The 121,896-nt window shown below is 43.5% G+C and overlaps 1 protein-coding gene across 1 annotated transcript; it reads left to right on the forward strand.

Moving 5' to 3' along the window:
* The first annotated feature begins 23,598 nt into the window (after positions 1 to 23,598).
* Positions 23,599 to 116,639, forward strand: LOC137283606 (short transient receptor potential channel 7-like). The gene is made up of 15 exons (XM_067815198.1): positions 23,599 to 23,745; positions 55,948 to 56,601; positions 78,869 to 79,036; positions 81,875 to 82,042; positions 90,284 to 90,545; positions 95,825 to 95,981; positions 98,488 to 98,609; positions 99,090 to 99,274; positions 99,657 to 99,775; positions 105,777 to 105,868; positions 112,473 to 112,633; positions 113,173 to 113,379; positions 114,062 to 114,185; positions 115,170 to 115,331; positions 115,575 to 116,639. Exons 1-15 carry the CDS (start codon positions 23,599 to 23,601, stop codon positions 116,003 to 116,005), a joined length of 3,159 nt encoding a protein of 1,052 aa, XP_067671299.1. The 3' UTR covers positions 116,006 to 116,639.
* Positions 116,640 to 121,896: the final 5,257 nt, after the last annotated feature.

The raw sequence follows: 121,896 nt of genomic DNA on the forward strand, positions 1-121,896 counted from the left end.
AAGACACCCATCAGAAAAAGCTGACAAAATACATAACATCGAAAAAATATGAGATATAATGAATGAATAAACAAACAAAGCCTAAGCATTAATACCTCGTAATACGAACACTCTATAGAGATTACAAGTCTCTGTGTACAGTTACCTGTGATATGACAGGTTTGGGCAGGTATATTGATACTATGTCTGGTATATGCAGTCTACTGAGGGTTATAGGATGTCTTCATGTCGTCTTTTCGTCTAGTCTATTGAACATTGTCCCTCTTCCCGAGCATCCTTTGATTGGACTTCTTGTTGTGTCAGCTGTCTTCAGATTGAATAATACTGTTGGATTATGTCGTTACTGTCAAACTGAGTCGGTTATCACCAATCAGCTTGTTTCTTATACTCTTCCCCGTCCTGAAGCAGTTATCTTCATTCCTGATTGCGACATTATGAACACGTGATGTAACGCTGTCCCTCCCTGCTAAACTAGACTTAATGATCTACTGTGCCAATATCATCCGAGGTCAATGTTTGGGTTCGGTAGATTTCTCAGGGGACACTTTATTCAGTATCAGTTATATTAAATATGCTATGTTCGTAAAACAAACGTTCTCCACAGAGGACTGGTAGCTTTATCAAAGACAAATATTCATCTGAAAAAACTGCAGTTTTGGTTTACACTTGATTAGTTCTTGCTGCTTAAAAATATACGCTGGCATTTCCTAACAGGATCTTTGACACTGTAGCTCTGACGAGGCCCACTCAACGAGTGATAGAATAATATATCTTTGACTAACACCATGGCTTGTATGCACGAATATCATGCCCCGTGATATAGGTGACACATTGTAGAGAGATATCAAACATGTTTCCCTCAGTCATCCTGAAAGACAAAAGTCGTTCGCCTTACGTTAACATGACCCTGTATGTACTTGATCTCGTCACTATATGGCTGAAATCATGCCAGTGTGACGTCTCCATAGATCGTGTTCCAGGCTTCATCACGTCCACACATCCTTCCACAGCCCCAGTTGTTTCCCGATTTCTGTGTTATGCCTTTTCTATAGAAGTGTTGACACCTCACGTCACTCAGAACTTGAATATACCAAGGTGTTGTTCTCACAGCCCTCTCATGACCTGCATCTACCACTGTCCTTTAACAAGACGCCCTATTATAACCTGCATCTATCACTTTCTCTCAACAAGACGTCCTTTCATGACCTGCATCTGCCACTTTCTCTCAACAAGACGTCCTTTCATGACCTGCATCTACCACTTTCTCTCAACAAGACGTCCTTTCATGACCTGCATCTACCACTTTCTCTCAACAAGACGCCCTATCATAACCTGCATCTACCACTTTCTCTCAACAAGACGCCCTATCATGACCTGCATCTACCACTTTCTCTCAACAAGACGTCCTTTCATGACCTGCATCTACCACTTTCTCTCAACAAGACGCCCTATCATAACCTGCATCTACCACTTTCTCTCAACAAGACGCCCTATCATGACCTGCATCTACCACTTTCTCTCAACAAGACGCCCTATCATGACCTGCATCTATCACTTTCTCTCAACAAGACGTCCTTTCATGACCTGCATCTACCACTTTCTCTCAACAAGACGTCCTTTCATGACCTGCATCTACCACTTTCTCTCGACAAGACGCCCTTTCATGACCTGCATCTACCACTGTCCGCCAGCAAGACGACGGTTTTCATTATGTACATCAACAACAACATATTTAATGTTGAAATTGTGTCTGTAGCTAGGACAGCACCTCCTTGCCCCATACACATACCTCTCCCCCCATACAGTAACATGGAGTCCTCCCAACAACACAACCCCTGCCCTTGACGGCATAATGTGACACGTGTGCGTGACATTTGTACTCGTTCCATAATGGCCAATCTTCTGCTATATTCATCAAAACGGATTTTGTATGAAGTGCTCACTTTTATGGTGTGCAATAATTCGCCAAGTTATCTCCCCTTTGTTGGGCCTAAGGTCCGTGTGGTAAATACCTTCGAACTGAAACAACGTGTGTGATTCAGGCCGGAACTCTATAACAAACTCCATCCGAGTCTCTATGAACATTGCCTATACCATCTCTTAATTAACTCAGATAATATTTTCCTAATCCTTGTGCAGACGTGTAAATAATTTCCCTCCACGTGACTTATGTGAAACGCTTAGCCTGTTCAGTAGAGATGTTCATTCCCCGCCATGTCTGCCCCAGAGTGTGTATTCATAGGCTTACGGTCCTGCCACTTATTGGCCTTCTCCGGGGCGTGATGGACACTGACAACCCCTATCCTGACGATAACGACGACCACGCTCGGGCAAACCCATAACCCACGATAGCAACTAAATGTGAGTTTTTATTTTCCATTGAAACCTTCCCACTTATCTGAAAAGAAGAATCGTTTAAGTTTTCGATTGTTCAATTTATCTTGCTTAAAGAAGAATATGTGATTACGTGTTTAGGTGAATGTGTTATATGTAGCAGGATGGCATTGATTAAATGTTTTGGCATTACTATATTACCAGTTTGATAAATGTTTCTAAAAAGATATTTTCTTACTTAACAAAATTAAATCAGATAAAAAACTGATTCTATTTTTATATGAAATGAATAAAAAATATTCATCTTATTCCATTTAACGCATTCGATGTAGATTTATTATCTATTAACATTGAACCTGTCAACCGTATATCGCATCTAACACACAAATGCACATGCAATATTTTTCGGAAATTATTCAAAGAATGTTTCATTGCTAAAAGCTTTTATTCAATAGCTGAGTAATGCTGCCAAGAGAATAATGGATCATTTTAAGTTGTCCCTTTCGGACCGAGGTTATCGAACTATGTTTCGCGTGTTGTTCAGGGAGGGTTGAGGAGAGGCTGTGAGCTATAACCGATGGCCTACTTCATAGACTGCACACCTTGTGCTGGTTAGGCAGACTTAGTTTAACCTGGCGAAGGTGTTTCGGAATCAAGAAGTAATGCGTAATTAAAACATAATCCTTAGAAAGCCGTCCTTCATTACCAGCACATGTTTGCGTTTAAAACTCGTAATCAAATACATGCTCGCTGATGAACGGAAACTTCTGTTCCTGAAATGTGGACAGAGAAATACTATAGAACTGTGTATTGTGGAGGAGTTGGTGTTAGTGGCTTTGTAGATGCTACGTATACGTGTTCAGCTTCCAGGGCAGTATAACGTTTCGGAACTAACGGTATTGTTGCACTAACACCAACCACAGAATTTTACCACCCAGATTATGTCGCCCTAAATATAGCATTAATGATGCAAATGGTTGCACTGATCACACCGAGACGGTTTACCTGAACACTTCGAGAAGGTTGCACTGATCACACCGAGACGGTTTACCTAAACACTTCGAGAAGGTTGCACTGATCACACCGAGACGGTTAACCTGAACACTTCGAGAAGGTTGCACTGATCACACCGAGACGGTTAACCTGAACACTTCGAGAAGGTAGCACTGATCACACGGAGACGGTTAACCTGAGCACCTCGAGAAGGTAGCACTGATCACACCGAGACGGTTAACCTGAACACTTCGAGAAGGTAGCACTGATCACACCGAGACGGTTAACCTGAACATTTCGAGAAGCTAGCACTGATCACACCGAGACGGTTAACCTGAAGACACCGTGAAGGTAGCACTGATCACACCGAGACGGTTAACCTGAACACTTCGAGAAGGTTGCACTGACCACACTGAGAAGGTCTACCTGAACAAATCTAGAAGGTTGCCCCGATCACACCCATTAGGCTGCACTGACACGGTTGCCCTGATCACACCCACTGGGTGTCACTGATCACACCGAGAAGGCTGCACTGATCACACCCATTAGATCACATCTGCATTGACAACACCTACAAGGTTGCACTGACCACACCGAGAAGGTAGCACTGACCACACCGAGAACGTAGCACTGACCACACCGAGAACGTAACACTGACCACACCGAGAACGTAGCACTGACCACACCGAGAACGTAGCACTGACCACACCGAGAACGTAGCAGTGACCACATCGAGAATTTTCCACTGACCACACCGAGAAGGTAGCACTGACCACACCGAGAACATAACACTGACCACATCGAGAAGGTAGCACTGACCACACCGAGAACGTAACACTGACCACACAGAGAACGTAACACTGACCACATCGAGAAGGTTGCATTGACCACACAGAGAACGTAACACTGACCACACCGAGAAGGTTGCACTGACCACACCGAGAACGTAACACTGACCACACCGAGAACGTAACACTGACCACATCGAGAAGGTTGCACTGACCACATCGAGAAGGTTCCACTGACCACACCGAGAAGGTAGCACTGACCACACCGAGAACATAACACTGACCACATCGAGAAGGTAGCACTGACCACACCGAGAACGTAACACTGACCACACCGAGAACGTAACACTGACCACATCGAGAAGGTTGCATTGACCACACCGAGAACGTAACACTGACCACACCGAGAACGTAACACTGACCACACTCAAAAGGCTTGAATACTTTCGCCATGATTACGTCTAAATACCAAAGATGAGAAAGCCGAGCCTCTCTACACTTCTGTTGTCGGCCACTTGGCTAGCTAATCTGCCGTTTACAAGCTAGAGTTAGAGTATATGATATTAGATATATACTTTTGTAAAATTACCATCATCTTCATTAATTTGTAACAAATGGTGAAATTACTGATATTAGCAAAACCCTGATTATAACTGTCATAGCAGACCAAGCAAACTAAAAGTTGAGTTCTCTGGGCGAGCATAAGTGAGTGAATGTGATTTACCCCACTTTCAACATTACTTTAGCAGTGTTCTGCAGGGACCCACCCAAACGTGGGTTAACGTGTTGTACCCATGTGCCTTCCATCTACTATGTTTCCTCTATATCTAAAAGATTCAGAACGTGCTCGCTAAACTAATGCTACATTCAATCATAGATAATGTACATTATACATATAATAGTGCATGAATGGTCTCACCCTCGTGTTCGTAGTATGTCAGTGTTAGCAGTAAATGTTCATAAGTTGACACAAGGGTATAATTCTGTCATCCAAAATTATTCTTCCTGCTTCCTTGTTTTCTGTAAATCGGCAGTCAGAAATATCCAGTGTCTCGTGTGAAGGAACTGCTCTTATGGAGAGTCAGCTGTGGGAATTAGCGATGCTATTTGAGCGTGAAGTCACCGATTTTGAAACAAACTAACATCACTGAAAATCGTATAACCGATTGTCAAATATTTCATAATATAGTTTGAGAAATCTACTCCTCCAAGAGACTATATCAAATTCTGTAAATATATTGTTAACATTATGTTATTTACGCCAATATCTACATTGTTCAGCACGAATTAACGGATTACGGGTAATATCGTCAAGAACTTATACCATTAATGCTAATATGACTGATGCAGTTTCTTGGGCCTTACCACACAGGAACTGACCTTTCCCATTCTCTGTCACAAAGGGGCAAAACTGACCATCCACCCTCACCAAGCAGGGACATTCCTGAGACACCCATCCTCTCCAGAGAGGGACAAACACACACATCCACACCACACAAGGATTACCCTGACACCCCCCCGTCCTCTCCACACAGGGATAAACCTCACACCCCCATGCCCATCACACAGGGATTACCCTCACACCACCAAACCTGTCGCACAGGGTTTACCCCGACACCCCCATCGTCTCCACACAGGGATTACTCTGACACACCCATCGTCTCCACACAGGAATTACTCTGACACCCCCATCGTCTCCACACAGGGATTACTCTGACACCCCCATCGTCTCCACACAGGGATTACTCTGACACACCCATCGTCTCCACACAGGGATTACCCTGACACACCCATCGTCTCCACACAGGGATTACCCTGACACACCCATCGTCTCCACACAGGGATTACTCTGACACCCCCATCGTCTCCACACAGGGATTACCCTGACACACCCATCGTCTCCACACAGGGATTACTCTGACACCCCCATCGTCTCCACACAGGGATTACCCTGACACACCCATCGTCTCCACACAGGGATTACCCCGACACCCCCATCGTCTCCACACAGGGATTACTCTGACACACCCATCGTTTCCACACAGGGATTACCCCGACACCCCCATCGTCTCCACACTGGGATTACCCTGACACACCCATCGTCTCCACACAGGGATTACCCCGACACCCCCATCGTCTCCACACAGGGATTACTCTGACGCACCCATCGTCTCCACACAGGGATTACCCTGACACACCCATCGTCTCCACACAGGGATTACCCTGACGCACCCATCGTCTCCACACAGGGATTACCCTGACGCACCCATCGTCTCCACACAGGGATTACCCTGACACACCCATCGTCTCCACACAGGGATTACCCTGACACACCCATCGTCTCCACACAGGGATTACCCCGACACCCCCATCGTCTCCACACAGGGATTACCCTGACGCACCCATCGTCTCCACACAGGGATTACCCTGACGCACCCATCGTCTCCACACAGGGATTACCCCGACACCCCCATTGTCTTCACACAGGGATTACCCTGACACACCCATCGTCTCCACACAGGGATTACCCTGACACACCCATCGTCTCCACACAGGGATTACCCTGACGCACCCATCGTCTCCACACAGGGATTACCCTGACGCACCCATCGTCTTCACACAGGGATTACCCTGACGCACCCATCGTCTCCACACAGGGATTACCCTGACACACCCATCGTCTCCACACAGGGATTACCCTGACGCACCCATCGTCTCCACACAGGGATTACCCTGACACACCCATCGTCTCCACACAGGGATTACCCTGACGCACCCATCGTCTCCACACAGGGATTACCCTGACGCACCCATCGTCTCCACACAGGGATTACCCTGACACACCCATCGTCTCCACACAGGGATTACCCTGACACACCCATCGTCTCCACACAGGGATTACCCCGACACCCCCATCGTCTCCACACAGGGATTACCCTGACGCACCCATCGTCTCCACACAGGGATTACCCTGACGCACCCATCGTCTCCACACAGGGATTACCCCGACACACCCATCGTCTCCACACAGGGATTACCCTGACACACCCATCGTCTCCACACAGGGATTACCCTGACGCACCCATCGTCTCCACACAGGGATTACCCTAACACACCCATCGTCTCCACACAGGGATTACCCTGACGCACCCATCGTCTCCACACAGGGATTACCCTGACACACCCATCGTCTCCACACAGGGATTACCCCGACACCCCCATCGTCTCCACACAGGGATTACTCTGACACACCCATCGTCTCCACACAGGGATTACCCCGACACCCCCATCGTCTCCACACTGGGATTACCCTGACACACCCATCGTCTCCACACAGGGATTACCCCGACACCCCCATCGTCTCCACACAGGGATTACTCTGACACACCCATCGTCTCCACACAGGGATTACCCCGACACCCCCATCGTCTCCACACAGGGATTACTCTGACACACCCATCGTCTCCACACAGGGATTACCCCGACACCCCCATCGTCTCCACACTGGGATTACCCTGACACACCCATCGTCTCCACACAGGGATTACCCCGACACCCCCATCGTCTCCACACAGGGATTACCCTGACGCACCCATCGTCTCCACACAGGGATTACCCTGACGCACCCATCGTCTCCACACAGGGATTACCCTGACGCACCCATCGTCTCCACACAGGGATTACCCTGACGCACCCATCGTCTCCACACAGGGATTACCCTGACACACCCATCCTCTCCACACAGGGATTACCCTGACACACCCATCGTCTCCACACAGGGATTACCCTGACACACCCATCGTCTCTACACAGGGATTACCCTGACACACCCATCGTCTCCACACAGGGATTACCCCGACACCCCCATCGTCTCCACACAGGGATTACCCTGACGCACCCATCGTCTCCACACAGGGATTACCCTGACGCACCCATCGTCTCCACACAGGGATTACCCTGACACACCCATCGTCTCCACACAGGGATTACCCTGACACACCCATCGTCTCCACACAGGGATTACCCTGACACACCCATCGTCTCCACACAGGGATTACCCTGACGCACCCATCGTCTCCACACAGGGATTACCCTGACGCACCCATCGTCTCCACACAGGGATTACCCTGACACACCCATCGTCTCCACACAGGGATTACCCTGACACACCCATCGTCTCCACACAGGGATTACCCTGACACACCCATCGTCTCTACACAGGGATTACCCTGACACACCCATCGTCTCCACACAGGGATTACCCCGACACCCCCATCGTCTCCACACAGGGATTACCCTGACGCACCCATCGTCTCCACACAGGGATTACCCTGACGCACCCATCGTCTCCACACAGGGATTACCCTGACGCACCAATACTCAGCATATAGGCAACCAACACCAGGACTATCCTACATCACTAGGTATAGCAAAGCTTTCTCTGATGAGAACAGTAATGTATGGTGGTATTGATAATTGCTTAGTAGAATTCTGTAATTACTTCTCTGCGATTCCTTGTTAACCTTTAAGTCTATATGAACTACTGCACTAAACACATTCACCTGTGTTAGGAGATTATTCTGCTTCCGTTTTAATGGGTACATAGATAGTTTGAACCTCATTCAATGTGTGTTGTAACAGGCATGTAGACAGCAGGGCTTCATTAACAGACAGAACATAATCACAGACAGTACGAACATCTCACTGTATTTCGGAAACACGTAAAACGTGACCATCCTTCATTTATCTCGTTCCCTTAGATGATCAACACTTTGAACACACACTCACACACACACACACACACACACACACACACACACACACACACACACACACACACACACACACACACACACACACACACACACACACACAGAGACACAGACAGACAGACAGACAGAGAGAGACACACACACAGACACAGACAGACAGACAGACAGAGAGAGACACACACACAGACACAGACAGACAGACAGACAGAGAGACACACACAGACACACACACACATACCTCACAGATACGCGATAATTCCCCACCCTACTCTCATTCTTAGAGATACAATTTAACGTTTTTCAGTTGTCTGAGAGGTATGAGTATTTTAGGCAAAGTATTTGCATGTATACTAAATGACAGACTTACTAAATGGTCAAGCATGACAGATAAACTTCCGAAATCACAAGCAAATTTTAGAAAGAAATATTCAAGTACCGAACATATCTTTACACTGTTTGCATTAGCCCGGAAATGTCTATACCGCCTTGAGCGTAAACTATATGTAGCTTTTATTTATTTCCGTAAATCATTTGATTCGTTCTAAATTGTGGCACTCTTTACTTAATGCTGGCCCGGAAGGTAGAATGTATTCGATTTCGAGAGCAATGTATGATAATATCAAAGCTTGCGTACTTTGTGGTGATGATAAGACGGATTGTTTCGACTGCCCAGTGAGAGGGTGTGACACGAGAGGATGTGACACGAGAGGATGTGACACGAGAGGGTGTGACAAGAGAAGATGTGACACGAGAGGATGTGACACGAGAGAATGTGACACGAGAGGGTGTGACACGTGAGGATGTGACACGAGAGGGTGTGACACGAGAGGATGTGACACGTGAGGATGTGACACGTGAGGATGTGACACGAGAGGATGTGACACGAGAGGGTGTGACACGAAGGGATGTGACACGAGAGGGCGTGACAGGCTTCTCATATTCATGACCGCTGCTTGTGCGGACGTCGCAGAGGGGTTGTTTTAACCAATTATGTGTGTCCTCTGATGTTCAAAAAACCTTTCTCAACATTTCTTGCCTCTTTCATGTTAGTGTGAACCTATGACGCCTCAATATATTTCACGTCTTCATACAATTGATTTTTGGCAAGCACAACTGCAGAGTATATGTCATTTAATAACAATTTTGAATGAAAACACGCTCTATGCTCATCTCTTCTGATCCGTACCGCGTCTAAGGTAACAAGTGTTCAATCCTACCCCCAGGTCGAACATGTAATTGCAACGTTGTAAAACAAACACAACTCCGAGAGCAATTATCTCAACTAGCAGTCGTCTTTTATAGAATTGTTAAGCCTTGTTTTGTTTTTTTCACCTCTGACTTTCTTTCATGTTGCGATTGTCATTTCTTTCGTGAATTTGTCAGAAAGTTTCAAAGGATTCCCTTCATGGGTGAAAAAATATTTCTTCATGTTTCATAAGCTGTTGTTCTAAAAGCGACACTCATTATTCCAAGGCGTTACAGAGAGTTATTGTTGTGCTGGCTCAATGTGCATCCCATGTCAGGATCGATATTTTCAACAGCAGTGTCCTATGAGTATAAACTGGCATGTAATTTTGAGGTATCGAAAGGAATTAGAACTAGTTTCATATACTGACGTCATATACAGGAGTTACTTCACGTTGGATGTTACTTCGATGGTGATTGGATCTGCGTTAGGTATTTTCTGCTGGTGCAATCATCCTCTTTGGTGTTACCATTGTAAAAATATGGCCATGCATTGCCTCCTGGTATGTCAGTGGGAGGAATGCTCTCTCCAAGGTAGCGTGTTGTGTAAGAGAACGTTACATCACCACCATTCTGTTGCCACATGCTGCCAAACTCCAATTACTATAGTTGTGATGAGGTAGTGTTATTTCTTTATCTGGTAGTTGGTGTAAGCAATCAGCAACACCACTCAGGCAAATGTCAACATCTTGGCAAACCGCAGAGAACACGTCTTGGCACACTGCTGGAAACCATGGATTTCTCCTTGTTCTTTAGTGTGAGGAATGCTTCAGTCTGTGTGCTGTTGTAGTCAGGTGGTCGATATGGACGCTATTCGATGACTCGCTTCCTCATGCACACACCCTGACCCAGTCTCTCCCAGTTACACACATCTTGACCCAGTATTTCTCTGTTACACACACCCTGACCCAGTTACACACACCCTGACCCAGTCTCCCCCTGTTACACACACCCTGACCCAGTCTCTCCCTGTTACACACCTCAAAACCTGTCTCTTCTTGTTACACACACCCTGACCCAGTCTCTCCCTGTTACATACACCCTGACCCAGTCTCTCCCTGTTACACACCCCAACACCTGTCTCTCCCTGTTAACCAGACTTCTTGTCAAGCGACTAATCTACAGCACACAAAGTCTGACTTTGAAAGTGTTCTTTCGAATCCCGGATAAGACTCTCTACTTTGTAATCATAGTGTAATACGATATAACGTGTTACATTTGATCACTATCTACACGGAAGGCATATTTATTCACACATTTATCCTGTCAGTACGTGTCCTGTATGTGTCAGTGTGTGTTGTGCATGTGCTAGCATGTGGCAGCATGTGTCCTGTATGTGTCCAGTATGTGTCAGTATGCGCAACCAGCTCAACCGCTACCATGATGCTGAAGTCGTGTAGCAACTGGGGGCAGAGGCGTAAGGTACATATACCTGAGAGTGAGTAGGTCAAGATAGTTAACCGTTATCTGCGTTCTGTCAGATGTGTATATCATCACTTTGACGCGTCCATCACGCCTTCGTTGCTATTGTGATGTCATGAGATAACACCAGATCGCTACAAACTCCCTAGCTTACGTATCATTGATTACTTTTCCTTGTGAGAGGTGGGATTGTGTTCCGGAATCCCTATATAATATCCAATAAAGCGTTCAGGTGACACTGACGAATGATGAAGCACGGAGGTGGACTGCTGTTAAGTGTTGTTCGATGCCCACCTCCTTCCCTCCGCCAGCCGCGTCCACCACCGCCACACTGACACGGAAAGTCCCTGCCGGCTAAACACCAACTAAATACTTTCTCAATTTTACTCCATTGATTTTTGCAAGTTTGTTTTCTTCGTTACAAGATTGCATGTTACCCCGTCATCTCGGATGAGGTTTGGGTGTCGACAGAATGTTGTGGGCGATGTATCGGGATGGTACTGGTTGATGTTGTGGACGGCATCCGTTGCATCTCAGTGTATGCAATTACATGGTTATAATCGACATTGTTTTCTACTTACTGGGTCTGCATGCAACAAGATACCTGTTGTGGACCTACAAAGACTGAAATAGTGTTGAGGCTGTGTTCATTGAACACTGATATTGTTGATTGTCACGGATAGTATTTATCAATGAGATCGACGTGACAATCGGGCGTACAAACAACACAGCGTGACAAGCAGGTTATGTTCTTCAATTAGTTTAGTTCAGGGACTACTTTCTGGACATGCGTAGTAACAGTAATGGTTGGTTTAGGCTTGCGCAGCCCCGCCTCCAGCATACACCATTCCTTTCAACAACCTGCCCCTTCTTGAGGAGTAGTGCGACACCACTGTAACACGACAGCTATAGTAAGCTCGGAAACTAAAACAACAAACGTACCGCCTAAACCCCATAAAATACCGCCTTAATCCCATGAACTTACCGCACCAATACCGCTTATGTGCTGCGGGTATCTTCCCAATTTGACTACTTCCATTGTGACTACTCCCAGTTTGACTACTTCCATTGTGACTACTCCCAGTTTGACTACTCATGAACACAAGCATCTAACTGAGTAGCCCTACACTTAGAAATGTGCTGTTCCTGTATAGCTGATTACTCGCAGTTTGTCTTCTCTTTGAAATTAACACGCAAAGGAGATTCCCAGGGCCTACCTATGATGATAAGTAAACCGGTAAGGGAGTCTCCCAGGGCCTACCTATAATGATAAATAAACCGGTAAGGGAGTCTCCCAGGACCTACCTATAATGATAGATAAACAAGTAAGGGAGTCTCCCAGGGCCTACCTATAATGATAGATAAACAAGTAAGGGAGTCTCCCAGGGCCTACCTATAATGATAAATAAACCGGTAAGGGAGTCTCCCAGGACCTACCTATAAAGACTCTCGTCGTGTAGCAACTGGGGGCAGAGGCGTAAGGTACATATACCTGAGAGTGAGTAGGTCAAGATAGTTAACCGTTATCTGCGTTCTGTCAGATGTGTATATCATCACTTTGACGCGTCCATCACGCCTTCGTTGCTATTGTGATGTCATGAGATAACACCAGATCGCTACAAACTCCCTAGCTTACGTATCATTGATTACTTTTCCTTGTGAGAGGTGGGATTGTGTTCCGGAATCCCTATATAATATCCAATAAAGCGTTCAGGTGACACTGACGAATGATGAAGCACGGAGGTGGACTGCTGTTAAGTGTTGTTCGATGCCCACCTCCTTCCCTCCGCCAGCCGCGTCCACCACCGCCACACTGACACGGAAAGTCCCTGCCGGCTAAACACCAACTAAATACTTTCTCAATTTTACTCCATTGATTTTTGCAAGTTTGTTTTCTTCGTTACAAGATTGCATGTTACCCCGTCATCTCGGATGAGGTTTGGGTGTCGACAGAATGTTGTGGGCGATGTATCGGGATGGTACTGGTTGATGTTGTGGACGGCATCCGTTGCATCTCAGTGTATGCAATTACATGGTTATAATCGACATTGTTTTCTACTTACTGGGTCTGCATGCAACAAGATACCTGTTGTGGACCTACAAAGACTGAAATAGTGTTGAGGCTGTGTTCATTGAACACTGATATTGTTGATTGTCACGGATAGTATTTATCAATGAGATCGACGTGACAATCGGGCGTACAAACAACACAGCGTGACAAGCAGGTTATGTTCTTCAATTAGTTTAGTTCAGGGACTACTTTCTGGACATGCGTAGTAACAGTAATGGTTGGTTTAGGCTTGCGCAGCCCCGCCTCCAGCATACACCATTCCTTTCAACAACCTGCCCCTTCTTGAGGAGTAGTGCGACACCACTGTAACACGACAGCTATAGTAAGCTCGGAAACTAAAACAACAAACGTACCGCCTAAACCCCATAAAATACCGCCTTAATCCCATGAACTTACCGCACCAATACGGCTTATGTGCTGCGGGTATCTTCCCAATTTGACTACTTCCATTGTGACTACTCCCAGTTTGACTACTTCCATTGTGACTACTCCCAGTTTGACTACTCATGAACACAAGCATCTAACTGAGTAGCCCTACACTTAGAAATGTGCTGTTCCTGTATAGCTGATTACTCGCAGTTTGTCTTCTCTTTGAAATTAACACGCAAAGGAGATTCCCAGGGCCTACCTATGATGATAAGTAAACCGGTAAGGGAGTCTCCCAGGGCCTACCTATAATGATAAATAAACCGGTAAGGGAGTCTCCCAGGACCTACCTATAATGATAGATAAACAAGTAAGGGAGTCTCCCAGGGCCTACCTATAATGATAGATAAACAAGTAAGGGAGTCTCCCAGGGCCTACCTATAATGATAAATAAACCGGTAAGGGAGTCTCCCAGGACCTACCTATAAAGACTCTCGTCGTGTAGCAACTGGGGGCAGAGGCGTAAGGTACATATACCTGAGAGTGAGTAGGTCAAGATAGTTAACCGTTATCTGCGTTCTGTCAGATGTGTATATCATCACTTTGACGCGTCCATCACGCCTTCGTTGCTATTGTGATGTCATGAGATAACACCAGATCGCTACAAACTCCCTAGCTTACGTATCATTGATTACTTTTCCTTGTGAGAGGTGGGATTGTGTTCCGGAATCCCTATATAATATCCAATAAAGCGTTCAGGTGACACTGACGAATGATGAAGCACGGAGGTGGACTGCTGTTAAGTGTTGTTCGATGCCCACCTCCTTCCCTCCGCCAGCCGCGTCCACCACCGCCACACTGACACGGAAAGTCCCTGCCGGCTAAACACCAACTAAATACTTTCTCAATTTTACTCCATTGATTTTTGCAAGTTTGTTTTCTTCGTTACAAGATTGCATGTTACCCCGTCATCTCGGATGAGGTTTGGGTGTCGACAGAATGTTGTGGGCGATGTATCGGGATGGTACTGGTTGATGTTGTGGACGGCATCCGTTGCATCTCAGTGTATGCAATTACATGGTTATAATCGACATTGTTTTCTACTTACTGGGTCTGCATGCAACAAGATACCTGTTGTGGACCTACAAAGACTGAAATAGTGTTGAGGCTGTGTTCATTGAACACTGATATTGTTGATTGTCACGGATAGTATTTATCAATGAGATCGACGTGACAATCGGGCGTACAAACAACACAGCGTGACAAGCAGGGTATGTTCTTCAATTAGTTTAGTTCAGGGACTACTTTCTGGACATGCGTAGTAACAGTAATGGTTGGTTTAGGCTTGCGCAGCCCCGCCTCCAGCATACACCATTCCTTTCAACAACCTGCCCCTTCTTGAGGAGTAGTGCGACACCACTGTAACACGACAGCTATAGTAAGCTCGGAAACTAAAACAACAAACGTACCGCCTAAACCCCATAAAATACCGCCTTAATCCCATGAACTTACCGCACCAATACCGCTTATGTGCTGCGGGTATCTTCCCAATTTGACTACTTCCATTGTGACTACTCCCAGTTTGACTACTTCCATTGTGACTACTCCCAGTTTGACTACTCATGAACACAAGCATCTAACTGAGTAGCCCTACACTTAGAAATGTGCTGTTCCTGTATAGCTGATTACTCGCAGTTTGTCTTCTCTTTGAAATTAACACGCAAAGGAGATTCCCAGGGCCTACCTATGATGATAAGTAAACCGGTAAGGGAGTCTCCCAGGGCCTACCTATAATGATAAATAAACCGGTAAGGGAGTCTCCCAGGACCTACCTATAAAGATAGATAAACCCGTAAGGGAGTCTCCCAGGGCCTACCTATAAAGATAGATAAACCGGTAAGGGAGTCTCCCAGGACCTACCTATAAAGATAGATAATCCCGTAAGGGAGTCTCCCAGGGCCTACCTATAAAGATAGATAAACAAGTAAGGGAGTCTCCCAGGGCCTACCTATAATGATAGATAAACAAGTAAGGGAGTCTCCCAGGGCCTACCTATAATGATAGATAAACCCGTAAGGGAGTCTCCCAGGGCCTACCTATAAAGATAGATAAACCGGTAAGGGAGTCTCCCAGGGCCTACCTATAATGATAGATAAACAAGTAAGGGAGTCTCCCAGGGCCTACCTATAAAGATAGATAAACAAGTAAGGGAGTCTCCCAGGGCCTACCTATAAAGATAGATAAACCGGTAAGGGAGTCTCCCAGGGCCTACCTATAATGATAAATAAACCGGTAAGGGAGTCTCCCAGGGCCTACCTATAATGATAAATAAACCCGTAAGGGAGTCTCCCAGGGCCTACCTATAATGATAAGAAGCATAAAAGAGTGAATCGGGGATCTTGTGATCATTCATCGTTTGTTTTGATTTTTGGAGACAACTCTTCTACTTGGATTAAAACTTTGTAAAGTTATAGTACAGGTTGTGCGAAAATGGACTTACAATCAAACTATTAATTGTAGACCGCAAGTATGTTCTCAGTCATTTTCACCTCTGCGATATTGCCCGATGGAGCTGTTAGTGCTTTTCCCCTGCATCACTTTACAACCATGATAAACACGTCAGAAACTCACAATTAATTTGCTTTAAATTTTGGGACTTCATCTATTGTCGCCTATAGCTAGACTGTAGTGATCTGTCCGCAGACAGATTTTAATCGACATATATAGGAAGCATGTAAGTGTTCGTGTGGTCACTATAACGAAGACGTTATACTGTATTTTCTGCTTGACGAAATGCACATATGCTTAAACCATGTCAAAGTACCATAGTTCCACTGAGCTGTCAATGGCTGACTCATCATGGCGTTTACAAAGTGTGTGTCGCCTGTGCTGCTCATAGTAAAAAGTATAATACATCACACTACTGCTTAATTTACGTACCATGTAGTGTATATGTATATGATATGTCGTGTAACTCAACATATGTGTTGACTTGAAATCTTCTACAACATCTCATTAGCTGAATATATAGTGTATTGACTTGGCACAGCTATACCTGTTAGTGGAACAGTCTACCTGATGGAGGGGAGAAAGCTGGTAATTAAACACTACTCGACTGGAACAGGTTGTGTGTTGGACGGGTAGGTAAACTGGGTGCAGTCACAGGAGGAATGAACCTTGGTGCGTCACGATGACCACTGTCACGTGTACTACAAGCCTCTGGTCCACATCCATACTGAAAGAAGAGTCTGCTAGTATGAAAACACTAATCTGAAGCCTCTTGGTTTGTATACCTGTGATACAGTGACTGAAATAGTCTTGTGTGTCAGTATTCGGGGTGTATTTGCAGACTTCGTGTTTATATTGAACCTTTGTTACATTGATGTCTTCTGACGGTCTTCACTGTGACCGGATAAGGCCCAGGGTTAATTGTTTAGAAGGATTATGAGAATCTGATTTGCACATACAATTTCAGTACTCATTGATACATTTTATCAGTGTTTGACATAATGTCACGGATATACAACTTAGTCATATTTATTGAAATGCAAACATGTTTAGATTCTTGGAAACATTTGTACTGATAATAGTCGCGTTGTCGTAAATGTGTAAATTCTAAGGATGTTTCAATACTAAGCCTGTAATTCTCTCCCGTGTATATATTCTAAACATGTTTAAATATTTTTAGATTCTAAACATTCCAGATTATGAATGTGTTGTGTTGTTAGACAATGGTGCCTTTCATACGTTCAGACCATTAGCGTGTTAATATGTTATGTTTGATATTTACACACATTCCTAAACATGCTTAGCTCTAACCTTATCCTGTGTTTACATTATAAGCACATTGTTTACAGTGTAATTCTCCAAATCTATTGGCAATGTAGGAATGTACTTCAGGACAAGATGATTTACATCGTGACCACTTCACGGTCCTGTACACCTCCACCATCAAGGACATCGCATATTAACGATGGATGGTCCATATCAAGCTAATGTCTTTGCGCGAAGTAGGATGGTCTGCACTTTTAATTAACCTTTAGAGCTTGCGCGACGGTCTGCCTATCTCTGAGTATATAGAACATGTGAACCTAGCATCATGGTTCAGTGTGTCTTGTTAGTCCAGCCTCTCCAGTTCCTGCATCATGACCTAGATGATGTACATCCCAAGTAAGATGGCCTTGGTTACCCCGAATTGTCAGCGACATGTTCTGGAGATGGTCCCGCAGCTAATGTTGATCATTCTGTCTATCCATCATGACGCGCCGGACACTTTTAGGTCTAAAAGATCTTTGTTCACTGAGATTACATCTAACCCTTAGGTAGTTCGTGTCAATTACCTCCTCCCACCCAAGCTAATTCCGTCACCGGTGTGCAGTCAGTCACTGAAGGGGGTACTTAGCTGGTCTGGTCGGCTCAGTACCTGGTGACGTCAGGACTAGCTGACGTCACTGTACGAGACGAACGGGGATTATTGGCTCGTCATGGATCTCTGAATGGTGCAATTTAATTTAAGTTATTTCTTTTGAGGAGGAGGATACCGAGAGAGTAAAATTGAATTAGGTTCGTCTATAAAGAGACAGTAGCTTCACTTGAAACTTGCACTCGCGGGAGCCGATTCAAATCGTATTACTTCAACCTTGTCATCAGTGTGCGAGCGGTAAGCTCGCTCGCCGTAAAACACTGTCTTACGTAATGATCAATGCAGCTACCAGACTGGTTTTGTAAACTAAGAGAACACAATCTAAAGAGGGATTTTATCGGCTAAATTACCAGCTTAGAAATTGAATCAATGTTGAATGATGACATAGAGAGAAAACTATCATTTGATAGCGCTCAGTTCCCATCCTGACAAGACCGGCCTGTTTGATCGTTCATTTCCCAAAGAGAGATTTAATAAAACATCCCTTATAAGACACACAATAAGAAAAATACTTTGATTTGGAGACATGTTTTACTTTAGATTGTGATAGATAGGGCTCCTATGTTTTCCCCTGTAAGCGGCAGGCAAAGGGATATATAATAGACTGGTGGAGCTTGGGACGGGAGGCCAAAGGAACAGCCACATAACTTTAGTTTAGTTTCATTAATCCTCTCTTAGACCGGCAGTGTATACAAACCTATAACATGCCCTTGTATAAATATTGTATTTGTGTGATGGAACCCTGGTGCAAATCATTTAATAAATGTTCGTATATTTTGTGCATCAAGTTCGCTGCATAGCACACTGTACTGAAAATTTGTATAGCATCCTGTAGTGACTATTTGTTTAATATTCTGAAGGCACTATTTTTGTAACACCCTGTATTAACCTTGGATATGGTTTCGGGTATAAATTGTGTAGTAAGACATGCATAATGGCATCTGTAGGATTTCTATGGTAGCTACTCATCTGACCTGCGGAAATGACCGAGTTGAATATTACTTATGTTATAAACTTTGTACATACAATCGTAACAACAGTGATATATTTGATCTGATTTACAGTATAAACGGCTGTGCATTGTCCTGCCGTTTCAATTTGGTGTTATGTCTGTAATAACCAAATATTCAACATTCTTTAATAACCCATTTACACAAGGCTAATCTGATAAACAATTGCATTATGCTTAGAAGTAATAACGTGTAATAACCATGAATAACTATTATATAAATCATACGCATCCGCTATGGGTGTATGTCTGGAGAAGGAGACCTTCTGGTCAACAGGCATCTTTAGCTCAATTCTGCCTTGGGGTGGGGGTGGGGATGGGGATGGGGATGGGGATGGGGATGTGTTGAACTGGGGTATAGGGATTAGTATGTTGGGGATAGTGAATGATGTTGTATAGCCGCCTCAGACATCTCTGACGATTTGCTATTTGTCACGTGACTCCCGCCCTCGCCGTAAGATCGGAAACCAACTAGAAATGGTATTTGCAGTCCGTCTGAACATAGCATGGACAGCGTAATGTACTCAATATCTAGCTGCCTCTGTGGCTAATATTGAGGTTTCTAAGCTCTCCTGCAAATATCACTTATCACGTCTTTGCGTTTAGTGCATGAAGTTATTACGTACATTTGCTCCCTTCTACCTAAAGGGCAAGCGCCGTTAATAGAAGTCTTGTTTCGGCGGGAATATTAAGGAACATACTTGTTCACAATGTACAATAAAATTGCTAAATTCTGAACCATGTTAGTCGATATTAAATGAAGTTTATGGAATAAAACGCCCGACTTGATATAGTTTGATTTGCTGATTATAAGTTGCCATGGCAACGACAAACTAACCACGTCAAATCAGCGAAACATGGGAAAGATGTTCTGTTCGCTGCTTTCATGTTCTACGTTCCGCGCCCTTAAAGAATCACCGAGTTAGTTGGGTCATCTTTTCAAAGATATCCGCTCCTAAACACTTAACCCGGGGCCTTATCCGGACCGTGGTCACAGTGAGGACCGTCAGAAGACATCAAGGAGGAGAATACACATCTTGTGGAGATACTCCACCTCTGCTAGTTACCGTTTTAATGTTACTATTCGCCCAGGGCTTGCTTAACCTTTGTCCCTGTAGAAGCAGATAGCCCTTTATTAGATAGTCTGCGGTTCATCTGGAACGAATTCTTACGATCCAGTCGTTCAAGTAATCGTTTCAAGTGTCGACTACTGAGACTGGCAGTTGGTACAGTATATATATGTGGAGATTGTACCGTGAGGCTCAGTTGACGGATCAGTGGTATATGAAACTGTAGCAGCTCGCCGGGATATTGATCAGGCAGTAGTGCAACAGGTTGACTGCGGGAGTCTACATAACTTAACAAGCATAGATGGGGACCAAATACTCAAGTCACTCCTCGGGTCTAGCTTCCAACTCACAGTCTCACACCAAGTTTAGCGCCACCACAGTGTCTAGCTTCATCCTCTGACATCAATCTCGGTCTGCAGGCTCACCACCCCGTGTTTACCTCAAATCGAGCATCTATTCTCCCTGCCCTATCCTCAGCCCCGGTTCAGACCTCCTCCCGTGTTTACTTCCAAGATGATCCCAGACACGGGATTCCACCTTCATCCTTGGTATCAAACCTGACCTCTGTCTGATGCTGCATCCTAGTTCTATCCCCATATTACCAGTTCATTGCTCATCCCGGTCCATCGTCCTCAGTCCTACCCACACCCGTAATCTCCCGCATCACCAAGCCTGAACCCACCCCATCCCTGTGTGAAGCTCCTACAGAGAACTCAAGAACATTGTGTCTGCCCCCCTGACATGCGAATTGTCTGTGTGTCAACATTGTTATAGACGCTCTCTTAGTTTGGAAATTAATTGGAATGTCGTCCTGTTGATCGAGTGGAGGAATTGATGTGTGCTGTGTTTACAAGAGTGTATGGCAATCTGTTATATTCATCAGCAAAAGATGCAGTTGACTCCTGGCTGGGGTAATCTGGCCAACAAAGGCTGGAGAAGGAAGCAGTAATCTTTATGGTGCGCCCCGTAATAGTTGTACAAATACTTGTTAAAGTCCCTTTACAGATTCCATCGATTGGAGTAGGGACGCCTCTCGGTAGTACCTGCCTTGTCGTAGAACCTTGCCTGTGCCCTAGAGCGAGCAATGTAGAGATGAGCAGACTGGGTTGGGGCTAGTTGTATTGAGCTCATCACGGAACAAGCCCTGCATTGCTACTCGTGTTGTGACGACGTTGTGTAGTCTGTTAATGAACTCTCACTGCAGAAGGGTAGACACAAATCGTTTTAAACCAGACAACCTCATTGATTGTACAAGATCCATGAGGGCTTACGATGTTTGCATAAGAAACATTAAATACAATTACTCTGGTTTGATATCTGCTTTAAATCCGCTATTGAAACCTAATGGTGAATCGCTGCATGTTGTAGTCATTTCTTCACCTTTGAGTGATGACACGGGTAGGGTTTGATGGAATGTCGTTATCTGTACCGGATAACTAGCGCAGTTATTGGCAAACCCTACGCACGTTCCCTCTGTCGCCTATCGTGCGGTTGGGCGTACATTCATTAACCATTAAACTTGTTCTCCGCTGCTCTTTCCCATCTGCGATACCATTTGACGGACCCAATTTCAAGCGACTTCGTATAGGGTCTCTTGAATGATCATTGCCTGGACCAACCTAGCCATGCGCATGTTTCACAGATCAGGGAACGAGCGAGTGGCGAGCTGGCCGCCCCAGCGATTCCATTAGAATACCGCATTGACGACCACCGCTTGTACAACAATCTGAAGTTTACTGTTCCCACTGATGTCCGTGCCCAGTAAAGTGTCCAGCTAAAGCCCTACAACTCACTTTATTACCGAGGCGTATTGACCATACAGAAACTCAGTTATACAATGTAGAGCAAAACAAAACGCTATCTCCATGTCTCAGTCGCGACTACACTGTACTAGGACGATTTGTTTCAGTTTCAGTTAATGATTTGAATTTGACGCTGTATGTGTAATGGTATATGTGTACAATGGGACGCCGTTCATCAGTCCCGACAGAGGGGAAAGTGTCCCCGTCACTGCGTCAACGTGGACGGCTAAACGCTGCCCTACTTCCCCCTGAGAACATATAAATGGGGGAGTATTTCCCCCCGACAACGATCAGCGATTGATCTGTTTGGGGGTGTTTGTCCTAACGAGTCCGTGTCAGTTACTGTTTCATTGTAAATCTGTCTTAAAGGAACCGAATAAAGACCAGCGTCGCTTTGGGTATGAGCGGTATTCTGAGGTTCAGCCCTACCCCTAGCTCCTCTACCCCTAACACTGTTGCACCTGACACAATAAACTTTCTCGCATCTCTCAGGAAGGGTTACCAAATCAAAGGTCTTTGATTTCCGTTATCACTGGACGGAAACCATTCCCTGCTACAGCAGCAACTATAGGGATGTACGTATGTCGGATACTGGCACTGCGAGGTTCCCCAACCTGCGCGGCACTGTTCCCTACCCTAGTCAATCTGGGCACAGGACTGGGCTCTGTGTGCAGTTGACCACCGCAGTTACCATCTCTCCAGTTGGGTCTTCATGTGCCTCTGTAAAAATCGACTCAATTATTTCAGCGCTGTGTGAATTGAAATGTGCCACTGTGTGGTATCGTGGACCTTTCACGTGCAGGCAGAACGACGGATTTAGTCTCACTGTTACACATGTCAACGATGGGAACTAACAGTCATTTGAAAATATCTGATCTTTACGTAACAAGGTTGTTGTGAGCATTGCATGTGAAATATGATAGAATCGGTTCATCTGGGAGCTTAAGGACAGTTTTCAATGTGAATGACAGCCGTGGAAGTATCTTTCACAAACTATCATAGTGTCCCATCCAGTGTGTCATCGGGAATATTCAAATATGGAAAACTTTGTTTCGGAAATATTGATCTTGACAAATGTTGAAGACGACTTATACAGGAGTTGCAACTGTACCACTATCTTTCCTCAACAAGTTTGTTATTTTCTTTGACTGCTCAGGAACTGTAGCGCTCCGCCATGTTGGGATACAATTCGGACCTTTGACTGTCTCTGTACCTGTAGCCGTGTACTAGCCGTGTACTAGCCGACTACTAGTCACCTAGCCGTGTATCTATTTATATAGAGTGGTATGCAACAAATACAGCCATGTCCAAGACGATGTTACCTTCGTGTATCGTGTATAATTCACCGTATTCATCTCCCTCCAGGGGCCTGGACTACGGTGCTGCCGACAAGAGGGCGTCTACCATGCCGTCCCAGGGCTCTCTCTTCACCAACTTTGAGGACGTGCAGGTAGGTGCTGCTAATGTTTAACGTGTATATGTGCATTGAAACTCCACAACATACGCACATGTATGTCTATACGTTGTGTCGAAGATCGTCTTCAGTACATGGTTCTCAAAGCCTTATGGTCAGTCTACAGGGTCTATTATTTAAGTAATTTTCTTCATAGTCTTTCCACAAGAACCAGGTGGTGATGGGGTAGCCTTGTGGTTCGAACGTCACGCTGAAGGCGCGGGTTCGATTCCACGCATATGTACAGCGTGTGAAGCCCATTTCTGGTGTCCTCCGCCGTGATATTACTGGAATATTGCCAAAGGCTGTGTGAAACCATGCTCACTCACTCTCACTCACTCACTCACTCACTCACTCACTCACCAGAACCTGTTAGTTTAAGATGCACCCAGTTGATTACCCAGATATACAGTTTTCATGTTGTACTACAAATACACCCATGTGTCGTGTATACACACAGGTGTCCTCATGGTATTGTATTCCAGAGTGTAAGGTGAAGGAAAGTTTCCATTCACTTTTTACATGGTCGCTTTTAGGCAAAAGATAATGGATGACCTTGAAGCGGTTGTATTGACAATTTAACATCAACTATGTTCTAATAGTATGCGCTGAAATATTGCTGACTGCGGCGTTAAACAAAAACCATACGGACGATTAATAAAGGGCGACATAAATGGATTAATTTAGTCTGTTCGTTAAAATGTAGCTAAATGTCGCTCGAGTGAACCTGTGTATAAAACGCACAGAACAAGAATTCTATGTATCTATGTTCGATAACATACCGCTCATGAAAGATGAAGTGCACCCAGACCTTAAATACACAATACGTGGAATCACACGTATCCGAGTAAAGTAGTGTCAGTTTACGCAAAGATGTGTGATAACAAATCTATATCTAATCTATTTCACTCATTATAGCAACTCACTCTTGTATGTCATATCTCACACAGTATTACAAGACGTGGCGATCGTCGCAGCCTTTAATCCAATGATCATATATTCTATGAGTGATATACGTTGTATCTTACACAGCGTTATGGGGTACCAGTGTGTCTTATATCACATATACATGTAGCATATATCACACATTACAGCATACCCTTGGTTTGTAGGTCAAATCTCACCCCTTATTGCAGTCTGTCTATGTATTTGTCAAGTCTCCCATAGATAAGCAGGATAGTACTGGATGGAGGACATAGTTATAACTATTCTGCATATAGCATACGTCCTGTTTAAGGTAACCACAGTATGAAGTACGTCATATCTCACATAGTGTTACCGATAGCCATTGTATGACATACGTCATTCACGCAGTGTCACAAATAACCACTGCATGACATACGTCATATCTCACACATTATTACAGATAGCCATTGTATCACATCCGTCATATCTCACATAGTGGCACAAATAACTATTGCATGTCATAGTCATTCCTCACACACTATTACAGATAACCATTATAGGACATGCGTCACATCTCACATAGTGTTACAGATAACCATTATATGACATGCGTCATATTTCACATAGTGTTACAGATAACCATTATAGGACATGCGTCACACATCACATAGTGTTACAGATAACCATTGTATTGCACGTCATATCTCACATTTTCTTACAGACAACCATTGTATACCCGTCATGTCTCACACAGTATATTACAGTATCATTTGACTTACCATTGCATTGTTTGTGACGTTAATCACAATTCGTCACCCTACGTCATATTTTTCTCCACTTTTCTATGTATTAGTCTTTTGATCTCCTTTTCTGTGTCATGTTTACCACCAGCTTAATGTTATTTCGACTCGTGTTAACATGCATACGTCATACATATTCTGTAACTCTTGTGTAACATATCGGGGTCTATAGAGTAAAACACGAGGCCCTGATCGAGTTTGACATAACCTCTGTGTATGTGACGATGGGTTGAAATGTGCCTCTGTCGGTGATTGCAGCTTAGACAGGATGGGGCCGCTATAGCGTTTGTCATGCTGGACCGCGGGGAAAATGATGAAATTGACCGAATGAATACATTTTTACATGACCCTCCATCTGTAATGGAATTTAACAGAGAAATAAGAATCATGCCCCTCCATATAGTGGTGCATGTTCTCTACAATAGTCTTCGGTCACTTCCGACCAAGGTATTACAACAATTTATTTTTGTAGCTGAATGTCGTTTCATTAAATTCACTTTCTGATCACCCGTTCAAACTTGTAAGTTACATGTGTCGGTTAACGATAGACACTGCTTTTAATTCTTGCACCGAGAGATGTTTCCACTCATCACACATGCACACGCACATACACACATGTACGATGATGAACACGGATGGTAACTGATGCACATACACACAGGTACGATGATGAACACGGATGGTAACTGATGCACATACACACATGTACGATGATGGACACGGATGGTAACTGATGCACATACACACAGGCACGATGATGGACACGGATGGTAACTGATGCACACGCACTTACGTACAGGTACGATGATGAACACGGATGGTAACTGATGCACATACACACAGGTACGATGATGAACACGGATGGTAACTGATGCACATACACACATGTACGATGATGAACACGGATGGTAGCTGATGCACATACACACAGGTACGATGATGAACACGAATGGTAACTGATGCACATACACACAGGTACAATGATGAACACGGATGATAACTGATGCACACACACTTACATACAGGTACGATGATGAACACGGATGGTAACTGATGCACATACACACAGGTACGATGATGAACACGGATGGTAGCTGATGCACATACACACAGGTACGATGATGAACACGAATGGTAACTGATGCACATACATACAGGTACGATGATGAACACGGATGGTAGCTGATGCACATACACACAGGTTCGATGATGAACACGGATGGTAACTGATGCACATACACACAGGTTCGATGATGAACACGGATGGTAACTGATGCACACGCACATACACACATGTACGATGATGAACACGGATGGTAACTGATGCACATGCACACAGGTACGATGATGAACACGGATGGTAACTGATGCACACGCACATACACACAGGTACGATGATGAACACGGATGGTAACTGATGCACATACACACAGGTACGATGATGAACACGGATGGTAACTGATGCACATACACACAGGTACGATGATGAACACGAATGGTAACTGATGCACATACACACAGGTACGATGATGAACACGGATGGTAACTGATGCACATACACACAGGTTCGATGATGAACACGGATGGTAACTGATGCACATACACACAGGTTCGATGATGAACACGGATGGTAACTGATGCACACGCACATACACACATGTACGATGATGAACACGGATGGTAACTGATGCACATGCACCCACCAATTAGATTACGCATAAACCTACGATCATGTTCTATGTAAACGTGCAGATTAACGCCGTCTCCCACAGCTGTTTATAATTGCCTACTTGCTATGCTAGCAGATAGCAACCCAGCCGCACCGGACAATCAAATATGATCTGCAGGAATTATTTGAACAATTGTATCGGAGAACTCTAGTATCTGTGCTGATTTAATGCCTGTTTACACGCTGCTCTCGATTTCACGTCGTCTTTGAGGAACCAGTTGGATACTGGCAACAATATCTTTTCAAATCAAATCAGTTAAGATGTTCAACCAGCTTACGTAAAGTAAGGCAACTAGAGGCAGACTGCAATCAATGATATTGAAGGCAGAACAAAGAACCCTTGGTCATAGCACGCAATAGCCAGGACATCGGAATTGTCCTCAATTCAATTTTCTCTTGCCATGGGAGAGCCGGGCAGGTAGCGGTCACCGCGCCGTCCACGATACCTCATCTGAAAGATATGGACAGATAACACACTTTTCCGTTTCAAGCAAATTGTCTGTTTGGGTAATTGTGCCCCATTGAAGCCACTTTGTTGCAACTGAAGACAGTCCATGCCTTGCATCATGCGTGTGTTTGTAGTCATGATTGTAGTCCCTCTTGTTGACAGCGATAGGAAGAAAATAAATAGAAGATTACAACACGCCAAGGGAAAAGATGTTTGGAGATGAAAAGTGAATATTGTGGGGATTTCGCATCGATTACTGTCTTGTTACAGTTGTTTCTTGAAGATGAGGATGAAATGGAGATCACAGTAGCCTCCCTGAGATGGCATGGAGTTATAAAGTCTTTCACTGCTGCATGTTTCTACTCGACCTTTACTTCCTGCGTTATGGAGCAACGGGCATGTGCCGGTTGGAAGTGAGCGGTGCAGGCTTGGAGCGCTTAATGAAGGAGATCTGTATCGAATTACTTTCCCCCTCCCACTTCGCGTTACTCCATGGATACAGATTTTTGGTGAGGTGTAATTCCAACCTTTAATGAATGAATGTTAGAAAACCTGAAAACCTTGTATTTGTAATCCTCGGGGTTTTTTTTAAAACACGTCATGATGTAGATCAGTAGTAAACTGATGGCATGGTTTCCAGCAAACTGGATCTGCCTGGATCCCCGCATTGTGTCAGTCGGGATCCAGCTGGCGGATGACGCTCATGGATCTGCCTGGATCCCAGCATTATGTCAGTCGGGATCCAGCTGGCGGATGACGCTCATGGATCTGCCTGGATCCCAGCATTTTGTCAGTCGGGATCCAGCTGGCGGATGACGCTCATGGATCTGCCTGGATCCCAGCATTTTGTCAGTCGGGATCCAACTGGCGGATGACGCCCATGGATCTGCCTGGATCCCAGCATTGTGTCAGTCGAGATCCAGCTGGCGGATGACGCTCGTGAATCTGAATCTAAGTTCCCTGCGTGGGTCCATGTAATAAGTCACAGAACAGATCCTAGCATTCAACCGTCCTGTATTGTAGTATGTTTCAAATAAACGTTGTCAAGCTAAATCCGTATACAAACTCGGGAAAACTTTCCCATTTTACAATTTAACAGTGTGTTGATAGTCTACAGTGCAGAGTTGCCAATGAACAGTACAGAATGCATGGTTGTATTTGATTCAGGGCCATTTTGCAGGATGTCATACATAGACACGTCTATCCCACTCTGCAAGCCCGCAGGACGGAAGTGCAAATCGATTTTCGGGATCAACTGACATAATATGATAAATGAACATTGCTATTTTTTAGAAATGTAATTATTATTAGTCGTTGACATGATCGGTATGCAGTTTTGTTAAGCGGAACTGAGCATAAAAAGCAGTTATAGAAACGGACATGTTAAACGTATTTAGGGACAAACGCACTAAACATGTTCTCATCTTCAATCGTTACAGTCAAACTGCTTACACCTTTCTAGTTCTCTGTGTTTTTCTGTCATTCCATTCCGATGTATGTGCAAGTCAACCATGCGAGGACTATTGTATATCCTTGTAATGTATCACAAATAGATACTATTTGAGGGAAATGTGTTTCTTAAATAGCTTGTGAGAATTTCTTTACACTGAAAATATGGACTCCAAAGTCCGTGTTACCCTATCAGTGTAGTGACTTGATATTTACATCGTTCCAGGTAGTATTGGTACCAGGTTGACTTTAAGATCGCATCGACATTGTATCAGCCATCTAGCGACCATTTGTACCTCAGGGCGTCCGAACCAAAGATGGGCACAACAGAATGTACCTATGTGGGGAAACCAACCCGTACCTAAGGTGTAACACATATACCATCCTACTGCCCGCTGTCTCAATGAAATCTGATGTATAACACATAATAGCATAGGAATGTGTGGAAACACGTATGTTAAAAATACATACCAGTGTTGGTAAACAAACGAATTTTAAAAGTATTTTGTATAATACTAAGTCGACTTTTCATCGATTTAATTCCATCAAAGCATAGACAATTGCAAATAATGTATCGTACTAACAACTCCATTTATACATGCAAACATGTTAAAATTCGTAAACGACAGGATCCGAAGAACACTTAGTCATTATAGTCGTGACTATATATCAAACACTGATATGTATATATGTACTGTATGTAGACGAGACGAAAGGCAAACGGTATCTATATGTTTATTTAGATCGTTGTGTATAAAGCCTGCCATTTGGGGTGAGAGGGAAGTGACGTAGGGCATGAGTATTAATCAAAGACCGCTTACTTTGTTATACAACAAGAACGAACATATTAATGGAAAACTCAGTTCCGCTTATTGAAATGGTAACGCATTTTACTCTGATTAAAGAAACACACGCGAATGACGTGGAAACTGGATAACAGTTTACTACAATCTGAGAGGAATACAGTAAATAATGCGAAACGTATTCGGAAACGCATTATTGCCATGAATACGCTGCAAACCTGAATGTTTTAAATTTTTAATGATGGTGGTAAATATAAGAACCACGCCTGGCCGCCCCCTCAGACGACATGTGCCAGCCGCCCCCTCCCCCCCCCCCCCCCTCCCCCAGATAACATGTGCCGGCCACCCCCTCAGGTAACATGTGGCTGTCGCATCCTCTAACTAGTAATCAAGTGTTGAATTCCCATCATCGAAATCCTCTCCGAGTTTATATGGAGTGGTAGCCGCCACATAGTGGTAGTCCAGCGATGGTGTTGGGATTCTTATCAGGGCTCCTTGAGGGTCATACTGAAGCAAGTGGACGATGACAGTCCGGGAACGTCAAGGTCTAACGTTGTCATTCATAAACTTCGGGCGAATGGCAACGGATGTTATCAAAATGTGGCACGACGGCGGGATCCGGTCTACCCTGACGACAATGTTGACAGCTGAGTATACCGTGTACTGTACTGGGACTTCACAACCATACGACACGCAAAACACACGTTATCAGTGATCCACAACCAAAGAGTTCAGCTGCATAGAACTCTGGTGATATCTCATTACGACGTCTAAATATAAGACAACGCTCTTCATCATACTTTCCACAGACCCATGTACCTTAGCCCACGTCGGTTCCATCCTGTACCTATTTTTGAGGAAGGGCCTTGTGATCGGACGACATCCACTCAGATCAGCAGTCCGCAGGTTTCCTCTCAATGCAATGACTGAGAGCCGGATTCACACACTCCATCGAAAGTTCAGTTCTACAGCACGGGTCATGGGATTTAGTTTTCTCAGACGAATGGGGAAATAGTCTTCCTCGGTCTTCTAGATAACGGACTACCTTTACTTCACCGGTAACCCCGTCATAACTTGTCATTTGTATATTCTGAAAGGAAACATCTTGTCATGTCAAGACAAAAATAAATATGTAGTACAATCGTTTGGTTTCGAACATATTAATGCACATGCTGCAATTATCACAACTATTCCCCTGTGTGGTTGCCCTCTTCACAGCACGTGAACATGTGAACTTTTGCTTTTGAGGTCTGTCTTATACTCCACTACCGAGTCTACCAAAACCTAGCATGAGGTCGCGTCAGGTGGCTCCTTTTGAGATGTTCTGGAAATCGCATTCTTTGCATATGCATTCGGGTATATAAGATTATGCTGTTCTTCTCAAGACAAAGTTTTCAAAACTGCTCTTGGATTACAGGTGTGCTTAACGGTCATAGGTATCTGTATCTCAGCTTTCAGGCACTTCAGAATGTGTGACTCAATACACCGTCATCGCACCTGTACCGATAGCAAGGCTGTAGGATTGTCAACGTTATTGCCCCATACAACGTCATCGCACCTGTAAAGACAGCAAGACTGTTGGTTGGCCAACGTTAACCCTCAATACATGTATATCGCATTCGCATCGCTATCCACGTTCTCCAGTTTACACAATACATCTGACTAACCTCTGGACCTGTAGATGTACTATGTACTAACTGTGGCAATACTGCCAGCATACTAATCATCCGACCCGGGAATAATCACACAATAAGTGTCCACACACTAAATGCAAGTGTTTGCAGGAACACGAGCAGCAGACCTCCGGATGTGTGTCCCACAAGAGAGGTACATTATCTTTACAGACTCCATTGTGGAACTACAGAAGGCAGATATCAAAGGATCGCGTCCATTGGTTCCCTGAAGCTGACAGTTTTTCTATAGATTTACTTTTCAATTACCCATGAGTCCCTCTATCTTCTCCCAGAAAACAAATATAAAGATAACATTAGTCGGAGGCCACTAGAGCAAGGGTTCGATAAGAAAACAACACATCAAAGTCCGCTTAACTTTGTCCGTGCTTCATATAACACCTCGCCCTGGACCGGGGGTAGGGGCATGTAATGTGGAGGAGATAGCATTACCCATATCCATCCCTCCTCAGGGTTACATCTGTTCCCCTTATTATGGTATTAGTGGACATCAGTTACAGTATCAGTGTGACAGCTGTATCATGACAGACGCGCTATAAACCTGCTGGGACATGGGGCATGGACAAAGAAATAACATAGTCAGTATATCTAGTATGTATTGATCCAGTACTCCTAACGCTGTCCAGGTCGTTGTTCCTCTGTGGAGCATAACAAGCATGGTGACAGAATTATACACTGCTCATGCATCGTGGTTATCGTCGTTATCGACGTTATCCGTATGAGGTGTGATATTACGTTACGGAGTATCACAGTCGGTCTTCGCAGGCACTCGTCGTTGTGGATATCATAGACACTGTCTTGTCATACTTACATCGTATACACAGTGTCGTCATAGTTACATCGTAGACACTGTGTCGGCATACTTTCATCATAGACACAGTGTTGTCTTATTTTCGTCACAAACACAGTGACGTCATACATTCATCACAGACACTGCGTCGTCATAGTAGGTACACCTTCATCACAGACACTGCTCCTTTTTCGTAGGTTTACTTTCACCATAGACACTGTGTCGTCATAGTAGGTACACCTTCATCACAGACACTGTGTCGTCATAGTAGGTACACCTTCGTCACAGACACTGTACTTTCTTCGTAGGTATACTGTCGTCATAGTAGGTACACCTTCATCACAGACACTGTGTCTTTATAGTAGGTACACCTTCGTCACAGACAGTGTGTCGTCATAGTAGGCACACCTTCACCACAGACTTCACCACAGTGTCGGCACAGCCTGTATACCATTTATCTATGTCATTTATCGGACGGAACATGTGACGGTATTTCTGGAAGACATTATATTCTATATCTGTCAGACAGAGCATGTGACTGTGTTTCTGTGAAACAATGCATGCTTTATCTACTAGACAGAACATGTGACTGTTTCTGTGAAACAATGCATGCTTTATCTACCAGACAGAGCATGTGACTGTGTTTCTGTGAAACAATGCATGCTTTATCTGTCAGACAGAGCATGTGACTGTGTTTCTGTGAAACAATGCATGCTTTATCTACTAGACAGAACATGTGACTGTGATTCTGTGAGACACTACATGCTTTATCTATTAGACAGAACATGTAAGTGTGTTTCTGGACTCTGCAACTTCAGCTTAAACGCATTGCGTAATCTCATTTTGTTGAAATAGTTTTGAAAAACAAAACCTTGAGATAATTGCTTTCGTATCCTTCCCTCTGCACATACATTGGACTTCAGGCATATTGGCTGCAACATGGCATTTGTATGAAACCTAGCACGCAGCTGACGGAAATCCTTTCTTATCTTGTAAAACCTGTCTAATGGCCTCTGTTTTGCAAGTTGCCCAAGTTGTCTACATACGTGCCATGTATACAGAACTTCTTCACTTAGCTTGCAAACCAGTGTATGTGTCGCCACCCTCTGATAGAACTCATCACGTGGCGTGGCGTGGCGTGGCGTGGCGTGGCGTGGCGTGGCGTGGCGTGGCGTGGCGTGGTTTCAGGTAATTTGTGCCCTCACATCAAATAACATCAGACAAGAATAAAGTCAGCAATGTAAATTAACCAGTTAGCCTTACAATTTAGGTTATTGTGTAAAACTGTAAATAGGCACAATTTCGTTTCTGAAAACAGATTCAGGAAAAACAGACCAGGCTGAAAGGATAATTAAAATGGTTTAAACGTCAATGCACAATCCATGGATATATTAGTCTTCTATTATACAACTAATTTCCCATATGTCGACACGGAGTCTAATGCAGCCAACCAAATGTCCCTCCTGAAATATGATGGCGCCAACAACTGTTATGAGGGAGAGTGTGCCGTCTTCCTCAAGTATTGCATTTCTTAAATGTGTGATATGGTTCTTGCCTGAGCCTTCAAGCCACACATTTTGAGAACGAACATGACAGACCAACATAAAGAAGACAAACAGGGAGACCCAAATGTACGGGACAAAGGTAGCTCATGTAGAGGACAGAGAGACCTACATGGAGAGGACAGACATGGCAGGTCCACTTGTACAGGACAAACAGAGAGACCTACATGGAGAGGACAAACGTGGCAGGTCCACCTTTAGAGGACAAACAGAGAGACCTACATGGAGAGGACAAACGTGGCAGGTCCACTTTTAGAGGACAAACAGAGAGACCTACATGGAGAGGACAAACGTGGCAGGTCCACCTTTACAGGACAAACAGAGAGACCTACATGGAGAGGACAAACGTGGCAGTTCCACCTTTACAGGACAAACAGAGAGACCTACATGGAGAGGACAAACGTGGCAGGTCCACTTTTAGAGGACAAACAGAGAGACCTACATGGAGAGGACAAACGTGGCAGGTCCACCTTTAGAGGACAAACAGAGAGACCTACATGGAGAGGACAAACGTGGCAGGTCCACCTTTAGAGGACAAACAGAGAGACCTACATGGAGAGGACCAACGTGGCAGGTCCACCTTTAGAGGACAAACAGAGAGACCTACATGGAGAGGACAAACGTGGCAGTTCCACCTTTACAGGACAAACAGAGAGACCTACATGGAGAGGACAAACGTGGCAGGTCCACCTTTACAGGACAAACAGAGAGACCTACATGGAGAGGACAAACGTGGCAGGTCCACTTTTAGAGGACAAACCGAGAGACCTACATGGAGAGGACAAACGTGGCAGGTCCACCTTTACAGGACAAACAGAGAGACCTACATGGAGAGGACAAACGTAGCAGGTCCACTTTTAGAGGACAAACCGAGAGACCTACATGGAGAGGACAAACGTGGCAGGTCCACTTTTAGAGGACAAACAGAGAGACCTACATGCAGAGGACAAACGTGGCAGGTCCACCTCTACAGGACAAACAGAGAGACCTACATGGAGAGGACAAACGTGGCAGGTCCACCGTTAGAGGACAAACAGAGAGACCTACATGGAGAGGACAAACGTGGCAGTTCCACCTTTACAGGACAAACAGAGAGACCTACATGGAGAGGACAAACGTGGCAGGTCCACCTTTACAGGACAAACAGAGAGACCTACATGGAGAGGACAAACGTGGCAGGTCCACTTTTAGAGGACAAACAGAGAGACCTACATGGAGAGGACAAACGTGGCAGTTCCACCTTTGCAGGAAAACAGAGAGACCTACATGGAGAGGACAAACGTAGCAGGTCCACCTTTACAGGACAAACAGAGAGACCTACATGGAGAGGACAAACGTGGCAGGTCCACCTTTAGAGGACAAACAGAGAGACCTATATGGAGAGGACAAACGTGGCAGGTCCACTTTTAGAGGACAAACAGAGAGACCTACATGGAGAGGACAAACGTAGCAGGTCCACTTTTAGAGGACAAACCGAGAGACCTACATGGAGAGGACAAACGTGGCAGGTCCACTTTTAGAGGACAAACCGAGAGACCTACATGCAGAGGACAAACGTGGCAGGTCCACCTTTACAGGACAAACAGAGAGACCTACATGGAGAGGACAAACGTGGCAGGTCCACCGTTAGAGGAGAAACAGAGAGACCTACATGGAGAGGACAAACGTGGCAGGTCCACCTTTACAGGACAAACAGAGAGACCTACATGGAGAGGACAAACGTGGCAGGTCCACCTTTAGAGGACAAACAGAGAGACCTACATGGAGAGGACAAACGTGGCAGGTCCACCTTTAGAGGACAAACAGAGAGACCTACATGGAGAGGACAAACGTGGCAGGTCCAATTTTAGAGGACAAACAGAGAGACCTACATGGAGAGGACAAACGTAGCAGGTCCACTTTTAGAGGACAAACCGAGAGACCTACATGGAGAGGACAAACGTGGCAGGTCCACTTTTAGAGGACAAACAGAGAGACCTACATGCAGAGGACAAACGTGGCAGGTCCACCTTTACAGGACAAACAGAGAGACCTACATGGAGAGGACAAACGTGGCAGGTCCACCTTTAGAGGACAAACAGAGAGACCTACATGGAGAGGACAAACGTGGCAGGTCCACCGTTAGAGGACAAACAGAGAGACCTACATGGAGAGGACAAACGTGGCAGGTCCACCTTTAGAGGACAAACAGAGAGACCTACATGGAGAGGACAAACGTGGCAGGTCCACTTTTAGAGGACAAACAGAGAGACCTACATGGAGAGGACAAACGTGGCAGTTCCACCTTTACAGGACAAACAGAGAGACCTACATGGAGAGGACAAACGTGGCAGGTCCACCTTTACAGGACAAACAGAGAGACCTACATGGAGAGGACAAACGTGGCAGGTCCACCTTTAGAGGACAAACAGAGAGACCTACATGGAGAGGACAAACGTGGCAGGTCCACTTTTAGAGGACAAACAGAGAGACCTACATGGAGAGGACAAACGTGGCAGGTCCACCTTTAGAGGACAAACAGAGAGACCTACATGGAGAGGACAAACGTGGCAGGTCCACTTGTAGAGGACAAACAGAGAGACCTACATGGAGAGGACAAACGTGGCAGGTCCACCTTTAGAGGACAAACAGAGAGACCTACATGGAGAGGACAAACGTGGCAGGTCCACCGTTAGAGGACAAACAGAGAGACCTACATGGAGAGGACAAACGTGGCAGGTCCACCGTTAGAGGACAAACAGAGAGACCTATATGGAGAGGACAAACGTAGCAGGTCCACTTTTAGAGGACAAACAGAGAGACCTACATGGAGAGGACAAACGTGGCAGGTCCACTTTTAGAGGACAAACAGAGAGACCTACATGGAGAGGACAAACGTGGCAGGTCCACTTTTAGAGGAGAAACAGAGAGACCTACACGGAGAGGAAAACCATGGCGGATGCACATGTAGAGGACCAACAGAGAGACCCACATGTAGATGGGAAACAGAGAGAGCATGAAAATGTATGAAAATATGATTCCATTGTATATTCGTCCCTTCTAAACTATAATGTTCCATATTAACCTTGAAGTATAAATCTATCGGTGCACACCAGTCAGTCGTCGAATATCTGCACAAGGTGTCATCGGTGGTTTAAAAACACCATTATGTCGGAAGATCAAGCATGTATCCGTCGACAGTATTTGTTTCTAGATCAAATAAGGTCTTTGAAAAGAATTCTACCTCCAGCACAACCCATCTCGACCCATCCCCCAACATTCCAAAACCCTTGTAACACATCATCTGACCACGGGGACATTACAAAAGCGCCCTTGTCAAACACAAAGATATAGCTTTTCGGTGCCAGTGCTAAAATGAATGGTATCGGGAATCTACCATCTACTGAAGATACATTACATATACTGGCGTTTAATATTCCCCTCCGATACGCAGACAAATGTTTGCCGTTTGATTACTGTCTCTAGACAAGCAGCAGCTTCGCCGCGAGGGCCAAGGTGTTTTAACTGCAGATCGCTACTGTGTGTTCACATGCCGCTGTTGCGTAAAGACCAAAGCAAGTCGGCCCAAGATGTATGAAGCGGGATTCGTGGTATTGTATTTACACAGACTAACAAGTTGCTCGGGTTGTAGAAGCCGCGATGATTTGTCTCCGGCAGTACAGGATCACTTGCTGATTAATAACCATGGGTGGCTGCATCAATACTACAGGATGATGTAGCAAGTCACCCTGTGCCTTGTACCCGGCGTAGTCACATCGACACAACTGAGTGATGTAGCGATTCACTGTGTATCGTGTACCCGACGTGGTCACATCGACACAACAGGGTGATGTAGCAAGTGACTGTGTACAGTGCACCTGGTGTGGTCACATCGACACAACAGGGTGATGTACCAAGTGACTGTGTACCGTGTACCTGGTGTGGTCACATCGACACAACAGGGTGATGTAGCCAGTCACTGTGTACAGTGCACCTGGTGTGGTCACATCGACACAACAGGGTGATGTACCAAGTGACTGTGTACCGTGTACCTGGTGTGGTCACATCGACACAACAGGGCGATTTAGCAAGTAACTGTGTACCGTGTACCTAGTGTGGTCACATCGACACAACAGGGCGATGAAGCCAGTGACTGTGTATAGTGCACCTGGTGTGGTCACATCGACACAACAGCATGTCACTGTGTACTCGATGTCGTAAATTGCATACAACCGGGTAGTGAACTGCTTGTTTCCAAGTAAGCGGTCAACGGTCAACGGTCAAGAAAAGTTGCCGGCCTACCCTCTGGCAGCATGTAAGTGTAACATCCCTATAGTCAACATTTTAGACAAGTAAACCGTATAGATTCCACTTGCTCCAAAGGGGTTTGAAAGTATTTTTAAACAGGATTACAAGCCGATTACCGATGACGTACCCTAAAGAAGTACACATACTGGATTCCATAAATGGTTGCCAGCACTCTACAGAGCTAATACAGATTGATTCCGCATACTTATACAGACTCACTATGTCAATAGATGACTACATTTCACAAACTAACAATTCTGATATCTCAACAGCTTCCAAAGTCGATGTTCCAAAACCGTATAGATTCTACTTTCATTGTTATTGGAGTTTGGGCTTAACGCATAATATCCTGGAACATGAATGGATGTGAGTTAGTTTACAGATTGTCTATTTTTGAGCGTGATCAAGTGGACGGAATGAGCTCTGTGAGGTCTAGACACGCTGTCAGCAATGTCCGGGGTACTTTACATAGATTATGGTACACTGACGATTGGATGTAGTATAACGCGGCCTACAATGACAGAACACTGTAGGCAGCAGACCACTTCTTACATATGCCGCGGAACATGGTCCCCTACAATGTAGGAAGTACAGCTCAAAATGTAGGATACAGCTGAAGCTGAACATGATTTAAAATGTAGGAAGTCAAACACTAGCTACAAAAGGCATCAGAAGCGGGCCTATATTGGCCTGAAATAGGCCTATTACAATTTACAGTTGCGTTTAAGCAACAGAATACGGTCTTCACTGACAGAAGTATAAAGCAGAACACAGCCTACAATGACAGAAGTAGAAAGAAGAACCCACATGCTACAATGACAGAAGTGCAATGGAGAACACAACCTACAATAACAGAAGTATAACGCAGAACACAATCTACCATAACAGACGTAGACAGGAGAACACACAGCCTACACTAGCAAAGGTAGAAAAGAGAACACACAGCCTACACTAACACAAGTACAAGGTGAAAACAGCCTATTCTGACAGAGGTACAAAGGAGAACACTCAGCCTACACTGACAGAAGTATAAAGCGGAACACAACCGGCACTGACAGAAGTGCAAAGTAAAACACAGCCTACAGTGACAGAAGTATAAAGCAGAACACAGCCTGCAATAACAGAAGTATATAGCGGAACAGAGCCTACACTGACAAAAGTATAAAGCAGAACACAATCTACACTGACAGTTGTACAAAGGAGAACACAGCCTACACTAACAGAAATCTGACACAGAACAAACTGACTACAATGACAGAAGTGCAAAGGAAAACAGTCTACACAACACAGCCTACACTGACAGAAGTATGAAGCAGACCTCATAGCCTACACTAACAGAAATTTGAAACAGAACACACTGCCTACAATGACAGGATTTGAAAGGAGAACATACAACCTACTTTAACAGAGGTATAAAACAGAGCACACTACCTACAATGACATAAGTACAAAGGAGAACACTGCCTACAATGGGGATAATATAAAGGTGAACACAGCCTACAATCGCTTACGTAAGTAGCAGAACACAGACTACAATGGCGGAAGTAGGTAAGAGAACACAGCCAACAACGACCAACACAATAAGCAAAACACAACCTACAATGGCATCAAATAACGAACACTGACAAATGTATGTATCCCAACAAAGCAACATGGCTGCTACTGGCCTATCGGGCTCTGCCACACCTATCACAATAATCAGGAAAGGTTTGTATTTCAAACCGTCTAAACTAATATCTTCTGACATCCTGATGTATTGATGCCGTCTATAACCTTAAGGTGTAGCCTTATACAACAATATTATGCAGATAGCACAACTGGAGGAGAAGGATAAATCATAGCAAACTGCGGATAACGCCACGAGATCCGCGTCCGACACGCCCGTCTGTCTGCACTCACTCCGTACAGCGTGTCAGGCTCGGCGACAGCGCACTTTCGCTGCATGAGTCAATCAAATCGCCTTCTGTCCTGTAATAACTTGCAAATGAGCAAAACCGAATCTGTGTCTAACCGTAATGGTTTAAGCACCAAGGCAAGGTTGCTTTGGCTCCCAGTATTAATGTCTGATTTCTTGCTGCTATTGACGACCTTCCTCATTAAACAAAGCTGGCGTGATGTATGAGCTGTGACACAGGCAGTTAATAGTTAAAAGACTGTGTTAAGGAAACCCACAGCCATATGGGAGTATCCTTTAACGATATGTCGATGGGATCTGTGTGTATTCATATGAATGGAAATAGATATCTTTCAGCCTTCAAAGGCGGTTTATTTAGACATATGAGCGATGGCTTATTTTATCGGGACTATTAGACAACTGAATGGTCGTAGATAATGTCAGTTAAAAAGAGCCAAACATTTGCATCGTAATTTGGTTTTAAGGAATTTTTAAATTGTACATATGGTGTGCAGTTTTGGCCAGTTGTTTGAACATGTTTGAGTCATAACGACAATAGAAACACCAAGAAAAAACAACTCACGATTCAGCTTGCTTAAAAGGTAACGTCTCTGGTAAGAGGCTATGGAAGGAAGTATGTGTTCTGTCAGACATAATTGTATTCTAGGCCATGACGCCGAATTACTGAATAAACATCTATCTGTCAATGGAGGCAAGTAAGATGTAAGTCAGTAGAACATTTTCGGGTCCGTGTCTCCTTTGTGGCAGTGTCTCAATTAATATTATTTTTCATTTGTACGAGACGATATGTATTTATTAAACCAGACATTTGTATAGCGCCAATATCCAGTTCGCCACTTCAACTCCTCAAGACTTTTCCCCCGATCATTGGATGTCCATCACAACTGCACATCGTATTTTCAATCTCAGCTCCCTTTGGAACATGCAGCTCTTGCAGCCTACTACTCTCACCGAGTTAATGTGGCCGTCTCATCCTAACGAGGCTCCCATTCACAGCTGGGTGGACTGGGACACACAGTCACAGTACTTTCTTTGACCATGTTTACTGCACGTTGCTGTACCCGCAACTAGGTGTTTGCACGTATTCGTGTGGCCACTATCTGGTCATCTACCAACGGATTCGTGGGTTCTTTTAAGTGCACAGGGTTGTGCACTGCACACTATGGCTTGTGACAACACTGAAAGAGTCTGTACACAAAGTTGACTCCAAGGTTTCTTACACCCGATCACAGGTGGACTGAATCCCGTCACCTCCAAGCTCGCTGGATTACTAGTTTGGCACCTTAGACAGCTCTCCAAACTGGTCCCCAGCTCTCCCAACGCGCCCCCGTCAGACATGACACTAAATATCTCAACCCAAACTGGAAATGACCAAAATACCATGGAGCAATGGAGAATAATACCCACCACCTGTCTGTGGAAAATACGGATATATAACTCAGATCAGAACTGCCATCGACTGGTCTTTTCTCAAATGTCAAAATGAAGGTTGTTTGTATTTTCACTCATTTCATTTTAACCTCCTAATGCCCAAACTGCAGCTCCCCCTGTTCGGTCCGATCCCCCGGGTAATACATATTCAAAGTTATGCAAATAACGGCAAGTGAGCGGCAAACCCAGCAGTTTGTGGCGTCCCTCTTGCACAGGGTTATACTCATTTAATCGTCTACAATTTCCCACGCAAAATTACTGGGTAACGATATTATATTAAAACTGAAAGAAAATGCATTTTTCAAAAGCTACAAGTCGGAGTACAACTATGCTCCCTCCATATGCTAAACGGGACAAAACCAAAGCTCATTTCGCTGCCGTCTACGGACAACACATTGACACTGCTAAATGACGTCTCTGCCTACCGTACAGACCATTGTCCGACATTATGGCCTAGATGCCTGTACGTGGTTGTTGCTGATCGTCCTGTGATGCCGACTGGATGGATTTGGTCGGAGGCAGTTGAGCGCTGGCCTTGTCTATAATGCACAGCGATTACCTGCTTAACGCTGATTTATTCCGTCAAATTTAGCGTAATGCGATTAGCATTCACGTTGTAACGTGATAGAAGGGGAATTATTCTGTAAAAACGTCTCTCTATTTTGTGTTGATGAAATGTACTTCCTACAAGATGAGATCGGAACACAATGGTGCGGAGGTTCCAGGTGCTGTTCTTGCCTCGGCCCGGATACATAATCAGCATCCAAAGACACAATCAGGACGCCAAATGTCACTGATTTGGGCTATTTTCAGCCCGGCGTCTGTACGGAGGTCGATAATCAAACCTCTGTTCCTAACTAGGTTTGAGAGAGAATGCTTCATAATGGAGATTAGCTTCATGCTGTAATCCTCAAATAATGTTATCTCAAACTGTCAATAATTCAATAATATATAAGTACAGAATGGTCTGAGAGAGAATGTAAAACTAAAATAATTTTCCTGGGTCAAGACTCTCAGCCTTTGCTCTATAACGGTACCACAGGCCAGATCAGAATCTTAAACCTAAGCTGTTTTGTGTGATATACAGATTTTCTGCAGAATGGTGTCTTCGGTCGTTAGAGAATCGGACAGTGTTCTGTACAAAGCAAATATTTTGTCCGTAACTCTCTGATAACGTTTAACCATATCGCAGAGCCTTATTTCCATACTGATGTGCGCTACACACGTTACAATGAGTGCTTGGACCAATCATCTTTTCAGATCTCTCATTCATTCCCAGCATTCCCAGTTACTTCCTTTACTGTGACGTCATCAGTCAAGGGGCACTACTTTATAGTGATGCGCTTATATTTTGCTCAGAGATCTGAAAAGACCAATATTTGCTGCTGACACAATAGTTTCGCTATAACAGTGTTACTGAGAATTATTTAGCACTCCACCGAACCACCTTGTCCCATGTAATAGGTGAACGTAGTTAATAATTAGCGGCAGTAAGCAGCGCTGGTCCACCAATCCTGCAGACATCAGTTTGCACCGGTTGATTGTCCTCGGCTACATTTCCTCGATTTCCGATGTAGCTAGAGAATAGAACTGTACTGGATTCTGTTGCAAGACGAGTGCATTGCCCGTACCTGACCGTGTGACCCTGTCGTCCGGTACGGATACTGATGGTACATAAAGGCGAACTGCATGGCAGGGTCCGCCCCACAAAGTGAGCATAGCGAGAAGGTGATCTTAGCTACAACGCACATCAGTCTTACGGTTCTCGTTATGCTACGGTCTCTTTGTGGAACTGCAAACGAAATGATGAAAGGCTGCACGACTACCTTAAATCTAATGGACAGCATGTGCAACAACATAGCGTCAAGGTGGTCTGCAACTACATAGCGTCAAGGTGGTCTGCAACTACATAGCGTCAAGGTGATCTGCAACTACATAGCGTCAAGGTGGTCTGCAACTACATAGCGTCAAGGTGGTCTGCAACTACATAGCGTCAAGGTGATCTGCAACTACATAGCGTCAGGGTGATCTGCAACTACATAGCGTCAGGGTGGTCTGCAACTACATAGCGTCAAGGTGGTCTGCAACTACATAGCGTCAAGGTGGTCTGCAACTACATAGCGTCAAGGTGGTCTGCAACTACATAGCGTCAGGGTGGTCTGCAACTACATAGCGTCAAGGTGGTCTGCAACTACATTGCGTCAAGGTGGTCTGGGGCTACATATGCGACTATATGACTTTACGGTGGTCACCTTACAACTACATAACGGGGCGCATGTGCAAATACAAAACGTCAAGTTATTCTAATGGGGTGCATGTGCAACCACATAACGCGGTGGTGGTCTGATGGGGAGCAGGTGCGACTACATAACGTAGTTGTCTAAGGGGGCACATGCTACATAACATCATGGTGATCTAATGGGGTGCATGTACAACTAGATAACATCATGATGGTCTAAAGAGGAACATGTGCAACTATATAACGTCATGGTGGTCTAACCTTAGGCAAGTGAATTTGTCCAAAATTGCTTCTGTTCACCCAGCCCAAAATGAGTACCCGATGGAATAAGTCGTGTAACCACTAAACTTCTAGCGCCCTAACAGGCTGCTTGGGCTAATCGGAGTAATAATAATCAGATTTGTTTGGACGCTTCCAGCATGCACTGTGCATGGAATAATGCGCATGGTAAATGGATTAGCATTATTGTGTACAGCTACGTAACATAATGTAGTCTAATGGGGTGCAAGTGCAGCTCAATAATGTCGTGATGGTCTAATGGGGAACATGTGCAACTACATAACGTCATGTGGTCTAATGGGAACATGTGCAACTATATAACGGTATGGTGGTCTAACGGGGTGCATGTGCAACTACACAACGTCATGATGATCGAATGGGGTGCATATGCAGCTACATGCCGTCATGGTGGTCTAATGGGAAGCATGTGCAACTATATAACGTCATGATGATCGAATGGGGTGTGTGTGCAACTACGATTCCCAATCCCGTCCCCTCAGACAAACACCTAAACCCCGCGTACCCTCAACGTCAGCTCCATTGAGTGATCACTGATGGTCTGCGCAAGATGATCCCATGAGTGGTAAAGGTTTCTGCAGAATATTCACATGTACTAATACTCAGAGTAGATAAGTATGTTTTTTAATATGTCTTACGTATAACACATTTAATTTCTGATGATTTAAACCCAATTATCTGACACGGACTGTCCAACCAGGGTTTACTGAAACGGGAACAGCACGGCAAACACTGTGATCACTGATTCAAATGTCGGCTCTCCCTCATCACTCTTGGGCGAAACCAACATACCTCATCACTGCATGTTATGAAATAAAGGCACAAATTGGTATAACAAGTTATTCTCCTTCGCTGATGTACTTCAGGCAATCAACCGGATACCCTTGAGCAGTTTCGTAACTTATTCTCTCTACATTTCGTCCGACTATTTCGTATAATTATCGATGTTTGAGTCTGATACAGTGCCCGCTTGTACGAATAACAGCGTCCCGTTGTCCGCCCCTCCAAGGCAGTAGGCCTTCTCCATGGGTAGCCTGTAGATACAGCAGGAAACAGAAGTATGCAATAAAAGTTTGGGTGTTTGTGTGAGAGGGGACCATATCTCCCTAATTTTAATGACCCCAGTCCTATTAAGAGGGGGATATGGTTTTGTTTCCCCTACGGATATCTTGGTGGCCAGAGTTACGATACCACCAGCTACATCTCGATAACTTCCCAACTCAGGATTAGATCCACATTACGCTAATATCCTGCCTACTGATCTGATAACGCAAACCGACAGTTAAACCGGCAGGCTTAGCATCTTTAAATCAGTACCGACCATCATACAATTTCCCGGTCCAATGCTCACAGCGACCCACTACTACCTGCGTTGCACGAAGCTTCTCGGCCAGTCTGAACTCAGTCACACTGGCGGGCGGAGTGATTGATCCGAATGACGGAGATTGATTCAAGCAATTACATTTATTACATGAATACTTTGCTGTATCTCGACAGATAGAAACAAACGCAATTTGTAGTCATTTCATGATTGTTATTTGTGTTGTCATTCATGTGAATAATGAATAGTATATGACAAAGGTGGCTGTCTGTCGTTAACAGCCATATCTGGCATGTGTACAGAAACCTCCACCGAAATCTGAAGAAAGAATTCAAAGAATTGTTCAGATGTTTGCGCCTTCTGTATATAAATTGTCCTACCTACGACAGAAGAACAGTGCATGTGATCCCAATATCGCACGTAGCAAGTACTATAGTGTCAATGTTTCACTTAACAGGTACACAGGAGTGTAGTGTCAATATCTGTCAATATCTGACTTAGCAGGGACTGTAGAGTCAATGACTCACTTAGCAGAGACTATAGTGTCAATACCCTACTTAGTGAGTACTCTAGTGGCAATATATCACTTAGCAAGGACAGTAGTGTCACGTAGCTTGAACTATACTGTCAATATCTCACTTAACACGTACTATAGTGTCAATATCTCACTCAAGAGGTACTATAGTGTTAATATCTGACATAGCACGGACTATAGTGTCAATATCTCATTTAGCTGAAACTATAGTGTCACTATCTCATTTAGCTGGAACTATAGTGTTAATATCTCACTTCGCAGGTACTCTAGTGGTAATACCTCACCTAGTAGGTACTACACAGTAAATATCTCACTTAGCATGTACTGTAGTGTCAATATCTTACTTACCAGGTACTCTGGAGCACATATTTGATTTAACACCTATCCAAGGGTTTGTATATCACTTAGCAGGTATTCTAGTGCCAATATCTTACTTACCAGGTACTCTGGAGTACATATTTGATTTAACACCTACCCAAGGGTTTATATATCACTTAGCAGGTATTCCAGTGCCAATATCTTACTTACCAGGTACTCTGGAGTACATATTTGATTTAACACCTACCCAAGGGTTTATATCTCACTTAGCAGGTATTCCAGTGCCAATATCTTACTTACCAGGTACTCTGGAGTACATATTTGATTTAACACCTACCCAAGGGTTTATATCTCACTTAGCAGGTATTCCAGTGCCAATATCTTACTTACCAGGTACTCTGGAGTACATATTTGATTTAACACCTACCCAAGGGTTTATATATCACTTAGCAGGTATTCTAGTGCCAATATCTTACTTACCAGGTACTCTGGAGTACATATTTGATTTAACACCTACCCAAGGGTTTATATATCACTTAGCAGGTATTCTAGTGCCAATATCTTACTTACCAGGTACTCTGGAGTACATATTTGATTTAACACCTACCCAAGGGTTTATATCTCACTTAGCAGGTATTCTAGTGCCAATATCTCATTTGGAAGTTACTATAGAGTCAATATCTCACTGTAATTTTAATATCTTATTTAGCACGTGCAATAGCGTCATAATGTCACCTAACATGCACTAAAGTGTCAATATCTCACTGTAATTTTAATATCTTATTTAGCACGTGCAATAGCGTCATAATGTCACCTAACATGCACTAAAGTGTCAATATCTCACTGTAATTTTAACATCTTATTTAGCACGTGCAATAGCGTCATAATCTCACCTAACATGCACTAAATTGTCAATATCTCACTGTAATTTTAACATCTTATTTAGCACGTGCAATAGCGTCATAATCTCACCTAACATGCACTAAAGTGTCAATATCTCACTTAGTAAGCATTGTAGTACTAATCGCGCTTGACAAGCAGACACACAGACTGACGGACACGTGACAGAAAGACAAACTTTTGTTCATATCTTTAGCCAACAGTATAAACATAAGTTTTATGTGAGGAGTTCATAACACCTCGTAATTTTCAATTAACTTAATAACATGTATTTTCTTTCCAATGACCACCCGTAACAAATTCTTGCATTAGATTCTTTCTGAAGCAACAAATGACTGCCATTCCCAGCAATATCGACATTGTAATGATCTTCGTTGCTACGAAAACGTTAATACCTGTACATAAAGCTCTCTATTATTGTTTGTGATTTACAGTCAAAATATCATGATGGCTTTGGAAATAACGTTGTTTACAGTTGAAAACAATTCCCTATTGCATGCTACCGTAGCAATGCTCGCATAATCTAAACCCTAACTTAATAACAGTTCTCGTGTCGACGAAGTTCATTTAACATTCTAACCTATTTAAGTTCAGCTATTATAGCTGCGTTTTAGATACCCTGCATCCGGTTGTTGACGTAGCCGAATGTAAACTGATGTATCTCTGGATTTGAAGTGAGTGAGTGAGTGCATTTACTTTTGCGCCACCTCCTCAGCAATGTCACAACGGGGGACATCATCGAAAGACTTCACACATTGTATCCATGTGCGGACTCGAACCTCACAAAGGACTCGTAAACTAGGAAGGCATTTTAGAATGGGAGAGGGACGGCAGACGAACAAAATAATTTGAAAATTATATGATAATGTTTTCAATGGTATAACGTTTATGGTAGTTTGGTTCTCGTACTAGCGGCATAATGACTAAACAGGTACGATAGCACGTCTCATGTAGCATAACATCCTGCCCAGTCATCTCACTCTCATGTCATTTAGTCCTGTTGTCAAGTTAAAGATGTTGTACTGTTCTAATGGGGAAAAAGCATGCGATATAACCCTACATTCTCACCAGTGTGTAAGTTACTTCAGTTTACGCCGCAAAATTCCAGCTGTATGGCGATGGTCTGTAAATACTCGAGTGTGGACCAGACAATCCAGTGATCAGCAGTATGACTATCGATCTGCGCAAGTGGGAACGATGACATTTGTCAACCAAGTCAGCGAGTCTGACCAGCCGATCCACTTAGTCGCCTCTGACGATAAGCATAGTCACAGTTTTGGGCATGCATGGGTTGCTGAAGACCTATTCTACCCCTGATCTTCCCACTAGCAGGGATTATAACTCTAATATCACTACTAACAAGTACTATAGTTCCAATAACTCTGTAAAGTATTACCAGTAACGATCCGAGGTGATGTTAGTGGGTGATGATACGCGATGACACGGTAAGCCATGCACACTGACAACCGCGGTTGTCTCTCAAACCACGTGATGGATGACGTCACTCTCGTCTCCCTCGCTCCGTTGCACCAATTGCATCGGATTTTCAGAATTTGCAACATGAAAGGTTTTGCCGGAAATTGGTTTAAGAAGCGCCGTATATCTATGAGGGCGTTCAATAGCTGTGTGTGGTATCAAGTCTATTAATTCCGGAGTTGACTGAAACCCCCAGTGATGCTTGTCAGATTTATCTACAAGCCGCTACGTAGATTCTCAAACACTGGCCAGTTAAAACGCTAGGGTGTGTCAGATGACGTAATAGCTGACGCTTGGTGCGTGATCTTAACTATATGTATTTAAAAGAGGCGAGAGAACCAACACTTGGTTCAGAATGACTTTACAGTTAAAGAAAGACAGTTGATGGTTTAGTCTGTGCTGTGATGTGTGGACGTTGTTGTCGCTAACGCGTTGATTGTGTAAACATACACACATCCACAATCTATGCTGGTTTAGTATAGGGCCAGTTGTACAAACTGAAGACAGCAGTCAAACAGAACTGACGTACTGCCTAAATAATATTTGTGTCTGTATATCCATCGAACCCTTCCCATAGGATGGTACGAGTTGTCGATGACCTCTGGTAACAAGCTGATCTGACTCTACCCGACACCCGTATGTATCTAGCACGACATCAGTATAACACTGGTTTAACTGTGCTCGACAACGTCTAATGTCAGGCCAGACACTGTATGACTGCTGAATGAACTTTGTGTGGAACCAGTATCATACTGGCGAGGGCACGATACGTGCATCATGATTTGTCGATTGTTAGCTATAATTTTACAATGGTATGACAGCCAAGTATGACATCGAAAATTGCTTCTTTGTGTGATGACTGCGCATTACACCGAAATGGCCATGTGTGACTGGGACATATTTAGCATCGGCATTGACACTTTATCTGTCGCTAATCTTAAACTGATTTGCCACGGAGTTGTCTGTCACTTGTGAAAAACGTTCAACCATTAAACACTGTTCTGTCAGTGACGGGACACGGTCTTGCGTTTCTTGCTATTCACACAGAGAGTGACTGTGACTCCCGACCACGGTCGCCCTTCAGTCTGAGATCTGGATCAAGCAGTCTCAATTCATGCGTCTCCTAATGTATTGCTACACATACCACAAGTCAGGGAATTCAATTCACGTGTTAGAGCAACACGTCGATAAAAGCAAACCGAGCAATCAAGTCTTAATTACCATTCTGGAAATTAGCCAACACAGTCGTTGATAATCCAATTTGTTCACACATTTGTAGATAGGCAGACTTCTTAAGCCTCCGCCACGGTATATATTGACCTGGCACCACATGTCGCTGATTCCTGGCAATAATCTGTGGTATTTCTGCCAAACGTTTGGAAGGTAAATGGTTAGAATTGCAGCTGAAAAATAAGGGAACGGCAGAAATAGAGAGATTTGGTAATGGAAACGAGCGTGGTGTTAAGGTCTCCAGTTGTCATGGTAGCAGTAAGTAGAGATTATAGGAAGATAGTTGAAGTTAGGGGGATGACATTAGTGGTTATGGTTAACTATAAGGAATGACGTTAGTGGTTGTGTTTGACTACATGAAGATGGCGTTACTTGTTGTGTCTAACTATAAGGGTATGACGTTACTGGTTGTGTTTGACTACATGAAGATGGCGTTACTTGTTGTGTCTAACTATAAGGGATGACGTTACTGGTTGTGTTTGACGATAAGGGGGTTGCGGTGCTGGTTGACGATAAGGGGGGTTGTACACGTTGAGGTGTTGTTTGACTATAAGGGGGTTGCGGTGCTGGTTGACGATAAGGGGGGTTGTACACGTTGTGGTGTTGTTTGACTATAAGGGGGTTGCGGTGCTGGTTGACGATAAGGAGGGTTGTACACGTTGTGGTGTTGTTTGACTATAAGGGGGTTGCGGTGTTGGTTGACGATAAGAGGGGTTGTACACGTTGTGGTGTTTTTTAACTATAAGGGGGTTGCGGTGTTGGTTGTTTGGCGACAAGGGGTTTGCGGTGCTAGTTGTTTTACTCTAAGGGGTTTACGGTGTCGGTTTCTCACTTCTTTTCACGTACGGCAGGTCATTTCTACTTGGTATTGATTCATAAGCGCATGATCATGGTCGATACCTTATATTTAGCAGACATATCTCATGATTAAAGTTAAAGGTCGATCGCTTTTATTTATTAACAACAAAGGATGTAGGGACTGATCGTTGCTGAGTGCGCACTTGTTTTACAGCTTTGCTCGTTGGAAGTGGAGTGATGGTTATGTTGGACAACAGGAGTTTTATTTTGCTGATTTCGGTTGGAGTCGATTGATAATGTGTGACAGTCTATAGCAATCAGATAGCCGCGAGAATTAAGAATATTGTTGTGGTGATGGATCTGTGGAAACTGTGATCAGTGTTAATTGCCAGTGCATTTCTGAAGAAATCCTCCCACACCAAGCCAAGATAGCATCTTCGTCATATGCAAACATTCTCAGAGCAGTATAAAGAAAATATTCCAAGTAATTACACATCTCTTGAAATTTCACTTCATATCTTTAAAGACTAGCTAATATTTCACTGCAATTCTTGAAAGATCAGCTTAAAGTCGTTAGAAATTGGATCAGTAATGGGATTTGGTCAGATCAAAGGTAAGGGATGCAGCTAAAGTTCCGCTCTCGTCTTGTTGAGGTTAGAGTGAACAAACCCTGGACTTGATGTACCCTCACTCCATCATCAGGCACCTCTTCTGTCAAATGTTCACCAGTAATGAAACTAAGACCTGCGTCAGCACAACCACGACAGAGATTATACAAGAACATGAGTACACACATCAAGACGATTTAATGGATGAAAAAACGGTATAAAAATAATTCGTATTTGACGTTGGAACACAAGGGTGTGCAGACATGCTATTGTCCTGCCGAACGTGGTTCATGAATTTAAACCAGTCATTGCTAGCTCACTTACATAGAGGTACAGAGATAAAAGAAAGAGGAGGAGGGGTTGGGTGTGGGGCGAGGGGAGGGGGAAAGAGGTGCTGTAGATTGTGTGAGATGGGAGGGATGGCGTCCGGGGAGGGGAGATCTGCCAGTACAGCCCAGTACAAGGACATATTTATTTTTAACTGTATACGGAAAGGCCAATATTGGATGTGACAAAACGTACAGTGTTGCATTCGTATTAGCACGGCCTTCAATGTTCCTCCCCTCACCACTGCCGGCATTTTCATGCTCAGCATTTGCTCCAAACGCTTTCATCCAAGATCAAGTTGCATCGGAATCAAATTAGGGCAAGAAAATTGGGCTTGAAACACGAAGCATTTATTCAAACCAATATGATTTCCACAATAGATCTTACCGCTGTGTCACCGCTACCTAAAAGGGATTGTCAAATGAAAGGGTTGATTCAGTTTCTGTTAATGTGTTTACGGGGTGATTTTTGAATGTCCATTAGTCGCTTCACTTGCTCTCTTCTCGACGGTCAGCCAATCAGAGACGTTGTCAGAAGGCGACCGACAACCAGGCAATCGACCCTATCACCGCAAAACAAAACATCTAACAAATGGAAATTCTTTATTATTTGCTGGTAATCCTGTTTGACATTCCAACCACTGGGCAGTTTGATTCTGTGAAAATAGGAGCAAATATTCATCTTTTCTCAACAAATGTATCAGGCTTCAAATGCGCCAGTTTGGGTTTTTTCCACAAACACGACTGCATATCGAGATGATTGAATAGAGTATTGCGCGTGTTTACGTGCTGATGGCAAATTTGAACAACTTCCATGTTTTCATTTGAAGTCATATTCCGATAAGAGGTTTCAATTTACATGATGTTTCATCTCCTGTGAGTGGAGTGGATGTGTTTGTGTTAACCTTGTATCATCGGAAAGCTGTCGTTGATGTAGTAGTGTTAAAGGTGTATCATAGGAAGGATGTCGTTGCTGTAGTAGTGTTAAAGGTGTATCATAGGAAGGATGTCGTTGATGTAGTCGTGTTAGAGGTGTATCACAGGAAAGCTGTCGTTGATGTAGTAGTGTAAAAGGCGTATCATAGGAAGGCTGTCGTTGATGTAGTCGTGTTAGAGGTTTATCATAGGAAGGCTGTCGTTGATGTAGTCGTGTTAGAGGTGTATCATCGGAAGGCTGTCGTTGATGTAGTAGTGTTAAAGGTGTATCATAGGAAGGCTGTCGTTGATGTAGTCGTGTTAGAGGTGTATCATCGGAAGGCTGTCGTTGATGTAGTAGTGTTAAAGGTGTATCATAGGAAGGCTGTCGTTGATGTAGTCGTGTTAGAGGTGTATCATAGGAAGGCTGTCGTTGATGTAGTCGTGTTAGAGGTGTATCATCGGAAGGCTGTCGTTGATGTAGTAGTGTTAAAGGTGTATCATAGGAAGGCTGTCGTTGATGTAGTCGTGTTAGAGGTGTATCATAGGAAGGCTGTCGTTGATGTAGTCGTGTTAGAGGTGTATCATCGGAAGGCTGTCGTTGATGTAGTAGTGTTAAAGGTGTATCATCGGAAGGCTGTCGTTGATGTAGTAGTGTTAAAGGTGTATCATAGGAAGGCTGTCGTTGATGTAGTCGTGTTAGAGGTGTATCAGAGGAAAGCTGTCGTTGATGTAGTAGTGCTAAAGGCGTATCAAAGGAAGGCTGTCGTTGATGTAGTCGTGTTAGAGGTGTATCATAGGAAGGCTGTCGTTGACGTAGTCGTGTTAGAGGTGTATCATCGGAAGGCTGTCGTTGATGTAGTCGTGTTAGAGGTGTATCACAGGAAAGCTGTCGTTGATGTAGTAGTGTTAAAGGTGTATCATAGGAAGGCTGTCGTTGACGTAGTCGTGTTAGAGGTGTATCAGAGGAAAGCTGTCGTTGATGTAGTAGTGTTAAAGCTGTATCATAGGAAGGCTGTCGTTGATGTAGTCGTGTTAGAGGTGTATCACAGGAAAGCTGTCGTTGATGTAGTAGTGTTAAAGGCGTATCATAGGAAGGCTGTCGTTGATGTAGTCGTGTTAGAGGTGTATCATAGGAAGGCTGTCGTTGACGTAGTCGTGTTAGAGGTGTATCATCGGAAGGCTGTCGTTGATGTAGTAGTGTTAAAGGTGTATCATCGGAAGGCTGTCGTTGATGTAGTAGCGTTAAAGGTGTATCATAAGAAGGCTGTCGTTGATGTAGTAGTGTTAAAGGTATAGCAGAGGAATATTGTCACTGATCAGGTCATTCTTTCTTCCGGGATCCTCGTGTTCTCCTACCTCTTCTTTCGTTTTACCTTTCTTTCTGTTTCTCGCATTCCTTGCTAACAACTGAGCTGTTACCCACTCACGACCTCCTCCTTGAAACGTCACTCATTCTCGCCAAATATGGACATACGATCATAACCACCAGTTCTGCCCCCAATAGCGTTTCATGCCCTTTTCTTTTCCATCCTCTTTCACTTTTATCTTCCCTTCTTTTTCCATCCTTACATATCACCCTCCCTCCAACCTCTGCCTTAACCCTTGATTTCTACCCATTGTCCTCTCTATCACACTGTCCTCTATCATACGACCAATTCCTTCCTTCAGTCGACTCAAGCCACTGTGCTGGATTGACTCATGCCATTGTTTCTCCAATTGCAAGTCTCTCCTCTCCATGAACGCATCCCACAAGCCACTCACCCCAAAGGCATATCTCCAAATATCTCGCTCGCAATAGTTCACTTCTCTTGGGTTCTGTCCCGATTTCCTTACACTTTCAACCATTACTTCGAGCTCATTACTTCGTCACTAGCTTCTCCCACAGTCGCGTCTTGCAACCATGTTCATACTCTACTACAGCGGTCGATGCAGTGCAGCATGAACGGACTCCCTCCGTGACGTTACTCTAATAAGCTTGTAGTGGGATGAAGTGTTCTTTCTCATCATGTCAGAAAAAAAAACACAAAGATCCGAGCGGAGCGTTGGTAAATGAGTTTGAGTTACGTAAGACTTAATGATTTCATATCAAGCTTGGGATGTAAACACATCAAGCGATGTAAGTGTCGTTTACAGGGAGCACGTGGAGACAATTACCCCTGAGTCGAGGGGGAGGGGGGATGTGGCAGGTCGTTAGCAGCATACAGTAATGGACCAGGTTTACTCGCCCATAAAATACCAAACCTTAAAGACAAGAGGCAGATTGCTGGTAAAGCTGATCAACATCTTGCCCCCATCACACCAGGAGAGCGAGGCAAGCAGCCGATTCATCTTCTGTAGTTTAGCGGGAAATTAAATCAAAACCGGGGGAGAGAATATATGACTTTATAGTGTTGTAGCCTTTATATTAAAGCATTTGTCAATATCCGTCAATGAAGTAATATACGAGGGAGAGGGCCAGTAACGGCAATCTCTTCCAAGGTCCTCTGACGTGCGATCGTCTCTCCATCTCGTTATTGAACGTTATTTTATGACTGAAACGGATCACCAAGGTAGCAAATGGCCAGTGATTTGCAATGTAACCGTGTTATCGCGATGCGATGATTGGGTGGCTTCCACGATGTAATGAAACCTATTTAACACACATACTACCTCAACGATGAAGGAGGGGGAAAATCCCAACAATTATAACCCAGAAGAGGTGTTGTGAACTTCATGTTAGTGTTCATGATGTTCTCAGTCTCCAGTCAGTCGACGCGGGGAACATCTCTCGTCGTGGTCTAACTTCCAAGACTTTAATCGCCCGACAACCATAACATTACATGCACGCCCGGTAAAACCAGGTGGCCTAGAGTGACCGGAAGTGCAGCCATATGCTGACCGGAAGTGCGGTTACTGTGAAAGTGACCTGATGCTTGTCGGTCATGTCCAGTTATCTGGCGTCCATCCTGGATTTCAGCAAGTTGTGGCTTCTCTTCAAACCGCTGCTGGAGGCTGGAAGCAACGACGTAAGGCGAAATCGTATTGCCAGAGGAATTATGTGTTATTTATTTAACTGTCCATCGATACTCACCACCGGCATGTTATACACGCATGCTATTACACATCAGATGATGTCAACGTAGCCACTGTTCGTATCAGCTGTTGCATACATTGTTACTAACCACATCAACCACGACCTTGACCTGACCTGTTGACATCCCATTATGTGTCAGGGTCACCTCCGATTAGGACAACGCCTCATCTGACATCATCGCAGACTGTTGGCGCTTACTCAGTGCACGATATCTCACCTTGTGAATCCATGACAATGAGACATATAATTTATAGATTTGCTTGAACTTGTATTTGATCGGTTTCTGTCTTTTGAACATTATCCATCATATATGTGACGTATATTTAGGTGATGTATTCTATTGTTTCAGCTGACGGACGAGGAGCGTGTGTTCCTGAACGCTGCTTACCTTGGTGATGTGGGCATCGTCCGTCAGTCTCTTGAAGAGAGCGGAGAGTCGAATCTCAACGTCAACTGTGTCGACTACATGGGCCGCAATGCCCTCCACCTGGCCATCGACAGCGAAAAGCTGGACGTCATCGAGATCCTCCTTGACAATCTGTCCTTCAACTGCATCGAGGAGGCGCTTCTACACGCCATCAGCAAGGGAGGAACTAAAATTGTCAAGCTTGTCATCGAACATCCGAATTTCATGGCCGGAGAGGATAGGTTGCGGCGACTTGGGGGAGGGGAGGCTTTCTTCAGGACAGAGGAGAAATCTCAGTTCCCCCCTGATATCACCCCCGTTATTTTGGCCGCACATTATAACAACCACGAGATAATTCAGATGTTTCTCTCTCGGAATCATACCATAGAGAAGCCTCATCCTATCTCGTGCAAGTGCAGTGATTGTGTCTCTAAACAGAATTATGATTCGTTAAAAAGGTCAAGGTCACGTTTGAACGCTTACCGTGCGCTAGCAAGTCCAGCATACATGGCGCTGTCCAGCCCTGACCCCATCATGACGACCTTTGAACTACGACAGGAAATGATGAAATTAGCAGAAGTGGAAAAAGAATTCAAGGTAGGTTGGCATGACATGTAGAAAATCATACCATTCCTCTGATGACGTTAATCTCAAAGTTTACTTGTGTGTTTGCATCAAACTGTTATTTCTGTCCTACTCTGCTCATTGACGTATGCTTTACATCAGTCGTCTTGCAAGAGGTGTTCGCAACTGTAAAATAAACAGAAAACACTTTTGTAAAAACACACACATTCATAATACTGAGAGCGTCAACGCTTAATTTCCGAAGTGAACAACAGTTCAAAGCAACAGTTCAAATTAGATACGCACGATCAGACCAGAAATTATAGCAGTAACTCTTTCACGTTATGAGGGTGCCGGATTGTGTGTGTGTTGAAGAAGAGGAAGGGGAGGCTGTTGTCTGTGTTTGACTGATGTATGAAGTGTATGAAGATATTGAAAAATAGGACAGCCTTCCATCAAGACCAACAGTTTTAGGACCTGCATCAGACAGCACGTGACCACCACAGCCCTGAGTGGAGGTTTTATGATTGAATATAATTTCCCTTTATCTCCATCTTTGACGGCAAGTATATTCTGACGTGTGTTATTTTGTGTAGGTGTTACAAGCGTCATGGATGTCATTTTCCTGCCACTCTTTTCGGGAATCTGTTCTTGACTCTGTGAATAACCGATCTCGACAACGGTTGCCCTTCCCTTGAACTCGTGGGCGTGACCAAACACTTCTAACATTTTGCAGACAAACTAAAAATTATTTCAGTTTGTACAGCCGAGCGTCCCCTATAATGCTGGCAGCACACACCGTTGATCGATCTCATAGACATGGAGAAAGAACAGAAGTAAAACCCTTTCCCTAATCCAGAGAAATATTTGCTGATTGTGAGATTCTGACTTGTGTGTTTACGCATCACTCTTAAATGACGACACCTGATGGTCGTGGACAGCGAATCCTATCCCACAAAAAAGCACCATTGTATGTCAGTGGTTAAAGATTCAATTAAATAAAGGCATGGAGCGGTACTAGCAGTATTTGGACCTTACCGTATACTTAGCAAACCAATACCTAAACAGGAATATGTTAAAACTATCGGAACCAATTGACATAAGATACAGTTAACTCATCGACAATGTATAGAAACAACTTGAATGTTTGTCTATCCAATAAAGTGGGGATATCTAGTGGTTGCACGAGCCACATTCCGTTGTGTAAAGCTGCTTCCCTTGCACGTACAAGGATCCACTGATCTGACACTGTTTCGTGGTTTGTCAGAACCAGGGCAGTACACCACCTGCACCACGTCAAGCTTCATTCTACATCAAACTGTCACTGTCACTTTCATTCCCTCAACCTCTGTATTTGGGTGACACATCCCTTTTGTTTGGGGATGTGTATTCGTGAAATGAAGTAATCGTTATAAATATCGGCTGAGCAACAAGTGAAACAAGTGTATCCTCAGTAGATTAAGTGTTGACGCTCCTATGATTTATACTGCAATAAACTGACACAAGGTGCGAATCAGCTGCTATATTCTTCTAGAGTCGCTATGTCTAACGTCGATAATGATCGCTTACCTTTATGAGATTTATGTTTACGAAACTTGCGTTACTTTTGCTGTTAAGTATATTTTATAACGCCACCATTTGACGAGAAAGGTTGTTTACGTACAAGCGCAGTGATCTTGGCGATATGCGAGACAGGAGAGATTTTGGGAAACTGTTGAAGAACAAGTGTTGGTCCTCGCTGATCTGTTGGCCCATCACGGAGAGATGATGATGAAGATGTGTCCAGTTGATCATTCTTGATACATATTGCATACTAATGTTGACACAGATCGAGTTGATACTGCGATAATGAGGATATGCAACCGTTTCGTTTTGTTCACTGGTTGTTCGCGGCATCGATATTCGTGACCGGTGATTCAGTCTAATGTGGTGTAGCCTAGGGTTAAAGTGTTTGCTCGTCACGCCGAAAACTGGGTTCGATTCCCCCCATGGATACACTGTTCAAGGCCCGTTTCTGGTGTCTCTGTCCGTGATATTGCTGGAATAGTGCTACAAACGACACAAACCGTATTCTGAGACGCCGAATTTGACACAACAGGTGTTAATGACATGAAACAACAGTTCTTTATGTGTTCATGCTGGGGAATCCCCTGGGGTTTTCCCTGGCCATGTTTTAGTAATCGGTCTGTGTTTACAACATTTTCAGAGGATGGTTTCGCTTAAAACGTGTGAACATCAAATTGTGTCGTTCAAAGCTTATGAATATTGTCCTGAGGTCATGTGAAGTGCTGCATATCGTGTAAACTTTAAATCAAATAATTTTCTGTCTCTATTCAAAATATGTCCCAGTTCACTAGACAGAGAATGGGAACCGGTAGAGTGAGATTAGCTGTTAACCGACTCTCTCCTCGTAGACAGCTTGGCTCACTTAATCATTAAGTAACCGACGGTGAAAATTATCTCGTTAAAGGCAATAACACCTACTGTGGAGGAAACCAGGAAAAAGCTGCCGTTCACCTTGTACCGGCGTAACCGAGTGGGCCCGATAACACATGGGGTAACATATATATGTCTGTCCCTTATTGACCGGATCATTATTATATCAAATATCACTTCAAGTAACGGTACGTTGTACAGAGACGAACGACTCTAAAACCAGCATGCTTTACACATTCTCCCTGACGGATACCTGCGCCACGAACGCTGAATGTTTGAGATGCTTTAATTCCAGACTATGCTAATGTACAACAAGCTCACCTGTGCTGAAAAAACACTTCAAAAGGGCGTCGAATGAGTTCCGAGTCATGAAAGACGTTCAGCTTGTTATAGGTTTATGGCCAAGTATCAGATGCAGTTACCTGTAATTAAGTAAGAGGTATAAATAAGGTGGAATTATTCGTTTAAAACTGTCTGTGCTGCATGTATTCATTGTGGAATCGCATGTGTGAGCGATTCTGCAGCTATGGTAGGCCTTGATCGCGGTGTGAATGTCCCGCCCCTCTGCATCGTTAACAAGGGTTTATTCCCCCCTCCCCCTCCCCCGCACGCGCGTTCCATGCAAACCAGCATAACATGATTAATTTCACACGTTATTACAGCTAAGGGAAGATCTCCACACACCATATGACTGCTATCATAACTCATTGCAAAATAAGCGAATCGCATACGTAAAAGCTGTAAAAGTGAGAAATTCATTAAGTGTTAAATGATTTATAATGTTTTAGTGTTTTTCCCCCTGCTGGACCAAATGAACTGGATGTTATGTAACGAAATGAGAATTATCGTCACCTGGTTTCGTGGAAAGTTATTTAAATATCACTTTATTTCTCGCGCTGTTGGCAAATGCTCAGGCTCCCGAGTGTAACGAGCTCAAATTGCCAGAAATGAAATCATGTTCTGAAGGCGGAAATATTATTAATATTTTCATTTTAAACATTATTTAGTGGCTTAAATAAAATGTAGATAATTGTTACAACATTAGGAATCTCTTTGCTGGGCTTGTTATTCTCTCGTCTGTTATGGTTCGAAGTAGACAAGGCAAACAACAGTCGCCATTTCGGTGGTTAGCTCTCCATGAAATGCATTTATTTTCGGTTGAAACGTCAGTGATGGGATAAATAAATATAAATTTGCCGTTCAACATCTTACTGCATCAATAATCTGGGTCATACATCTCTCTGTTAGTAGAAGGGTATCTTGTCCTAGTTATCTCCTAACGGTGACGATGGACTCAATGCACTGTAGTTAAAGACTTGTCCCCGTCAACCTGGAATGACAAACAAAAATGGGTACCTTCAAGTCATTATGATTGAATCAGATGGGTACCTTCAAGACATTTTGATTGAATCAGATGAGTACCTTCAAGACATTGTGATTGAATCAGATGGGCACCTTCAAGTCATTATGATTGAATCAGATGGGTACCTTCAAGCCATTATGATTGAATCAGATGGGTACCTTCAAGACATTTTGATTGAATCAGATGGGCACCTTCAAGTCATTATGATTGAATCAGATGGGTACCTTCAAGACATTTTGATTGAATCAGATGGGCACCTTCAAGTCATTATGATTGAATAAGATGGGTACCTTCAAGCCATTATGATTTAATCAGGTGAGTACCTTCAAGACATTTTGATTGAATCAGATGGGCACCTTCAAGTCATTATGACTGAATCAGATGGGTACCATCAAGCCATTATGATAGAATAACATGGGCACCTTCCAGTGATAACAATTAAATGAAATCTGTATCATCTAGCAATTTTGTCACGTCATATTTATCACATCGTGATAGGCTTTAACGATTGGGCCAGATCATATCTCGCCAAAACGATTAACGTCAGTTTGATACCATTACACGAGCGTGAGTGACGTCAGAATGACCCCTTGAATGGCCTACGCCTTGCTGGTACCTTCCCGCCCAAATAGTTGACCTCAGATTTGTACCATGCTGGAAACAATTACGTCAGACCAGTATCATGTCTCCAAAACATACCATGCGACCAAAGTTATTGAGGTTAGAATGACCCCATTAGACCGAAAAGATTGACGTCAGGTTGTCACTATGTCCTCACATGATTGACTTGAGTTTGACACCTGTAGATCAGAGCTACCCACTGTGCTCTGATGAGATCTGAATGAATGCCTGACAGTAACGTGGTGTGAAAAGGGTAATTATTCCGGTGTTGAGCAAGCACACCTCATGATACAGACCAGATGACTCGGCCCACTGAGCAGTTCTACCCTTGAGTACCGTCTGCTTGACTCGCCATTGATCTGCAGCAGAAGACCCGGAGCAGTCAGAACCTGTCGTTATTCACTTGGACAGATAGTGATACGTAGTCAATACAGAAGACCAAGATTGCCCACACAGCGTGAGAAAATAACTCATGCACCTTGTAATGTACCTATATTACTGATTTAGTGCTTGGCTAATTTACGCTGCACTGTCAAATAAGGTTAATAGCGCGTATTCCGGCACAACATCAAGGACAATATTAGATAAACGGATAATGCGAACATCTTAACATATTTCATATATATATTCTTGACATTACCACATGTAGACCCTCTCTCATCCCTTTACTCACTAACCGTCCCCACCATCCCCCGAACCCCAAGGTCAGCTCAGAGGCTATTCACGCTGCTCCTTGTTAAGCAACGTCACGACAAAAAATAAAAATATAGACACGATATTTTTTGCCTTTGGTGTGTAGATGGATCTGTAAGTGAACATGATTAACTCTCTGAGAGCCAGTGTTGCAGCTCGTACATTAATGAGAAAACGGCTAAGTTGTCCTGCTTGAAATCAAAGAGTTTGTTTCGTGTTGAAAATGAAAGCGTTTGAAATGTTCTGCTATGTTTGTCAGGTACCATGGCGTCTCGTTAAATATTGCACAACTAACCTTATAGGTTAGATCCTAAGTAGAACTGTTACAATAACAGGAACAGATTGGCCTTCACACGTCCGTTCGAGAATATAGTGATTGATGAACAGATGATAAACAGTCGGGGTGAGCAAGGGCCAAGCCGGTTGAAGTGTCTGAACAGCATCGCATTTAGAGGGCAAGAACCCGAGAGCTGAGGAACTCAGTGATGGAAGATTCGACGCAGAAGGACTCCATTTTGGAAGGCAGTGTAAAACTTGTCAGGAGAGTCAGGACGGGTAAAGGGAAACTGGAGTCTCAGGATGGGGATTGGAGACTCGGAATAGGGGATTTGGTGACCGGAGAGGCAGGATAGGGACTGGGTGATTGAAAATACAAGGTGTTGGGAAACTGGCGACTTTGGAGATTGGAGAAAGGGGTTGGGAGATTGGAGACAGAATGGGGATTGGGATTGGGAGATTGGAGACAGAGGATAGAGATTAGGTATTGGATACTCGTAATGGAGGTGTTGAGGGATTTGAGATGAGGGACGAGGACTCGCGTTTTGGGGAGGGGGGATGTGGGTAATTGAGAGGGTTGGTTGGAGTCTCTAGGAGGGAGGATTTGGTGATTGGAGTTAGGGATGGGATATTGGGGATTGGAAACTCGAGGATTGAAGACTCGGGACGGGGACTCTGTGATTAGAGACTCGTGACGGTGATTGGAGACTCCGGTTGAGGGACCGCTCGATTCTAAACTTTGGACGGGGATTTGCTAAAGGATACTCGTTGATTAAAATCTTGGCATTTAAGACTCAGTGATTGCAGATTCTTGGATAGAAAACTCGTTGAAGAGAAACTTAGAAAGGGCTGCCCTCATTGAGACACTTGGTACTGAGAGACGCAGCGATGCTGAAGTGAGAAGGTGTTTTGATAGTACGCCACATAACATAGGGGTAATGAGATACCGAGATGCGATTTGGTCGTCTCGGTAATCGTGGATGTTTTCTCAGATTTGGGTGTCGATAATGGGTGACCAGGTGATAAAAACCAAGGTTGTGGAAAAAAAAGATGTTAAGAAGCAATGCATAGAACGACACTGGCATTAGATGTGTGTGTGTGTGTGTGTGTGTGTGTGTGTGTGTGTGTGTGTGTGTGTGTGTGTGTGTGTGTGTGTGAATAGCCAAGGCTGAAAAAGTCACGTAACGATGCTTGTTGTATGCAGATACATGTTATAAGGTTGAGTCCAGATGCGATCTGAGAGTCACGTCACAAGTGGTTTCTGACAGCTGTGACGTCCTGCTACACCATGCATCTAAGAGCTCCATTGATTTGACTGAAACTAGAAGATTCACCCTGCTGTCAGTTATCCTGAACACCCACGAATTTGGCAATCCTGATTATCCGTGATGAGCGTGAAGGTCGAGTTTCAGCTGACCAGGCCGGACACCTCTAGAGCGGTATCGTGACCGGAATATGGATAAGACATACAGTTATTTTCTTCCCCCAACCCCTCCCATCTCTTGCCCGCCATCCAGACCTGCCTGTAGCCGAGGGTCCTGGAGTAGGTCACACTCTTACTGCCTTGGTGACCTGTGGAAGCCACCCCACTTCATTATCTTGTGCCGTCATTCATCTTCTTGTAATTGAACTAATTGATTGGTCAGATCTTGCCGAATGAAGCTGGGGTATTGTCCTAGTTGTAGTTATCTACAGCACAGAGGGCCCTGGCCACACCAACTCTGGTAGCATCGGAGAACCGTGTGTACTCACATCAATGTACAGTTCGTTTGACTCAAAAGCGGACCGATGAATTCGAATCTAACATAAATCTGGAATGGCATATAAGATATCTCGATACTTTGGTCAGTATGATCTCTGGAATAACATATATATATATAACATAGAACATATAACATATAACATATATATATCAGACATGTGTGAGGAGTTTTATCAACCCTTGCAGCTGATGCCGAAACCGTGATTATTGCTGTACAACTATCCCGTTACGCTAATACGTGGAGGATGATACTATCTTCACATAATGCTACATATTGCTGGGAACTTAGATATTAAACCCTCACTTCCGTCCATCTTCAGCGCACTTAATGCATACACAACCCATCACACCATGTAACCACGTGATCACTTGTACATTACCAGATGGACCGAAAACATTACTCTTTGAAGAAAATACATTCCAACTTTTATTTAAGCAAATTAATCGATTTTCTCATTTAGAAAAGGAAACTTATTTTACGATATTTCCTCTTGGTTCTGCCCCAGTGGCGCTCTGCGAAGAGAGCTAGGCAACGAAGGTGGGTCCAATTGGGCGGGGGAGCTGCAGTACAAAGGGGATAAGGAGTGTTTTCTCATCTCCTCTATTGGTCTTTGAAGTCCTCGAGTTTTAATCGATTGTAGGATAAACTGTAAATAACAAGGCTGGGTGAGTTAGGGCCGAGAGTGAGCACTTATTCTGATCTACCCCATGTGGATCCCTTACAGACTGTCCATCGGGTAGTCTAGTGGTCAGCGTGTTTATTCAGGCTTTCGTTCATCATTTCGCCAAGGAGAGATTTCCCAAAGGGTCGGGTCATTTTAATTAAGAATTGGACTTCCCAATCAAGCTATTTAATAGTTTTGGTAAAACTAGACTCATACATGTCCTCCTTTGTATGTAACCTATGACAGACCTATCTGTGGTGTAATAAATTTATACGCTATATAGACTATACACACAGTACAGCCTGTTAGTACTCACCAAGTAACGGTGCAACCAGAGTAAAGGTGTTTAGGTTGTAACCGACTATGATATCATTGCGGTAAACCCTGGTGATGCCTGGTAAACCTTGGCTATATTTTTAGGTAAACCTAGGTAAATTATGGTATTTCGATCCGCTATAAGTAGAGATGAGGTCACTGGGCAGGACCTACTGCATGTCAGCTCCACACAACGATGTGATGCCGAGGTCCGCGTGGAATTCGTGGTGTGAATCGTCCCCATGCAAGTTCGTCTTTTATCTGTTCTTGCTGAAATCATGTTTTATCTAATACAACTATCGATTTTCACACAATGATGTAGATATTGTATACGACAATGAAATCATTCTGCCGATAACGCAACAAGCAATTATTCGTGACAATTTGGATCATTTGCGTTAACCAAGTAGCTTGGACAGGGTTCGATGCCCCACATGGCTAGGTTGATTATCTGTTTCCGGAATTTAGCTATTTCTTGTGTAACAGCGGAGTGAAATACAATACATCTAGCCACAATACTTTCTGTAATATCTGTATACTTTGAACGACCAGCTTTCCGATGTACTGGTATGGTGTGGTTCATGGCTCGTGTTGTGAAACTCGAGCATCCCACTACCTTTCCCCGAGGGCCAAGATATGACCCATAGTCACGTGGGAGCCCTCTGGGGAAAATATTTCTTCATTATGCCGCAAAGTCAAAAGAAGATCTGCCACGTAATTTAGATTTATTGTATCAAATGAGAATAGTTATACCAAATTAGGAATATTATGCAAAATGAGATGGAATGTCAGCGAAAGAGAGCGTCGCGTCACCCCCGTGTTTAGAGCGTCTATACCCTCTCTGCTTGGAATGCAGATCTAGTCACACTACAGAACCATGGCTTGTCAAGAGGGAGTTGTGGGTCGGTGACAACTAAAACAAAATGTACTGCCTCCTCATCCCAGTGTATGTGAATAGGCTTAGAAGCCTTTTTATTCACACTGTCCAGGGATTCACATCATGAAGAATATTCAAAGTTTTCCAGAAACTTAGAATTGATAGATCTGTTTAATTCTCAAAAGACATTTTACACTGCAGCGCGATTATGAATGATATCCCTATATTTAATTTCTAAGCGCTGCAGGTTTCAAAACTTATTTTCAGACACAAATCATTTATTGTCATGTGCGTTCAGTGTGGTTGTGAAGAAGCTCTTAGGGATGGTAATGCCTCACGGGGAGTGGGGCAGCATGTGACACGAGAACACTACAGCCACAATACTACGGTACAAGAACACTACAGCCACAATACTATACTACAAGAAAACTGCAACCACAAAGCTATGGCACAAGAACACTACAGCCACAAAGCTAGTCCACAAGAACACTGCAACCACAAAGCTATGGCACAAGAACACTACAGCCACAAAGCTAGGGCACAAGAACACTGCAACCACAATACTATGGTACAAGAACAATACAGCCACAAAGCTAGGGCACAAGAACACTGTAACCACAAAGCTATGGTACAAGAACAATACAGCCACAATACTATGGCACAAGAACACTACAGTCACAATACTATGGCACAAGAACACTACGGCCACAATACTATGGTACGAGAACACTACAGCCACAAAGCTATGGCACAAAGACACTACATCCAAAATACTATGGTACAAGAACACCACAGCCACAATATTAAGGTACAAGAACACTGCAACCACAATACTATGGTACAAGAACACAAAGGCCACAATACTATGGCCCAAGAACACTACAGCCACAATACTATGGTACAAGAACACTACAGCCACAATACTATGGCACAAGAACACTGCAACCACAAAGCTATGGACAAAGACATTACATCCACAAAGCTATGGCACAAAGACACTACATCCACAATACTATGGCACAAGAACACTACAGTCACAATACTATGGCACAAGAACACTACAGCCACAATACTATGGCCCAAGAACACTACAGCCACAATACTATGGTACAAGAACACTACAGCCACAATACTACGGTACAAGAACACTACAGTCACAATACTATGGCACAAGAACACTACAGCCACAATATTATGGTACAAGAACACTGCAACCACAAAACTATGGCACAAGAACACTACAGCCACAAAGCTAGGGCACAAGAACACTGTAACCACAAAGCTATGGTACAAGAACAATACAGCCACAATACTATGGCACAAGAACACTACAGTCACAATACTATGGCACAAGAACACTACGGCCACAATACTATGGTACGAGAACACTACAGCCACAAAGCTATGGCACAAAGACACTACATCCAAAATACTATGGTACAAGAACACTACAGCCACAATATTAAGGTACAAGAACACCACAGCCACAATATTAAGGTACAAGAACACAAAGGCCACAATACTATGGCCCAAGAACACTACAGCCACAATACTATGGTACAAGAACACTACAGCCACAATACTATGGCACAAGAACACTGCAACCACAAAGCTATGGACAAAGACATTACATCCACAAAGCTATGGCACAAAGACACTACATCCACAATACTATGGCACAAGAACACTACAGTCACAATACTATGGCACAAGAACACTACAGCCACAATACTATGGCCCAAGAACACTACAGCCACAATACTATGGTACAAGAACACTACAGCCACAATACTACGGTACAAGAACACTACAGTCACAATACTATGGCACAAAGACACTACAGCCACAATACTATGGCCCAAGAACACTACAGCCACAATACTATAGTACAAGAACACTACGGCCACAATACTATGGTACAAGAACAGCCACAATGCTATGGTACAAGAACACTACGGCCACAATACTATGGTACAAGAACACAACGGCCACAATACTCTGGTACAAGAACACTACAGCCACAATACTATTGTACAAGAACACTACAACCACAATACTATGGTACAAGAACACTACGGCCACAATACTATTGTCCAAGAACACTACAGCCACAATACTATGGCACAAGAACACTGCAACCACAAAGCTATGGCACAAAGACATTACATCCACAATACTATTGTACAAGAACACTACAGCCACAATACTATGGTACAAGAACACTACAGCCGCAATCCTATCGCACAAGAACACTAGGCACAATACTATGGCACAAGAACATTGCAGCCACAAAGATATGGCACAAGAACACTACGGCCACAATACTATAGTACAAGAACACTACAGCCACAATACTATAGTACAAGAACACTACAGTCACAAAGCTGTGGCACAAAGACACTACGGCCACAATACTATGGTACAAGAACACTACGGCCACAATACTATGGTACAAGAACACTACAGCCACAATATTATGGTACAAGAACATGCCAACCACAAAGCTATGGCACAAAGACACTACATCCACAATACTATGGTACAAGAACACTACAGCCACAATATTATGGCACAAGAACACTACAGCCACAATACTATGGCACAAAAACACTACAGCCACAATACTCTGATACAAGAACACTACAGCCACAATGCTATGGTACAAGAACACTACAGCCACAATACTATGGTACAAGAACACTACAGCCACAAAGCTATGGTATAAGGACACTACGGCCACAACACTATGGCACAACAACCCTACAGCCATAATAGTCTGGTACAAGAATACTACAGTCATAATACTATGGTACAAAAACAACTTACAGCCACAATACTATGGTACAAGAACACTACAGCCATAATACAATGGCACAAGAAAAATGCAGCCACAGTTCTATGGTACAAGAATACTGCAGTCACAATACGATTGTGCAAGAGTCCTACAACCATAGTACAATGGCACAAGAACACTACAGCCACAATACTATGGTAGAGGAACACTACAGCCATAATCTTATGGTACAAGAACACTACAGCCATAATACTATGGTACAAGACCACTACAGCCATAATGCTATGATACAAGAACACTACAGCCACAATACTATGGTACAAGAACACTACGGCCACAATACTATTGTCCAAGAACACTACAGCCACAATACTATGGTACAAGAACACTGCAACCACAAAACTATGGCACAAGAACACTACAGCCACAAAGCTAGGGCACAAGAACACTGTAACCACAAAGCTATGGTACAAGAACAATACAGCCACAATACTATGGCACAAGAACACTACAGTCACAATACTATGGCACAAGAACACTACGGCCACAATACTATGGTACGAGAACACTACAGCCACAAAGCTATGGCACAAAGACACTACATCCAAAATACTATGGTACAAGAACACTACAGCCACAATATTAAGGTACAAGAACACCACAGCCACAATATTAAGGTACAAGAACACAAAGGCCACAATACTATGGCCCAAGAACACTACAGCCACAATACTATGGTACAAGAACACTACAGCCACAATACTATGGCACAAGAACACTGCAACCACAAAGCTATGGACAAAGACATTACATCCACAAAGCTATGGCACAAAGACACTACATCCACAATACTATGGCACAAGAACACTACAGTCACAATACTATGGCACAAGAACACTACAGCCACAATACTATGGCCCAAGAACACTACAGCCACAATACTATGGTACAAGAACACTACAGCCACAATACTACGGTACAAGAACACTACAGTCACAATACTATGGCACAAAGACACTACAGCCACAATACTATGGCCCAAGAACACTACAGCCACAATACTATAGTACAAGAACACTACGGCCACAATACTATGGTACAAGAACAGCCACAATGCTATGGTACAAGAACACTACGGCCACAATACTATGGTACAAGAACACAACGGCCACAATACTCTGGTACAAGAACACTACAGCCACAATACTATTGTACAAGAACACTACAACCACAATACTATGGTACAAGAACACTACGGCCACAATACTATTGTCCAAGAACACTACAGCCACAATACTATGGTACAAGAACACTACAGCCGCAATCCTATCGCACAAGAACACTAGGCACAATACTATGGGACAAGAACATTGCAGCCACAAAGATATGGCACAAGAACACTACGGCCACAATACTATAGTACAAGAACACTACAGCCACAATACTATAGTACAAGAACACTACAGTCACAAAGCTGTGGCACAAAGACACTACGGCCACAATACTATGGTACAAGAACACTACGGCCACAATACTATGGTACAAGAACACTACAGCCACAATATTATGGTACAAGAACATGCCAACCACAAAGCTATGGCACAAAGACACTACATCCACAATACTATGGTACAAGAACACTACAGCCACAATACTATGGTACAAGAACACTACAGCCGCAATCCTATCGCACAAGAACACTAGGCACAATACTATGGCACAAGAACATTGCAGCCACAAAGATATGGCACAAGAACACTACGGCCACAATACTATAGTACAAGAACACTACAGCCACAATACTATAGTACAAGAACACTACAGTCACAAAGCTGTGGCACAAAGACACTACGGCCACAATACTATGGTACAAGAACACTACGGCCACAATACTATGGTACAAGAACACTACAGCCACAATATTATGGTACAAGAACATGCCAACCACAAAGCTATGGCACAAAGACACTACATCCACAATACTATGGTACAAGAACACTACAGCCACAATATTATGGCACAAGAACACTACAGCCACAATACTATGGCACAAAAACACTACAGCCACAATACTCTGATACAAGAACACTACAGCCACAATGCTATGGTACAAGAACACTACAGCCACAATACTATGGTACAAGAACACTACAGCCACAAAGCTATGGTATAAGGACACTACGGCCACAACACTATGGCACAACAACCCTACAGCCATAATAGTCTGGTACAAGAATACTACAGTCATAATACTATGGTACAAAAACAACTTACAGCCACAATACTATGGTACAAGAACACTACAGCCATAATACAATGGCACAAGAAAAATGCAGCCACAGTTCTATGGTACAAGAATACTGCAGTCACAATACGATTGTGCAAGAGTCCTACAACCATAGTACAATGGCACAAGAACACTACAGCCACAATACTATGGTAGAGGAACACTACAGCCATAATCTTATGGTACAAGAACACTACAGCCATAATACTATGGTACAAGACCACTACAGCCATAATGCTATGATACAAGAACACTACAGCCACAATACTATGGTACAAGAACACTACGGCCACAATACTATTGTCCAAGAACACTACAGCCACAATACTATGGTACAAGAACACTACAGCCACAATACTATGGCACAAGAACACTGAAACCACAAAGCTATGGTACAAGAACACAACGGCCACAATACTAAGGTACAAGAACAGTACGGCCACAATAGTATGGCACAAGAACACTGCAACCACAAAGGTATGGCACAAAGACATTACATCCACAATACTATTGTACAAGAACACTACAGCCGCAATCCTATGGCAGAAGAACACTCGGCACAATACTATGGCACAAGAACATTGCAGCCACAAAGATATGGCACAGGAACACTACGGCCACAATACTATAGTACAAGAACACTACAGCCACAATACTATAGTACAAGAACACTACAGCCACAAAGCTATGGCACAAAGACACTACATCCACAATACTATGGTACAAGAACACTACGGCCACAATACTATGGTACAAGAACACTACAGCCACAATATTATGGCACAAGTACATTGCAGCCACAAAGATATGGCACAAGAACACTACGGCCACAATACTATAGTACAAGAACACTACAGCCACAATACTATAGTACAAGAACACTACAGTCACAAAGCTGTGGCACAAAGACACTACATCCACAATACTATGGTACAAGAACACTACGGCCACAATACTATGGTACAAGAACACTACAGCCACAATATTATGGCACAAGAACACTACAGCCACAATACTCTGATACAAAAACACTACAGCCACAATAAAATGATACAAGAACACTACAGCCACAATGCTATGGTACAAGAACACTACAGCCACAAAGCTATGGTATAAGGACACTACGGCCACAACACTATGGCACAACAACCCTACAGCCATAATAGTCTGGTACAAGAATACTACAGTCATAATACTATGGTACAAAAACAACTTACAGCCACAATACTATGGTACAAGACCTCTACAGCCATAATACAATGGCACAAGAAAAATGCAGCCACAGATCTATGGTACAAGAATACTGCAGTCACAATACGATTGTGCAAGAGTCCTACAACCATAGTACAATGGCACAAGAACACTACAGCCACAATACTATGGTAGAGGAACACTACAGCCATAATCTTATGGTACAAGAACACTACAGCCATAATACTATGGTACAAGAACACTACAGCCACAATACTATGGTACAAGAACACTGCAGCCACAATACTATGGTACAAGAACACTGCAGCCACAATGCTATGGTATAAGAACACTACAGCCATAATACTATGGCACAAGAACCCTACAGCTATAATACTCTGGTACAAAAATACTACAGTCATAATACTATGGTGCAACAACACTACAACCAGAATACAATGGCACAAGAACACTACAGCCACAATACTATGATACAAAAACAACTTACAGCCACAATACCATGGTTCAAGAACACTACAGCCAGAATACAATTGCACAAGAACACTAGAGCCACAATACTATTGCACAAGAACACTGTAGCCACAATAATATGGTACAAGAATACTGCAGCCACAATACTATTGTGCAAGAACACTACAGCCATAATACAATGGTACAAGAACACTACAGCCACAATACTAGGGTAGACTAACACTACAGTCATAATGGTATGGTACAAGAACACTACAGCCATAATACTATGGTACAGGAACACTACAGCCATAATACTATGGTACAAGAACATTACAGACATAATGCTATGGTACAAGAATACTGCAACCACAATACTATGATACAAGAACCCTACAGCCACAATATTATGGCACAAGAACACTACAGCCATAATACTATGGTAGAAGAACACTATAACCACGATGCTATAGTCCAAGAATACTACAGCCACAATACTATGGTACAAGAACACTACATCCACAATACTGTGATACAATAACACTACAGCCATAATGCTATGGTACAAGAACACTTCAGCCATAATACTATGGTAGAAGAACATTGTAGCCATAATACTATAGCACAAGAACACTACAGCCAAAATACTGTAGCAGAAGAACACTACAGCCATTATAGTATGGCACAAGAACATCCCAATCGTGATATGATAAATATGATGAATAAGATGGTATAAGATGATACCGACACATCAAATCTCATCTGTAGGCATCATCTCATCTGTCACATCAACACATCAACACATCAACAACTACAATACCTTAAATTCAAGTAGATACGTCACACCTTTTCTGGGAGTATTAATTAATGAATCAATTATTTACTTGTAATTACAACATCTCGCATTCAGTGTGAGAGGCAGTTGAAGAGTACTCTCTCGCACGGTTGTAAAGAAATATCAGATTCCATCACTCTCACATCCTCGTTAAATATTCAAAAATCGCTTTCATAAATCATTAGTGCTTTTTATGTGAGATCATTGTCAGCAGCTTTGAAGCCCCCAGACCTCCTTTAACTGCGTACCTGTCACAGGGAACATTCAGAACGGGTTAGTCATCATGACAGTACTGTAAATAAACTAATATGATTTTTATTCATAGCATAGGTCCCACATGAGAGAGGACCGCGCGAGATGTAAATTCTATACGTCGAGAGTATAACACATATATAACGCCTCTGACATTAGTCTTGGGACAAGATGCCGTTGGGTGAGTAGCCTATTATGGGAGAGTGTCTGAACAAAGCGTCTACTCTACGTCTTTGTAAGCGGGATCTAACGACATACATCGTGTTTCTGTGACAAGTGAGCCATGCTCGGAAACAGTTAGTGGTTTGCAGAATTTCTGTATGTCCGTAAACGTTCGTTCATTGCTACAAGTTTTGAAAAAATCAATAAACTAAAATGATAAAAATAGCAGGATAACATAACTAGTATTGAATATTGGAGATAGAACTTGAACTTGAGCTCCACCACCGAGACTGATTTGGAGAGATTGAAGTTTGCATAAACGTTGCTAGGACCTGTTAGAACAGATAGGACGTGTGCGTTATAGCCATATTCTGTGTCGTGAGAGTCTTAGCTACAAGTGACATGATTCTCATAGATACAGTGACCTGAGAATCAAAGTTACTCGTGGCATGATTCCATTAGCTACAGTGACCTGAGAATCATAGTTACATGTGACGTGTTCTCATAGCTACAATGACCCGAGAATCATAGCTACATGTGACATGATTCCATTAGCTACAATGGCCTGAGAATCATAGGTACACGTGATATGATTCTCATAGCTACAGTGACATGATTCCATTAGCTACAGTAGTTTGAAAATCAGCTCCAGGTGACATAATTCTCCAATTTACAGTGACTTGAGAATCATAGCTACATGTGTGGCAGAAGTATAACTACTTGACTAACTCGATAACCACAACTACATGCGTGAAGTGAGAATAATAGTCGCAGTGACTTTAGAATTTTAACTACAAAGAGTTTAGAATTATAGCTACGTGTGTATAATTTTGTATGGGATCTGAGGTAAACTACGCCTGGGGTGACAATACACAAACTGTTTCGTCACGTATCGGACGTGCCTTTCATGGTGAACGTAAATAACATCCTACAGTGTAAGTGTAAGAGAGCTGATGTTTTAAATATTAGAGCACTTGTACGTACATGAGAGAGTTGGTTTAAGGCGTAATAGTGTCTGAATGGAAATGTCGGACAGTTTGTGGTTTAATATCAAAGAAGTATGTAAATGTAAGATAGTTGGGATTTATTTATCACAGAGTTTTAATGTAAATGTGTGAGAGTTTTAGTTTTAAATTTAGAGTGGTTGTATGCAAATGTACGAGAGCTGTGGTGTTAATATAAGAGTGCTTGTGCGTGGCATTAAGTATTACGTTGTTAGTGGAAGGACGCTTGGGTTTTAACACCAGGGTACTGTTGTGTCCACGTTGACGTTTTGACGGAATCAAGCTAGGTGAGAGGACACGGCGTTGATTAGGTTGTTTGTGTCCAACGATTATAGTGGTAGAGAACTACGGGTTTAAAATCAGACGGATGGAAGAACGGGGAAAAAGGGATGAATAATGGACAAAAAGCTGAAGAGGAAATTGTAAATCACTGATTAAGTAATTATTGCCTGTTTACCTGGTCCAGACACCGGTGCTATAATCATTATAGCGTCATCAACGCCGGCACTGATTCAGTCTGTGCTGTGTCAGGGTGATACATGGCTGGCCCTTCCCCGCCAGCGCTGTTCATCAATCCTACACTGCCGCCCAGCACACAGCATCGTCAACGCCTGGTAGAACCCTGATGGAACTCGGTTAAAGGATTCCGTGAAGCCGAAACGGTCGGACATGATCGAACATAATAAAGTCGCACCCCCCATTGCCCCTATGTCCAGAGCGTGTGTAAATCTCCCCTGCACGACAGTACCACCATGTTTTCACGGTTATTGAGTCATCGTGGAATACCAGACTTTCATACGACACGGACAACTCACAGGCAGGAGGTGGTCAGATGATTATCGCATTATCACAGTCACTGTTTCTAATTTTCTTTCATTGTTGGAGTATTTTAGAGGGTCTGCCAAACAAATAATCGAGTTGCGTAGACGGTGTTGTGTGTAAATGTGCTAAAAGCTACTTGTGTCAGTACTACGGTGTCCCTACAGGGAGACATCGACCTTTATGTTCTGCCGCTCTCACTATAATAATGTGAAGTAGTAGTTTTTCTCCTTTTGATGAATGCGGATGCCAGTGCTATTGTGTAGTTGAGCATATCTCCCAAAGCTACAACTTATGTTCGTACTTGTTTGTGTTACGGACTATGGACATACGCGTCGGTGTTACGAAGTACGTACATACATGTGTCATTCTGACGATGTACGTACATACACGAGTTATTGCTACGGTGTACGTACATGCATGTGTCATTGTTACGATGCACGTACCAACCCGTATCATTGTTTGCACATACATCTCACATTGATTACACGGTGCCATTTAGAAAGTGGTCAAATGCTACATATGTCATATTTGTGAAAGTCGCGGTGACTGAGCGGGCTAGGTGGCTGACTTTGTGTGCTAACGACTAGGTGCCTGACTCTGAGGGTGCGGATTCGAATCCCATGTGGGACTCAACCAAAAAGAGTACTAGAATTTGTACTTTACTAAGAAAGTTGAATCCCAAATATGACATATGTTGTACATGTCACATTGTTACGATGTACGTACACTCATGAGTCATTGTTACGGTGCACGTACATACATGTGCCATTGTTACGATACGCGTACCTACACGTGTCATTGTTACGATGTACTTACATGTCACATTGTTACGATGTACGTACATACATGTGGCAGTCCCACTCTGCACGCAGTAGTGAGATCTTTCCTGTTCAACCCGCTCGGAAAACGGATATATTCCAGGAATATAAGTCATAAATGTCGATAGTCTATATGTAACGGCTCAAATGTACTTTAATAAAAGCTCATGCGTGAACCTGGAACGTAGACGGAAACAAGAAAGACGATCATAGGAACAGTTTGCACATTCAATAGTCAATCTGGAACCAAAGTTTATATAGCGTTCATTGATCGTTCTTCTTTTGTCAGTGGAAGTGGTATTCTCAACCTTCACACATAAAACAAAATTACCAATCCAATTCATCAGCAATCCTCGCTTGTTGGAACTTGGGGGTGACTTAGTCGTCTAAACCCCCGCCCGTTATCAGGAAGCAGACCTGTAGGCATGAGTTCGAATCTGAGATTAGGCCTGGTTAGAAAACATAAGAGTACTAATAATTTGAAAAGGAAATTTTAATTGCACGTGCATCAGAAACTGTAAATTCTCAACAGGTATCGTACAAAGGGTGGGGCTGCAATTATAGGATGGCTCCCTGTGTACCTTACGTAACAGATATAATAGGTTGTGTGTATTACTTTTCCCCGCATGTGATTGTCTCTACCCCTGTGTCTGTGAACTCTCCGCCCCTCCCCTCCCATGTGTCTGTGAACTCTACGTTCGCCCCCCTCCCATGTGTTTGTGAACTCTACATTCCTCCTTACCTCTGTGTCTGTGAACTCTCCGCCCCTCCCCTCCCATGTGTTTGTGAACTCTACATTCCTCCTTACCTCTGTGTCTGTGAACTCTCCGCCCCTCCCCTCCCATGTGTTTGTGAACTCTACATTCCTCCTTACCTCTGTGTCTGTGAACTCTACGTTCGTCAACACCCATGCGTCTGTGACCTCTCCTTTGGATCTATTAATGTGTCTGTGAACTCTCCGTCTCTCTCTCTGTCTCTCCCCCCCTACCCATGTGTCTGTGAACTCTCCGTTCGTCCTTACCCGTGTGTCTGTGAACTGTACATTCCTCCCTACCCCTGTGTCTGTGAACTCTACGTTCATCCCTAAACCTGTGTCTGCGAACTCTACATTCCTCCCTACCTGTGTCTGTGAACTCTACGTTCGTCCCCTCCCATGTGTCTGTGAACTCTCCTTTGGATCTATTAATGTGCCTGTGAACTCTCCGTTCGTCCCCTCCCATGTGTCTGTGAACTCTCAGTCCCCCCGCCCCCCACCCCATGTGTCTGTGAACTCTACGTTCGTCATTACGCCTGTGTCTGTGAACTCTCCTTTGGATCTATTCATGTGTCTGTGAACTCTACGTTCGTCCCTACCCCTAGTCTGTTGCCAGTGCATATATCTTAGTACAGCTGTGATTTTGCTCGACTGATGAAGTCTGATCAGCTCGCTAAACTGCAACACTGCAGATTTGCCAAGTGTTATAAACTCGTATATCAACAAATAAAGGCTGCCCCGTGGTGACACGTGTAGACAAATTTAATCTTGATACATCGTAAATATTATTACTTGGAACAAAGATAATTAAGTTGCCAGTCAGAGACATATTAGTTCTGTTTCTTAGCATGATGTGAGCTTCGACATTTATGAACTAATGGAATCTGGCGATACCGGAATTCCTGAAATGTGTAGCCGCTGCATTTTGACAGTTATTGTTTGTTGTTAACATTGACAGGTGTTGTCTCGGGTCACTTGATGGGTACATTTTGTCATAGTTCACTTGACGTGTGATAACTGATTGAGATGTGAGAGTATGGCGCGTTGTTGGTTCCTCTTACCATCAAAATGTCGGCACCAAAACGTGTACTGCCCATACAGCAATTCCCTGAAAACTCACGTAAAGGAATAAACCCAGGAGAATCCAACGATTTACTGGCCGTTTGTTTCTCGGATTATCGGCAAATTGATGCCATGACGGTTTTTACAATTTTGTATGGGGATGTATGTACAGATTCTCAAAATGAATTGAACCCATAATAAAATTAATGTTACAATTTAATAGACTATTTTAATGAGGTCTGTAGGAATATAAAAATCATTGTCTTTAATTCTTACATAACTGCAAACAATCAGTTAAACATGCTAATTCCTTTTTAATCGAACAAACATGTGAAACAGTTAAACATTAAAGTATTGTGGAAGTGTATGTTGTCTGTAGACTGCAGTTTTGCAGTTTAAACGTATGATTGTGTTTTGTGATATTAAGCACTAACATTAAGCGAGTTACTTTAACCTTGGACATTAGCTTGATCAAATCTACATCCGAAATGTCAGTCCCGTTGCCGGGCGAGAAATGTTAATATGTTCTTAGGAAAGCATTCTGTGAGAAGTCGACTGGTTTATGCAAGGTTTAATTACGTGTTTCCACCAACGCGGAAGCCTCTTTCAATCATTTTCTTAATTATGAATATTTTGTGTCGGTTTGTGTGGTCCTAAAATAGGTAGATTCACCTGCTTCAAGTTTCCGCCAAATCTGTTTCTTTTTAACGTGATTTAGATGTCCTCAGTCTCAATGACCTTATAAGGCTAGTCGTGGGATGCGGTCTGTGGAAATGGTTTGTGTGAGTATTGTGGACTGGAGCTCTTCACTAGTGCTTTCACTGTGTCGGATTGTTGCAGAACGAGTACCTGGGGATGGTTGAACAGTGCATGAACTTCGCCTGTGAGCTGATGGACCTGTGTCGGGGCACTCAGGAGGTGGAGGCGGTGCTCAGTGAGAGCGGGGAGACAACCCAAAGAGACCCCCTCGCCAGACTCAAACAGGCCATTCGCTACGAGGAGAAGAAGGTAGGTGGAGTGTCTAGCGAGATAGCAATATGCCAGTGTAGATAGACAGGTGTTGACATACAGACCGTACTTGCAGACGGCAAAACCGCAGTTGATTTACAAAACGAAATGCCGAGGACATTCACACTGACAAAACAGTAAACGCATATGGAACGAAATACAGAGTCATCAGATGGACAGACAGATGTTAGCATACAGAGCGCTAGATAGGGACCATTAGACTGACAATTAGATGTTGGCATACAGGTCACCTCGTAGGGGTCCTTAGACGGACAAGCAGATGGTGGCATACAGACCCCCATGTAAGTGTCATTAAAAGGTCAAACAGACGTTTGCATACAGAGCGCCATACAGGAACCATAAGACTGACAATTAGATGTTGGCATGCAAACCCCCACGTAGGGGTCATAAGACGGAAAAACTGATGGCATACAGAGCGCCAGATAGGGGCTATTAGACGGACAAACAGATGTTTGCATACAGAGCGCCATACAGGAACCATAAGACTGACAATTAGATGTTGGCATGCAAACCCCCACGTAGGGGTCATAAGACGGAAAAACTGATAGCATACAGAGCGCCAGATAGGGGCTATTAGACGGACAAACAGATGTTTGCATACAGAGCCAGATTTAGGGGCCATTACACGCGCAAACATATGGCATTAAACGGAAAGATTGATGTTGGTATGCAGAGCCCTATGTAGGGGTGTATTAGATGGACCAACTGACGTTGGCATACAGAGCGCCATGTCGGGGTCATTAGACGGAGAAACAGATGTTGGTATACAGAGCACCGTATATCAACAGATGAGACGCCATAAGGAAATATAGGTACTAACAGTGGAGACGCCGTAGAGGAATACAGATACTCACAGGCGAGACGAAATGCAGGGAATATGGATACTCACAGTGAGAGTCTGTAGGAAATATAGACACTGACAGAAGATACGAAATACAGGGAATATGGGTACTAGCAGTCGTGACACTATACAGAGAATCTACACACTAACAATCGAATATGAAGACACAACACATGGGCGCTTCAGATAAACCCACTGGAGAGACTGTGGACGACCCATACATAATGCGCAGAAAACAATACTTTCAAACAGTGGACATAACAGAATAACCTCCCACAGTTTACCTCTGCACCTCCCTCCCTGCCATAGTTCCGTGTTCATGCCTGGTTGGCTTCCCGTTACCCCGGCTGACAGGCGCGGCACCGAGTTGAGGCCATTTATCTGTGGAGATCTGCTGGCGCACAATCAATACCCATGGATTACTGTTATCACAAAGGTGAAATATAGCCTCTTCAATGTCCCGTGCTCCTCGGCGCGCTCACGGTACTACACATACTCGCTGATAATACAACTTCTTTAATAACATCTCTATTTCTTGCCAAAAAAAATCCCCGAAAATTCTATGGTCGCTGAAGAAGAGTGAATTTAGCTGTGTATATGATTTGTCATAGAGAGAACAGTAATCAACTGGTTGAGCCCGGACTGGAGAGGCTAGCTGAAGACAAACACTGTCTGATTGTTGCTGTAAGAACACAATCACTTGATGAAGTGACTCGAAATGGTTGTAAATGAAAACAGTTCATCATAAATCGGACCTTATTTTGCCCTGAACTTTCGTCATACACTTTTTCAAATTCGATTTTTATCTTGATCAACTTTGCCTGACATGCCGGTAAGAAGGCAATAACTGGATGCTGTTTAGGATCCTAGTGCAACTTTATTAGGGAATTCTATGGGCGTAATAACAAAAAATGTTGTTTAGTGCATATAAATGGCATCTTCGAGCATTGGGTGTTTCAAAGAGACCGACAGATAGTCAGTGTAATAGCTAGACAATAGACAGCTAGTCACGGTTGTTTTGTATACAGGGAACGAAACTTTACCATTATTATGTTGTATATACTAGGCACTGACACCTTGTCATTATTGTGTTATGTATACCAGGAACAGACAGCTTGTCATTATTGTGTTGTGTATACCAGGAACAGACAGCTAGTCTCATGGAATCATAAATGGCCCGGACACCGATAGCATGTCACTGTTGTGCTGTATATATCAGGAATCGATAGCTAGCCATTAAAGAGCAGACAACGATAGGTAGTTACTTCCGCTATCATATACAGCAGGTACCCAGACAGTTTCTCGGGTTGTATTATATAACAAACAAAGACAGGCAGTTTCTTGGGATGTAATATATAACAGACAAAGACAGGTAGTTACAGGGTTTGTAATATATAACAGACAAAGACAGGTTGTTATGGGGTTGTAATATATAACAAAGACAGGTAGTTTGTTGGGGTGTAATATATAGCAGACAAAGATAGGTAGTGATGAGGGTTGTAATATGTAAGAGACAAAACAGGCTGTTACGGGGGTTGTAATATATAACAGACAAAGACAGACAGTTACGGGGTTTGTAATATATAGCAGACAAAGACAGGTAGTTACGTGGAATGTACTAAAGAGCAGACAAAGATAGGCAGTAATGGGGGTTGTAATAAACAGCAGACAAAGGTAGGTAGTGGTGGGGGTTGTAATAGACAGCAATCAAAGACAGGTAGTTACGGGGGTTGTAATATATAGCAGTCACAGACAGGTAGTTACGGGGATTGTACTATATAGTAGTCAAACACGGGTAGTTGCGGGGTTGTAAAGTACAAAAGACACACATAAACAGCTTGTCAGGTTTGCCGCAGATGTAGGCAGCTGTTCCTTTGTATGTCGTATATGTGACAATCACCTCTTAATGATGTGTCCCCATTATTGACAATGTGTTGTTTGTATTTACTGTTTCCCCTGCCTGTGTGTGTCTGCAGTTCGTGGCCCACCCCAACTGTCAGCAGCACATGACCAGCATCTGGTACGGCTCTGAGATGGGATTCTTGCAGTCGCTCGGCTGGTTCCGCAAACTCGTATATCTCATCCTCTTCCTTCCCGCCATTCCATTCATGTGTATAGCATATGTCTTCGCGCCTAATATCAAGGTGAGTTTCATGACTATCATATTGTTTATATCTTTATCTCTGAGTAACTTGCATATGAGCTATGTCTTCTCGCCTCATATCAAGGTTTGTCTTGAATCTGTTGCAAATATCTTGCATATAAAATGTCTTACCGCCTTATATCAGGGTGGATCGTGAATTCATGAGTATATAAACTAAGTCTTCTCGCCGTATATCAAGGTGAGAGATGGATTTAAATGAAACCTGTGTCTCCTTGCCTCTGACGTTAGTACTGTGGGTAGAACAAATCTCATTTTCTTCTGCTTGTCTCGAGAGCCGACTTCAGTGGTATGGGCAGTCTAGGTCTGTGATATTGTTGATTACATGTCTTGGTATCTGGATAAATCCGTCATGTATGTATACATGTGGTGTACAACTACACACTCTAATTTAGACTGAAGAGACGATTGGTTGGTTATGTAGTTGCAACGATTGCATATCGAACCTCAAGGCGCTTGGGTCAAGTTCGAAGATCCAGCTGAGAAATTGTCAGTTCTTTAAATGGTTAGATTCTTTCGGGCATTCGTGCAGTATATATACCATATATATGTAATATGTATCCAGTTGTGTAATGAATGCGTGATATGCATCCAGTGATATCGTGTATATGACATGTATCCAGTTATGTGTAGACATTTGTGTGATATATATTCATTTATATCATAGGATTGTTCGGATTCTGTCTTTATGGTTCACCTTGAGTGGCAAGGTGGGCAAGCATTGTTAACCCATGTAATTAGACATGGCAATGCATTCATTACAAGTAGGCCGTCCCCGACTGTGTCAGTTTCTTTAAATGCTGTCTCAGAAACTTGTAGGTTTCTTCGGCAGCCATCAAGGCGGGTTAAGGTGACCACCACGTCCTCAGCCTTGGATGAGATGAGTGGCATTCAGAATTAAAATTTAAACAACTATTCCCGTTGTGACATTTTAACTATGTATAATGCTGACGGGGCATATAACCCTCACCCTCACTTGACCCATGCGTCTTCATTGTTCTTATACCTGACTATTTATGTGGAAAAAAATATTTAAAGTATTATTTATAAAATGTAATATTGTTCAAAGTTATTTCAAGTTGACATTATCAATTTGGGAATATGAGTGTACGTAGGTTTGATCAAGAACACTGCCACTCGCCAGCAGTAGCTCTGCGGGTAGGGATTTATTCAATAACAAGCGAGCATCACGGTGATTAGGTGTGGGTTGTCGATGATGGTGGGTATAGGTATAGCTTCTGTCTTCGCTTGTATTAAGTGAGAAATGTGATCATTATGGCTGTTTCTCGCCAGTGAACAGACGTTACTGTATACTGAGAACATGATAACGACTTTGACCAAGTGTCATTAGACAAACGTATATAGGTGAATTGTCTCGTTTCTTACACATTGCTCCGGCTGTATCTGATTCTCGTCTAGACAACAATCAAATGTCATCTGCTATATCACTGGTTCTACAGCGGTTCATCTCGGAAAGATATACCTGGCCGGTCAAAATGGCTGTATAATGAACTGCCCATACTGAAGTGTATACCAATGGAATGTACAAAAATGCTGTTTTTTGTCTCAGGTGGTAGGCAGGGGTGGGGGGGGGGAGATAGGTTGATAGGTTGATAGGAAGGGAGGGAGGGAGAAAGGGAGGGAAGGGGAGGGAGAGGAGACGGGATTGAGGTATATAGGGAGATAGGTAGGTGGGTAGGTAGGTTTGTTGGTAGGTAGAAAGGTGAGGTCTAATGCAGCAGCATAATGTACAGTGTTATTTTGGCGGGGGTCATCAAAAGTAATTTATGCATGGACTAGTGCAGTAACATACAGTGACTAGTGCAGTGACAATGTGTGCGGGGACTTGTGAAGTAACATTGTGTGCGGGGACTAGTGCTGTGACATTGTGTGTGGGGACTAGTGTAGTAACATTGTGTGCGAGGACTAGTGTAGTAACATTGTGTGCGGGGACTAGTGTAGTAACATTGTGTGCGGGGACTAGTGTAGTAACATTGTGTGCGGGGACTAGTGTAGTAACATTGTGTGCTGGGACTAGTGTAGTAACATTGTGTGCGGGGACTAGTGCAGTAATATTGTGTGCGGGGACTAGTGCAGTAACATTGTGTGCGGGGACTAGTGTAGTAACATTGTGTGCGGGGACTAGTGTAGTAACATTGTGTGCGGGGACTAGTGTAGTAACATTGTGTGCTGGGACTAGTGTAGTAACATTGTGTGCGGGGACTAGTGTAGTAACTTTATAAGCAGGTTCTATTGCAGTAACATTGTCTGTGGCAAGTGCGGTAACTCTGTAAAAAGTTGTGACGGTTAACAAATCATAACGCTAATGACAAAAGGGGAATGTAGGTAACAACAGTAGAGCAACACTGTGCGAACATACATGAGCTCCTATGTTGAGATCAGCACCACACGACGGTGCCTCGTAATACATTGACGTGAAATACACGAAGTCACATTGTCTGACAGCCTCATCACGCCGGAGAAGGTTGGTTTTCACCCAATGTGTGTCCAGCAACTGTACATCACGGATGGCTATTTGTTTGTGAAGTGTTACAGATAATCACCGGACAAGCGTAATGTATTGGATTAAGAACACAAATAAACTACAGCATAATGTTGTTAATGTCAGGGTTTACATACTGCTCAGACAACACTTTCTGCACGTTGCGTTTGTCAACTGCATTACAGTACATTTCCTTTTACCAGTAAATGAACCCGTGAAGGTCCCGGGGTAGAATAGGCCTTCAGCAACCCATGCTTGCCATAAAAGGCGACTATGCTTGTCGTAAGAAGCGACTAACGGGATCGGGTGGTCAGGCTCGCTGACTTGGTTGACACATGTCATCGGTTCCCAATTGCGCAGATCGATGCGCATGTTGTTGATCACTGGATTGTCCGGTCCAGACTCGATTATTTGCAGACCGCCACCATATGGCTGGAATATTGCTGAGTGCTGTGTAAAACTAAACTCACTCACTTCACCACTAAATGCAAGCTACGTCATTACATCCTACAGACAATTATAGCCAAGTCAGGTATCACGTTACCTCCACAAGTGGAAAGTCATGTGCCTAATCGTGTTTGGCTTATCACGTCACCTTGATAATAAGTGGCAATATTCTACTGTCATGACATTACGACTTCATATTATGTCATGTGAAACACGACAGCCCTAATGTGCCCTTAGGTAACCATTAGAGTCAGGTCAGGTCAGGTCAGGTCAGGTCAGGGCAGGGCAGGGCAGGGCAGGGCAGGGCAGGGCAGGGCAGTAAGACAGTATGATGTTTTATGGAGCGAACTGTTAAACAAGATCAAAACGTAATCATACAAAAGACCAATATTGGCTGGAATGAACAGTTTCCGGGCCCTGATTGTTTTTCAGCTTCAACAGTCTGCGACCAGAAGGCAGAAGCTGATGTTGTGAAGGAAGTGAATGACCACTGTTATTTAGTACATAACATGCCATTCTGAAAATGTGTTGCTGAGAGTTATCACCGATGTTTCAATGATTATTTGAGAAAACGTAGAGCGTTTCCAACAGCGCGTCGCCACAGAGCTTAGCCCACGCCATACATACTGTGCTGTTACACTGGGCCACATTTGCAGGTTGATTGTATTCGGGTCTTTTTACGTCATCAGTCGAAGACTTGGGTTGCGGGGGACTTCATGGAGGAAATACACGTATACCACCATGAGCTGTGTTGATGTGCTGTTGGCTGATCAACTACCATGGAAGTAATCAGTCGCGCAAAGAATAACGACAGAAACGTATCAATGTATCGGACTGCTCATGTAGATAAGGCAGCCTTGCCGACTGTTTATGAGTCTTACTTTCAAATGAGGTTTACCTCCTTTTCACTGTAAGTCCCACACTGGAGAGGGTTATGCGTCTGCTGCATGGCGGGGGTGCTGACGGGGGCCGTACTGGACACCCTGACGATGCGTGGATTCGAATTCTGACATCTTCTTGTAACTTTCTCAAGGTTATTATTTATATCCATTGCTGCATTTGTATCTTTACTTCATTAGTAGGTGCATAAAAGATCGTATAATTAGATGATATATCTATTTGTGATGTGCTAGGTGAATGCCATGTCTATATGGTTCTTGCACAAGTGCTATTTTGAGCCACTCCGATCCATATTGCATAAGAACTCCTAACACGGAGCTCACATCCTGTGACGCGACCAAGCGTGATGTCACGTGACCTACAACACCGTCAGAATGGCCTACCCAGCATGCGCAAGTGTAATGTCCGCTGATTGTTTCCGGTTATAAGACGGGGATGATTGGTTATCGATACACAACCTCTTTAAGCCTATAAATCTGTACAACCTGATGCACCGACCGGTCATCAGTGGACTCTGGATCCTATTTGTTTTCCAAGATGGCTGTAGATCACCCTATAGCCCCGCGCCAGGCGATCAGTCTCAACCGGGCCTGTACACCCTTCTTCTTTTCCTAAATCATCTTCACTTGTCAGGGTTTTTTTTCTAAATCAGAAACTTCAACATCTTGGATTTCACTCTCTAAAGCTAATTCAGAGTCTTGTCTTAAATTTTAATCTTCCTCGTAGCTGGGAGGAGCTAGATGTGTATTCAGATATGTGGTCTACCGTCGGTGAGGACCAACTACCGCGGGGTCCTCACACTGACGGCCCCTTATTACTGGGAGCGGCAAGGCCAGGGGATGCTGGCAGTGCCAATCGATGGGGTAGTTATTGTCACTGTAATGTCTAACTCAACCAGAGGAGTCGCTGCCAATAACTGAGAACGGATTAACGTTTTTTCTGGGTGTCAGATTTAAATCACTTGACTCCTTGGCCAAAATTGAACCCATTTTATTGTTGAAATGATCACGTCATGTGATCCTCTTTAGCGTTGTAAGGACAATCAGCAACTGTCAGATGAGATAAGATTGCACTAAGCACGAAAGCCTTATACTTAGGGGTAGGATGTCGAGAATGGAAACAAACAGAGGCTCATTTCTCGCAAGTACCTTTATGTTATATTAACGACTGAAAGAATGAGGGATCGGTTACTCCCTTCTGCTTTTGACATTAGGTGGACGCAAGCGGGTCTACAAGCTAAACACACGTATCTGCCTGTAGACCACCACGACACGTCACTCTATAAATGTATAAACTACAATTCGTAACTGTTGTATATTTCGGATCAGAATTCGTAGACAAACGAAACCGCCAAATATCCAACTATCCATCTTTGAAGGGGGTGGGGGGGGGGACAAGGGACGACACGTGCATGGCCCATGTCACAAATGACTTTATTCAAACCTAGCGCTCACAAGACATCACACACTTGAAACACAGTTTAAAGAGGCATTCGATTCACAATTCAGGAACCGTTGACATGACAACGTTTTTGTGAGCTCGTGGAATGGCTGAATTAGCAAGAAGGTGCAGTGAGTGGCTAAAACATTATATGCTTGAAAATTGGATTTGGTCCCCAAAACTTTAACTGCTGTCAAAACATTGCTGGGCTGCATCTGTGAACCTCTTCACACATATCATGACAATACGAGAACCACGCGGTACGTAAATGTCATCCCAAGCGTTCTTGTTGAATCGCAGCCACCATCCAACAGATGGCATACACCGGCATTTTCCCTCAGTTCACGGGTCAGACGGTGCTTACCTAGTCGTCTCCCAGGACAGTTTTGCACCTACGACAGCATGGCCTGGCAGAATGACCATCTTGCACTTCCTCCTCCGTTTATGCATCCTTAATTCAAATGGTAGCGATCTTGTTTACCCTATGAGAGGAATAAGCGCCATGTATATCACCTGAATGCTGAACAGAATTGACGTGCTGAAGCGTATACATGTAAATAGTTGGAAGGGAAAGAACACAGACTGTCGTGAGGTAGTTCCAGTATGTCCGTGAGGGTCAAGATGGGGAGGGATCACAGGTCAGTAGACAGTAAGCATTGGGTCTTTAGTCGATCGTCATCATACTTTCGGTTCTGTCAGAGTATATGGTGTGACATAGTATTGCATATTGTATTTAGTCAGTAGATATGTCTCACCTATATGATATCATCTTTATACGGATCATCAGTCGGTAAAAACTTTGAACCCGGTAACATCGGAATCTGAGTTCATTACTGTAATGCATGCTAACCTTGGTTTCTCCATTACGTTAAATTTGTATTTAGATGCAAACATTTTCTGAACATTTTGCCATAATCTTTTGCCATGAATATTTGACATATTTGACAATAATTGTTTCACACTAAAGTGTACACCCCATCTGGCTCCTCGTCCTCCCGAGAGACGATGTTGGCTGAAGATTCTGAATAACGTCAGGAGAGTAGTATAGTCAGTTTCTTTGGTAAACTCCCGTCTATAAAATGGAAGATGAGCTGTTTACAGAACACTGAAAGGCTGTTCCAGACCAACATAAAAGATTGGACTCAACGTCGTAAAAATCGAACATTTAGTTTCGCTCTTTAATACTGCATTTCTAAGGTTGTGTCTAAAATTAAATCAGGAACATTCTGGAACGTGATAGTTTTCGGGTTGGGGCACCTGGTAATTACAATGTTTACAGACATGGGAAAGAACGTTGTCGTGTCGTCACGGCGTCCCGGCAATTCTTGAAGTGAATGTTATCACAGTGTCATAAGATGCTGACTGCACACGTAGCCAAATGTTCTTCCTCAAATCCTCAAAAAGACTGTATGACAAAGACCGCTTAAAGTTTCCAATTCCAGTTATTCGTGTGTTTGTTACTCCTTTGTTAAGAGTGTCTTTGGGCACATCTTGGCAACAGTGCAGTAACCTTGCGAAAATATTAAGCAGCGGCTTTAATCAAGGTTGACAAGTAAAGCTATAAACAACACTTGCATAGTGGACAATAATTAGTGGACAATTAGTGGACTATATTATGTCCAAGGAAACACCGTAATTTTGACTTATGTCTAACTATATGTTTTCGTTTCCATGTTTTATTTGGGTGAAGAAGTTACTTGTTACAAGTGTTTCTAACATGCACCACCTGTGGAGCAGGATGTGCCCACCTTTTGGCAAGGCACCTGGTACATTGTAGGTTGTATTTTGTCATGGGTGCCGACAAACCAACCTGATAGTTACGTCTGTCGTCAGAATATGTTAAGGCATAGGAGTTACCGTCACATCAGCGCTACGGTGGCATTGCACAACGGCACCCTGATGAATCTTTACTTTCGATGCATGAACTTTCTTGGCAAGATCCTGTATACATCCGTTCTGTAGAAACAGTGCAGTGATCAGTAACACATATTACTAAACAAAGGGGCATCGGATAGGATACGCTTTGAAGTGCTTTCTACCCCAGAAATTACAAACGCTACCAATATGCGGTTGCCAAATGTATGGCCCAAACCAGAAGAACAATCCCCACTATATCATCCTTCCCTGTTTGTATCATTTGTCGACCTTCACACATGGTGCATACTTCCTGCCCCGGGTCACTTTACTTGGTGAATCAAAATTAATGCGACAGATCATTGAGACCTGTTTGACAGTCATATCAAGGTCATCATTCAACAAAGCGATACCTCGATCGAATCTCATTTACCTGCACACATGCTGCACGGGACCCAGGACCCATGTTTTTGAAGGCGTCTTTGAGAGCGTGTGCATACCTGTAGTTATTTATATATTCTGGTATTACTGAAGTCTTTCACTTCAATTATGTTGTAAACCTCTCATATGCTGACCCCGATGCAACCTGCTCAGGTTTGGGAAGGCACCTAAAATACTTTTCTTCATGATTCATGATTCACCGGTGTTAGCAACTTATTCACCAGGTATACGTGTAAACTCACGATTCCAAACCGTCAGACTGGAACCTTCACAGTGGCAGTTAAATGTCCTTTCTCTGGGTTTAGAAATGTTACCAGGACAATAAGGACGAGGCACACTACCTGCAACTGGGGTCAGACTCGATTACTGGGTTCATAGTGGGTCGTTGTACATGTGTTGAGCCGCCGATGCTCGGGGTATCAATCACAGGTTTATCTAGTCCACACGTAATCATTCAAAATCATTATGTGGCTTTTTGTTATGACGTCACATAACGACAACAGGAGTCCATACAACAAACCTATCGATCAGAATTGATACCTGTTTGGTTTTGATATTTGTTTATTAGTTTTGGCCACGTGGTTTAATTTACCCACCCACCTGCATTGTGTATCCTATCTGTTACTTATTTCCCTTCAGTTTGGGCGCATCATGCGCTGTCCGGTGACGAAGTTCATCACGCACACTGCGTCACACATCTGTTTCCTTATCCTCTTGGCGGCTGCTACGTTCCGCATTACCGAGTCAGGGGAGACAATCACCTCCACCGCTGAGATGAATGAAACCAAGTACGCCCATCTCAGCAGCGAGGAGAAGATACAGAATATCTTGAAGGAAACCCTCCGCCCAGCCAGTACTCTCATCACTCATGTGCAGATCTGTATAGTATTTTGGATATTAGGTGAGTTAGGGCACCTGCAGATCCGTACAGTATTTTACAAATTAGGGTAGTAAGGGCACCTGCAGATCGGTGCAGTATGATTTATTTTAGGAAGGATATCTGTAGGAACCTGCAGATCTGTATAGCATTATGGATGTTAGGTGAGTTGTGACATCTGCAGATCTGTATAGTATTTTATAAATTAGGGTTTCTAAGGGCACCTGCAGATCTGTATAGGAATTTGCATATTAGGTGGGTTATGGAATCTGCAGATCTGTATAGGATTTTGGATATTAGGTGAGTTGTGACATCTGCAGGTCTGTATAGTATTTTATAAATTAGGGTTTCTAAGGGCACCTGCAGATCTGTATAGGAATTTGGATATTAGGTGAGTTAGGGCACCTGCCGGTTTGTATAGGTTATAGGATGTAAAGTGTAGCGTACATATCTGTAAAGTATTTGGGGTGTCAGGGAAGTAAGGGTACCAACAGATCTGTATATTAGCTATCAGGTGCGTTTTTGGATATGTACGTGCGTGTGAACGTGCTATCTAGTACATAATTACAAGTGTAATGTAGTCTGAACTAGTAAGACCTATATTATTTGAAAGTTGCAGTCTTTTTAGATACATCCGCTAAAATGCTCATGATACTCTGATTTCAATATGTATACAGCATTTGTAATTTGAGCTAAATTTGTGCATTCATCAATTCATGATTTAGTATGACTGATAACATGTTTTTGAGGTGAGTATTACCATGTTTGTATTGTTGTGTGTACTATAATACATACATAATCTTCCAGTGAAATAACATACTCGAATGTATGCAGAACGACGAACCTTAGAGTCATTTGTAAAAAGTGTGAAATGTTTTTAATGTTTCATGTTATTAACTCCATTTACACATTTGACCTCATTCTGCGGTTTCTAAGCATGTTTTATCGGCATGTTGAGAATGCTGAATTAGGAGACATATTACCCTACCTTGTGCTTCTGCTTGTATGCATGCGGATAGGCACCTAGCTGTGTCGCAACCATCTGCTATAGTTATGCGAATGCGGCCTATTTCTTCTTACTGCGCATGCCCATTACGACCTGTAGACCAGTGTTCTAGTACGTGGCTATTCCCCTTGAGAAGGTAAGTGCTCGCAGCGATCGCCTGGACACCACCAGCAGGCTGTAAACTAACATATTAGTCACTCTGACAATGTCCTGAAATACATTACCCACACCCAAAGTAGGCTGCAGTTGCCATCCTCGATCCCATCGACAGCCATCTTGGATTATCATACATCTGTCAGTCCCTCTTCTCTTTCCGTCGATAGCTTCACCTCAGTATATCATACAGCTGCCAGTCTTCACTCGTCGATAGATACATCACAGTATCCTACAGCGGTCAGTTCCCGTTCCCTCACTGTCCACGGAGCCACCACGGTATATTATTTTGGGCCACCATAGCTGTTATTCTTCCCCGTTCACCTCGGTATCGTACAGCTGTCGGTGTCTTATTCATAGATTCGCCTTAGTATATCCTGCAGCTGTCGGGCTTTCCTCAACGAGAGATCCACCTCGGTTTATCCTGAAGCTGTCAGTCTCTCATTGATAGATTCACCTTGATATATCCTACAGCTGTCAGTCTCTCATTGATAGATTCACCTTGATATATCCTGCAGCAGTCAGTCTCTCATTGATAGATTCACCTTGATATATCCTACAGCTGTCGGTCTCTCATTGATAGATTCAGCTTGATATATCTTGTTGCTGCTGGTCTTACCTAGACCTAGTAGACAGATTCCCATCGGTATATCCCACAAGTGTCGATCTCAGTTGACATAGTCCAGTCTGATTTCTCCGTGATACAGTCATCTTTGTTTAAACCATGGCTATCATTCTGAACCTTGAATACACTCACCTCGGTACGTACTACGAGGGATAACAACGTTTTATAGCCGACCGATCTCTTTGACTGTCTGTCTAACCCCCTCTGTAAAGTCACTGTAGTATATCCCACAGCTCTCCGCCTAACCCTTCTATAGAATCACCTTAGTATGCCCGACAGCCATGCCCCTAACCGTGGAATAGCCTATAGCTCTCAGCGTAACCCTTCCATAGATCTTAGTATATCATACAACAACCAATCTGGATAAACTCGCCTTGGTAATACCTAGAGTTGTGAGTCTTGATAAACTCACCTTGGTATATCCCTACGGTTGTGAATCTAAATAAACTCACCTTGCTATAGCCTACAGTTGTGAATCTAGATAAACACACCTTGGTATATCCCGTGCTTGTGAATCTACATAAACTCACCTTGGTATATCCTACGGTTGTGAGTCTAGATAAACTCACCTTGGTATATCCTGCAGTTGTGAGTCTAGATATATTCACCTTGGTATATCCCACAGTTGTGAGTCTAGATATATTCACCGTGGTATATCCTAATATCGTGAGTCTAGATATATTCACCGTGGTATATCCTAATATCGTGAGTCTAGATAATTCCGTACCTCTGAGCATCACTCCCTCATGACCCACCTGTCTTGTTCATATCAGGCGCACTCTACCCTAGCGCTCATTGCCCCACCCGGGCCACGGCCCGCCTCTCCCACAATCTCGGCATCGTGCCTCAAATATTCGCCAAATGTTTATCAGTTGATCTGGAAAATACATATACCAGAGCGTCTATGGTCTGAAATAGTCTTTCAGCTTCGGACATGTGCCTCTACAACAACAGACACTGTCAACATGACTAGGTGCCACTACAACAACAGACACTGTCAACATGATTAGGTGCCACTACAACAACAGACACTGTCAACATGACTTGGCACGACTACATAGACAGACACTGTCAACATGACTTGGTGCCACTACAACAGACACTGTCAACATGACTTGATGCCACTACAACAACAGACACTGTCAGCATGACTTGGTACGACTACATAGACAGACACTGTCAACATGACTTGGTGCCACTACAACAACAGACACTGTCAGCATGACTTGGTACGACTACATAGACAGACACTGTCAACATGACTTGGTGCCACTACAACAACAGACACTGTCAGCATGACTTGGTGCCACTACAACAACAGACACTGTCAACATGACTTGGTACGACTACAACAACAGACACTGTCAACATGACTTGGTACGACTACATAGACAGACACTGTCAACATGACTTGGTGCCACTACAACAACAGACACTGTCAGCATGACTTGGTACGACTACATAGACAGACACTGTCAACATGACTTGGTGCCACTACAACAACAGACACTGTCAACATGACTTGGCACGACTACATAGACAGACACTGTCAACATGACTTGGTGCCACTACAACAGACACTGTCAACATGACTTGATGCCACTACAACAACAGACACTGTCAGCATGACTTGGTACGACTACATAGACAGACACTGTCAACATGACTTGGTGCCACTACAACAACAGACACTGTCAGCATGACTTGGTACGACTACATAGACAGACACTGTCAACATGACTTGGTGCCACTACAACAACAGACACTGTCAGCATGACTTGGTGCCACTACAACAACAGACACTGTCAACATGACTTGGTACGACTACAACAACAGACACTGTCAACATGACTTGGTACGACTACATAGACAGACACTGTCAACATGACTTGGTGCCACTACAACAACAGACACTGTCAGCATGACTTGGTACGACTACATAGACAGACACTGTCAACATGACTTGGTACGACTACAACAACAGACACTGTCAACATGACTTGGTGCCACTACAACAACAGACACTGTCAGCATGACTTGGTGCCACTACAACAACAGACACTGTCAACATGACTTGGTGCCACTACAACAACAGACACTGTCAGCATGACTTGGTGCCACTACAACAACAGACACTGTCAACATGACTTGGTGCCACTACAACAACAGACACTGTCAACATGACTTGGTACGACTACATAGACAGACACTGTCAACATGACTTGGTGCCACTACAACAACAGACACTGTCAGCATGACTTGGTACGACTACATAGACAGACACTGTCAACATGACTTGGTACGGCTACAATAACAGAAAATACCTGCACGCCATTGTCTGACTATGGAAAACTGTCAGCATGCCATTATATCTGACTTTAAGAAAAAAAAACGTGCCGAAGCATTGTTTGATTTGTAAAAGAAGACACTACAAGCGAGACAGTATTTGATTGGAAGAAAAGGAAATTGAAGGCGAGACATTATCTGTCTGCAACAGACAATCGTTGTCACCGCGACATTCAACATTTATAGCAATGCACTACATCAACGTGATATCACCAGACTGTGACAGCAGACACTGTTTACCACGACTTGGAATCGGACACTGTATGCAATACTCTGTCTAGTGGCATAAAAGTCGAACTGTTTCCCAGTAACTTAATCAGAAAACCGCAGCATAATTACATTACAGTTTTAGACTCTCGATCAGTTTCAGCACGTTTGACCTATTGCTGAGCTAGAAAAACATAAAATGTCAGTAATATCATCCTGGAACTAGCCATCCATCATCGTGTAAAGATGAAGCTCCGAATTACAATATTTCATTAGGATGGTGACACAAAATCTTCCAGTCGGCTTTATGGTGTCGTTGAAAATTCCACAACTCTTTGTAAATGCATATAAAGTCTGAAAATGGGTACGGCGACAAATCACATTGCTTTTGGATGAATACTTCTGACTGACTGCGTCTTCCCTTGAGTTCGCAGGGAGTGTTTATAGAAAGACGGACACAGGGATAAATTCCAGGGCAAAGTGCAAAGGGCAGAGTGCACTGACACTGACTTTTTCTACGAGTTTCTACATGCTAATTAAACCACAATGTCATGTATATTGAAAGACCACATGTATATTCAAAGACGTCATACTTGAATCTTACAGCTATAATCCTGACATCGAATGAAACCCGTGGACAAACGTTCATAACTAATAAAATAACTAATCAACCGTTCCTTTTTTTCAAAGTTTCGAGACGGAAGTGAGAATCTTATCAAGATCTAAATTCAAAATTTGCGATGGAAACTGATAAACATTACACGAATCTGTACCCCCGTCACACAGCGATGTTAACACAGCGACTGTCGCTGAAGTAGACGCACGCGCATCATCCGCCGAGTTTGTGGGCGTGCCCTTGATGGTAAGCTAGACGACCGCGGTATCTAACGGGGATAATATGTGCACCGTTTGTCAAGTGAGAAGGTAACACTTTGCATGAATCTATTCTACTCCATTTCATTGCAGGTCTTCTATGGATTGAATGCAAACAAGTGTACATCTCAGGAGCCCGGGCTTACACCACCGACTATTATAACTTCATTGATTTTAGTGTCTTATCTATGTATCTAGCGTCCTACGTCCTGCGGTTCTTCACGGAGTACCAGGTATCGGAGGCTGACAGGTAAACACAGTTATCTCCCCTTCCGCCCTTGCCCTTCAGTCTAGCCATGTAGATAGCTCCGACTCTCTCTCATTTCAGGTGTATTATGGATTGAGTGCAAGCAGGTGTACCACTCAGGCGCCCGATCCTATACCATGGACTATTATAACTTTATGGATTTCAGTGTGCTATCAATGTATCTTGCTTCCTATGTGTTGCGGTTCTTCACCGAGTACAAGGTATCGGAGGCCGACAGGTAACCATCCCTCTCCCACCGCGACTTGCTGCCGGGTTTCTCTCTGTGTGTGTGTGTATGTGTGTGTGTATGTGTGTGTGTGTGTGTTGTTCGTCTCTCTATCTTGAGGCACCATCAGCTAACACGGGACACAGTGATGTGTAGTCATTTGTGTCTAATAAGCACACACTCATTTGCACCCCAATTGTACAGTTTCCACGTGTCTAAACACATTCTACACATACAGCACACCTTAAAGAAGAGTGGTCGCTAGTGTATCGTATTTGTACAGTCCTAGTATATGTGTCTAGTTCGATTCCAAGATTTTCTGGTCCAGACTCGACCTGTACAGATTGCCGCCATATATCTGGAATATTGCTGAGTGGGGCGTTTTAACAACAAATAGGCAACCAATCAGAGGTTGGATACCAGAAGCTCGTAGTTGATCGAGAGGGAGTGAAATATGAAAACAAGAAATGTTAATGATCACACACTGCTTTTTATTTGCCTATATACATGATGTTATCCGTCTTGACTCTGGAAATATTCGATCTAAAGCAAGAGACGAATGAATGAGATCCCATGCGTATTTGTTTGATAAATACGATCCTCGTTAATTTCATATCGGAGATAGGACTGATGTTGTCTTCAGACATGCAGGATCCTTGTTCATCTATAGCACACGCAGGCGAAATAGCAGTATCGACAAACACCAACCCTCCGACAGCCTAAGCTGGGGATGTAGCCAACGTCGTTGGCTACGGCACTACATCGGCATTACATACACTGGGCGTATTGTCAGTGTGGCACGTTGTGAATACGTGAAGTGTTTCAGTGTCAGGGCACAACATTGTGAGTCGTGGCACATTATGCATGGAGAGTGACAGAGAGTCGGGGCACACTGTGTGTAGCTGGGTGGCACGCAGTGTATCAGGAATGTGACAGACTCGGGACACATTGTCAGTAGTTGAGTGGCACGTTCTTTGTCATGGATGTGTCTGGATGTCAGCTCGGATTGTGTTGGGTGGCACGTTGTCTGTCCAGTGTGTGCAAGCCGCATGTCGTCTGCTGCTCGAACCCTAATCAAACTTGCAGCACCGGAAGTGAGTCAACACATGTCAGGTACTGTCTAGTATTTCCCCGGAAGTGATTCTTTTACACCCAACGTTGTCCAGTGTCCCTGGAAGCACCTTTTCTTGTATCAGAACGCCCTCTACACGTGGCAGCATGAAATGAGGTCAAGGTCGCAGCTCACTCTTTTAGCATAATGTGAACTTGACGTTCCTATCAAGGACATTGCCTCGGCTACAGGGCGAATTGAGGTGCTAAACCGAAGTGTCCTCTTTGCATGTTAAGAAAATGTATCTATGTAACACTCAAACGACCGTCTGCTTGACTCGTAAGTAATGTCGTCACATATTCTTGTAAGGATATCCTAAAGTTTATTACACGGAACAGGCCCAGCGTTACATTATACATGTGAAATGACAAGCATCATTACTGAACCAACACCAGCCCTCGTTAACAGATGATGGGGTTTTAGTTTTGTTTTGGGGTTGTGGGTTTTTTAACCGGAAAGAAGAAGAAAACGTCTGAAAGATTTTGAGCAGCTTGATAAGACGGAATTAAGTTTAATGTGAACATTGTAGTTTTGTTATATGATGTTACCTTCATACCCGGAGTATCACAAAAAAATACCCCAAACATATCTGGTATATTTACCCACCTAAATCCGTGCTGGCGTGAGAAGGTGATAAAGGCTATTCTAGCCATGAAGTGAATCGTCATAAATGACACACTGCGCTGTCGGAGTTTAATTTAACGAGGTTCCATTACATTGATGTGGTAACGAAACACTAACACGATATGTGCAAAGTATCCATCCTACATTAATTCTGGTCCTACCGAATAATGTCTTCACTCCCGCCACGTCCCCGATGAAAGGTTATCCTCTGGCACTCGTCGCCTTCATGCGGGCGTTAGGTAATTGACTGCATGGTCCTGTCTATACTACAGGAATGCTAATAGGATATCGAACATTTTCCACAGCCAAATGGAACATCACAAATGACGCACTAAAATAAATACTTCCGCTTAAGGCAAAGTATTCACAGTCACTTTATAATGTGAATTTTTTGCCACACTGCACACAAGTATTCACAATAAGATATATCGTTCTATTTATAACCATTGCAAATTGTTCAGCAATATCATTTTGCAATATGTAATAGCGTCGCTTTATACACATATCGTGTTGTTGCAGTTGCTGTACACAACTGGTCTGTTTTGCAGGACGTCGAATGGCACAAATCGGGCGAGAGAACTCCTTATGCAACAAAACCACACATACTTCCATCTTCTAGTAGCCGAGATCAAGAACCCGAACCACCGGATCAATTACTTCATGGAGGCATGTAAGTCAATGGGGTGAAGTTTATCTTTACACAGCTCCCTGGGTACTCATGTTTTTATGTGCCCTTTAACGTTATGGAACCATAACGGTGGACTTACACTTTGGTCTTGTATACCCGGCAGTGCAAAGTACTGTACACTTGGATTAGTGTGGTACGGAGCTAAAGTGGCGCTGTACAAAGCTGACAGTGAGCTATGTGCAACCTTTGCAATGTTTTTACAAAGTTAGCATAGTGTTATACAAAGTTGGCATAGATCAGTGCAATGACTGTACAGTGTTAGAAGGCCCTGTACAGCGTTTACATAGGTCTCTACAGAACCTTTACTGTTCCTATTTGACATAATATGTGCATCACATGGTCGAATGATGCTATTTCTCGGTCGCGCAGCGTGTTAATACGGCTGATAATAAGATAGATGGAGACAGGACATGGGCAGAACGGATTTACATCAATGTGACAGGATTCCATCTGCAATTACAGCACGGTTCCATTGGGAAGCCAACGACCCTGAGATTGTCTCAGACGTCCTGTTCGCCATTGCCAACGTCATCAGCTTCGCGCGCACCACCTACCTCATGCCAGCCTTCGAGGTGCTGGGCCCCCTGCAGATATCCCTTGGGCGCATGATCGGCGATATCACCAGGTTCATGGTGCTGTTTACCCTGGTGAGTACAATTTCACATGGGTGAGTCAGTGCTTGTTGATCCTGTTGAGTACAATATCTACATTGGTCAGTCAGTGTCTTTTTACCCTGGTGAGTACAATATATGCATGGGTGAGTCAGTGTCTGTTTACCCTGGTGAGTACAACATACACATGAGTGAATAAATATCTGTTTCCGGTGCTGTTACTGTAAAACAGGTGTCAAAATATAGACCAAGGTGCTGCAGTTTCAGATAGCGTGTAAGACAATATAAGATCCTGGGTTCGAGTCCTAGTAAAAACCTCCAACACCTTCAACCTGCCTCAGGTCGTGATGTCCTCGCACATCTGACACGCTGGATATCCACTCTCCGTATTGTTAAACTCAAACTCTGTCCACAACAGGTACTCTTCGCCTTCATGGTGGGTCTGCACAACTTGTACTGGTATTACGGAGCGCAGAAAATCAAGATGGAGATTAATGGCAATCTCGTCAACGCCCATGCAGCGAAAGCATTCCAAGGGTAAGCCTTCAACTAACGGACCTCCCCATCGGACGTTCGGTCGAAGCGTAGCATTAGACTCAAGAGTACCTTACATTAATGAGCAACTTCATAGTCGTCTAGTTTTTCTACACATTCCAAACTATAGTTATAAAATCGAAATAGTTGTGACATATCCAGATCACGTGTCTATCTTGATCCAACCTTTCAGTATTGGTCGATGACTTCCTTTGATGTAATTTAACTGATACAAGCAGTCTACGTGGCGTGATGCGTTACTGCATACACACGGTATGTAAAGTGAGCGGAAAGTAGAACGAGGGCTATAACCTGAAAAAACTCCCTCCTAAATGTTTCCATATCAAAATATATATTCCAATTCATACTAAGCGGCTTACTTTTGAACAACATCCTGTAAGCAGCACGCAGGGGTGGTTATGCTCATTGTCTAATTAATGTTTCTGGTGCCCGAAGTGGGTCTATTTGATGAGCAATCATCAATACGTATTTACTGACGGGCGCACTATGAATAGGAATACCATTAAAGTAAATAAACGTATTTCGAAACCTTCGAAGCAATGAATCATGATTGATTTACCCTAAATAGATATTTCAGCTAAAGTACAACTGTAGGCATATCCAGGTTCCAGTTGCCTGCTTCACAGTTGGTAGATCGTTAGTTCCAAACTCGCTGGCAGGGGAATATACGTGTGTTGCCACCGGAAGCTGTCAGGAGTATTCGCGAATGTCCATTCATACTTCTGGGGGTCTAATTCCTGCAAACACTTTAAGAGTTATGTGCCAATCAGTCAATATTTTGAGATAACATGCGGCGCTATAACGCAATTCAGAGTGACGTTTGCATGTCGGATTTCATTACACTTGATACAAGCTCCTCTTGGCTGAACACTGGCTCGTCTTCCCTTGAGTAGGGGTGCTTCAGGGAGACGACAAGTTGAGCGTTGGGGTCAAGCACGGTACGGAGACATTTAATACTCTTAAAAGATTCAAAAAAGGTGTGTGGAGGGGAAGAAGATAAAAGGTTCAGAGAAAGGGCCATGTGTGCTGGGTTGGCTGCCATGGGGAATGAAAGTGGGACACTCGTAACAGATTTAGGTGGGGAGCTCTTGTAGGACATAGCTGGGTGTTGAGTGGCATGGGTGGGTGAACACTGGAATCTGGGTGCATGTGACGCGGTACACGTGGAGGTGGGGATGTGGCTGAAAAATGCAGTTGAAAGACATACACAAGGATACGATGAACTAGTAGGGGATGGGGAGTGGGAGGGGAGTGATGGGGTGAGGTGAGGTAGAGAACATGGATATAGTGGGATGGAGGGCATATAGGTTTGGGCGAAGTGAGGTAGAGAACATGTTGGTGTGTAATGTACACGTTGATATGGTGGGGTGGAGGGTGCATTGGTTTGGGTGAAGTGAGGTAGAGAACATGTTAGTGTGTAATGTACACGTTGATATGGTGGGGTGGAGGGTACATTGGTTTGGGTGAAGTGAGGTAGAGAACATGTTGGTGTGTAATGTACACGTTGATATGGTGGGGTGGAGGGTACATTGGTTTGGGTGAAGTGGGGTAGAGAACATGTTGGTGTGTAATGTACACGTTGATATGGTGGGGTGGAGGGTACATTGGTTTGGGTGAAGTGAGGTAGAGAACATGTTGGTGTGTATTGTACACGTTGATATGGTGGGGTGGAGGGTACATTGGTTTGGGTGAAGTGAGGTAGAGAACATGTTAGTGTGTACTGTACACGTTGATATGGTGGGGTGGTGGGTACATTGGTTTGGATGAAGTGAGGTAGAGAACATGTTGGTATGTAATGTACCGGTGGATATAGTGGGGTGGCGGTTACGTGAAGTGAGGTAGAGAACATGTTGGAATGAAATGTACAGATGGATATGGTGTAGTGGAGCGTACATTGGGTGGGGAGATGTAAACGTTACTTTCAGGAAAATGTCAGCGGTTTAATTTGTAATAAAAGCAAGTAACAAATATGAGCTGTGGAAATTAATAAAATATCATACGTCAAGCCAAAGGGAGGTCACCGTGTCTCGTGCTTGCCAGGAATGTGCCTGGTTCGAGCCCAAACAGTAGGCTAGTATTACCACTAGAATACACTACCACATCTCTTTCGGGAACCAGTCACTGGTGTAACTCGTACATCACCCAGACCCCCATCCTGGACACCAAGCTCCGGCTGTAACTGGACAAGGGACAATTGATACAAATCCGATAAGGGAAGCTTTTAGATCAACGTTAATGGCGATTGTACGCCCGATAATGAAATTATGTGTTTATGAGGGACATCTGCAGGGGAAGCTACTCGAGTATCCGGTACACAAAGACATTAGCCCAGGGTATGGGGTCAAGCATGGACAGGGGACAACGAGAAATCGAGAAGGGATCCTCACAATTCCTGGCACCCATTCTATGGGATGGAATAGAGAGCTGTGTTGTGATGGAGCGTAGAGGCAGGAGAGACGTGGTAAGGGGTAGGGGCAGCAAAACACTCTTGATATTAAATATACACAAGACAAGACACGCTCCTGTTACGATATTCACGATGTATACATCCCAGGTGATATCTACAATATATACATCCGATGTGATATACGTAAGAGAATATATACTCGTAATGCTATCTCCACAATATACACTAGGACACCTAGTAGTTAACGCGTTCGCTCGTCATGTCGAAGGCCAGGCTGCGATTTTCAACATGGGTAAAATGCGTGACGCCCATCCATTTCTGCCATCCCCCGTCGTGCGGTTGCTGGCATATTACAAAAGCGGCGTAAAACCCAACGTATTCATACATAATAGCGTTGGTATATTAACGAGATACATAGATCTGTATTGTGACTAGCAAGCACCGCTCACCTGCAGTTACAAAAAAGCGAACTGTTCGATATTTCGTCAGAGCATTTCTTTCCCCAGTACATGCTTCAGTGCAGCCAGACATGCTCCCTATCAGTGATGTTAGCAAATCATGAGTCATACTGTCTCAAAATCTCACCACCCCTGCTTTCATATCAAATATACTTTTTATTGATATTTTCCTTCCCTAAATAGTTTCCGTTAGACTCAGGTTCAGACTGTACCAGTTGCAGGAGTGTTTTGCTTGTTAATCCATTCCTGAAAAGAATTCGCTCTATATCTGGGCTATTGTCTTGCTGGAATACCCATTCATCACCACGAAACCTGTTGGGGGAAGATGTTCCAGTACATTGTACGCGGCACTCGTCATGTTACCTCCAAATATACATGATGGTGAGGCGCCAAGTACAGGCACTCCTCTCCACACAACATTATGCCAAATGAATTTCCACGCTGCACACACCAGTTAAAACGTCGTTTCTGCTGTTCAGTTTTTGAAATGGTCTGCATCTTTGTGATGTCAGCCAATCCAAGGCGTGCAAATGCATTCTTATTGTCGTTTTAGGGGAATGAGCTGTTTTAGTTTTTCTATGCCTAATACCGCTGCCGATCTGACTCTTTGATGACATAATCCAGAAGCATCGTTTCTCTTTTCCAAAGGTGATATTGTCTACCACGACAGACAACTCTGGTATTAGTATTAGCTATGGTATGCGGACTTGTCGCCCTTGAATCAAAGCGCAAGTGTGTTTTTCATTGAATATACCCAAAAAGTAGCCATTCAATTTCTGGTGAGTACTGAAGGCTTATGTGGTATTCTGCCCCTCATAAGGGCACATACAATCACAGTCATATTTACCAAAGACAACACACGCTGATTATATGTTATGTACATGACAGGAGTTTAACTGATATGATATACAAAAGGAATATACTCCCGATGTGATACACACAAAATATACGCCTGATATAGTGAGGATACGTAGGTTGTTGTCGTGTCCAAGAACAATCCATCGATCTCAATGCTTCAACCCAGCTTCGTTGACATGACATAAACGCCGAAAATGAAGATAGTCTTTTATGGTGTCTTAGCGCAAAAAAAGCGAATGTCCATCTGGCATTGCCGCAATTGCTTTACTATGTGAATGTTTTGACAAATCGACTAATCCCCTCTCGCCACGCTGAGTTTATGGGAAAGAGTAAGATGAAACTAAACGGTGAGGATCGCTGTGGCAATCAGCGAGATGATTGACTACACCTCTCAAAGACAGGGTCGTAACTCTCGCTTCAGTGCGGGGAGATTTATGTCAGGTAATTATACCCAGACACAGCAGGGGGGTAAGGTAGGGAGGGGCGTAAGATAGGGAGGGGGCTGGGGCGATGAGTTGGTGATGTAATAAAGAAAGTAAGAAACTCGCCCGGAAAGGTGGGCTTGGTTCAATGTTAAGTACAGAACGGAGAGAGGTTTTTGAAAAGGATTTGATGCCACTCAGAAAATGTAGACGGTTTAGTGGTGCGCTATATGGGGAGCACAGCACTTAAGAGGCTTAGAGTACAGAGGTCATCAGACAGATTGGGATCCGTGTTGTGCATCTCCCCTGTGTCTGTCACACGTAACTACACAACTAACAGCGTCTTTCCGCAGGAAGTGTATGGATATTTAAGCTAGCGTCTTGAATTGTAGCAGTTCTACCTCTGGCTCAAGTAGACTGAGCCACAAATAGGTCTAGTCAGTTGTGACTTTTGATGGAGAATCAAGCAATTGTTCATTATGGCGCATTGAACAGTTGACATCCTTTACCATACTGAAATGGTACCGCTACAAATCAGGCCCTTCAGGTTGTCAAATCGACGTCATGGTCAGCACTTAACGGTCGGAAGTCTTCCGGCAATACACTCATTCATTCTAGAGGCGAGTCGTCAGCCACTTGCCAGAATGGCTGCAAGCTACAACTTCTGAGCAAAGACCTTCTTCGGCAGGTTTTGAATATGTCAACAATTACACTGAGAATGTGTTAATCAAACTGAAAATTGATTTCTTTTACTGTGGACATTAATAAGCCTGCATGTATCTTCCACCGATGTACTCACGTGTGATGTCGATGGACACAGCACTTGGTGCTGGGGCTGGATGTGAGGGGAGGTATTGATCCAGCAGCCAAATAAATATATTACACATGGGAACACTGGTAATTGCTATGCTGGAAATTTCGTTTAATATGTGCATAGAATATCACACAACATTTCCTGGTGATTTACGTTTTTTGACAGACTGACATTTAGGTTTTCAGTTTGTATAACGCAATCCATTTTTGGTATCCAAACAAAGTGCATAATAGGGTACATGCATCTAATGGTAGCCTTAGCTGCGGGACCGCTCTGTTTTCATTATAAATATGGTAAACGATGAGCCATCAGCTCTGATTTAAACATTAAAGTTCCCATTCATCCATAAATACACGGCCTGGCGTACATCATAACATCGCTTCATTGCCCCGCCATCACGCTCTTCAATGTCTTATATAAAACTAAATATCTCTTAGCTTAATATCAGCTACATGTTTACCGCACGTGGCCCACTGAAGGACACGGTCTGACCATGTCGGGCATCTGTCAAATGACCTCCACCCCCTTGCTCGTATCTCCATCTTATACCTACCCACAACCTCCAGCACCACCCCAACCCACCGCCATCCCAAATGTCTTTCCTTACTCGGCGGAATTAAGCCGTGAGCAGAGGTGTGTCGTGCCTACACCGAGTACTGGTTCTTATTGTGTGTTCCGCGGAACTGTGTCATTGTATCGGGTAGATCTAACAGGTACGTCGCATAGCACACCACAACATGCCAGTCACATGATCATGTCCCCCCCCCCCCCCAAACACACACACACCCACCCATTCTATTCTGACCTTGACCGTGGTGCCCAACAGTCCCACTCCTCGAAACACGTACCATCTATCCACACTCTCTTCTCTCCTTCAAATAGTACTTCCTATTGCCCGTAATATGGTAATATGCACTCTTCCCCACACAGCGCTCACCCTGTTTTTACCACGATGACTAATTGTCTCTCACATTAATAAATTGTCTCTATCCGTCTATCATTGTCTCACTTCTCTCTGCTGTAGGTTGCGACAGACGTTCTACAGCCTGTTCTGGTCCATGTTCGGCCAAGTGAGCATGAGTGACATCACTGTCATGCACCCGGAACCGGATGGAGGTGAGTGCGCAGCACCTTTCCCGGCATCCTCGAGCTCCTCTCTAGAATACCATTACAGTAGGCCTAACGATTAATCATTCTAACGAAGCGACGGAGGCTGCTTTAGGCTGTTGGAAATAACAAATTCATTCACTTCCTGTAACATCTGGGATTGTGTAGCACAAACTGATTTAGATTTTTGACGCTTGTATCAGATTTGAGGACACAAAGTGGGCTGCAAACATCAGAGGGAAGTTATGCCCCCTTAGGCTCGAGAGGATTCGATAATCGTGGAATCGTTCAATACATAGCTTCCGAATCTTTGATCCTTGGTTTTCTCGCAAGCTGATACGCTCTGATAAATTTGAAATGCTGATCAAAGCGATCAAACAGGTTTACGCCCTCTCGTATGCTAGAAGTCTCAATTAATGATTATTTACATATATGTTTACTTTTGCGTGCATTTTCATCAACATGATAATGTGCACACATTGCATGGTAAGGTTGACAATCTGACTTTTAGTACGGAAAGGCAATCACTACCGACATGTCTTTGTAAAGCCATAATATCGGAACCAAACAATTATATATTCCCTTCGAGCTAGAATCAACAATGAACGCTGAAATTGGGTAGTGAATCAGTACCCCGCTTTTAGTGGGAGAATGCTCTTCTACAATGCTAAAATATTCCGAACTACTTCACGACCTGAACGAGAACAGTATGCAGTATTTTCAAACAATGTGTGACCCTGGTGAGCTGTTAGTGGAGACAGAATCTTATGTAGTGTACGAAGATCGCTGGATGAAACATTTAACTGACTGCACATACATTGGACAAATATATAGGCTAAAGTAGGATGAGTCCAGGAGCATCAGGTTTACTGAAAAGCAAAAGAAATGCAAGGTTCGAAAAAATGAAATCTCACATAAGTAAGCGTTCATGTTTATGTCTCTTATTTAAAAACCTTGACAAAAGTTAGTTGCGTTTCTTTTGCTGTTCAGTACATACATACATACATACACACACACACACACACACACACACACACACACACACACACACACACATACATACATACATACATACATACATACATAACACTACGAGTAACTTTTTTTTACATTTGCCAGACTAACAAGGAAATGCATTTGTATGTCACGTGATTCTGTCTAGGTTTCCGTATCACACTACTTTAGTCTTGATGAAAGTACGTACACTGACAAACTACCATCATTAAGGTACTTATGCATGATCATCGAGGATCTGGTTCACCAAATGGTGCTGGCACTACAACTGTCTTAAACCCATGAAAAATCTGTGTATTACTTCAGCAGTGACGTAACGATCGCTTTGTTCAAGTGACTCTGTTCAGTCACACGAAGACCTTAGACCTGAGATCAGGAGACCTACGCGGACTAAATATTGTCTTCTGTGACAGAGATGCTGTTCGGGGGACAGACCGACACCCTCCGGAGGCCTCAGCAAGGTTTTGAAGTTCATGCAGTGTGTTGTAGAACGTAGATAGATATAATGTCCTCTTGCAGGCTATGTATCCAGCGTTGTGGGCGGCGGCAAGGGAGGAGGAGGTAGGCGTGTCTTATGACGTCTTATTGCCATTTACCCTTTGTTCACCGTGTGTATTGGCGTTCCAGTTAGGTCTCTACAGCGTGACCTAACATCATCCGTCCACATCGTATAACACCATGTTTATGCACTAGAGTGGCTTGCCCTTTCTTGCTCTTAGCCACTAAAGCAAGCAGCCCTGCCTGCGTGTGGCTGCGTATGTGCGTGTGTATGCGTGTGCGTTCTGAGGTCTTCTGAGGCGATCAGCTTTAGGGGTGTCACTTTCAGCCGTCCTAACCTCGTCTTTGCAGTAAAAAAATGTCAAGTTCTAGACAGTGAGCGTGGCGACATATACTGTACCGACGGCAGCAAACGAGATCCGAACACGGCCCCAGGTACTTGGCATGTGTGTCCTAGCTTCTAGAGGCGACGGCAGCTAGTGTAACTATAGACAGTGTTGTGTCACATGCTTGCTGAATGTGCATGCGTCCAGTGGTCCTGTTGCTAGAGGGGGCTGTTCCGTAGCAGTTGTTCTGTGACTCCACCAACGACGTCAATAGCTTGATGACATATGTCGTCATTATTTAAATCAGTGTGACTGCACCCGGAATTGCGTAAGAAGTGTGCCCAAAACACCTTTAAACACAAAGGAAAATTTATGAATTATTAATAATAACATCCCTGCATTTTTGTTCAGTGTTATTAAAGTCCTGTATATTTCTGACACAAAATATATAATATGTAGTGACTATTTTACGATCAGTCTTGACCCGTGTTATATGTTCTTGAGATACTGGGCAGCCAGTGACGACAAACATGTCTCGAAGTGCAGTGAGTTTAGATTTGAGTAAACAGGGCGAGTGGGTACCAATAAAGGACCATGAATGTCCTCACTAATCATATAACCTGTCACTGAACAACCAACATGTACAACATATAGGCAAGATCGTATTCTTCAACGCCTGATCGGGAAGACGTTCAGTACGACCAAGAGTATGACTAGACCACAGTGTTTTGGTATTGATGCGACAAAGAGTATGACGAGATCACGGTTATGGCTATTGTCTGACAAAAAAGTATGACGAGACCACCGTTTTTGGTATTGGTACAACAAAGAGTATGACGAGACCACGGTTATGGCTATTGTATGACGAGATCACGGTTATGGCTATTGTATGACGAGACCACGGTTATTGCTATTGTATGACGAGACCACGGTTATGGCTATTGTATGACGAGACCACGGTTATGGCTATTGTCTGACAAAAAAAGTATGACGAGACCACCTTTTTTGGTAATGGCACAACAAAGAGTATGACGAAACCACGGTTATGTCTATTGTATGACGAGACCACGATTATGGCTATTGATGCGACAAAGAGTATGACAAGACCACGGTTATGGCTATTGATATGGCAAAGTGTATTACAAGATCACGGTTATGGCTATTGGTATGACTAAGAGCATGACACTGTCACTGTTATGGCTGTCGGAACAACCATGAGTACGACCAGATCATGCTACTGACAAGACCCATTACGATACCACTGCATGATCAATACATACACACTGGATCAGCGATACAAGGACTTTTAAATAGGGTTTGGGTTTTCACATGTGACAATATTTACGACTATAGCTGTCACATAATTTATCACGATATATATGATGATACTCGTTTATACAATAATACCCATGACAATATATACAACATGAATTATGATATGTAAAATTATATACTGCACTATATGTATGAGAAAAATTCCAGCAAGATGAATGAACGTATATGCGACAATAGCCATGATAAGAACCTATCCAAAATGTATGCATACGACAATACATGTGACAATACACACAACAATATCTCTGATAACATATACAACAAATCTACGATAATATATGCAGTAAACATCATATGTACAACAATATTTTGACTATTTACAGCAATATCTATGATGATATGTACAAGATCCCTGACAATATAAATATAAGATCCATAGCAATGTATACAACAATATCTATGACAAAACATTGTTCGTACAAAAACGGTGTCATCTTTCTTGGTCTTTCGTCTCTCACTCGTCTCCTGTTTCTGTCTATCATCTGTCCGCCTCTCTCTCTTACTGGGGCAGATGAGAAAGTGAGCGGAAGAGACAACTGGACAGAGACGGTTTCTCTCTCTCTCTCTCTCTCTCTCTCTCACTCGCTCTCTCTCTCTCTCAGCTTGATGTTTCTATCAGTCGCTCTATTATCGCTGTCTTTATCGGTCTCACTATTCTATAGTCTCTCACTCTCTTTTATCCACACTACATGTGTCTCTCTGTCTTGACTTCTATAACGCAATCCCCGACTCACTATTCTATAGTCTCTCACTCTCTTTTATCCACACTACATGTGTCTCTCTGTCTTGACTTCTATAACTCAATCCCCGACTCACTATTCTATAGTCTCTCACTCTCTTTTATCCACACTACATGTGTCTCTCTGTCTTGACTTCTATAACGCAATCCCCGACTCACTATTCTATAGTCTCTCACTCTCTTTTATCCACACTACATGTGTCTCTCTGTCTTGACTTCTATAACGCAATCCCCGACTCACTATTCTATAGTCTCTCACTCTCTTTTATCCACACTACATGTGTCTCTCTGTCTTGACTTCTATAACTCAATCCCCGACTCACTATTCTATAGTCTCTCACTCTCTTTTATCCACACTACATGTGTCTCTCTGTCTTTACTTCTATAACTCAATCCCCGACTCACTATTCTATAGTCTCTCACTCTCTTTTATCCACACTACATGTGTCTCTCTGTCTTGACTTCTATAACTCAATCCCCGACTCACTATTCTATAGTCTCTCACTCTCTTTTATCCACACTACATGTGTCTCTCTGTCTTGACTTCTATAACTCAATCCCCGACTCACTATTCTATAGTCTCTCACTCTCTTTTATCCACACTACATGTGTCTCTCTGTCTTGACTTCTATAACTCAATCCCCGACTCACTATTCTATAGTCTCTCACTCTCTTTTATCCACACTACATGTGTCTCTCTGTCTTGACTTCTATAACGCAATCCCCGACTCACTATTCTATAGTCTCTCACTCTCTTTTATCCACACTACATGTGTCTCTCTGTCTTGACTTCTATAACGCAATCCCCGACTCACTATTCTATAGTCTCTCACTCTCTTTTATCCACACTACATGTGTCTCTCTGTCTTGACTTCTATAACGCAATCCCCGACTCACTATTGTCTAGGATGTGTTGGATAAGATGGAGTGTTACTTCATATTGTATTTTATGTCGACTTGCGTTTTTTGGGTAGCTTATGTCCACATATTTTGGGGGCATTTAAGTATTAGCCATATTTCATAAGCAGCATAGAATAACGCTGATGAGATAGCTAAGAATATTTAAGACGCAGTTATGTGTTTGTCATACATTATGTACAATATATTCATGCAGTTAACCGTCGAATAGGATAGCACCTATATTCATAGATGTGGCATATGGTCACCTGGTAAATTGGTAGTACATCTTATAGACCACAATGACATAACTAATACCGCGCTAAATACCCGTGACTAAACAGGTATACATAACAACCATCACAGTATCAGCAACCCTTCGGGATAGTTCCTGATTCTGTCAACAAGCAACAATAACACTTCTAGCAAATACTTGTCAACCATGTTTGCTATACAGGCTGTAGGCAAGACGTCTATCCAGGGTACAGGGGCTCACCTTCTTGTATCTATGATAAACCATTGCCTTATGCTGCAGCAGTTTCCCATGCTGGCCGGAGCCCAGTATTGTTGCTAGAGTGCCTCGTGTCGTTAAAGCGTCCGTATTTGTGAGATCGCCGCCTGTTGGTCTGAGCGTACTTTGTTGTCCGAGGGCCTGTTGTCACTGTCGCTCATGTTGCCAGTATGCAGTTTGTTGTCAGAGTGTATCGTTGCATTACGGCGCGTTGTTTTTTTTGTCTAATGACCTCTTGTCTTTTGTGTAATAGTGTCTCAGTTTTGGTTGCCTTTTGTCACTGTCCCTTGCTTGTCACCCTTCATTCTCGTGGCTGTTTCACAGTACTGTTGTATGTTTTCATTATTGAGATTTTCAGTTGCATTCATTGTCACTTTCTACTCTGTGTACGTGCAAATAGTTTACTTCGGTGTTGTCAGTGTTTTGGAGGGTCAGTGTCGTGATGCCGACATTAGTGGCTTCAGGACATACTGTCACGGGTAGGAACGTATTGATTTCACTGCGATGTATCTTGAATAACTCGTGTACCTAGTGGTATACCTGCCATGCCACGGTATCTACGGTAAGTATGTTTTGGTATGTCCAAAGTGCTGCATGCGTACGTAAGTTACGTATTGTTTGACCCATGGTGCCACTTTATCCATCGTAGGTACGTATTGGTAGACCTTTGTTGCCACTTTGTTGACCTGGAATGCCGCTTTATCATCCGTGCATTGTATTTTGTTACCTGTGGCGCCACTCATCAACCGTAAGTATGGGTTGCTTATCCTGTAGTGATAGATACATCTTATCAACGTTTTGCTACCCGTGATGCCAGGTTGTCGACAGTCGGTACACGTTTCTCTCCTTACATAAAACTTCTACAGTGAACTATAATTGTTGTCGCTGTGTTAAAGGTAGGTGTGTGTTGGTATGATATATGTATCATGGGGAAATGTGCAACTGCGTTTACCTTGAGCAAGTATAATTAGGTATGAATAGATTACGTTCCAACTAAGGTGTATTGGTGTATTATTGGTTCTACTGGAACATTTAGATCACGGAAGTGACTGACACCCAGGGTGTGGCGCGTTATATCGTTGTCATTTAAATACTAATGTTTCAATACAACTGATACCCACTCTGAATAATGACCCAAGAGCATTAAAGCGAAATTTATGTTAATTCTGTCTACTTTTTCTGCAACTGCTGCCTTCAGGTTTCTGCTGAGACTAAGCGTTATCACTGACCAGCAGTACCATATCCGTGTCAACGATGACGTGACGATGACGTAACTGCTGTATGATGTTTCAGTGTTCAAGTCCACCTTGTACGGGTCGTCGCACCAGGACAGCAGCACGTCCATCGTTGAGAGTGTCGGGATGTACCTCTTCGGCATCTACCACGTCGTCATCATCATCGTCCTCATCAACATGCTCATAGCTATGATGAGCCACTCCTTCGAAGACATTCAGGTAGGGTGGTGGGAGCGTTAATCATGCCACCTCAAAGAGAGGTGTTCAGGGATTGGGTTCCATATTGATAATCGGGACGGGTATCAGCAGAAGCTTTTGCCATGAAGACTAATGTACTACGCAAAGGTAGGGATTTGGGAAAGTTTCTGTGCTTTATATTCCCTATTGAAATTTCGGGTGAAAACAGCGATCTGGGATAATGTTGTTTTTTATGGAAATAATTTGGTAGTAAGTAAGGTCGTGGGATAGTGTTCTTAAAGGAAACTTCGGTAGAGGATAGCCGGCTAGGAACTGGGTAATGCTGGCAAATTTGGATTTGAACGTAGTGGAATGAAAATTGGACTGCGTTTGAATCCGAGTTTCTACCCTAATAAGCGCTTACAACCATCGCCATACTCTTGTTCGTGAACTTCCGGAACTGTCACAACGTCTCCAACGTTTCTCCAATATCGCACTGTCGTGTCGTGACATACCGAAACAGTTGCCTAAGCGACCTTAAACTGAACCCCTCACTTACACAGAACCTGGCGGTGTTTCAGACCGACTGCGACGTGGAGTGGAAGTTCGCCCGTACAAAACTGTGGCTCAACTACATGGACGAGGGTAGCACCCTACCGGTGCCCTTCAACATGATCCCGACGCCCAAGTCCTTCTATTATGTGTATATATTCTTTAAAGACTTGGTAAAACATAGCAAAAACGGATTCCTAGAATATGAAAAGAATAGAAAGCAGACGTTTCTCAAGGTAAGTGTAATATTACGGCTTAATAATGCTATCCTTGTAGCTTTGGTTTGAGACAGAATATGTCGCTCCAGTTGACGCTCCAAAATGTATTTCATTATAATTTTTTCAGCAATGTTTAAAAAACCGAAATATTCAGCAAAAGAGCCACGAAAGATCACAATTACGAATTGATAGACGAGTGTGCGCCTTCAGCACTCCTGCTGCCTGAGAATATTAATATAACGGGGAGTTAAAGGCACCTCAATTAATATTCGTATAAAACACAAACATAGGATGAGTATGTACTTCACCCTGACATTAAGTAGTTTCCATCTCCAATTAGAAAGTAGTACTGAAACAAGCGATCACATAATCAACACACTGCGATGGGACAGCCAGCGTTCGCAGAACAGCTGACATCACCTCACTGAGCACTCCCCTACTGGAGAGGTGTTTCATAGGCGCTACATTGAGATACACGTGGCGCCGTGGAAACATCTACCTAGTGGGGGCAGCAATACGTCACACCGACATAGAATAGGTAGTATATGTAGCCAGCGCTAATTAAGTCATCAGTTGTGGCATAAGCTTGAAGAATTATGTCTCATGTTAAAGCAGTATAGAGAGAAATTTGCAGATGAATATGGCTTGGCGTGATGATTTTACGACACTTCTAAATCTTTTTTTCTCTTTGCACTTACAGAAACGTCGTGAGACAGTTTGCAAAACGCTGGAACTAAAGCCTGACGAGACGTCATATATAGACATCATGCACAGGCTGGTAAAGAGATACCTCTTCAAGCTGGAGAGAGCTAAGGATGAAACCGGTACGTAGGTAACGACGGGATAGGGATGACAGTGACCAGAGACACGAGTAGCGTAGAATCTGTCTTATAGTCTCTGTGTGTGAGAGAATAGAGCATTTTAATAGAGGCTGCTTGAATAACATTGTTTGATATACATACAATGGTGAATGCTTGATTACAGTTTAAGTTTCAGTTGACATGGGACGAGTCCGTGTCGAGCATATTGGCTGGACTATACTGTCTGCTCAGTGGAATATATACCTGCCGGAAGCTTGCATCCAGTGTTTGCCCATAACCCTGAAAACACATAGGTCCTAGCTTCCTACCCAGAACCATAACAAGTTTTGGGTCCTGATCAGAATGTGGAGGCGCTACATTTTAGCTACGATATAAGTATTTCCCAGCAAACAAAAAGGGTGACGACTAACAAACTGATGGGTTAAAGAGTTTACTTCAAGTAGAAACTTCAACTAGAAATTACTGAATGATATTTTCTGAAAATGATACCCTTTGTCACCTACAGAAAACAAAAGCTATAGGTCCGAATGGTTTTCAGTCGGCTTCGGGCCTAAGGACCGACGTTAATTTCGAAAGTTGCTTACACCCATATTATGTTAAATTTTCTATTTCTCACATATGTTTAAAAAACACTTGATATGATGTAAAGTTTCGTTTAGCCAAAGATTCAAGTAAAAACAAAATGTACTTCATTCCGTGTAAATCGCGTCCATGGTTCATATCTTGACAGCTTATGCCCATCCTTGAAAAGTAAAAGTAGAACTCTGCATTTTCTATATTGCCAGGTTAATGTTTTAACAAAACTCACTACAATCACATACAAAAAGTTGTGTTCCTGGTACCCAGTAAATTATGTGGCACCTGAATTGTAAACCAGACAATGATACAGAACACTGAGCACTTCCATGTCGAACAGCAAGTGAACATCCGCATCATTCCACTGCTACCTTCTGCTCCATTTAGTGGTTTTTACCTTGTATTAACCAGCAGCAATAAAAGACATGGGGAACATGCGAGCGGAGGAGGTTGAGTTCATAGAAGCCCCTGAAGTGCCCCCGCCGCCAATACCAACCGACACGCCTAGTCGGATACCCTTCGCCACGCCCCCTATACCAGAAGAGGAAGGGGAGGATAACTCTAAATCTGACGGTGAGAGGTTCATTCTGAAATTTACATCTGGTCATCGACAACAATATATGACATACACCTTCAATCAAGCAGCCATCGTCGATTGCGTCGTTTATGTCAAACAAAATAGTTACCATGAACAGTTTCGTGCCTCAGTGAATAGTCATCATGAGCAGTGTCGTCCACATTCAATGTAGTTGCAACCTCCGACAGAGTCGTCATGTTTGGAAACTGTTGAAGTAGTAACTGCCGTCACTGTTGCAGGTCGGGCCACCGCCATGTCAAAGAGAAAGAGCAGTAACAGGAGTCATCACACCCGACGAACATCCATGGCCAGTGTTCCCATGACAACGACCCTGGCTATCCCCCAGCTGGACGCCATCCAGAGGTCACAGAAGCTCCTTGACGTACGACTCCAGCACCTACAGGCGAACAGCAAGGAGAACAACCGTCTCCAAGACGATGTAGAGTTCATACGCAAACTGATGACAGAGAACCAAAAGGCTTTGTGCAATGTGGTGCAGGCTTTGGCCAACATTCAGGGCGAAATTGTCAACTTGGCTCAGTGCCTAAAGCCAGCACCGAAGCCCCAGTCAAACGCCATTCCTAACGCTCACGGTCAGACTAACGCGGTGTCGTCCAATCGTGCTTCCAGGAAGAGGTCGGGTCCTGAGGAGGACGACACCAAGGTATGACAGTGAGACGAGGTGGACATCGTGTTCCAGATGTGGAGGTGTATTAGAAGGCGATATGTGATACCGAGAGGCGACTCACGGTCGCTCGGTCACCTGGCCTTCCGCTGGATATTGCTACCGGGTGTATAGGACTCTATTTGAAGTACCTAGCTACTCCAGGCACACAAGCAACATGTCGATATTTATGCTGTCGTGAGATTAAGGGCGCCAAGATGTTGAGTTCTGTAGTGCGGGCACTACACATCCCCGGGCACATGTCGTCACTCGTCACGATGACCAGAGTGGACACATGACGTCATATTGTTCCTGTGCGAGTATGACGTCACAGTTTCCCAGTGTGAGCACATGTGGTCAAGGTGTCCGTGTGATCACATCATAAACATTAACAATGTATCTACAGGGGACAGCTTCAGTAGTGAATTCTCGGCATCCGTTGTCGCCAGCAGCTCCTGCTAGGTATCGCTACACACGTAATCGGCCTTGACCTTCAACGAATGTGTCCGGACGTTGTGGTGGTGGATTCCTTGAGCTACGTTGTTATTGAGAATGGCAGGGATATTATACTGTACCGTGCGCTCGATCACGACCACGGATATATATACATGCTGACGGCACCAATATAATTTATTTATTTTCTTTCTAGTTACTTCGTGAGATGTCAATGTGCATGTATCTGAAGCTGGTCTGAGAGCCCATTGTGACCTTCCACCCAAATAGCTACCCTTTCTTTGAATAATAGTAATCTGCGTTGTATGATATGATAACGAACGAAATCTTTATTTTAGCTTTGCTGTTTGCTGTACGTGTCTTTGTGTTACGTGTGTTGACCTTTAGCATTCAGGTGTGGTCCGTTGTGTTTCATCCTCAGCAACATATGTGTGTTTTAAAGTTGACAGTGTTTTAACGTTGCGATCCCTTATTCAGCGATGACTTACCATGGCTTTCAATTACTGTAGAAGATTCTTAGAATCTCGGCAAGTTTCTCTGACATCTCCCACTAGGCTCCCACGCCAGGCTCCATGGATATAATATACCAGTATTTAGAAGATAGATAGACAACCCCTTTTTTATTTCTGTGTGGTTATGTTGGCGGATTGAGGATCTGAATATAGCCACAAAAAGTCTTAACATGCATTGTGTTCAATACAAACTCTAGCTCTTTCAGGAACATAATTAACAGGTATGCACCCCACAGATGAGTTCTAACCATTACATATGCTGAGTGGCTCCACAATTAAGTTTGGCAATTCACAGCATGCACTAGCACCGATTAGATTAATTATTTCCAAACACACGCATGTATTCATCACTTCATTGTAGTTAACTTTCATCAGCCAAAGTCTTGAAGGTACCAATACCAGTCTGTGATACCTGCTCTCTGCGAGCCCTGAGCAGCTGTTATAGAGACTCTCCTCTGTGCAAACAGATTAATAGATGTGTGATCAGTCATGCATACCAACACAGTGTTGTTACATAGACCAGCCTTGAACACAGCCCATGTACACCCACGGATTGTGTGACTATATACACCAAGCGAGAAGACAGCACCAAATGTCTGTATATCTGTAAACACCAACTTTAAACTGAGTTGTATGCGCCAAGAGAGTATGTGTATAGTGTGTACAGTCATTATCATGAAGTGTGTGTATCTACACGCATGACTGAGAGTACGTCATTATATCTGAGCTGCAAGATATGTATTACAGAGTGTGAGTAGAGATACATATGTGTACATGCATATAGCATCGTATACCTTGATGCAGCCAGATGCAGCACATGTAATGGACGCGGAAGCGTGATACAGAAGGGTTGTGAAGTCAAGGACACTGCAATTCGGTTGAGTTGGGTAGGGTGGGGCGGGGATCACGTCAGGTGAACCTTCTAATTAACCAATCAGGATCGAGGCTTCTATATTATTAAACCGATCGGGCGAATAGCTTTTTACAAGCATTCCTTTATCTCGAAAGTGATGACAGTAGAAGAGTTAGAACGAGCAAAAGTAAATCTGCGCCACTGTGTTGTAGATATTACTTCCGGTCGTTTCTGAGCACCATGGTATATACACACATGCCTTTTGAGTGTATGTTTGTATTTTGTTGCAGTAACTTTTGCTAGTGTCGAAACTTCCAAATAGCGGTGTAAAGAAATAAATTGCTTTGGATAGCTGATACGACTCGAGAACACTATCATTCATTGTGAAGTGTTCGTCTGACGTGACCTTATAAAGAGATGTGATTGTAATGAGTGCCATGCGTGATTGTCCAGCATCGTTAGTAGTTAGTTCATGTCACGATTAACCATTAGACTGACAGATTTCAGACACCCGCAATCTCAAACGTCTTGAACAAACTTGCTAGGGTTGAAGATTTGTCATATACAGCTCTGTTAGATGCTTTCAAAACCGTGGTTAATGACCATGGGAACACATATCCGTCAGCATCAAGTAGCTCTAGTTTATTTCAGTTTGTAGTTACAATGACTATCATCGTAACTGTCCTTCAGATGAGCCGGAAATGTTAGCAAATGGCGTATAACCATGGCCGCCGTCCGCCAGTCACCGGAAGTAGGGTGTACTCACTATGCTAGTTACCAACAGTTCTAATGGAGGTACCCTGCTCTGCAACATTCAATGGCACGTGTATTTATAAACGCCTAACTGCCTGGCCGACACATGCATGCACTTAATAAGTAAAGGTCTTTGTAATTTTATGGTTAGTGCAGAAGACATGAGGGTTGTCTCCGCATGGGCACAATTCGATCCAGAAGACGATCTTTCTGTGACAATGCCTTCTGATTTGATGCAGCTGAGTGAGCGGGAGTACCACTGTTGTAGTAGAGTAGATTTGTGCTTGAAATCATATTGTGGCTGACTAATTTGTCATCGTTCTTGTGCTTTTTGAGATATTTTGTGTCGTAAATTTAGACAATGCGAATATGGTTGGTAATGTGTTTGCCCCGTCAAATGCTGTTATACCTCGTCGACAGGTACCCCCGACACACCCTGATGTGGCGGTGTTGAGGACAGCACTCTGTTACTGTTGACATGGGTTTACGACCATATTTCTTTTATGATAGAACACACGCTCTGCTCTCTCAGCTTCTCCAACTCACCCCCTCCCCCCTGACTGATTCACACGCGCGCGCGCGCACACACACACAGAGAGAGAGAGAGAGAAAGAGAGAGAGAGAAACCGTCTCTGTCCAATTGTCTCTTCCTCTCACTTTCTCATCTGCCCCAGTAATTGTCATCTATGACTGTTTTCCCTATCTATTCCAGTGTGACGCTTACTAGAATTCCCCCACATCTTTGTACGCGTTCCTAGTAAAGTAGATCACACAGCAAGGGGTTGGTGGGAAGATGTTAATGTGCTAAAGGATATAACAGATCACACAGCAAGGGGTTGGTTGGAAGATGTTAAGGCGCTAAAGGATATAACAGATCACACAGCAAGGAGTTGGTGGGAAGACGTTAAGGTGATACAGGATATTAGATCACACAGCAAGGGGTTGGTTGGAAGACGTGAAGGTGCTAAAGGATATTAGATCACACAGCAAGGGGTTGGTGGGAAGATGTTAAGGCACTAAAGGATATAACAGATCACACAGCAAGGGGTTGGTGGGAAGATGTTAAGGTGATACAGGATATTAGATCACACAGCAAGGGGTTGGTGGGAAGATGTTAAGGTGATACAGGATATTAGATCACACAGCAAGGGGTTGGTGGGAAGATGTTAATGTGCTAAAGGATATAACAGATCACACAGCAAGGGGTTGGTGGGAAGATGTTAAGGCACTAAAGGATATAACAGATCACACAGCAAGGGGTTGGTGGGAAGATGTTAAGGTGATACAGGATATTAGATCACACAGCAAGGGGTTGGTGGGAAGATGTTAAGGTGATACAGGATATTAGATCACACAGCAAGGGGTTGGTTGGAAGATGTTAATGTGTTAAAGGATATAACAGATCACACAGCAAGGGGTTGGTGGGAAGATGTTAAGGCACTAAAGGATACAACAGATCACACAGCAAGGGGTTGGTGGGAAGATGGTAGGGTGATACAGAATATTATATCACACATCAATGGGTGGGTGGGAAGATGTTTAGGTGGTACAGGATATTAGATCACACATCAATAGATGGGTGGGAAGACGTTAAGGTGATACAGAATATTATATCACACATCAATGGGTGGGTGGGAAGATGTTTAGGTGGTACAGGATATTAGATCACACATCAGTAGATGGGTGGGAAGATGTTAGGGTGATACAGAATATTGTATCACACATCAATGGGTGGGTGGGAAGATGTTAGGGTGATACAGAATATTATATCACACATCAATAGATGGGTGGGAAGATGTTAGGGTGATACAGAATATTATATCACACATCAATGGGTGGGTGGGAAGATGTTAGGGTGATACAGAATATTATATCACACATCAATAGATGGGTGGGAAGATGTTAAGGTGGTACAGAATATTATATCACACATCAATGGGTGGGTGAGAAGATGTTAGGGTGATACAGAATATTATATCACACATCAATAGATGGGTGGGAAGATGTTAGGGTGATACAGAATATTATATCACACATCAATAGATGGGTGGGAAGATGTTAAGGTGATACAGGATATTAGATCACGCAGAAAGGGGTGGGTGGTAAAGTGTAATGGTGGTACAGGATATTAGATCACGCTAAAAAGGGTGGGTGGCAAAGTGTAATGGTGGTACAGCGTCTACATATCGCCCTATTGACTTCTGTTGAAGACACGCCATGTGGCATCCTCGTTTCCTTTCATAGTGGTGTGCAGTAGTTTACGTTGCTTCTGTAGCGTCATCAGCAACTGCTGAGGTAACTCCACATTAACATTTTTGATGCAATACACACGATGGCAACGTCATTAACTGTTTTCAAGAAACAATATGCAAATTTTGATAGCGTTCCCATAACCTTATACTTGTCTATACCCAGTTACGTAAGGAGGGCAGTCTTGTGCAGAGTGTGTTGACTCCTCCTCTGCTAGCGACGCCACTCGCCTGGTTCCCTCCACGATGTCAGCCACACCATGTGTAGCTCCTAGAACCGGGACGATCACTAAAGCTGATTTTGAAACGTTCTTTTATGCCTGTGTACAGTCCACAGATTTTAATAGCTCAGTTCTGGTAACCGACGTGACGAACATATGAACCCACGTATAAAGCCATGACCCCATGTATTATTTTTAACAAGTCTCGCATTCCAGGAACTATGGATTACGATATATGAGTATATTTTATAACACATAAGGTATCCCTATGATCATCTATGACGTAAGAACACGGACATGTCCCGCACATTTGTTGACTTGTGTTGCTGTACAGACCTACAGCACTTTGGTGTGACTATATTACAAAGAAGGGATTTCTTATGGTCACATGTGATTAATCCATAAGATCAATAAATGAGATATTATGCACATTATGCGCATATTATGCACAACAGAGATGACAAAACCAAACCAGACGTTCATGTTATGACGTTATAACACGTACATCAGACTTGTACACGTGTTATGTTATATGAACGAACACTCATATAGGACATGTAGATATTACCTTAAACTGTATATGAAATATGGCAGGATTTAGGCAGTTCAGCTTCAAACAAGAATATGCTAGATAGGTCTTTCAGAAAACTCTGTTACTACTTGACTGGTGGGAACCTGGTGACTATCGCTCGCCAGTAGCTGGGATTTTTGTCTGAAATCAGAGTGTACTGGTTCGCCCTATTAGATGATATTCTTACAAGTTGGATGGAATTTGTTGCTATGTTTACGAAAATAATTTATTGATTGAATAAATGTTTGAAATAACATTGACTATTATAAAGGAATAAACTTCCAG

The sequence above is a fragment of the Haliotis asinina genome, chromosome 5 (assembly GCF_037392515.1).
Source record: "Haliotis asinina isolate JCU_RB_2024 chromosome 5, JCU_Hal_asi_v2, whole genome shotgun sequence".
NCBI classification, from domain to species: Eukaryota; Metazoa; Mollusca; class Gastropoda; order Lepetellida; family Haliotidae; genus Haliotis; species Haliotis asinina.

What these genes read in the sequence shown, in the direction of transcription:
- LOC137283606 (XM_067815198.1), top strand. Translation starts at nt 23,599, where the DNA reads ATGTCCAAGACGATGTTACCTTCGTGTATCGTGTATAATTCACCGTAT. An exon ending in TTCGCTACGAGGAGAAGAAG is followed by an intron (nt 79,037 to 81,874) that starts GTAGGTGGAGTG and finishes GTGTGTCTGCAG; the next exon opens with TTCGTGGCCCACCCCAACTG. An exon ending in GGATAACTCTAAATCTGACG is followed by an intron (nt 115,332 to 115,574) that starts GTGAGAGGTTCA and finishes TCACTGTTGCAG; the next exon opens with GTCGGGCCACCGCCATGTCA.